The sequence below is a fragment of the Cupressus sempervirens genome, chromosome 1 (genome assembly GCF_028749045.1).
Source record: "Cupressus sempervirens isolate cs-2001-9-10 chromosome 1, ASM2874904v1, whole genome shotgun sequence".
Taxonomy (NCBI): domain Eukaryota; kingdom Viridiplantae; phylum Streptophyta; class Pinopsida; order Cupressales; family Cupressaceae; genus Cupressus; species Cupressus sempervirens.
In genome coordinates this window covers 628,418,318-628,562,496 of record NC_143118.1, presented here as the reverse complement: position 1 = coordinate 628,562,496, position 144,179 = coordinate 628,418,318, and the positions used below count along the sequence as shown (strand labels likewise).

The 144,179-nt window shown below is 34.6% G+C and overlaps 1 protein-coding gene across 6 annotated transcripts; it reads left to right on the top strand.

Annotated features, from left to right (window-relative positions):
* The first annotated feature begins 28,082 nt into the window (after window positions 1–28,082).
* Window positions 28,083–89,665, top strand: LOC149579489 (protein EARLY FLOWERING 3-like). Of its 6 annotated transcripts, XM_089833148.1 has the most exons (6): window positions 29,202–29,300; window positions 46,199–46,293; window positions 58,920–59,017; window positions 62,375–63,369; window positions 87,807–87,858; window positions 87,952–89,665. In XM_089833148.1, exons 4-6 carry the CDS (start codon window positions 62,396–62,398, stop codon window positions 89,194–89,196), a joined length of 2,271 nt encoding a protein of 756 aa, XP_089689274.1. In that variant the 5' UTR covers window positions 29,202–29,300; window positions 46,199–46,293; window positions 58,920–59,017; window positions 62,375–62,395; the 3' UTR covers window positions 89,197–89,665. The 6 variants fall into 6 exon arrangements, with proteins under 6 accessions (XP_089689237.1, XP_089689252.1, XP_089689246.1 ...); XM_089833126.1 differs by lacking the exons at window positions 46,199–46,293; window positions 58,920–59,017 and adding an exon at window positions 28,110–28,353 and having other exon boundaries at window positions 28,538–29,300; XM_089833120.1 differs by lacking the exons at window positions 46,199–46,293; window positions 58,920–59,017 and adding an exon at window positions 28,126–28,400 and having other exon boundaries at window positions 28,538–29,300.
* Window positions 89,666–144,179: the final 54,514 nt, after the last annotated feature.

Below are 144,179 nucleotides of genomic sequence, written 5' to 3'. Positions count from 1 at the left end.
AATTATCAAATTTTAAAGGAAAGGGTGCTTGGTCATAGAGTTATGCAATACAAATAAAGTAAGCTAGATATACATTTACTTTTAATTCTAATATAGATTAGACTCTAAGTTCTGTTGAATTATCACCTTATCTAATATTGTTGGTCTAACTGAGTTCTACACTATGAGCAGGTTTGTTAAGGGGATTGTTGAGTCTCTGAACTAGTTTTAATTGATAATAGATCTTTATCTCTTGATTACTGTTAGAGTAAAGGATTAATTTCATTCCATTTATTAAATTAATTTTAATACCTTCTTCAGATTTCACTTTATGCACATGCATTTCCATTTAATAATTAAATATTAATTATTAAATGTCATTTACCTTTTAGGGTTTCCCTATTAGGGTTTTACAATCTCCTTTATTAGGATTGATCCATTGTATTTTCATTCATTCTTATAGTGTGATAATAAATTCCTCCATATTTTTAGAGCCAAACCCTTGCCTTCTCTTTGACTTTGCTTCTCTCTACTAGGTTCTTGCATGTAGGTGTTCTTCGGGTTTTGTGGATTTGTACTGCTCAAATCCTTCATGGTATCAAAGTCAAATTTGTTGTAGCTTGTTCAATTTTTTGAAGAAAGTGCGAACGAGGGTTTGTTGGATCAATTCTGGTATTTTTTCATTATTTTTTGTACAAATAGGGGGTTCTCTAAAAATTGAAGCTCTTTGAGGCCAAATATACATCATAATTGGATCCAGAGCACATCAAAATCCTTATTTTCATATAAAATTTATCAAATTTGGACAACGTTGACCTGGGAGGCAATTTTTTTCACATGTTAGGGTTGTACAACCTTGGCACCTAATCCAAAAAGGTAATTGTGATTTAAAAACAAAAACAAAATAAAAACAAAATATTTTTTTCAACCATCACAATTATTGAAACCTTGTGATGATTATCATCCACCTCAACAATTAACTAACCCTGTGGGTGTCTAACAAATGTCGCCCGTGGCTAACCTTCAAATTGTTGGCTATTCCACTGCTTCGTCACCTCCTTTCACCACCTCCGCTGACATCATCACCCTAGTGCCACTCATGAGCCACCATGCCTCAACTCTTCCCACCTACAGTCACATGGGTGACCAGGTGGCTTAGATTTAAGGGCTAAGGCTATCTTTGCCTCTTTCTTTTACTCTTACAAGGTACCTAACAACTTATTTACGATATCTTGAGTATACGATATCATTTTTTGGAAAACAAAATATCATCGAAAAGCTAATTTTGAGATGTACATATTTATGAAGGTATTTTGGAAAATTTTCCATTTTTGTACCTATTTTTTTGCTCGAAGCTAGATGATGCTTTCTACCTTTCAGGGGGCATAACTTGCTTGTTTTAGCTACGGTTTTTTATCTTAAAAAAACATTGAAAAACTCTTCTTGAGAACTTTCCAAATTCTCTATTATTTTGCTAGTGTTTTTTTCCAAGTATTTTTTATACTCAGCTGAAGCATTTTTGCTATTTTCTTGTATACACATTCCTTCTAGCATCTAGGGTTCAAATTTTTGCATTTTGGGGGGTGTTTTATATTATTGTTTCTATCATTGACATTTGTAATCTTATTTTTTAAAAAATCAAACACCTTCTAAAACAATGGTCGAGACCTCTTCTTGTCTAGTTCCTCTAAACCCACATAACTATCATACATGGACATCTTCTATGACATGACTTCTCCATTCAAAGCGTTTGTGGTCTTGTTTAGATGAAGTACAACCAGTTTTATGGAGGCCTTTTAAGGTAATGCAACATGGGAATAAGATGGATGAGGTCATGGGTTTGATTTCTTTGAATGTTTCAGATAGCTTGCAGCTTGATCTTGATGGGTTGAATTACCCTCAAGAAATGTGGGCCAAGTTCAAGGACTTGTTTGGTACCATCAATGAGTTCAGGGCACTTTAGCTTGAGGTAGAGCTTTCATCACTTGTACCAGATGCTTTTCCCTTTATTGAGGACTTTCTGATGAGGTTTAAACAAAAAAGATCTTTACTACATGGTTATGGAAAAGTGAAGACTGATAAGGAGTGTATTTATTTGATATTGTCAAAGCTTCAAGGAAACTTTTAGATTTTCTCTTCTACCTTCCATTCCACTATGGATGCTTTGGGTCCTAGATTTACCTTGCCCATTTTTGAGGTATTCTATGATCGATTGACTAGAGAGCAAGCCAAGCTTTCACAGTTGGACTTTCTCACAAGACTAAAGAACCAGGCATTGGTTTCTTAGACATCTATAGTGAAGTCAAAGCAGAATCTGAAGCCCAATTTAGATACACTAGGTGGTGAGAGTCCCTCCAAGCCTTCTCCTAGATTGGATGCTCAAAAATCCACTCTAAAGGGTAAACCTTCTAAGTCTGGTGAGTCTCTCTCCAAGACTAAGAAGTTTAAAGGTGATCCTTGCAGTTTTTGTGGAAATGAAGGACATCCAATTTCCAGGTGTTGGAAATGTCTTGAGGCTTTAGAGGAGGCCATGCATCAACATAGTATTTCTTCTCTAAAGCCACCACCTCCTCCTTTAGGGAAAGGACATGCTCTTTTTGCACAAGCATTATTTTCATCAGCAACTTGGATTCTTGATTCAAGTGCTTTCCACTATATGACACACTCACCTGATTTGGTTACCTCACTTGCTTAGAGTGTTACTGTACAGATTGTTGTTTGTAACTCCGTACAACTTTTAGTTTTAGGTTTAGGCACTATCTCTTTATAGGGTGGTTCACTATAGGATGTTCTCTTGGTTCCAGACATTTCTATGAACCTCCTGTCTATCTTTCAGATTTTTCATTCTAGATCTTGTAAGATAGTTGAGTTCTCACCACATGACGTGGTTATTTGAGATCTCCATGATCCTGACTTAGTTGTTACTACTGGGAGTGTTGATCTTCAGTCTCACTTATATCAGTTTGATGGATTTGAGAGTTCTAATTCGATAGGTGTTTCTCTTATTGCTCATGCAAACACAGTGAGCAACCTTGGGCATGAGCATTTTGGCCATGTCAACTATAGATATCTAAAACAAATGAGTCAAAAAGGAGCTAGTGATTGGGCTACCTTAGTTCTCTTGTATAGATGGTGTTTGTCAAGGTTGTGCACTTGAAAAACATCATAAAGATCCATTTCTGGCAAGTAGATCCACATGTGCTAAGGCACTATTGGAGTGTATACACAATGATCTTATGACATTCCCCACTCCATCCTTTTGAGGTGCTTGATATGTGCTTACCTTCATAGATGACTTCTCTAGACACACATGGGTGTACTTGTTGAAGTACAAGTCTGATGTCTTTGATTCATTTTGAATTTGTAAGACATTTGGGGAGAAGCAGTCTGGTATTTTTGTGAGGCGTATACGCACTAACAATGGTAGGGAATATTAGAATCAATCTTTCAGAGATTTTTACACTAAGCATGGTTTACAACACTAGTTCATAGTTCCCCATACCCCTTAGTAAAATGGGGTTGTAGAGAGAAAGAATCAAACATTACAGGAGATGGCCAATTGTATGATACAATCTCAAACTATGAGTTCTTCATTTTTGGTTGAGGCTATCAATTATGCCAACTATATTTAGAATTGAATGCCTCACAAGGCATTGTGACATTTGAATCTTGAGGAGGCTTGGACTCATGTCAAGCCTGATGTTTCTACATTCCACATTTTTGGTAGTGAGGCTTGGGCATTTATTCCAAATCTTCAGCGAAAAATCATGGAGAGTAAGAGCCAACCACTCATCTTTGTTGGCTACTGTGAGGATGTGAAGGTGTATAGTTTGTTTGATTATGATTCTAGAGAGGTATTTTTTTGGCGAGATGTCTAGTTTGACGAGCGTTATCCTCAGATGGAGCCTCCATCACCAAAACCACATGTAGTAAATTGAGGGTGTTGTTGTGACTTCCTTGGAGGATACATTTGCCTTTGCTAATATCTAGGAGGAGGAGATGGTTTTCTCCTATTTCCTTTAGAAGATTGTGAAGGTGACATATGTCTAGTAACTCTTAGAGGAGGAGAAGTAGGTGGAGAATCATTACCACCACCAAGCAAGAGTTTCTAACATGTTATTGCATGAGCTCTCTTTTCCACCTCACGTTGTATGAATGCATCCATGTGAGCTTGTTTTTCTTGTAGAAGACACCTCTCCTCATCACTTCTAGGAGATATAGGAGGTGGAGAAACATTACCTCTCTGAGAAAGAATATCATTAACCATTTGTTGAGCCATATCTTTAGCCATTTTTCTAGCTTGGGCTTCCATATACATACTCGTTTTACTAAACTGACCATTAGGGGTTCTTGGAGTTTTGTTGAGAAATTCTTGAGACCTAGCCAAACTTTCATTGATTTGTTGTGCTACTTGTTTCTCTTGCTTCTCCAAGTATGCTATATTTTCCAATTCATCTTGTCTGATTTTATCATCCATTGGGTGAGAAGATTTAGGTGATAATCTAGGAGGAGCAAGAAATGGAGAGTAGTGTTGATTTCCTCCAAAAAAATAATTTGCTGAGGTAGTTCCATCTATACCTTCATGAGTTATGCGAGATCCCAAAGGTTCAACCCCATGTTGCCTCAATAATCTATCATTTATCATGTCATCCATGCTTTTATCTTTGCTTCCAGTGAATAACATGTCTTGCTCAAAAAGTGAAGAGGGCCTAGGTATGTTCAATTTACTAAGATTGCTAGGAGGAGTAAACTTAATTTCTGTTTTTTCCTTAGGTGTTTGATCAAAGATAGGTTCTTTTCCTTTACATTTTTTATGAGTTAGAACTAAGGGTGATTGACCAAAGTTAACTTGAGGTTGTTTACCATGACTCACTTGAAACCTAGGTGTAATCGACATGAGAGGGAAAACACTAGTAAATAGGAAGACTCCAAGAAGCATTGGTATAACTCTTGGGTAGTAAAGTAATCACTTTTCCAATTTTTAAGGTGTAATAATGTAATTTTTTATCACTCTCGTTAGCTTAATTAGCTAATAGAGGTCTCGCGATTGGTTAACACAATATGCCACTGTTGGTCTCACAATTGTGGAATTATCCGAGAGTTATAATTTTCTATAATAAAATGTAATAATATGAGATAAATTGATATTTTTAGACAAGTTAATACCCACAATCCATGAAATCAAAGAATCCCAAAGAAAACTTTCTCCACTAGGAAAATCTCTAACTTTGCAAGTTTTGATGTTGGCAACAAGATAAGACAAGACTTACTAACTATCCATAAGATAAGATAAGATAAGATAAGTGTGTTTGCATATTTGTCCACTTTTTTCACACACATTAGAATATCCATAATTTTGATTAGAATAAGTATAATTCACTTGAGCTTTCCCATTCTTAGATGATCACCCTTTTCATGCTTAGGCAATGGATCCTTATAAGCTTGATGATCATTATTACTAGCATGACTGGCACCATCAATTACTAACTTTCCATTATCAATCAAATTTTGAATATCGTGTTTTAACCTTTGACAATTTTTCATAGTATGACCAATTTTGCTTTGATGATATTTACAATAGGCATTATCATCCCAGTGCGGACCCTTCACAGGAGGTGCTTGCCAATTCTCAATCAAAGTTAATAGCTTGCCATCAACCAACTCTTCCAAAACATCCTCATAAGGTCTACCAATCTTTGTAAAAGTTCTTCTCTCTTGAGGATTTCTATAATTGTATCTAGAATTATCTCTATTATTTTGTTGAGAAGATGCTTGAAGTTTCATAGCACATACAATATCTGATAACTTGTAAATTGCTTGGTCATCAAACTTAGGTGCATCAACTATACCATCATTAGCCACACATTGATTCCCTTAATAAGAAGTACTCATATTCTTATTTCCATTGTTGTTATTATTCTTGTTGCTATTATGCTTGATAATTCCTTGATTCTTCAAGACATCTTCAGTTCGGAAAGTTGTTTCTACAATATTATGAAAAGTCTCAAACACCCATTTGCCAATTTCATTTCTCAATTTAGGAACCAAATTACTCACAAGTATATCAATTCTCTCTTTTTATGGAATTTCTCTACAGTAATGAGAACATAACTTTCTCCATCTTTGCAAAAAGGTAACAAAGGGTTCTCCTTGATCTTGTTTGAGGTTGCATAAATCCAACATAGAAACTAGTTTTTGAACATTGTAAGAGAAGTGTTGAATAAATTTTTGAACAATGTCCTCAAAATTCTTAAGTGGGCGAGTAATCTTAGTGAACCATTCCATAGCTTGACCCTTTAAACTCCTAGGGAACAATCTCATAAGATAAGCATCTTTATGTGCAAATTCCAAGCTCAAAACATTAAATTGTTTCACATGATTACTAGGGTCTCTATTCCCATCATACTTATCATAATGAGGAAATTTTGTTTTCTTAGAAAATTCAACCCCTAGAATACTCCTCTCAAAAGGTAGAGGACAAAAACTCTATAGAGAAAATGGATTCTTAGGTGTAATTTTATTCATTAACATCTTCATATTTTTCTCAATTTGTTCTTGAAATGAAGGATTTTGTCTCTTGGTATTCTTATTCACATCAAAATCATAAGGTACTTGAACACCTTTTTTGATTAAATCCATGAAGTGTTTATCCTTATTAATCTGAATGTATTGATCCATGTACTTGTGGAATTTTGGGTCTTGTTGTAATAAATCATAATCCACACCAAAACCATGTGTAGTAAATTGAGGGTGTTGTTGTGAATTCCTTAAAGGAGGCATTTGACTTTGTTGATATCTAGAAGGAGGAGATGGTTGTCTCTTATTTCCATTAGAAGATTGTGAAGGTGACATATGTCTAGTAACTCTTAGAGTAGGAGAAGGAGGTGGAGAATCATTACCACCACCAAGCAAGAGTTTCTGACATGCTATTTCATGAACTCTCTTTTCTACCTCACGTTGTATGAATGCATCCATGTAAGCTTGTTTTTATTGTAGAAGACGTCTCTCCTTGTCACTTCTAGGAGATATAGGAAGTGGAGAAAATTACCTCTCTGAGAAAGAATATCATTAACCATTTCTTGAGCCATATCTTTAGCCATTTTTCTAGCTTGGGCTTCCATATACATACTTGTTTTACTAAACTGACCATTAGGGGTTCTTGGAGTTTTGTTGAGAAATTCTTGAGACCTAGCCAAACTTTCATTGATTTGTTGTGCTACTTGTTTCTCTTGCTACTCCAAGTATGCTATCTTTTCCAATTCATCTTGTTTGATTTTATCATCCATTGGGTGAGAAGATTTAGGTGATAATCTAGGAGGAGCAAGAAATGGAGAGTAGTGTTGATTTCCTCCAAAAAATCATTTGTTGAGGTAGTTCCATCAATATCTTCATGAGTTATGCAAGATCCCAAATGTTAAACCCCATGTTGCCTCAATAATCTATCATTTATCATGCCATCCATGCTTTTATCTTTGCTTCCAATGAATAACATGTCTTGCTCAAAAAGTGAAGAGGGCCTAAGTATGTTCAATTTACTAAGATTGCTAGGAGTAAACTCAATTTTCATTTTCCCCTTAGGTGTTTAATCAAAGATAGGTTCTTTTCCTTTACGTTTTTGACGAGTTGGAACTAAGAGTAATTGACCAAAGTTAACTTGAGGTTGTTTACTATGACTCACTTGAAACCTAGTCATAACTAACATGAGAGAGAAAACACTAGTAAATAGGAAGACTCCAAGAAGCATTGGTATCACTCTTGGGTAGTAAAGTAATCACTTGTCCAATTAATAAGGTTTAATAATGTAATTGTCTATCACTCTCGTTAACTTAATCAGCCAATAGAGGTCTCACGATTGGTTAACACAATATGCCACTGTTGGTCTCACAATTGTGGAATTATCCAAGAGTTATAATGTTCTATAATAAAATGTAATAATATGATATAAATTGATATGTTTAGACAAGTGAATACCCACAATCCAAGGATGAAATCAAAGAATCCCAATGAAAACTTTCTCCACTAAGGAAATCTCTAACGTTGCAAGTTTTGATGTTGGCGACAAGATCAGACAAGACTTACTAACTCAAAGATAGCTATGATGCAAGGATCCAAAGTGACAACAAGTTTAGACGCTCAAGATTAGGTCCACAACGGTCAAATCAACTCAGGAATGACAAAAACATGGTTACCCTAGAGTCCAAATGATGAATGATGAATTGTCCTTTTTAAACCAACTAAGATCAGTTTAAGATTTATAAATAATAATTAGGCACATAGAACAAAAATCGAGGATTTCAAGCAAAAGTTTACAAGCAATGGGCAAGGGACAAAGTAACCTTGCATATGAACAAGAATAGTGTTGTAGTATGAATCTAATCCCTAGAAGCACTATTGTGTATGTTCTCAAAATGTTTTTCAATAACACACATATTCTTAGAAAAGGAAATTTGGTAGCACTAAGGTTCTTAGTAATGGTCAACTCTGCAGCTTTTGCAATCTAGAGTGGGAGGATTTCCCCCACAAGGACATTTATATAGCAGTTGCTACTACCACGTCAAAAATGGCTATTACCGCTTGAGGTTCTCTCCATGTGGTTGACCCAATAAAGGGAATGTCCACTACAGTTTAACCCTCTCTAATCAAGGAAGACTCACAAAGTTGTACCACAAGGGGACTTGGTTTGGATTCAAGGGTTCTAAGTTTCTGATGTGCCCAAAAGGAAACAAAGCATACTCCTTTGGCCTCTTCACCTCACCCAAACATAGCAACCAAGATTCTTTGACACACTAATTCGAAATTACCTCACTAACTTTTTGGAAAAGCCAACAACAAACACTACCAATATCTAAAAAGAAAGTGCCAATGGATGTTGAGGACAAACCCAAGCGAAATAGTGAGACAATAAAAAATATCATTCCCTACCTACAAGGGGATCTGTCATCAAGAGGAGCTTCACAAGTAAAGCAAGAAAATGAAGCTCAGTCCCTCAAGATCGCCAAATAGTGTTCATAGGGCCTAATTACTATGTGAAACATATATGCGTGAAAGAAAATCTAGATCCAATTTTAGAGCACCAAATGAAGTGTGAATCTATGAAAGCATGTAAAAGCACTCAAGCCAAACTTATGAGATGTTCATTTTAGTTCCAAATTCAAATGTTATAGAGATCCAACAAAATATATGATAATCCTTGCAATGCATCTTTTCTCTATTGTACCTTTCGTTTATGTTGAACACTCGCAACAAGCAAAACAAGCAAACAAAAGATATGCAATATATATCCAACTTATGCAAAACTAGGGTTAGATCTGAAAATATGGTTTTTAAGAGTGATAATAACCATCAAATAACCCAAATGAAAACTCAAATCATGCATTGATCCATTGTGAAAGTTAAATGCAAGCTATTCATTAAATGTCCTTTTTTAATATTGATTTTTGACCTAGTCATCAAGATTGGACCTATATGATATGAATTCCGATCCAAAACCCTCAATGCAGAAAAGAGACCCCTATCAAAAATCAAAGAGCTTTCTAAAAATGTCAGAATTTTGAAAAAATCTTTTTATTTGTGCCCTAGAGAACCATTTTGTCAAAACAGACTAATTTTTTGCAAATTGAATTATTGAGCCTTAATATGATCTCTAAAATCAAAACACAAAGAACCTCTAAAAAATGTGCTAATTTGCATCCTAAAATGATTTTTCATGAAAAATCAAGAAAAAATTATAAAAATTTGAAAATACCATAGAAAAAACTAAAAATTTCACTGAAGCTTCTTTGATATGTCGCCAACCTACAAAAACAAATTCAGACCAAAATACCAAACTATTTAGGAGATATGATCAAATCTTTGAAAATATGGGGTTTTCTTCTCCAAGCAACTCTACACAAGGGGTTAGCTCCAAAAATATGCAAAACCAACATGAAAGAGGTGGGTTGCCCTACGGTAGGCGTTGAAAATGTGTGTGAAAAATGTGGACAAATATGCAAACACACTTCTATGAATCCTTATACTTGAAATCCTTAAAAATAACACCATCAAAGCACAAGATCTCAAGAATCAACTCATAGCTTCCTATCATCAATGTGCAAAGAACTTCAAAGGTTTGAAGTGGCGGCTCTCATATGAACATTAGCCTTGGTCTTCACAAGTACATCCAATGAACGGAAGATTCAAATGATCATGAACATGCAAGATATCTCCAAGTCTCCAAGAAAGGTTCAAAAAATGTCTATCATAACGATAACATAAGAATTCATGATCTTCTCATAAGAATGCTCCAAGTTGTCAAGGAAATCACATGAAAGCTCCAAATAATGGTGATAATAAAAATTGCTTCTTTCAAAATCAAGGAAGGAGGTCTCCTTATATACCAAAGCCAAGAGGAATTGCGAAATTGGAGGGAAAATGAAAATTAAATGAAAAGGTGTGACCCACATAAGAGAATGTGCAATTATCATTTAATTAAAAGATGTGGAGTGTAAAAATCCATTAAAATTATAAGACGAGGGGTGTTTTTATTTAATTTAAATGTAAAATAATCCCTTTTCTTATAAAATAAAGTGTGTGACATTTATTTAATTATTTCTTTTAAAATAATAATTGTTGCACATAAAATTAAGTGAGGAGAGGTTTTATTTAATTAAAAGGGAGAAAATTCCTTTAATTAAATAATACAAAAATCAAGATGATCCAACCATTTATTTAAAATTATTTATAAATTAACTCCAATTTAATCAAGGAAATTGATGTAAAATAATAATGATTAATTAAACAATTCAAATAAATTGAATAATTCAACTAATTTAATTTGATCAAAGGAAATGGTGATGCAAATATTGATTCAAGCTTGAGATAAATTATGAAACTGGGGCACATAGTCAAGGTGACCATTTTAGGGTGCATACAACACTGAGCTTCTTCGACAACCAAGTACCTCTAAGATTGTCAAGTCCATTCATCCATTGAGTTCTCAACCAAGAACTACCAAGAGATGACTGAGTAACCTATATCGAGCACCTCTTCTTCAATCGAGTACTAGTCCAAACACCCTCCAAAGCAACTACTGAGCCTCCTCCCATAAACTCCAAAATAGCCACTAAGCAAACCAAAGATGCTCCTACATCTTCTCCACAGGTAAATAGAAAAGTGTGTCCCACAGTTTGATGCCTAAGGAAAGATCTGGCCCAATCTTCATCTTCACCAAAGGCTTCCACTCCAACAGGGACAAGAAAACCAATTTGCACATCATCCAGATCTACATCCATCTATCAAACACCAAAATCTCAACCATCCAATCAACATGCTCACTCCCAAGAACAAACTAAACATAATGCTTCATCAACAAATCCTCATCCACAACAACAACTAGTGAATCAACACCAACAACAAACTCCACATTAGCAACAATATGTAGATCTCCATCAACACATGCCAAACTCATAACACCAACAATCTCATTACTCACAACAAGACGCTTTGCAACATATAACTCATCACTCACAACAACTTGATCATCCACGACCGAGCACTCTGTAATTTCCATGTTAGATCCATCCAACTGATCATGAAAACCAATCTCTATCCCAACATCAACAAGGTAAGGAATGACCACAAGTTGCTCTACAGATTTCACATCAAACTCCACAAACTGATCAACAAAATCAATCTCCACCTCAACCTTGTCATTCCCTCTTCTCTCTCGAACAAGTCTTTTAACCAACCAAACAACTCTCTTCTAGATCGGTAGACTCCAACTCCATAAACATCTACAAAACTCAACCATTCCTTCCTTAACTTGATCAGCCAAACTAGCTTCCAACTGAGCAAACATATCTGAAAGCCTCTTCTCCACCACATCATGGAGATTCACAATCATCTTAGGGTCCAATCTTCTTAGAGACATCTTCCAAGGTCTTCGCAAACCCTCTATAATAAATCCTTCCTACGCTCTTTGTGACAACCCAAATAATTATGTAAGTCAGATCACAACCTGCTACCTCACATGAACAACTAGGGATAAATCACAAGTCCAGGAACACATATATCAAAATATATCACACAAACCCTTTACGATCATGCCTCAACAAGATCACCTTCAATCTTCGCATCCGTCAATCCATCTACAAGTCCTCTACAATTGCAAGTCAAAACCATGATTTGCCACCTCACAACCAAGAGATCTAGGACTCCAGAAAGAACAATCCACCACCAGATCAAGATGTTCTCAGATCAACTTCTCCAACACAAGGTCCTGGTGCAACTACCTCAACTGCAATGATTTGTCTACATGCTCAGGAACAATTGTGCTCTAATATCATCTGATGCAACAAGAATATGAAGGTACCCCTATTGGAGGTAATTTGGATTCCTGCAAATAATCACACTACGAAAATACAACACAAGATACACAAATCTAATACCAAATACAACACTTTATTCATAAAATAATTGTTTACATGCAATGTTCTTAGCTGTAAGGCCTCTCGGTTACGACCAAATACAATAGCAATTACAATAATAGTTCTACAAGATCCAACCCAAACACCAACTAGTCCAGATCCACATTCTAGTAGAAACCTCTGAGGAAGAATCTAAACTGTGCTCGCAAGCCCGCCAAGCAATCTCCTTATTTCCCAAGCCTCTACTACTAGCTCTGCTCACAAACTCGCAACTCCACCATAATCCTGTTGTAAATTACCTCACATTCAGTGCTCTATCCACACACTTAGGAAAACTCACCCTTCAACTACTCTCCAGTTCTCACTCTAAACTGAATTTCACACCACCCTCTCCATCTGACTCACTCCTCCGAATGAATGAAATGCTTAGGGTCTGTTTGGCTGTAGGAATATAAAAATGGGAATAGGAATACTTATTCTCGAATAAAAAATGAGGTTATGTATTCCTATTCTTGTTTGGTTCACCCAGAATTTGATGCGGAATTCACCGACTCAAAAATTTATGTTTTCTAAAATTTAAAAAAATAGAATAGGAATGCATATTCCTATTCCACCTATTTAGGCGGAATAGCAAATGATCATTTTTGGGCCAAAATTGGAATATATATTCCAATTTTATTCCTATTCCAATTCTGATTTGGTGCATCCAAACAAAGAATTCAAAATTTTAAGAATATATTTATGCCTATTCTACTTGTATTCCCATTGCCAAACAGGCCCTAAGAGTCCATGAGACCCCCTACTTATACCCAACTAAGCCACAAGTCAACCTAGCCCAGTAAAAATAAAAATAAACCCTTATATTAAATGCCCATGCAAGCCACAAGTTAGCTGCAACACATATTAAATACCTAGAACCCAAATTAAATGCTCAATTCAACCCATAGAAAACTCGGGCAACACACAACCGAGTGTTAGAAACAACCTCCGAGCATAAAGAAAACTACAAGCATAATTGAGCCCCTTCATTGAATGAGCTAACTTGGGTAACACTACTATCAAGTTCCCAATGTAAACCAAGCCACAGTGTACATCGAGTGTCGCATGCATCGTCAAACACCTTCATTAACCAAGTCACTCAGTTGACACAACAACCACCACAAACTACCTAGTAATGATTGAGTACCACCTCTTCACTAACTAAGTCCCTCTTGCAACTAAACTCCTTAAAAGACCGAGCAACTTGGGCAATACTACAACCAAGCTTTACCGAGCTCCCAATGTGTGTCGAGTTCCCACAAGCATCACTGAGTGCCTTTGATGAGCAAGTGCCCCAAGCTATGCCAAGCTCCTTCAACAATCGAGCACCTCTAGGATTGCCGAGTCCATTCATCCATCGAGTTCTCAACCAACAGCTACCAAGAGATGACCAAGTAACCTCTGTTGAGCACCTGTTCGTCAACTAAGTACCAGTCCAAGCACCCTCCAAAGAAACTATTGAGCCTCCTCCCATGAACTCCAAAATAGCCACCGAGCAAATCCAAGATGCTCTTGCATTAGAGACCTACATGAGGAAATATATATGGATCAACCTCATGGCCTTGTGCAAGATTCTTCTTTGGTATGCAAGCTTCAAAGATCTTTATATGGTCTCAAACAAGCCCCTTGGGCTTGGTATGCGAAGATGGAATCCTTCTTGCTTGCTTCATAGTTCACTCAGTGTCATTCTGATCCTACAATGTACATTCAACATCATGGAGCTGACTTATTGATACTTGTGCTTTATGTAGATGCTCTCATCATTACAAGTAGCTCATCCTCTATGATTCAGAGTGTTCAACGAGCTTTGAGATGATAGACCTTGGACTTCTGCACTATTTTTTGGGCCTACAGGTTGTTTAGTCTTCGGATGGAATAGCCATACTCCAGCAAAAATATGCTCTTGATCTGCTTCAGAGATTCAACATGCTTTATTGCAAGCATGTTCCCACACTTTTTTAGTTGGGTGTTATTTTATATACCACTTGCACTACTCCTATAGTGGATTCCACTTTATATAGAGAACTTGTGGATAGTTTGTTGTATCTACCACACACACATCCTAATATTTCCTTTTTGGTTGGACTTGTCTCTATATTCTCACATGATCCACATGAGAGTCATTAGTAAGCTTGCAAACATATCTTGAGGTACATCCGGAGTACTACATGTTATGGCATTTACTACACATAGGGGATCCTCACATTATTGGTTATAAAGACTCAGATTAGGTTTGTAATGTTGATGATCACAAGTCCACTTCTAGATTTATTTATTTTTTGTCTTGGTTCCAGTCCTATCACATGGTTTTGCAAGAAGCAGGATGCTCATGTATTATCATCTATAGAGGTAGAATACAAGGCAACTGTGGTAGCTATTTAGGAGGTTTTATGGCTTTGACAATTGATGCCAGAGTTTGGATTTCCTCCTAATAGTTACACCTTTCTTTGGTGTGACAATTAGAGTGCTATACACATTTCCTGCAACCTAGTTGAGCATCAAAGGACCAACCACACCGAGCTTCACATGCACTTCATTAGGCATCTGATCCAGGATGGCTCTCTTAGCTTGGAGTACATTCCCATTGCTAAACAACTTGCAGACATCTTCACTAAACCTTTTGCATCTCCATAGTATCTTTAGCTATGTTCTATGCTTGGGGTGAAGGAAGTTTTCCTTGGGGGTCTCAGTGATGAGTCCTTACTTCCTTCTTTTCTCGCTTTTTAGCTTCCTCTATCTCTTTTTGGAGTAATATTTTTCCCACTTGGTTTTCCCTATTTCTCTATTTTTTAGATATTTGGTTGTGTTGGGTACCTCATCAGGCCATGTTGTCAGGACCCATTTATGCTTTTAGCATTGTAGTTTCCTTGCTTTTTCTACACTATTTGTAGCTGCATGGTTTCTCATCTTAAGGGAGGTGTTAGAGTAAAGGATTGATTTAATTTAATTTATTAACTTACATTTACTCCCTTATTAAGATTTAACTTTATGCACATGCATTTCCATTTAATAATTAAATATTAATTATTAAATATCATTTACCTTTTAGGGTTTCCCTATTAGGGCTTTATGATATCCTTTATTAGGATTGATCCATTGTATTTTCTTTCTTTCTTTCAGTTTGATAATATATTCTTCCATAAAACCCTTGCCTTCTCTTTGTCTTTGCTTCTCTCTAATAGGTTCTTGCATGCAAGTGTTATTCGGGTTTTGTGGATTTGTATTGCTCAAATCCTTCAATTATTTTCTACGATTAACTCTCTGATAATGGAATGTTCTAGTAGCAAGCTTTTTTGTATCAATTTCATTATTGGGATAGATTCAAGTTTAAGATTGATGTTCTTACAATTTATCTAGTCTGGAGAAAGGGTTGTTGTGGCTATTACTTGACATGTTTCTTTAGCACCAGATGTCTCTCTTGCTCAATTGCCTTATTAGTTTAGTTTGTTCTGCAATGATTTAGAGATATTAGAGGTTAATAGGAAGGATATAAGATAAGGTTTAATGTCCCTAGTGGCAACGAGAATCTTGTAATCTTTCTATTGAGAGAACTTTGTAATATTGTTTCCAAATGTATTAATAACTTAATTATAATTTTATTTCTTTATAATATGTAAAAGAGGGAATGCCTTCAAGACCCTATATGGGGAATCTTTATTTTAGTGTAGGACTTCAGTCCCGGGCTACACCAAGGGTTTTCTTAACCCTACTTTTTTCCTTGGTGCTTGCACTTGTAAATATCTTTGAATTAATAAAAATTGACATTCACCTCTTGGTGATAAATTTTCTTTTTAAAAATTCAAATCATAAATAAAAACTAGAAACTAAAAATAATTACAAAGTGACGTTATTCACACAAAATAATTTCTCCACAATAGACTCATAATTTAAGCTTTGCTCCAAATCAAGATAAGAATAAGGAAAATTATAGTAAATGTAACGCTCTGCTCGGGAACCCAAAAGAAATAAACCTCATATGTTACAAAATTTACTGAACTATTTTTTTAAAGTTTAAACAGCATCAAAAAAACAATAATGTGGAAGCAATATATACATACACATCAAGAACACGTAATCAATTGCAAATACAGTTTCAATTCCTTAAGGGTTCCTTCACGTTGAGTCACATTTAATAAAGTTTTATTAATAAGTTTAAGTCTCAATTACAATGTCCATAATCATAAAATGAATAAACACATACATAGTCATATAAACAAATGCATAAGTACAACTAATAATATGAAAGCACATCTAATGAATAACATCCACTACACGTCACAGGGTATATGAAAATAGATACAAGTACATCAATATAAAATAAAATATCCCATAGGATCTCAAAACACATGATACATAGATACATTAAATGAATAGAAGTCTTCAAGATAAGAGGAAGAATGATAATGGTACCAGTGTATTAAGAAGCATCCAACATTTGTCAATCTGAGGGGGGCCCAAATGGTAAGAATACACTACCTCCCGACCGTGTGGTCACCTAATCAGGCTCCCACTCCCATCATGCAGGAAAGATAATGTACGATCCATACACAGATAATTAAATAATAAAATAATCCTAGGTGAGGAATCCTGATAGCCAAATCTACCTCAAGGGTAGCACAAACTACTCAAGAAGAAGAGACAATAAAAATGAAAGGACACTAATTCCAATACTAACATCTCATACCAAGTCAACATACAAATACCAAGACCAAAAATATACAACCATCTCAAAATCAATGTCAGGTGACACAAGCACAATGACCAACAGATAACAACTGTCATCAATACAAGTAAACCACCAATCACTAACTCCAACAATAAAACACCACCAATGAATAATTAATCATTCATTAATCAAAGTCAATTGTTAATAATAAATGACATCCAATCAATGAGTAACAACTCACAATAAATACACCATCAAAAGTAATATCCAACAAATACACCACTAGAGGCAAATATTAAAAAAAACATGAAAGAGACTTAGGCTACATACTATGGAGTGTCATCACATGAGCCAACTCTAGTGTTAACTTGGTGGTCTCTTAGGACCCTGGCCCCCTAGTGACTCTATGCAGAACCAAAATACCCTCTCATGATGACGAGAAAACTAGTCATACCTCTCAAAGTATCATCTTCATTTCATCCTTAGTCTATACAATCATTGAAGGCATGAACGAGGAAAAATCTCTAACTTATCTTTTTAATATATCTCAAGGAAAAGGGCTAGGCAAAATATTTTAATTACTATGTTATCACTTGTTACACAACTTACAATGAGTTACCCTGGTAGCCACTTTGGGCCCCGACCCCCATTGCAAGTCACTCCCATAGACATGCACCTAGACTACCTTCTCAAAATTCACAAACCGCAATAGTGTCCCATACCACAAAAAATGATATTGATTGAATTTAGTTTCTTAACAGGCAACCCAAAAAACAACATTAGTTCTCGAAACCCAAATTCTCACAAATGCTCAATAACATAAAGCTCATCAAACATAAATCTCAATTCAAATCATAAATATCATCATGACATCCAGTTAAATAATCATAAAAGAAAACTCAAAAACGTCTCTAGTGCACATCCTAACTTGGCCAACTAAACAACCCACAAAGAAAAACTATCAAGAAAATAAATATCACAAGACTATAAATAGAATATTAGAAAACACATAGTTTTTAGCCATATGATTTAATTCCACCAATTTCTCTTGTTTAGTTTCGGTCACAAGGATGTGTTTAGAAATAAAGTAAGAATATACATGTTAATATAAATTGTTATGCTAATATACTTATTTAAAACAATAAGTATTTAAATATCTAATCTTTGTGTATATAAAATATTATGCAATATTATCATGTTATTAATTTAAATAATCTTAAATCATAAATGATTTAATTAATAACATAAATATATATTATTAAATTAAATACTAATATCAATTTCATTTCTAAAATATTAATTTGACTTCTATTTAAGTCCGATATTAATATTTACTTTTCTTTTAATTCACAATGCAACTAGAGATAAAATTATAAGTTTAATTTAATTATTTATAATTGCTCTCATGAAATCAAATAGTTTTTAACTAAATGATTACAAAGTGAACTCCGCCACAACTTCTCTTAAAATATAATAAAATTATAAATATTTATTTATTAACTTCCCTCTTGCATTAATAAATATAAAATTATTTATATGTAACTAACAATTTAATTAGACTTAAAGAATCAATAATACTAAAATTCACTTTATAATTAAATGGATAATATTTATTTAATTTTAAGAATTAATTTTTTTAAAAATAAATAAATCTAAAAATTAAATTATATAAAATAAAAATACACATGCAATTAGTATTTTTGCATGTCTTTTATCTCTCAAATCATGCAACCATACTATACATAGCTTTCTACTTTTAGCATATTTATTTTCACATGCATGTAACCTTATTAAGTTTTTAATTTTTAGCATATTTGTTTTCACATGCATGCAACCATACTATACTTAGTTTCTATTTTTAGCATACTAGTTTTCACATGCATGCAACCTTACTATACTTAGCTTTCTATTTTTAGCATGCATGCATAAGTTGGGTTACAACATGCTTTCCTCTCAATTAATCTTTTGCTTTCCAAATAAATATTGCAATTAAATTATTTTAGTCGTAGAAAAATATTCATCTATATTTAGAAAATTCATGATAATCACACAGTTTTAATGACCAAATTAATGTTGAAACATAACTATTCAATTTGTTATTTTCTTCCAATTTTATGTAATCAAAATTTTCCTATATTAAAAAGGGGTTTAAAAGAATATAGTCATAATAATTTTTTACAGTTTTTCTATAATTTTCCTCAGTCAAGTTTTCTTGATTAATAAGTTTTCCCTTTTCAAAAATTTACAACATAATTATTTATTCAACAATCAATACAATAAATTAATAAGCAATATGCAAACACCCAGAAAGACACAAAGTAAACAGATCTTTTAATAAAATTCTACAATGGGTTTTCAAACCCTACCTCAAAACCACAGCTAAAATCTAAGACAATTTGTGAATGCATGCAAATCCAAACACTCTAAAACTTTTAACAATTCTTTTGATCTCATTCTAAACTTGTGCTCCCCAAAACTTGTGTGTAATTACAAAATGAGCTCTAGATCTCTGATAAAGAGTTCTCCCCCTATATTGAGGCTCTGATTGTGCAATCACGAGAGAGAACTCACTGATCAATTACTGTTTATTACTTTATTGCCTTTTACCTTTCATGCACAACTCTTTTTGGATATTTAATTACAAAATATCTTAATTTAAATAATTAGTTTTCTCTCTTTAATTTAATTTATTATATTTTAATTTTATGCATACACTTATGCAATTTAATTAAAATAAAATTTATTAAATAATTGCTTATTCTATTTTATTAATTTTTAAAGTATTTTTAATATAATATTTTTTAACTTAAGTAATAATAATATTTAACATTTATTTAAAAATGAACTCCTAAATATATTATTATTAGATTAAATAAATATTATCACTCTCAAAATTAGACTATAACTTTATCTTTAAATGAATTCTTTTATATTTTATTTTGATCCAGTTTATTAATTAGTGCAAATACTAATTAAAGTATAGTTTATTATTTAAAGTAATACTAATAATCAAAGCTCATTGTTTAAATGTAACTCTAATTTAATTATTATTAAACAAATAATTATAATAAAGCAATACTAAATCTTTAATATTTTAATTCTCTTTTTGCCCAACTTCTTAAATTAAATCTTTTAAACTGAAGTGCATATTTAATTAATTAATAACTAATTAACTATCATCATATTTTAATTTCTCTTTAACCAATTTTTTAAATTTAAATTAATACTTTTAAATTAAAACATATATTTAATTAATTTTTTAAAATCAATTTAATATTCTTGTACTTTAATATTTTATTTTAATCGAATAATATTTAATAATATGATTAACCCAAATATTATAATTAAATCATTTACCAAATAAATCACATAGCGAAATCTACATAAAAGCAACATTACCAAAACAACCAAAACTCAAAATCAAACAACACAGACAAAGATAAACTCACGAGTTTTAAAAAGGGTGGAAAATCAGTTACGGGTCCTCCTTGCAAGACAAGTATTTAGGCTATGGCTAGGATTGGACCTAAACATTATCTCCCCATTCTTACCATTGAGTTATTGTGACAAGGCATGCTCATCTTGGCAATTTAGGGAAGTTGATGCTTGGTACCTACATTCTGCATAAAAGATGAGTATGTACATGTATATAAATATATTTAAACTAAACAAACAATGACAAAGAGTGGTACATCGTGTAGATCCTGACTAGCAGGTGACTACAACTCCCTCCTTTAATCACATCAAACACGACAAACAAAAAGATAAAACAAACACACACACCATACACATGCAAGTATGGGGTAAGTACCATAATAATTATAAGTCAAATATCAAATGCTCAGATAAAATAATGCATTGTTACGAATATGAAGTAATCATCATTAAAACATCATCTGGCATTACTATGAAAGAAATCACATTTATTAATTACAATCATTAAAGCATCATTAATGCACTAGTAACTATAATCATTAAACAACACATTAAATATAGTCAACTAAGTAATCATTGTTGGTATATCTCTAGTCCAAGTTATGAAATAATATCCTTGAAACTAACACATCCATGAAATAAGCATAAAAGGGTTTGGTAAATATAATGGAAAAGCAAACTATAGGTGGGCACTATAGTAACTTCTTATTTATGATTTCATAACTAGAAAAAAAGAATTCAAAGAAGAGGGCTAACAATTTTCTCGCAAGAAGAAGTTATAAAGCAAAGCTCACATATAAAGCCAATCAACTTAATTTATAGTAGATGAATATATTTCTTTAGCTAAACTACAATGATTAACGATAGTAATGAAATCCAAAAAGTTACCCAAATCACTCTCAAGCCAAGTTGTAATGTTACCTAAATTGTTCTTAAGCTAAGTTACAAAGTTGTCAAATTAATTTTTAAACTAAAAAGTCTCAAATCATTCTAATTAGATGAATTACATCTATTTGACTTTAAGCTTTCTTAAGATTTCTTAGACTAGTTTAGAAGAAATATTTAGAAGGGTCTTGTAATCCTTTAAAAAATCAAGGCATATATCCAAAGAGCCTTAATGAAAAGGCAACCATAGTAATATAAAATAAGAGACCACTAAATAGGCTTTTGACTAATGGATACCTATTGCAAAAGTGGTGTGATTTCAAAGAAACTAAGGCTTGACATTCCAAATTATCCAAATACTTTTCAACACTAAAGTCCCTTGGATTTGAATTAGCTCTTTCATAATCAAGAGTTTATAAATGTAGAGCCTATTCCAAGGATGTCTCTCAAATGAGACAATAAAGGAAACATAATGACATGCTAATACTATTATGTTTCTTTACCAAGTCTAAAGTTAAGTGACTTATGCGATGCATAAAGCTAAATATTGGCATTATATTTAGCTTTAAATTAAATCTAGAAATCTACAGACATGCAAGAAACAACACTATCCCTACGTCACAAGATGAAGTCCTGTATAATTCTTGGAGGAGTCCAAAATAAATTACCCACGTATCTTTTTGAAGGGATTCAACACGAGAACACCATTAACATCTTCGATAAAACTTATTTTTAATAGTGAATTATACTTTTATTAAAAATGTATATTTATATATTTTAAAGTTAAATAGACATTAAGACGAGATACATTTAAATCACAAATTATTATTTTTAAAGTAGATAGTCATTCTCTAATTAAGTTGTTACAAATTCACATTATAATTATAAATATAATTCTTTAATAAAGATGAGAGACATTTAATTCACAATTATCTTTCTTTTAAGTAGATAGTCATTCTCTAATTAAGTTGTTATAAATAGATACTAGTAATCACACCTTAAAGTGCAATAGGTACGCCAAAGATAATATTAAAGGTGAATTAGAGGAAAGCATTAGTTTATTATTTTGCATATATATCTATACAAATTTAATTAAAATCCTTGCCTTTATTCTTATTAGAAATGTTAAATCAAAATAATAATATGATCACAATCCTACAAGAGTTTCATAACTCAAATTGTAAACACAACCCTAACTCTAATCTTGACATAAACCTAAACCATGATCCGAACTCTAACAATAGTCAAGACCTCAACTCTAATTATAAGCTAACATATACTTGTAAGCTTAATCTGTATCCTAACCATGGTAGTAACAATGACCTAACCTCATACATTAAGCCTAATTTTTATGGTAAACCCTAACAATAATAGTATCTGCAACCCTAACACTAACCGAAACACAAAACCCTAATTTTAAACAAGATCATAACCTGAGCTTTAAACATAATCATAACCCTACCCATAGTGTAGAGTTTAACCTACCTCGATATAAATCTTAACTAGATTCTAATTCTAATGTAAGAATAAAGATGATGTAAAGCTTAATGCTAATCATGTTTATAATTATAATTATAACAATAAATCCTAAGCCATAATAGTGATCCTATCCATGAGCTCTCACCCTAGTGAAACCTAACTCTAATCATGATAATAATCTTATGAAACTAATAAACAAAAAATATTATAATTTATATTTGTTTTTATTAACTTTAATTATTATTTACATTTTACTATAAAGATATAAAAATTTATACAAAACCATAAATGGTTTTTACAAAACACCTAATTGAAGAAAAATACTTAAAATATGAAATAATGTTAATGGTTTTACATTATCAATCTTCCTCATCAATCCATTAGTTAATTAATATACTTCCTTTTCCTAGACGCAGATTAATATGATTTAATTTTTTTGTACTATAATTTAAATATTCCTTTTTCTTTCATGTTATTAATAATTGATTAAATATAATATTTTGTTTTAAATTTCTTTATAAATAAAATAGTTAGTTTGACAGATATTAATTTAAATACAATATTTGTTTTATCATAATTAAACAAACATATATTTAAATATAAATGAATAAACAAAATAATTACTTTAATATCCTCAAAATTATAACACTTCATAACTATTATATTTAATTAAATATCTTGTACGATCATAAAATTTCATTTAATTTTGTTTAGTTACCTATCTAAGTAATGGGTAATTGAATCGAAAATATACATCAAAAAAGTCAAATAAAAGTGATAAATTCTATACATCTCTAATTAGAATCCCTTCTAGATTACTCTATTTGACCATAGATTGGTTTAGCGGATGTTACAGAGTTGCACTCTTCTATAATGAGACACTTATGTGCGTTATTGAACTTAAGTTAGAGTGCAAATTAATAAATAATTTCATTAGCCTCCATGATTGAAATTCAATAAAGGGAAAACGATGGGCTCTTGTGTGCATGTGTGGGGAGGCACATAAGTAGCCATATTTCAATTATAGCACTATAGAGAATGCCATAGTAGAGGTGAGACATGTCTAGTCATGGGGAGAGGCAAAGCTCTATCTTCACTTTCCACTACCTGTTTATTTTTAAAATTTTACTTTTACAATGAGTGTTTTTCAAAAACCAGTTGATGATTCACATTGTTATGATCATTTTGCAAGCCTTAGATTTGACTCACAATACCCAATTTAGAAAGACAAAATGAGGCTTGAGAGACAAGCTTAAGACAATATTATATTTCCTCTAAAAACAAGTAGTTGAAAGTTGGGATTGAATGGTTAGGTTCTATCTTTTCGTTTATATAAACTACATTAAAAACAAAAGGAAAGATAATGAAGCAACAAACAACAATTGCCTATTCATGGAATTTCATCTTCAAAAATTGCCTTTTATAAATAAAAATGTATCTAAATTCTGCATTCACTCTATCCTAGTTCTTGCCCTTCAAACATGTCCATAAGCATACCCACACACATACAAATAGGAATCCCCAAGGTAAGGTACATCTTTTTGTCAAATGAAAATTTCCCACAACAAATGTGTAAATAATTGAAGCGAGAATTCTTAAACTTGAAGTTGACTGAAATATATATTTTTACTACTGCAAGACATATTTCACATAAAAAGTTTTGTTTGATTGTAATGAAGAGCTAAAAACAAAACAAATTGTTTTTTTTGAATCTAATAACTTATCAGCCAAATCCAATAAATTAAACCAAAAAAAAAGAATCTAAAACTAAAACATTTCCTGCTCCAAGTCTAAGAAATTGATCACAAAAATGTAATCTTGAAACTAAAAACTTATTGCTCGAATCCAAGAAATTGAAGGGATTTTGAAGGAATTAAATAACCAGAAAAATGGTTGAACATGTATTAAATATTAAAGAAAATGATTAACAATGAAATGCTCAAAGTTCAGAGATCACTTTAGATTGATTCTCACAACAACCACTGCAGTTGATACTTTGAAACGATGGGAAGATCCTAACAAATTTGAGTAGGAAACAATAAGAATGTACTAAATTTCTACACAGTTTTCTCTGTCCACAACAATGTTTGTTCCCAACTAATTGCTAAGTGTCACACATGCCACGATACAACATTAACTATAGCAAGAAAGTCTTCTCCAACTATGCCTTCACCAGTGTCATAAGCAATCAATTAAAATGGATGGAAATAAATGGTTCAAATTAATGCCATTGTCTTGCATTGTCTATAATGAGATAGGAAATGTTGATTGGAAAGTGCGCTGAAACATCTTAGTGTAGTATGCCTTCGACGTAATTAGAATTATAAATATTACTTTTAATTAAGATAGATATAAATTGGAAGTCATTCTTTAACTAAGTTGTTACAACTAAACATTATAATTTAATGTAGGACAAATATCATTCTTTAGTTAAGCTATCATGATAAGTCACAATAATGGAATTTAACAAGGTTACTATAATCTTTTTTACAAGGTTGTTCAAATATTTTTAGTTATGGAAATCATTCTTTTTATTTTATTGAGTAAAAGTCATTTTCCCTTCAATTAAGTTGTTAGAATTCAATGTAGACGAATATCATTCTTTATAAAGCTATAATGATGAGGCACGGTAATAGAGTTCAACAAGATTATCCATATCAATTTTAGCAAATCTTTTTTATTTTATTTGAATAAACACAATGAAGTCATTTTAAACTAAATTGTTACAAATAGACATTAGAATTCAATTTTTGATGATCATCATCTTGTAACTACAAAATTATCCATTATTATTATTATTATTAGTCCCTGCCTTTGTAAAAGGCGGGGAACTAATGTAATCTTTTACCACCCCGCGCGGCCCCCCTCGCTTTAATTTTCCCTTAGCAACGTGCACCATTTTCAAAGGTTTTTGTTGTGCGACTAAAAAAATGTGATTATAAACTGCAAATTCCAAATTTCTGATTGGTGAAGCGCATTTTCCTAGGGGTTTTTGTCTTTTACCAAAAATTAATATTGAAGAAGCTGCCAGCTGTCCGAGTAGAAGGAAGTCTTTAGAATGATCTGGAACAAAATAAATGCTTGCATCCAATTGAAGGGTCGACAGTGACATGGCTAGTTATTCCAATTGGGCGGTAGCAATCGACTGTAGTGGAGGGAGCAGCAAGTAGTACGTCTACAGCCCAGTCGTGAAACCTATGCCAATTTTTTATCAAGGTGGGTAGAAAACCAAGCACAGGATAAAGAGTCAGTGCATGCCCATCTGAATCAAATTTCTTCCAAACAAATGAAGTGTGAAGATGAATATGGGTGAAAGAGCTCTTGTATTATTTGTCTTCAAAATACTAATATTCGTTCACACGATTAGATTTTTTAAGGAGTTTGATTGAAGAATGCAAAGGAATGATATCAAGATTTTGAAATGAATGACTTCACGGGTAAGTCTATCTTATCTTTTAAAACTGCCTTATGTCACTCACGATTCTATCTTTCATGGTTAATATTTAAAAGATCCATTTTATATTATAGATTGAATGGATTATAATTTAATAAAAGTTGATTTATATTATAATGTTTACTTAAATAATGTCATTGTTTAAAAAATCGAATATTCTTATAATTAAAAAGAAAATTTTAGGGTATTGAAAGTGGGAATTTGGAGTCTTTGATTTTTAGTCAAAAAGATTCTTGACCTTCAACCAATAAAAATATTAATTTGAACAACTTCAATTTTTTTTTAAATTTGAGCCGCAACTTCAAGACCCAATGAATCTTAGTTCATACTGAACGTTCAAATGTGAAAGTGAACTACAATTTACTCAACACGGTTATTTTGTCCTTGTCAACTACAATTTCAATAATATCTCAAGACGTTTTAAGTTTGCCAATTAAATACAAATATAAATAATATATAGAAATAAATATAAATATAAAAAATATCTAAGTTACCAATATTTAATAAATTTTCATCTTTATAACAATATATATTATAATTCTCATTACCGTAATCTAAAACAAATTGATATATATTATAATTCTCAACAAAGGCACGTTCCACATTAACGTTAGTGTTGTTTTTTTTAACCCCCCCTCTATTTATTTTTTGTAGATAATCGCATGATATTTTCCAAAGTTTCGTAAAGTTTGATTTAAATTTTAATTATTAAATATTTATTCTCATTTTATCATTGGTTATCTGGCAATTTCCTGGGGTTTTTCTGAATTTCGTAAGTCAAAAACTCAGAAAATTAGGAGGCGGTCGGAAGTTTTTAGGTTGCTCCATCTGAAAAAAAGCTTGAACATTTATTCAAGGACTTACCGCCTCACCGCCATTACGATACACAAGTTTTGCGCCGAGCTTCGACCAAGAGACCTAACAGACTGCTCTTAAGAATGGATTTCTTCACATGGACGATGAGGCTTGCTATCAAGTGAGGGAGAATGAGGGTGGCAAGAATGAGACTTGCTATCAATAGTCCAAAGGCAGGGACTCAAGCTCTCCAAAGAGCTCTTGTTATATATGATAATAGAATTCAACAATATAATCATTCTTATTAAACTAACCTCGGTGCAAAGTTATCCAAATCGTTCTTATACCAAACACACTGAAAATATATATTTTACTCTCTCAAAGTCATCTACGAGTCAAACTTGACCCCTAAATCCCGCTATTTAAACTTTAATGACATGATAAAAACATATCATCATCCCACCCATGACACCATAACATTTCCCAATTATTATTTAATTTCCAAAAAATCCTTTTGTTCACCAATTGAACAATAACCATTTCCTATTATTTTATTCCCCGCAAATATTTTCCTCGATCTCAAGCACTGCAATAAAAAACAATTTCAAAAAGCAAAAAGCAGCAGGATTCCTTCAATAAAATAACATTTCGACCACTCTCAACCGTAGATGAAGATCGGACGGTGCATATGGACTCTAAGTAAATTCATATCTGATCTCTTCCGTAACGCAGATTGGAGGAGACACCTGTTGAGAGGCCCCACGTCTTATCAGACAGAAAAGCCGATGGTCCTGGTCTGGACACGTGTCTGGTTCCAAATGCGCCGAGGATCCTAAAAGCGTACCCTTTGCCCAGGCGTGACAAAGACACTCCTACCATGGTGATGTACGAGCCATCCATCCATGGCACTTACCAAAACTATTCATGGCCATGGAACATGACGTGTATGTCTTCATGCTATACACAAAGGGCCACGACGAGGGTTTCGCGTTTTGCCCTAGGGTTTCTACCGATTTTCTGGCGGTCCATTGTTCGATCCTTCTAACGAGAAGCCTCTGATCGCAGGGATGCTGGATTCTGCCGTGGTTTGTGACTCGAATGAGCTCCGTCTTGGGCTCTGCCGTGAAGATTTGTCCATTTTGACGGGAATTTGAGATTAGCCCGGCTTGGACTCTGGCTGGAAGATTTGGCGATCTTTTCGTTTGGATTTAAGATCGGTACGTCTTCGGTCTGCTTTGCTCTATCGGATTGAATTTGTTAAGAGGTTTGTGATTCGAATAAGCCCTTGCTACGTCTTGCATCTGGTTTGCGCTCTCGGTATTGTAGGTGTTAAGAGGTTTGCGATTCGATTAAGCTCTTTCTCGGGCTCTGCTGTGAAGATTTGGCCTTTTTTTTTCACAGGAATTTGAGATTACTCCGTCACGGCCTTTGCCGTGAAGATTTGGCGATCCTTTTATAAAGATTTGAGGTTGCTACGTCTTGAGCCTGGTTTGTGCTGTCAGTCTTGAAGGTGTTAAGAGGTTTGTGGTGACTGGATGGGAGAAATCAGAGTTCCAGCACGTGACTTTTGGCCAAGCGAGGAATACGTTTTTCATCGGCTTTCAATTTAACTTGATTCGATCATTGGCAGGATTCGATCGGCGTATTTGGTGTTTGCCTTCGCCTTCGCTCTTTGCTGAGAGTTCCAGTCTAGTGTTTTTGAGCGGAAATTAAAGGTTATTTTCTTTTTTCAAGTGTTCAGTGTCTTGGAATTTCAACAGCTTCAAATGCGAGATATTTCAATCATTTGCACCACAATTGCATCTGAAAATTGTTCATAGGAGAAAATTTGGATTCTGTTTTTCGGAGCTGTATCGAACTTCGGAGGCGTCTTCTTCTTCTTCTTCTTATTTAAAGGTCTTTGGAAGTTCGACTAACAGCAATGAAAGTTGCTAAGGATGGTAAGGGTGAAAGTGTGGGCAAAAGCAGAACGGACACATCGGGCTCGGAGAACGGGGTTATGTTCCCCCGGCTTAATGTGAAGGAGACGAAAACGGACGGGCCGAGAGCTCCACCGAGGAATAAGATGGCCTTGTACGAGCAGTTCACCATCCCATCTCACCGTTTTGTGCAGTCAACTAACGCTAATCCTCGGCAAAACCCTGCCTCAATGATCAATCAACCGGTACGTAGAGATAAGTCTAGCAGCTGAAAATGAGCGGTATACATATATATTTTGCTTTATATTTGTGTAAAGTCATCATTCTGTAGACGCATTGTGAAAATCTGAATTTTTTGGAAGAAATACGAAAAACTATTTGCTTTTTTAACCGATATGCGAAGTAAGCGTCTGCAAGGTTGTATGTTTAATTAATGCTAAGTGGATGTCGACTTTACCAACTCGAACTTTTTATTTGATTTTACGTTGTAACAATGTTTTAATAGGTAACTCTAAGATCCCTGGTAATGGAGGTTCCTTTCAGCAGTTGGACCATACAGCACAGAACATTATTAAGCTTAGAAGTCACGTTGGGGGTTGTGGCCTTGGCAATAAAATTCGTTGCTGCTTGCATTAGCCTCATCCGGCTTTTGCCTTTCTCAACACTACAGCTTTTATATGGGAATTGATCATTTTACACCATTAAGCATAGGACACAGTTGGGCTAAGAAGCCATGCGCAAAGGGGTTCCGCTATACCAAAATTCAGAAATAATGTGCAGTGAGTCTTAGTCCGGTTGTAGTCCGCATGAATATGTTTGATTAAACAAGCGAGTATGGTCAGTGTCATACTGGTGTGGCATGCATGAACATGACTGCTTTAATGCAGGGAGCATGTCCACTGATCTGCTATAGGCTATTTTACAAGACAAGGCCCATAAAAATCTATATTCTAATATGACCGGTTGCTTATTTAAATGAGAAGCCTTGATGCTGGAATTAAAAAAAAATTGACATCTAGGTTTAGAATGTTTGGCTTTTTTCCCAATTCCTAAATAAACTGGTGAATTGGTTAAGCAAATTTTACTTTTTTTAAAATGTCAAATACAATAATGAATTTTAGCACCTTTTGGTTCAGTTCTTATTTCGTTGAGGATCTCAAGAATGTCTCATAAATCATGTGCGTAATACTTTGCGAGGGGATTTTTGAAAGTGGGCCCCAAGATGATTTAGATTGTTGAATATTACATTTGCATGTAAGATATAAACTGAGGTGAAAGAAACTAAAACTACTGATTCCATTTACTCTCAATGATTTCTGTTCATTTGAGGTCCAAATAGCATGTGCTAATATAAGGAGAAGATCTCAGGTGTATAGAAATAAGCACAACCAGCTTTCTCTGCGCTATGCTCAGCTCTAACATTCAGCTTCCCATGTTCTCACCGCTTTCTCTTAATTTCTCTTTTGCATTAGTGGTTGTAATAGAAGTGACAATAAATAGTAACTGTAAGGCTTTCTGATCTCTCACTCTTTTCTTCTTTTCTGGCTACTCATCTCAAATCCCATCTCTTTATGGTTGGGTTTCCAATGGGCCATTTAGAGGAAGGTAAGGGGTAAACAGTATTAGGAGTGAAATGGTGACTCTTAACAAATTATGAACATTCTTTAGAAGTTGGACACTTCAATGCTAAATTTATATGCCTAGCGAAAAGTGAGGATCTCTAAGGGGATGGGAATTTTGGCCAATTAGGAGTGAAATGGTGACTTAACAAATTATGAACATTCTTTAAAAGTTGGACGCTTCAATGCTAAATATGCCTAGCGAAAAGTGAGGATCTCTAAGGGGATGGGAATTTTGGCCAAATGGGCTGGTAGTCATGTTACTTCGATTAGCCAATTTTGAAGGAAACAAAAAAAAAATCATTTGTCAATTTTATATAAACTGCATATTAACATTTTCTAAGTGTTAAATTTAGAACCAGAGTACTATAAATGCAATATTCAGAAACTTAAAAATTCACACCAACAGGTGACACAGTTAATCCTGGGAAAACCATCCATTTGATGGTGAAAAAACCAGCGATAAAAAATTCGATTCTTTATTGAAGAACTCAAACCGGATACAATATTCTCAAGTTCAATTAGGAGATGATCTAAACAGGATTGCTAAGTCTTAACAATCAACAGAAGAAGACTTTCAACAGTCTGAGCATAGCCTGCTAGTATCTACAATGTGAACAGTGATAGGCCAATACTGGGGCAATTAATGAGAAAGATTTAATATAAATTAGAATGATTTTTAGCTTGGTCTATTCTATTCGTGTCAATCCGGGGGCATAAGCTTGTGAAAGGTGTCTAGGCAATATGCCATGAAGGGATGCTAGTTGCGAGATGAGGGATTATGAATGAAGACACAACAAGTGAAAGTGAACCTATGGAAAACCAAATAAATCCCAGCGACAGTAACTGTCACTTCCTGGCAACAGGAATGTCAGAAACAGAAATAAACATCAAAATAATAAAAACAACAATTTATGAAATAAATAACAGTAACATAAATATTTATACAAATACTAAATCCAACTCTAAATTAACTAATCTGAAAATCTAAATAAATTAATCTAGAAATCAGTAAATAGACAAAAATATGAACATCTAATTCACCAGATAGACTAATTAAGAAATAAAAATTTTAAATAATACATTAAAAAAACACACTAAATAAAAATACCATCATGTTTTGCCAGAGAGCGAGCCCTTACTCCCTGACTGGCACTACGAATAAAGAACAGATGAGTTCTATGCTGTTGTGATCATGACAAAATGTTGTTTTGATTAATCATGGAATGATACAGTCCAGCATTGCGTGCAATATTCTCCTCTGCAGAGATATATATATATATATATATATATATATATATCCCCATGCTATATCTCGTGCTGCTTATATATACGCAGCCTTAACAATTCAGTAATGCCTTAGGCATGCACTCCATAGAAAGAATGGCTATTACATAACAAATCTATAACATAAATCTATGGCTTGCAAAGAATAGGCAATCTGTTGTTATTGCTCCAACAGAATACGATTGTCTTATCTATATTCGTTAAACCATGATTCTAAAATGGTATGGTTGTAACAAAAGACAACTATAGAGAGAATCGAGTTGATGGGTTTTCTGTCCCGTGATACTTGGGAGCGAATCTTAACTACAATATCTTTTTTTACTTCCTTACACCCTTTACATACAAAATGCTTCAGCAATAATAATGGTTAATTTTGGGTCAAGTTTATTTCCATCTTTTGGCACGTAACTCACCTTGATGTCCTTTCCACACATACTTGTATTATGTATGAGGCTTGCATAAATATCGATGAAAAATGTCCAAGAGGTTTAGCTTAGTTGGTTGAAGTAATGAGTTCTCATTGTGGAGACCTTGGTTCAAATCCCAAGAGGGACATCTTTGTGAAATTCTAAGTTGTGACTCTTGGTCTTCTATTGGTTGTATTTGTCTCATTGTAAAAAGGTGGATACTAAGTTGTGACTCTTGGTCTTCCAAATGTTGTTGCTAGTGTGGTTGTTCGAAAGGAGCTTCAATAAGTTTGTAATTCTCATGTTGTTACTTGAATAAGCACAAGATTTGTAAATGATTTCAATATAAAAAATATCGATGAAAACAAAATGTGTCTATATTCCGCCAAGAAACATTAGGCAATACAAAGTAAAGTTTGCGGTATTCCTCTTTACAACCATCACTTAAGTAATATCGCCATTGAGGTAAGTGTTATACATTTACAAGTTGATGGAGCTTTGTATTAGTGAAATAATTACAGGAAGATGCATAGTAGGTGACATGGAGACCCACAACTCATAATCAACATGTTAGATAAATACAATCACATCAATTTATTCTAATATTTTATCTAATAACTAGATTAAGTATCACTCATATATATTGTATCATATGCAACATAGAAGGAGAAAATGGAATATTAAAATGGAGATGGAAATGAGCGGGAAGGCTTATAGAAGGCTAAAATATGGCATAACTTGGGATGCAAAAAGCTCTCATTAAACAACACAATACAAATCTCACATATTACGAAGTATTAGTAATTGTCACATCACCAATTATCTTACACAAATCATACATCACAATCTTAACCAAACTACGACAATAAACAAAGATACTAATGTGTGTAACCAAAATTAGAGATTCAAAGAGCAGATACTGCAAAGCTAGAAGCAGACACAATAACAACCCTTTGTTTATCGCAATAATGTCGCCCACTTCCTTTCTTCTAAGTTATCGATGCGGCCTCCCCGAGCTTGGAGGTGAAGGTGGATGTGGGATGCGTTTGGAAGCTTTGTGGATACCGACAGGATGCGTTTATCCACGGGCTCCTTAATATCTTCTATTTTATTTATTCACTTCTGGTCTTAGAGTCGTCTTCAACTCTGTATATTTGCTTGTGTATCCCAATGTCAGGGCTAGATCAATTGATCTAACACGTATGATGACACCCATCTGTTTGCTTAAAGATTACAATAACAATTTGTTTCTTTCATAGCTAATGCAGCTTTCTATTCAGATATCCAACTAGTACTGCATGCACTCTTGAGGTAAATATTGGAAGAACTAGATATCACAATACTCTATAATCTACACCTGCTCACATATCTCTCCTTGGGTTTAAAAACTCACTAGATTTCTCAATCTCACTAGCTTTGTTACGGCCCGCTACACCCACCCAGCCTTTGTCGGAGTTGATCTGAAAACATATTTTGTTGGACAACTTACATAGAGATGCCTAATAGGAAATGAAGATGTGGAGATCTATAGGAACAGATTGATGTCCTATCATGATCTGATTTTGGGAGATAACAATTGCAAAGGTTTGGGATTAACTACAGAGTGGAATGGAGCATAAACTTCTATATTGGCATATAATGACCACAATTTGTGAGATGCAAAGAGAGTTAGAGCCCAATTCAAGTACGTAGGTTAAGGAAGTAGAGAGGAATGTTGGTATAAGTAGAACTTTGTACAAATTCTACGTGTATCTTATGGTCTCCATACCTTATCCTAAATCTTTCGATGATTGTTTGAGGCTTGAGCAATCTCTTTAATCCTAACGTTAACATTAGAGATCAACAAATAATGTTTATATATATATACATACACACACACACACATATATGTATATATTTACATGTGTATATATACATATACATAAATATATATATAAACATGTGTATATATATGTATATATATACATACATATATATTTATATATATACATATATATACATACATACATATATATATATATATATATATATATGTATGTATGTATATATATATGTATATGTATGTATGTATGTATGTATATATATATGTATATGTATGTATGTATGTATGTATATATGTGTACATATATATATACGAAGTCACAAGGTTCATTGAATTTTTGGCTTCAAATTCGAAATTCGGCAAACCTAGAAAAAAATTTAAAAAATTCGAGTTAAGTTCATATAGCAAGAAAAAAATACTTTTGGTTCATCGGAATATAGATCATTTGGTTTCATCGCCCAAGCTTTGTCGCTACTATTGTTGTTTGTTCTCCACCTGAGCTGGCGTTGCCTCTCTTGTCATCCCTTCTCCGCCTGGGCTTTCATCGCCAGTATTGCCTTCTCTGCTTGGGTTGCCATCGCCACTATCATCGTCTCTTTGCAAGACAACCGCAATAACTTTTGACGATAGTAAATAATGAGCTTGTTCATCACAATAATGTGTTATTTCTGCCTATGGCTGCAGACAACAATTCGACAAAAATCATTTGAGCTTTTCACGAGAAGAATAATACATTAGGTTGTTTTGGATGTTTAAGATACATTTGGTTTTATGTTATTATTTTTATTTAGAAGATTTAAGCTTATTTATTATTATAAAATTTATCTTTATTAATTGTGAATACAATACTAATATTTAGTATATAATTTATTTATTATTACATTAATATGTCAAAAAATTGGAAATTTGATTATTTGATTATTTTTCATTTTAATTTGTAAAGTTAAAATAAAAAACTAATTTATTTAATTTTTTTGTTTTAATTAATATAGCTGGTGATTTTAGTTTGTTTTTAAAGTTTAATGTTTTATAAAATAGAAATTAGCATTATTTTGATTTTTAGGAGTCAAGAGAAGAAAATGAAAATAAATTATTGGATATACTATTCTACATATTTAATATTTTATATATAAGGCGAATTGAATATTGAATTTTTATCCTCGTCGAACTTCATCCGAATTTCATAGTTGCCAAACTCGAACCTTGTTACTTAGCGCGCACGCACACACACACATGTTTCCAAACGCTTCCGTATCCCATTTTTTTTCCCCACATCTTGCATCCACATCCCTTATCTGCATCCAAATCGGTAACTTAGCCTTTCTTGAATGATCACCCTCTAGTCTATACTTTGCATGACCCAAGAAGACTAGAACTAATGGTAGCCTAAGAGTCACCGCTTGTAGAGCATAACTATTCCATGGTAGTGACAATTCATGTCTTTTGATATTCTTCAATATGTAACCATAAAAGTTAATAATAATGGAAGACAAAAGCATGACAACCATTGCCAACAAGTGAACCCTGATGATACTTCATAGTTATTGGTGATAATTTAGAGAGAGCTGATTCGCCTTCATAAACTCAAGAATGATGATTAGGACAATGTCATTCCACAAATCATACATCACAGTTTGAGCCAAAATGCGAGAATAAGCAAAGACACTAATGTCTACAACCAAAAACAAAGATTCAAAGAGCAGATGCGGCAAAGCTAGAAGTGGACACAATAATAACCCTCTGTCTATCATGATAATGTAGCCCACTTCCTTTCTTGAATGATCACCTCTAATCTATGCTTTCCATGGCCCAAGAAGACTACAATTGACAGTTGCCCAAGAGTTACCACCTGTAGAGCATTAATTATTCTATGGCGGTTACAATTCATGTCTTTCATTATTCTTTAATATGAAACCATAAAAATTAATAATAATGGAAGACAAACACATACTAACCCTTGCTAGTAAGCAAAGCCTGATGATACCTCATAATTACTAGTGACGGTTGAGAGAGAGCTGATTCACCTTCATAAACTCAAGATAGATGATCATGCTAATGCCATTGGATATTGCTTTAGACATTAACATGGCAATGTATCACCAAATGCTTCTAATGATAACATGGCAATGCATTACAAGAAACAATTTAGACATTGCTCGCAAGGCCCTTTTACTTACTCAATACAACTTGATATGACATGAATTGCCAAACACTTAAATTCCCATCGATTGGCATGGATGTGTCAGTAAGGAAAGTGAACTAATCCATCTTCAAGGCATTCACATGCTTATGACGCGGAGTAAACACAATAGAGAGAAGATATGAAGAGATAAAGGTTGACATTGATTACACAGTTGTTCCATTATCACTAACACCATAACAACATAAGAAGCTTGCTTGAAGATGAGCCAAGAGATGGAAAAAATTACACAGACATATTAGCAAAGAAGTTCTAAAATCGCAGATTTCGGACAGACGACCTTCAATACAACAAAGAAAGCAAAGAATAGTAGGCACAACCATTGTAGGTACACACAATATCTTCTGAAGCTACCAAAAACATTAAAAAAAACAAAGCTTAGGAATGTGCAAAAACTATGCTTAAATCAACCTAACTACCAAGAAGCAACTATTCATCTATTTTTTAAAAGGCCAACCGAAACCTTATTTGTTATTGTTGAAGATGTCATTGACAAAACCTATCATCTAATTCACCCCCTCCAGAATAACATGTCCTTGCACCTTGTTTATAAATTCTATGCCTTATGTTTTTGTCATAGAGCCAAGCTTTGATGAGAAGAGTAAAAGGGATCAATCCATTGTTTCACTTGAATGTAGAAGCTTCTCAAAGTCACAAGCAAAAGAATAACATTTCCATAACATGTAACCTCCATTTCTTCGCTTAGGTTGCCCAAGAGCCTCTTGTTGGTGAGAGCACTTGATCTTATTTTTTAAGCTCTCCGAAGTCTAGTAAAATGGCAACAAACAAAGGGAATATAGTAGTGTGTTGCTTTCACTTCTAAGCTACTCCTATATTTTTTAATGGAGTAGAGGATTTGTTTGCCTTTTTTGCTAAGCATGCAAGTTTATATCCTATCTTAGTTTCTTGTTGAGCATGCCAGCTTATGTCCTCTTTCTAAGTTTTGTATTCCTTGTATTATAGTTCTTATTCTTGTTATCCTTAAGTTAGAGTATATATCTTATTCTATTAAGCATCTAATCACCATTGACCATCCCTCCAATTCCAAACCCTAGCTAGCAATCTGCTTTTCCTGAACTGAATGATATGATTTCTTTTAATGGATTTCAAAGACTTTTTTTGTTATTCTTTCGTTTGGATGGAAACTAAGATTAAGTATTCAACCAAAATTTTCTTTGTATTCCATTCAACACTTTTAATCCACAATTCAGGAACCAAAATTTTACTCCACAATTTTTATTCCAATACATAAACTTCTGCGAGGAAATCCTTAACATACTAAGTGTACTTGAAAGGAGGGAAGATATTAGAATTTGAGTATTGGAGAGACTGTATTTGTTACCTGGGCCTTCTATATATTTGCAATCCCAAACTTTTTATAGGCTCAAAAGATTAACTTTACATCCGTATTTACATCATATCTTCTATATTCACTATCAAAAATTTCAGACCTTCTATGTATATACAAAATTGGGCTATACAAGTCCTAGTTAACAAGTGTAATAACCCCAACAGGTTATAACTTATTCAAACACCAAAAATCTTTATACTTCAGTTGTTTGACATTTCGTCAAACACTTTGCAAGCAAAGGTCCTCTGACTGATATAACTTTTCAGATTGCTGCAATGACTCTTGTTTCGATTTGCATCAAAGAGAATGCTTACAAAAAGACTCTAAATTTTCTAAACAATGACCTAACATGAATGTGCAACTAATTTTGACAATATTCAATACAAATATGTGACTTAAACTACTTGCAATATGCAGCTACAGCAACTAGTAATTAAGACAAATACTTTGGATGCAATCTAAGATGGCATTAATGCACTTACAACCAAGTGGCATTAATATAAACACTTAGTATGCAAAATTATAACATTATTTATGCCAAAAAGAGAACTTACAGCCAATTGACATTTTGTCAAACAATTGGCATGCAAACTAATAAGCTGATCATCAAACTCTAGGTTTACAATATAGATAGTCTAAAAATTACAATGCTCTTTAATTGCAAAATCATAGCCTTCCTTTGATACCAATAATGCCAAATGGCAAACAAAGACAAGTACAATGTAAAATAATGAAGTGCTGAAGCTATATTTTGTACTCAGCTGAAAACCTACATTTCTCAAAAAATATGCCAAATGAGAAGTGAAGAACCTGATTGTGGATGGCTGTAATATTTTCCTTCAATGCTGCCCCTTCTGCTTGCTTTTTTTTTTTTTCCGATCTGCTTTTTCCACTTGCTTTTTCCGGATTTGCTTTTTCCGTTTTTGCTTTTTCAGTTCTGCTTTTTCGGCCTGCTTATTTTTGGACTGCTTTTTCGGCCTGCTTTTATCGAACTGCTTTTTCGGTGTGCTTTTTCGAACTGCTTTTTCGGCTTGCTTTTTGTACTGAAATATTTTTTTCTCAAAGTAGCACAAATAGAAGACTGAAGTATCTTCCTCCCAGCTACAATAATTCAAGTGATATTTCACACCCTCAAAATCGCGTACCAATTGAGAGTTTTCGTTCTCAATGGCCTCAAATATTTTTTCTCAATGTAGCACAAATAGAAGATTGAAGTATCTTCCTCCTTGCTGCAATAATTCAAGTGATATTTCACACTCTCAAAATTGCGTACCAATTGAGAGTTTTCGTTCTCAATGGCCAGTTGTGACTATTGCAGAAACCCTAGGCTCCACAATGCACATCAACAAACATCAACATCAACAACAACAAATCTGGATTATTAGAATGAAGCTCGGGGTGCCTATTTATTCTTTTTCCTCCACTTTCTCCAGAAGCTTCTAGAACATTATTTTGTTTTATCTATTAAGTGACTTTATAAAATATTTTATAATTCAAGTCACTTTATTAAATTAATTAAATATAAAGTTACCTTTTAATATTTATTTATTTGATAACTTTATAAATAATTAACTTAATACCACTTATTTATTTAATTAAAATAATTAATTAGTCATCCTCATTAAATATTCATTATTTTGGACAACCTAATTAATTAAATTAATTAAATCAAATTGCCTCCAAAATGGGGACATGACAACAAGACTCCTATTGACATGCCATTTACAATTAATTACATACTAGCCATTATACAAAATTGTGTTCCGTTTGCCTTTCATGTTTTTATTCTTTTGCCCTTCTATTCTAGGGCACTTGAATTCTTCTCCTTTGAATTCGCTATGAACAAGGAGGTAAGGCCATCCTTAAATTCCTCAGATGAGCTATGGACCACATTTATTTCCTTTTTCTCCTTGGTAACACTTTTTGATTTTTATTAATAATTTAAATGGGTTTACATTGAAAGTAACCTAAAGATCATAAACCAGAGCTACTCCCACCTACACCTAACACCATGACGATTTGGAATACATCGTTGATCAACCCCAGAAAACTCTCACTCCAACCTTCTCACATTCGACACTAAAAAAGCATCTCAAAAATTTCACATCAAAAAATGATAGGGCTTGTTTATGATTAAATTCAAACCAAACCAAACTAATAAAACACACATACACAATTTCATTCACTCGAGAGTTGGATTGTCTACGTGTGCTCGTCTTAGCCTCTATGCATTTTTTCAGCCTTTGGTTCCACATTGTCTTCAACCTTTCTACCTCTACGACCTCTTCTCAGTGCATGTTTCCTCTGTGGAACTTCCACATCTGCTAGCCCCTGTCTTCGCTTTATTTCCTCAATTTAACCTTCTAACTACTGCAAGCACAAAACCAATTTTAGTGCTTACTACCCACGACGTGCATCTGTGAACCTTTCTTTGCTTTGCTGTTCATCAAACCTACACACGAACAATATAAATCTAGTGTCCTCCACTCTTTCGAGATTAACAGAATGATCACTCAAATTCAGGCCAAGAATAGAATCCATTTCGCCCAGGAATTTCGAAGGAGTGATGGCTTCTAGAACCGAGCGTGCTACTACTGTCGACTCCTCCAAAAAGAATTCACCACGCCATTAACATCACATAAACATTTGTGTTTGTTCTATGTCTGTTTTCAACCTAACTGAACATTTAACCTAGAACAATCATTACATATTTTGTTAGACAATCATCCTCAAACAAAAACATGCCTTCTAATTGCCTTTTACTTATTGAGCCATAAAATGCGATTTGTTGCTTTGTTGCAATAAAAGTGAAAGATGTCTCCATCTTCACACAACAAAACTAGAGCATGCTTTTTTGAACACCTTCATTTGTAAAAATGAGCTTCAAATGCTAGGGTTTTCTAAAGATCTTTGGACATTCCCAGCAATCAATCCTATCATTTCGACCTCCTCATCATCAATAACTCCCTACATCTGTACACTGCTACCACTCTCTATGCATCACCTTGGATCATCCTAGTTAATTTTTAAGTGATCAATTTAGATTTTGCAATACTCTCAAATCCTTAATTAAAATATCACCTTTATTAGCAAAGGTTAGAGCCCAATTTGACAAACTATCTGCTTCCTTATATCCATTCCTTTTAACATGTGTAATTCTAAGGTCATTTATCCTCACCAATTACATATTAATAAGATCAACACACTTCTGTAGATGCCAAGCCTCCATTGTTCCTTTAATTATTGTTTGAATGATGATGAGGGAATCCCCTTCAAGATGTAATCTCCTAACCCCTAAACCTTTTGCCATCTTGATTGTTGCCAATGCTGCCTCCACTTCTGCTACATTATTTGATCCATCCTCTAATCTCTTTTTGTGTATAGCAATAGGTTTCCTTGTCCAATCCTGAATTCTAAAATCACCCAACAAACCAAGGTTGCCCTTGGAAGTCAGATAAAAAATTCACTTTCTACCACCCATCCTTAGGTTTTATTCAAGCAATAGTATCCATGACACATGATATTGGATTAACCCATTATTTCCCATTAATGGGCTCAATTATATACTTTTTGAACCAGTTGTTTTCCTCTAGATTATTAGCATGCAAAAGATACTAAAGAAACTCTACATTCTTCTTAATCACCGGATTTCTTTCTATAGATGTTTCCTTGTCTTCTGAAACCAGAATGGGATACCTGGCAACCGGTTTTCCCTTGATAGTAAATTATCTGTTGTCCTCAATTTTGACATTACAATACTAGGGCAACCTGATGCATTTTTCTCATGGATTAGTACCGATTCTTAATCTACTTTCTACCTCTAACCAAGCTTCTTATGTAGCCAGCTAAGGTACAAGTCGGTTAGTCAAGCATTTAATTACATTATAGGTCCAAATTTTGGAAAAGTAAACTAAAACCCAAGCAAAGGACAACATAAGATCATGCACACTTAAGGATAGGTCCACATGGGGCTTAGGAGTCAGCTCCCAACCATGCAAGATGCCACGTCATCAGCGGGAACTGTGTGAAAAGAAACAACATGACTTGCTGGATGAAAACTGTAGGAAACAGAGACTGCAAAGAACAACACAGAACTCAAAGAATATGAAACATCAAAATGCGCACACTTAGGACAAGGATCTAGAATAGGTCCTCAACATGATGTGAACTGTGCGCAAACTGAAATCAAAGGCAACAATGGCTACTTTGCAAACAACAGTCTGGTACAGAAAACAAGAAATGTTTTTTTGGTTGATGCAAGATTGCTTGTTAACCCAAGATACTCCTGCATCAACTTTCATGGTTGATATGTATGCAAAACATGGAGCATCAATACCAATACCTTGTACAGGCAATGACATAAGACCAAACGTTGAAAATGCAGAAATCTGAAACATAGATGAGGTGTAAGAAGAATTTCTGCAACCTATTCCGCTTCCTTCTATACTTTTGTGAAATGGAAATTGTGAATTCAGCGAATTGGCATTTGTGTCATGTATGAAATAGATTTGTTGAAGTGGATTAGAAATTTTCAGAAGAGAATGCAGGTCACAGAGTTTATGAATACATTGGTGTGTATATATGCCTGTAGCAGATTGTCGCTACTGTCATGATCACAATGGTTGAGTTCAACATTCATGGGCAAGAAATATGGAATTGTCTTTTCAATCTATCAAGTCAAACTCTAAAGCAATATCCTTCCATAAAAATGTTGCTCCAGAAGAGATTTGGAGTAGCGTGGAGACACTCATGAAAATGTATTTACACAAATCTTTTTCGTCACATGTTCTTGTAGAAATTACTTTACCAGGCTATGCACCTTGATTTGGGGCAACTGTCACATACAATGGTCATGTTCATCACAACCCTGGCTATTGGGGAAGCGTCAAACATGCTGAAATTTCTTCCACAGAGGCTACTATTCTCTGGCACAAATGAGAAGAATTAATGTAGGAATCAACATCAAATAAAGGTAATACATGCAATGTGTGAGTTGTTCGACATAACACCTTAGTGTTGGGACTAAAAAGTTAGGCAACTGTTTACCAAAATGCCACATTAATGCTATGAATCGATGGTGGATGCGTTCGATTGTTCGATTGAATTCTCATTTACATGTTTGACAAAATGGCGTGAATTGAGAATTTCCAAAAGAAAGGAGCATGCAGATTTTTGGAGTCTCCAATATCGTTTAAGGATGGCAATAGTTTTGATAAGGGTATGATATTTAACATTTCCATGTGATCAAGCGTGATGGAGTTTGAATAAGCACTCGTCAAGCATTTGACAAGGTGCCGACATCCATAAACACATGATGCAATGTGAATTAATTATGGGTAAGCATATCAATCGCTTGACAGGAAGCCACACTTGGAGGAACTCGTGGTGCAAGGATTTTATCATTTCTCGATTTGGCCACCTTCTACTCATGGATTTTTGTTGAAGAAAACAAATCAGATAGTTATACAAAAGCAAGGTGGGTGAAATGTTTGACGGAATGCCTCAAAGTAATGTGCTCTCATAGCATGTCATGATGGCAAGACATGCATGCGCAATGTGGGAGCCAAGACAATGAACGTGAACTGTTTGATGATATGTCCATAAAGATATGTATGCAAAAATGTGAAATCATAGATATCATGACTGAATTTCAACAATTATTGATACCATCATTCCAAAACGGCATGATACTCTTGTGGCAGGGGCAGCACATGAGAAGCACTAGAATTTTGGTGATGACACAGATTTCAATCACAAAGCTCTCTTGTGTCTCTCAACATTAAGTTATTCAAGGAAATGGGGTAATATGTAGAATCATATCAAATCTCAAGGATCCCACTTTATGAGGATAAAGAGTCAATTCATTTGGTTTGTGCCAAAAAGAAAAGATTATTTGAATTCTTTATAAGGTTTGACAAGCCAATCCCATAGGGCACTGTGCTGAATGATCTGTATTGAGAAGAATATTATTTTTATATTGCAAAGACCAGTTTCTCTTCAAAGATGAGTAAAAGATAGACATAACGTACATGAAGCTACAAATTGATGCACTGTCTAAAGTTGACAAATGTGAGGGCAGTGATAGTCCAGGGCAATAAGTTGCACACAATTTTGACTTATGGAAGAACTTCAGAAGTACTTCAAGTGAAGGCAGTCAATAATTTCTGTTTCTTTAAAACTTTTGATTCACAACTTTACAAGAGGGATAGTGAGGGAATAAAGTTGTTTACAATGGAAAATATTTGGCAAACATGCTTGACTGGTGACAAACCATTTATGCTGATACAGATAAAGGTTTATAGCCTCAAACAAAGGTTGTTGCTGGAAGATTAATTCTTTATGTTATTGATGTAGGTTAAGCTATTGATAAACAACGTTATTCACGAATAGAGAAAGGATGTCAAGCTCATCTTGTTGGCATGACTACCTCATGGCGCTTTCAACTGTTCAAGTGGTGAAGTAATGACAAAGAAAGAGGAAGTAGATAAAGATAGAAGGCTCCCTCAACAAGACCAATCACTTGCTTATTTTGATTTCTCTTTTTGTAAAAGTGACATGTCTCTCTTGTTAGTAAAGTTTAATATTTTAAAATAGAAAATGTGAAATATTTTTAATCTCAAATTAAATGCATTAATATGTAATATTTAAAATATTATTTAGATTTGTGATTATGAAGATTTGTTATAAAATTCAGCATATTCATAATGTTTGAATTAAATTGTTATTGTTGCAAATTTTAGTTGAATTTTGTCTATGTCGAACATGAACATGAACCATGGGGACATTGCTTCTCACAAGCTCTAGGGCCAATGCTGCTAGAACTGATCTAATTTGGGGCATAGGGAAGCATGGACAGCTATTTTTTGATTTCATCTAATTCTTCAGTTCTTGTTTTTGAAAGAATTCCCACCACTCTAACAAATGTAGGATCAAAATTCTCTGGGAGAGGCAACACCATGCCCAAGTATGAAGACAAGTTGTAATTTTAGGCAATGAATGCCTCCTATTTGCTCTCCACTGTACTATCTTCAAAGAAAATTTCCCTTCTTTGTGCCCAACCTACCCTACTTCCAAGATAGATCTTTACTTTATGACTTTCTCCGTGTTATATTAAAATTGGATAACCTTAAGTATAAAGAGATTAACAAACAGAAGGGTCAGTTAAAAATGCAAGTAACAAAGATGAAATATATAAAAACATAAAATCGATTCATAGGGAAAAAAGATAAAACCCTAGGCTATCATTTTTTCTATTACAAGTTTTTGAATTTAAAATGTGTAAAAACGTGCAGATAATTTAAAGAAGAGCGAATCATAGTAAAAATGAATGTTTTCGATTCACCGTGACTTGATACTTGAAGTTGAAAGTTGGAAGGTAGCGTTCCATGGGATGTGGGGATGTGTCACCTAGAGTCCAGAGGATGCATCTAACGTTCTGGACATCCTGTAGACTTGGGGCCTTTGATGCCATCTATTCGGGAAATTGAATATGCAATTGTTTGAGAACGATCATTTAATGTTTTCTCATAATGAGCAAGAAGAAGATTGTAAATCAGCATTAGAGAGGAAGAAAGCCTAATATGGGTGAGTTAAATGACTAGAACCTGTAGGAGGACCTTGAGTATGTAAATTATGCACAGATTGTGTTTCCTTCACAGTGTGAATTGTAATTTGTGCTCCCAAGCTTTGATTACTGTATGTGTTGTTTGGAGTTTTCATCTGTGTGGAGTAAGGGAAACATAATAAAATGCACATGTGCGTGCAACAAAATTACCATACACAAAGATTTGATTGTTTCTGGAAAACACCTCTGTGCTTTGCACATGGAGGAGCTTTTATTGTTGTAGGAATAATTATAAGGTACCAGCATAGATGGACAGTATGTTTTTTTCACATGCATTTAATCAGAACCAGTTTTTGAAACACTCTCACTGAACCAAAAAGATATGAATGAGAAGGAAAATAATTGGTTTTGAACTTGAAATTGGCTCTGATATGGTATCCACCTTGCCAATTGTCCAGATTTTCCCTTGAAAGAGGATGTGTTTTACCAGCTTCCCCTCTGCATACTGGGGAACATCAACCATGCATGTTAGAAGTATTTTGCATGATTGCTAACTTATTGTCTATAGAGGATGCATCTGATAATTAAAGTGATCAGGTTATTTATTGAACATCCACCTTGCATAACTGCCCCACCTTCCCACAAATCACCACACCTCAACCCCCTGCTCTGACTTAACCTGTCACTTAAAGATTTTCTTGTCTATGATTCTACCCTGTTTTATAGAAGTCTATCAATAGATGTGGCTACAAACTCATCAATTAAGTAGTGAAGCAAAGCATTTGTGCTTATGCTAGTTAAATATATTTTATTCTTTTATATTTCTTGGAGATGCTAGTGTCAATGCATATGATATTTACTACAAATTGTGACAAAACTTATCTTTTGTGCAGAGTTTGAAAGAATTCTTTGTAGTAATTATTTATGTTTCTTCATGAGTTGCTGATGATGCTTGCCAGTTGTAATGGCCAGGACCAACCAGTTGTTGGTAAATATATCTGCATGAATATCTATTGACACAGATTTGTTTCTTAATTTGTTATATACCAACTAAACTGCTGAATTTTTCACCTAATATGTCAATCCCAATGACACTAGTGCTGTAAAAATAAATACAGGAATACCTTAGTATCTTCATTTTCAACAATTTATGATTATGACAGCAAATACTTATCTGGTGTGTTTGCATAAAGCCCAACCAAAACTGGTTATTGGTTGATAGAGTCTGATCATTATTTATTCAATTTCCTCTATTATTGTTCCTGCAACTTTTTGCTAGTTAATTGCCGATGTTACTTACCAAGAATAATGCCCTTCATCACTGGTCGATGTTGTTTCCATTCATTAATTAAGTCCTTTGATTTGATAATTCTCTGCCAATTTGGCCTCAATCACTCTTTCATTGGTCCAATCAAGTAATTTCGTATACTATTTAACCATTATATCTTTCTGACATTAGTCTGTCCTGGGGCAAATTATTGTTCATTTATTTCACCTGCTATCCTAATGTTCCTCCTATGAAAAATAAAAATGTTTTTCTACTTATCTCACTTTTAATCACACTCACAATTAAATCAGTTATTTTATTTTATTGTTTAATTTCCTAACATATGAGTGAATAACTAAAAAATATTAGCTCACTCCACATCAGTAACTTTCTTTCCCAAACTTCTCTACTTTCACTCATCTTCTTTCCACTTTTCACTCCTGTTCATTTGACCTCTCCATTTAATTTCCCCTAATACCATTTCCCTTTCCATTTGCAAATGGAATTTTCCTATTTGACTCCTCTTAGCTAACCGTTTCAAGTGATTGGAGTCCTTGATCTTCAATCAATCCTATCGATTCAATTGATTTTGAAAATCTGTAAATTGAGGCCACAATCCTCAACGCTTCTTTGATTATTATCACTATCATCGTATCATTACAATTTCTCGAATTAGTGTACTTTGCAATTTGAGAGCAACATCAAATTAGAGGATAAAGAAAAATAATTGAATGATGTCAATGGGATGTGCAGATTTTCAGTCTATTTATCATTTTTATGCAATTCATTTTGATGTTTTCATGGTTGGTTCCTAGTCGACATTATTGGTGAACCCAACGTGAATGCTTAAAATGTAATAAAATGTTTGAGTTTCGTGTCTACAGGAACTCATGATAAAATCTTCTTGCAAGTGCTTCATTTGATCTAGTCTTCCTTGTATTTGATCTAATTCTTTTTTTTGTAGGGTTTTCAGTTGCATTAGTTTTTTAGTTTCTAATGCTAATTGGATGTTTTATTGTATGTTTTATCTCTAAGATCTGAGATGGCTAAATGAATCAACAAATATCAATTAGAATTAATTAGATGAATTAATGAACAGCAACTATCTCTCTTATAATTAGATGTATCAATGGACAACAACAATATCACTTAGATTAAATTAGATGGACCAAATGAACAACTTCACTTTGATCTAAGCAGGTGGTCAACGTACAATTTCTATTCTGACATAGATTAATTAGGTGGTAAATTGTACCCTACAATTTTCACCTAGTTTTAATTGGGAAGGAAAAGAAAACAATTTGTTCTATTTTGATCACGTTTCCTTTCTTAATGGGTAAATGAACAAGTGTCTATTGTGCTTGGTATCGTAGGGTGGACCCACAATTGTGCAAAGTATCCTCTACCCTTCTTTTGTAGACCTTAGGTGTAAGAGAAAGTTTAACACTGCTCGATTTTTCATTTCTTAGGAGAGACTTTTTTAGGGATTTCATCACCACTAGGTTTCTCCTTGAGCAAATTTTCTTTTCAAGCTGCTATATAAAAGGTTAGCAAGTTAAGGCTTGTCTAATTTGAAGCATATAGCCAAAGTGCTATTAGAGTTGGGTATTAAATGACCCTAGACCCATAAGGGTTGTCAAACATTTAAGTAGCTTGCTTTGTGAATTTTTGTACTTTGATACGTTCCTCAAATATTCACTATGAACCATTTTGTAATTAGAGGCCCAAATCTCATACTTCTTTGTTTAGGGAGCGTGGATTTTTTATCTCGTAAATGCTCTCCATGTAACCCTCATTGTGAAATATGAATCCCTCGCTTACAAGTTTTTGGACCTTTGGGGTAAGAGGAAAGTTGTGTTGGTGCCAACCCCAAAGCTTGTGCCATGACCTCTAGTTGTTCACCATGAACATGCATTTTCTTGACGTGGTAGATCCAACAAGAAGTATCCTCTTTCCATCCTAGGTTGTGCTTGCTTACAAGAGTTTTAAATAGGATGACTAGTAAATGTAAACATTGGCTAATTCAGGCTTCCAGGTCTTTGGTCTTTAGAGTCAAACATCCATTTTGTTTGATGTGTCTTATGTGAATGTTCAAATAGCATTTTCGTTCAGAACCAAAACTCAACTTTTTTTCCGAACACAGTTGACACATAATATCTGTCAAAAATATTTGAGACTTGAAAACTTGTGCATTGTTTTTGAAGCAAAAACAATAGACTTTGAAAACTTTGTTCAACCTTTCATTTAAAAAAATAGGTGTCACATTAGGTTAAACTTTGCATTGTCATTTTCTTAAGTCTTAAGTTGATCATTGCCTTAATTTGTATTGTCCCAAACTCTGGCCTTTTTTTAGTAAAAAAATCAAATCCTTCATTTTAGGTAATTTCAATTCCCTAGAGTAATAAAGTCTTAGGCTGGCATCCTTAAATCAGATTATAAAAATCCTAAGATCAATTCTTATATCAAACTTAGGTTATTTTTAGGAGATGGATACCTTCTTGAATTGTCCTTTATTATCACTATCAACAAGTCGAACCCCAAGCTCATTAGTATTGTAACAGGTAGATTTTTTTTCCATTATGCATTGTTTTTCTTTTTGGTTCTTTAAGGTCTTGATTTCTTTTTAGTTTTGTTTGGTTACGTCCATACATTTGCATTGCTAAGGTTTTCAAAACTCAAACTTAGAAAATAGGATCACATTTTCCATCTTTGGTTATGTTTCATGTCATCCAAAAAGTTCATACAACACATAGCATTACTATAGTTGCATTCCAAGTTCATTCCAAAACCTCAAAAAAAATTTCCAAGAAAAAAAAAACAAAAATTTTCAAGCATCCTTGATCTTAGTCCAAAACGAATATGATGGATTGACCTTACTTCTATAGTAGAAAATGTGACCCTTCAATTGAAAGAGCATCGCCCCTATATCAACCTTCCTACCCTCCTGGGACTATTTTATCACTGTCAACTTGTCAATCACATCAATCCAACTTATACATGTCCTGGTATTTGAATCATAGTTATCTTCTCCAAATAAGTCCTATCCCTATTTTTGCATCACTAGAGGAAAAACTAGCTCAGAAAATAGAGATCTCAGAAAAAATAGTGAAAAATGTAAAAAAGAATAAAGTCGAGAGACATCCAAACCACTTTAAAAATTTGGAGGCTCAAGTTCAACACTCAAGCAAGTTGGCATACCAACTCTCATCTCACTAATAGACATACCAACTCTCATCTCATAAACACACATGCCAAACAAAATTCAACCAAGGAACACAAACTTCAATCTAATTCTAGATCAAAATTCATTCAACCCAATCCCAGATCAAGCTCCCTTAAGCGAAATCAGAATTCAATCCTCATTTAACGAAATTTCAAATCAAGCCTGTTTCAACCAAATCCCAAATCAAATGCCATTCAACCAAATCCGAAATCAAAGCCTGGATGAAAACTCCGTTCAATCAAATCTCAAAACAAAATTTGTTCAAACCAACACATTAAGAGTTCAACCCAACACAACTAGACACTAACTTCATGCAACCAAATTTTGATCTAAGTACCATGTAATTAGGTGTTGACCTAAGTCCTATTGTAGTTCCACTCGCATAACCATATAACATGCAGCCAAGAGCTTGATACAATTCAACAAGGACCACCAACAAATTTTGAATCAAAATCTTTACCAATACAACTAAGCTTTGGTAGCATTCAACTTAAATCATCAAGTGTTCCTCAAGCAACCATACAACTACCAATGCCACAAGTAATTGTGCAAACAGGTCAATACTTACCAAGTTCAGTACACAAACTAGTTCACTATTAGTCACAGCACGTGTTAATGAATCTCATCTTATGTCCTCAAGGGTATCCCAAACAAGCATGAATATAGTTACAATCCAACTACTTTTTGGATCTCAACCAAGCATAGCCAATGTGCCACTCATTGTGCTACTTGTCCAATCAACAAATGCATGATGACACACAAATACCAATGTAATATTTTAAACAAAACTTCACAAGCAATGGAAACACCAAACTGAAACTTATGAGTAGATGCTTGCAAGACAAGATTATACACAAGAAATTATTTGTAGGCAATGTTTAAATCATTTATCTTTTCTAGCAATGACTCATACAAAATAATCACATCAATGACACACCCACCTCCCACCAAGAAATTGATAGCCTCCATTTCTTCGTCCCCTAAAGTTTCACAAGACCAGTCTATGCTATATCAAACGGTGCATCCATTGTTGAAAACTCCCAAATGCTATTTGTAAGAGATTTTTAAGCTAAACTAGTTCATAACGCAAGTTCCTTTCATGATTCAAAATTCTAGATGTAATGCCACCATCACTGTCATGTGCTCCATTCCTAATCAAACCCATTTAAGAGTCCCATTCAAGAAAGAAAAGAACCTCTGAAAGGCAATTGAGCAAAAGAAAGAAAAGACTTAAACCATATGGGTTCCTAAGTCCTTTGTGGAAGCAATGCATTCCAAGGAACCACAACAGAATGAAAAATCAAAATCCTTGTGGATTTCTAAGAGGCTTCTCAAAGCACAATTTCCTAAAGGAAAATCTAAGTTGGCATCCAAAGTTACTATCCTTCCATCTAAATCTCTACCACCTTTCTAATCTATTTTGCGCCCTTATGTCTTAAAATTCCATACACTGTTCCATGAAAGTCCCTAAATCTACAATTTGCCTCTTCATCATCTATTGCGTCTTAAGGTGTCGTACCAATGTTGATCTTGTCCACATTCTCCTCCACTCAAAAGCAAGTTTGTTTGCACTCCATCATCTAACACCTATTTTCTAGCCTTTCATCCATCCTATCCAAATCCTTTACATAAGTCCTTATTTTGTTTCATCCAATCATCCATTTCATTTCCCTTCCTACCAACATCTTTGAACATACCTTGATATCCATGTTCCATTATTGCACATTTGTCAAGGTTATCTTTCAAAAAACAAGATGCTTGAGTCTTTCCTCCATTTCCTCGCATGCATCTATTATCTTCTAAAAAAATATCAAAATGTAAAAAAAAGAAAAAAAAGAAAAAAATAGAATAACACATTCACTATTGAATACTTGGCAAATTGGTGCTACTACGATGAAAATGTGGCAAATAGGCATCGTGTGTAATCTATCATGTTCTTCTATCCTAGGCTTGGGGGTAGGTTTCATCCATGCTACTATCACATCCTATCTAACACTTGTTTCAGTATTGAAACTCAAATAAACTTATTAAATTGTATTAGCAATTCATTGAATATATAGAGTTTCCAATTTCTATAAAGGCGTTAATGAAAAAAGAAAAGCTATCTAAATAAAGACAACAACTAAAAATAGAAGTTGTCTAAATGACCCTAGGATACTGAGATTGTATAAATGATGACAACTAAGATTTTAAATAACAAGCTAAAAATAGCATTAACCTAGGATACTAAAAATAGTCTAATACCCTCCTGTAATGGTCTATTAACTACCCTGCAAAAGACTACATTTCTTGTGGTCATAATTTTTTCAGAACATTCTGGTACTACTGAGACCCTTCATAGATCTACATGATGTCAAACATAAAATATTGCTTAAGCAATCCATACCAATCCAAAAATTGTGACATTGTCATTTCTTGAATAACCAAAAAAGTTCGGTGCCCAGTTTATAGTCAACACACTATAGCTCACTCAAATCATAATATCAACCTATGCAATCCAAAAATGATCATCTATAGATATTTCTGCAACCATTTGTAACTGTGCAAGATCTGATACATAATAAATAAACCATACCGATCCAATCTCTCCACTAAACAAACTAGGAACATTGTGAGGGAAAAGAAATATGTTGACATCAATGAAAACGCATTAATGCTTGCACATATAATGCATAGCCAAAATCCATCTAGAAAAAAGAAGAAGGTAGCAACCTTTTTAAGATTGCTTTGCAGCAAGAGACAAGTCTATCACTAACCCTCTAAGAATCTACAAAATTTATGAACACCAGTCATTATAAAACGATCTATCACTAACCCTCTAAGAATCTACAAAATTTATGAACACCAGTGATTATAAAACGACCAACTTGATGTTGGATAACAAAGTTGCACTTCTCTATAGCCAGAGACACAAAAAACAACTACCTATATTTTGAGGAAATATCAACAAATCCTTCAAAGTTTTGTTGATGAACATGGTGCCCCAAAACAAACTATAAGATACCATGCTTTGCAAGAGTATTTTGCTGATGAGCATTGGAACACAAAATAGATTGCAAGAGGCGACACTTTTTGTGGGGAAAAATCAACAAAACCTTGGAAAAAAGGGTAAAAACTCTATAACGTGAGCACCTAACACAATTTATAGTTGATTAAATATTTGGAGTTTAAATTTTTCAATTGGGTTTAAAAAATTTTGGGCCTAAAGTTTTGTTTAAAATTTTTTGGATTTAAAATTTTTTGTGGTTAAAAAATGTTTGGGTTAAAAAAATAGTGGATTTAAAAATTTTACGGTTTAAAAGTTATGGTTTTACACTTTTAGGGTATAAATATATTTGGGTTTCAGAATTTAAGGGCTTAATTTTTTGGGTTTACAAATATTAGGGTTTAAATTCTTAATGAAAATCACTGGCAACAATGGAAAAAGGACTTGGAAAATGTACATAAAAAACAATGTAACACAGATTTAGTAGAAAAGACATGAAATTTGTATTGAGTTGTTCAAAACTAGTTTCACCTATTAAGGCTCATCAATTGAACTCAAGAGAAAAATATACATGTAGAACTGAATAAATAGCGTTGTAAAGCCTTACAACATTACCTAAAAAGGTTGTCACATGATTGTTTGGAAAATGGCCGTTACATGATCATTGGGATTCTCCTTTGAAGAATAAATTTGGAAGTTTCTAGAAAGAGATAATAATAAAAAAAAAAACAAAATTCTAACGACAAAAAATTCAAATCATCTTATCCCAAGTAATTTTGGAAAGAGTAGATTCTTCGTGCTCCTTCCCAGAATTAGCTCGGGACTTCTTCGGAGGTTACCAATCTTAGTTTAACTGCATTGCATTGTGTGCCCATGGTGACAACAAGAATTAGGAAATTTGAAAGGTGAATTATAGAGAAGGAATAAGAATTAAACAAAAATAAATTTACTTCGAGTAATGAAGGAACCAAGTTGCCTAGGATTTTGTCTACAAATTTGTGGTGGTGAATATGGCGTAATGCAGGAATTTCTTGGTTGAGCCGATGAAGTGTAGGGTTTAGGGTGTTCCCCAAGTTGATCATTTTAGTTGTTGGACCAAAATCAAGTTTGAAAACGAAGGGGAATCTCGCCTACAAATATGTGGTGGTGGAATATGGCACAACACGAGAACTTCTTGGTTGAGCCGATGAAGTGTAGGGTTTAGGGTGGCTCTCAAGTCCATCGTTTTAGTTGAATGGGCCAAAATCCAATTTGAAAACATTGGGGGTCCTCTTTTTGATCTTTTGAGCAAGAACTCAACACAGAAGCATTGACTTGGCCATCAGAAGGACTTTGTTGAAGCAATGAAGTGAGAACTTTCTGGGGTAGGCCACAAACATGCAGTCTTTCAAATAAGAGCTTCTTAAGTTGAACAAAGCTTGAAGAATATGATTCTCTGATTAGTTACTGATGAAGCTCGTTATTGACAAAGGACTTCTTCTGATGAATTGGGTGCCAGGAGTTGTACCTTATAAGCATTAAGCTTATACTGATAACATTGGGCAGAAAGAATACTGGTGGAACGGAAATGAGGACCTTAGCAAAAGGTGATTTCCAAGAGCGTCATCGAAGAGCCAGAAACATAGGGAGTGGTCTTAATCTGTGGAAAGATACTCTGATAGTAGAGAAATAATCTTGTAAGGAGGCCAAAGATCTCGACCAAATACCAATACATCATCAATGAATTGCTTGTAGAAGAACTAAGGAGAAATGTCCACGATAGAACACAACCGCTCTTCTAAATGACAGAGAAACATTCAAGCATAAACCACAACAAAATCGCTTCCCATAGCAAATCCTCTGATATGTTTGTAGAAAACATTGTTGAACTCCAGGAAGTGAAAATATAACACTAACCTTGCAAGTCTTATGACTATAGCGATCAGTCGAGAATCAAGATTGTAAACACCGAAATAAGAAGACATCGTAGATTTTAAGGCTCGAAGCCTTGTATCATTGGGGATGCTTGGGTATAGAGATTCCACATCAAAGGTGAAAGGGAAATAGTCTTGAGGAAGGCTGGGAGACTAGAGGTCAAGTAAAAGTGAGAGGGAGTCTTTAAGATGGTTATTCTAACTTACAAAACATGAAGGAGGTAATGCAAATGTTTCAAGGCTGGTTCAAGAAAGTAACCAAAATACGAGTAGATAAGTCTACCAACTAACACAGACCTATGAATCTTAGGAAGAAGGTAGAAAGCACAAGGATGTGCTTTAGAATATATAATAACGATTTTTATGTAGAAAAATCAGAAAAAACAAACACAACTTTCCCTTATATCCATCATGGCCTCTCCATCCATATTACCTTCTACATCTTTGATCTTACTTATACTATCCATGTCATATATCCATCCTATCCAAACCTGTCCCTTGATCTTGATATAAAACAAGAACACAAAATGCAATACGCGTTCTGAAAATACTCTTGACATGTCCATTCGTGTGGACCATATCCCATTTTGTGCACCATGGCATCACTATATCTTGTCATTTCCAATCCCTTAGTTTGAAGAAAAGCTAATGTTATCCCATCATTTGACAATCCTTGAAAATCAAAAGCACAACTTTGATGCCATTAGAAGCTACTATCATCTTTCCTCTATCCATTTTCATTCCACTAATTTCGTCATGACATTCATAATGCCCATGCCTTGCTAAATATTGGGGGTCAATAAATATATCTTGCTCGAGCATTTGTGCCTTGAAAAAGACCAAAAACATTATAAAGTGCTTTTGAAAAAAAAAGAACATCATGAATTTTTTTTTTTACAAAAACATTGTAAAATGTGCTGATTTAAAAAATATATTCATAAAATCTGCTAAAGAAGACCGAAAACATTCATAAATCGTCCCAAAAAAATCACAAAAAAATCAAATAACCTAAAAACCCTAGAAATTGATAAGTAGTCAAAATTCTAAAACAATCGTTTTGTTTCATCAATAAATTTTTCTCTGCAAAAGGTAAAATTAAAGAAGTCAGATGAAAATGAGCAAGACACTGCGCTTAGGAAATCACACAACAATAGACAACCTCTTAATCCAGTCAACAATCAATTCAATCAACTTGTCCTATTTATCAAACCTTAGTCAAGCCTTGTTAACCTATCATTTGTCTTATATAGGGTTTGGTTACTTAAAATCAAACTGTATATGTGCTAGATGGGGTACTTCATTCTTGAAACCATACACCATCATTCAACTTTGGAAACTAGATTAGAATGATTGTTGACTTACTTGGTCCAGTGAGTCTTATCTTTCATTTATTCATTGGAGGTCATGTTTCTATGATACTCAAGGATATACACGTAACACAAGTGATGAGGGATGATTCATGGTCTTTTGTTTGTGGGATGTTCATGAAATTTTGGGGGAAGTATGTCTTTGTTGACACATTCACTTTGTGATTGTCACACATACCTCGATCTTTAACATACAATGTTTTAGGCTGGATGAAAACATTCCTCATGTCCAATGTGTTTGTTTTATGGAATGGGATAGCTTTATTGCCCTGGGCTTTTGTGCCATGGTGGATATATCTATTTGCCACATAAAAGCTCTATAAGGATAAAATGCACTTATGAAAGCAAGACATCACCACTACTAACTATCATTCGTTTTCCTACAAATTTCTTCTTTCATCTAACTTTTCTTTCATTAGTCCTAATAATTTGTTTCAAAAAATGGGCCATGCGGCAGAAAATTTCACCCAGTTTTTTGAGGGGTGACGCTAATAACCTGTTATCATTGAGGCATGATTTTTAATTTTTCTTTAAAATAACGCTCTAAATTGCATGTCTCAAAGAGGGGCAAAAATTAGACACTAAAAATTTGTTTCCACCTGCTGCTACACTTTTTACTAATTATTCCTCTTTGAAAATTGGTTGTTCTTTATCATTCATTGATGTTATGCCCTTTCATTGATTATATAATTAATTATTAATTACATCTTTTGATTCAATCATTCCTTATCAATTTGGTTGATTGCTTTTTCATTGGTCCAACTAAATTATTTTGTCAATTATTTGATCATTATGGCTTTCTAACATTAATTTATCCTGGGGCTAATAATTATTTAATTATTTCACACTTCATCCTGATGTCCCTCCTATTTTTTATTTATCTCCTTTCTTCAACTCGCACAATTAAATAAATTATTTTATTTTATTTTTTAATTTCTTAACATTTGACACTCTATTTTGAACTCTACATCACTTTCTTTTCAAAACCTCTCCACTTCTCATTCACCTTCTCTCCACCGTTCACTCAACCTTTCTCCACTTAACTCCCCTAAACATTCATTTCCCTCTTTGCTTGCAAATGTAATTTTTCTATTTGCCTCCACTTAACCAACCCTTTCAAATGATTGGAGCTTTTGATAGTCAATCATTTTTGTACAATTGATTCCAAAAATCTATAAATTGAGGCCATAATCCTCATTGTCGACAAATCAGGTTCCTTCGATTATGCTGACTATCATCGTATCATAATAATTTGTTGCATCAGTGCGAACTTGCAATTTAAGAGCAACATCAAATTAGAGGAAAAGGAACAACAGTGAAATGATGTCAAGGAGATGTGTGGATTTTGAGTTCGTTTAATTTTTTTATGCATTTCATTTTGATAATTTCATTGTTTAGATTAGGTTTATATTGTATGTAATGGATTTCATGTTTGGCTTTCCATTCCATGCTGATTTCTTCCTAATTTCCAGTGGACTGATTTAACTTTTTTATTCTATTTATTCAATTAATTTTTTGTCTTATAATCAATTTATGGAAAGCATAGACTCTAGTAAACACATGGAATTGACTAGTAATGAAAATCTTATAATTAAAACCGGTAAAATATAAATAGGAGATAAATACTGTGATTGATAAAAGCTACCTATTTGATATGTTTGTTTGGTTGCATATTTGATGTGTTTATATCTTGTAAGTCTTCAATTTAGCAAGAACTGTTGATTCATTTTGATTTGTTTTTTAATATAAAATCAGCAAGTAAATTAGAGACGTGTAGCTATTTTTATCATTTAATTTTAATATTATAAAAATGTATTTCTATCATTCGTGTTCAATTACAAATTTTTCCTTGAGCAAGTTTTTTATGAATTATCTTGATTTAATTCACTGGAAAATAATGCCCTCCTTTGTCTTTGCCTTCTGGAGAGAGCAACGACCACATATACTTTTAGCGTTAGTGAATATGATGGTTAGCAATGTTGACATTGGTATAGATTCACATTAACACGAATTTGATGTGACTGAGAGATATGCAAAAGAGCTATTTTAATTCCCAAAGCAGGTTTGAAACCATAGGGATTGACACATTTGGTCATCAGGATTCCAGTCCATGATTTGAGATGCTATGCAATCTTAAGATGGCTTTGTGTTATTTATTTCATTTCAATTAGTTATTTATTTAGATTGGCTTATGTCCGTGGGGTTTTTGGGATGGGAAATGTCCCGGAGATGGGGACTGAAAGCCTAGTCTCCACCCCTTTTTGGGAGATAGTCCCTATGATGTCTCCCCACTGTGGGGGGCATTTTCTTTGGATGTTTTGGGGACTTTGTGCATATGGTTTGCCATCCTCAATACAACTGTGAAATTGCGGGAACTTCAGGATGTTCCCTACATTCATCAATTTAAGCCTGCACAAATTTCCTCCTGTTCTCATTTTTGCATGCAGCATTCCTTATCATTTTCCTATTAAACATGTCTGCTTGGATGTCTATAAATTCTCCTATAGCTTGGAGCATAGTTGAGTACATGGTGACTAGATTCTGCAATTGGCTAAGAATGGACTGTATAGTTGGGGTGTATTTCCAGGGGGTCAGGTCTATCTTATAAATTTTAAGCAAGTTTTAGTTTAATAGTGCATTTATATATATTGTTTTGTCACTATGGTTATAAATTCGATACATCATAGAAAGTAAGAAGATATTTTTGCTGAAACTTGGGTTGCCAACAATTTGGGACATGTCAGGCATAGAAGTAAATCAATATAGTAAAAATCCAACATCATGGTCTGCCAATCTATTTGATTCAGATGACAGCCTGCCAAACAGTGTAACTGAAGAATCCCAAATCTTTCTACCAGGTTTACAGAACTCACAAGACTATGGAGGCTGGATGTGCAAGTTTAGATTTTTCTGGCTCTGATTTCAATCAAGGGTGCTTTGACTTTGCAGTAGAACTGTGAGTAGCATCAATTTTCTAGTTGTTGACATGTAATCTGCTTCTACAAAATTTATCAAAGTTTTAAATATAAATATTTATAACATCATTTTATTAGCTTCTCCAAATGTCCCCTAAATGTTGTCTCTGTGTCCCAAAAACTTATATAAACACTGTTTAAATCCAACAGAAATAAAAATATCTCACTAATATTCCGCTAAGAAAGTTCTAGTTGCTTATCAAATGCTTTGGGTAGGAGTATCGACATCGAATAAACAAATGGAAGAATTTAGTAACATCCACATGCCAAAGCGGCCGATGGGACTCCCTTAAATAGCATGGATTCCTAATAGGGTGCCAGAAGTTTAGACCATTTCAGTCTTCTTCTTTAAGTCTGCTCTACAACAGTGAATTTTGATCACTAAGTTTGTTATCCTGTCTAGCTGTGTTTCTACAAATATAGTACCTAAACTGTCCACTTCTAAAACATCCTCATAGCTGGATTGGATGTTGTTGTATGCTGGGCACTCCATTATAAAATATCGCTCTATCTCTACCACTTCCATATTGCAAAATAGACATTCTTCCTACCTGTTTCTTATCTCAAATGATAAGAATTTGTTCTAAGCTACACTATAAGCATTTTTGCTCTCAATTTAATATTTGTTCCTATGTATTACAAGTGGGTCAGGCCTATGTTATAAATCTTAAGCAAGTTTTCATTTAATAGTGCATTTATACATATTTTTTAGTCACAATGGTTATAAATTTGATACATCATAGAAAGTAAGAAGATATTTTTGCTGAAACTTGTGTTGGCAACAATTTGAGACATGGCAGGTGTAGAAGTAAATCAATATAGTAAAAATCCAATATTATATTCTGCCAATCTATTTGATTCAGATGACAGCCTGCCAAACAATGAAACAGAAGAATCCCAAATCTTTCTATCAGGTTTACAGAACACGCAAGACTATAATAAAGGCTGGATGTGCTAGTGTGCATTTTCCTGGCTCTGATTTCAATCAAGGATGCTTTGATTTTGCAGTAGAACTGGGGGTAGCATCATTTTTCTAGTAGTTGACATGTAATCTGCTTTTACAAAATTTAGTAAAGTTTTACTTATAAATATTTATTATATTATTTTATTAGCTTTTCTAAATGTCCCCAAAATGTTGTGTCTGTGTCCCAAAAACTTATATAAACACTGTATAAATCCAACACGAATAAAAATATCTCACTAATATTCCACTAGGAGAGCTCTAGTTGCTTATCAAGTGCATTGGGTAGGAGTATTGACATTGAGTGAATGAATGGAAGATTTTAATAATGTCGGCATGCCAGAGCAGCCTATGGGACTCCCTAAAATAGCATGGATTCCAAAATAGGGTGCGAGGAGTTTAGAACATTTCAACTTTGTTCTTTAAGTCTGTTCTTTAACAGTGAATTTTGATCGCCAAGTTTGTTATCCTGTCTACCAGTGTTTCTTCAAATATTGTACCCAAACTGCCCACTTCTAAAATATCCTCATAGCTGGATTGGATGTTGTTGTATGCTGGGCACTCCATGATAAAGTATAGCTTTGTGTCTACCACTCCTATATTGCAAAATAGACATATTCTCTCCTCCCTTTCTTCCTCAGGTGTAATCCATCTACCTGTTTCTCCTCTCAAATGATAAGAATTTGTTTTAAGCTGGCTCTCCATTTAATATTTGTTCCTATGTGTGCTTTTCTTCATGATCTCTTGTGGGGTTATAGTTCTCTTATTTGCATCTATTTTGTTTTGACCATATGATACTCCTAAATTTTTCTCTCACAAACTTATTTTATTTTTTCATTGTTATCTAGACATTGGTGCATATTAACTAAAGTCGCATAGATACAGATACGGATACAAATACAGATACGGTATTGAGTACAGATATGGCCATTTTTTAAGACCACCAATATGGATACGGCAGGACACAACATTAATAAATAACACATACACATCTATTTAAAATAGTTTTAAGATATTATAGGAGATTTTCATTACTTCAAAAGCAATATTGACACATAAATATTTACAAGTTAATTTAACACTTCACAATATGTAAACATTGTAGAGTTGCATTAGAAGATAACCCCAAAAATGGGTTGCTGAAATAGGAAAAACATTTTATTTGTCTTTCTCATTTGGTGCAGGTTTTGTTTAAACCATATTATTTTCAATTGCTTTAATAAAGTTTTTTTGAAATCAAAATTGGGAAGATTTACATGAAATCTTTTAAAAAATCATATCCCTTAGTATTTGGCATTGTTGGAAAATCAAGTTTTTTAGGCAGACATGGGCACAATATTTTGACGTGTATCCGGGCAGTATTGGATTCATTTCCAAATTGGATACGGGGATACAAGTGCCCAAGTAGGGACAGCGGAGTTTCTGGTAACTCTGATATTAATATTCTTATTTTCATCCATTCAACATTGTTTCATCCGTGCATTCTTTCTTCTGTCTAGTCTTTCGTTCATGATCAATTGAGGCCAATGACAATTTTCCACACCTTGAGTTTTATTAGATAGCTTAACAACCAAACCATTTGCAAACCGTTTAAAGGAAATATGCCTATATCTGCCAATAGGATCTCACAGGGGACATTGACATTAATTTTGGGACTGCTGATTATTAAATGTTTTTATATTCTCTCTACTTGCCTCCATTTCTGATCTGACATGTTGCTGTTCCAAATCTCACAGCAGTATAGGGTCACCAGGGTAACCAACAAAACAAAAAACATCTTGATTTTCTAATCTGATAAATCTGCATTTCTTCATCTATTTTGTAAGGAATATAGTACTTTCCAGCCTCCCTGGATTCTTTTTGCTTTACATTTTTCTCTACTGAGTTTGTTGTGGAAGTCGATCCCAAGGTGCTTATAGTTGATTTGGATATAAGGTAGTGTATGCACTAAAGACTTTATTGACTATGACTAGAAAAACTTGAACTACTTATCAGCAATGTGTTGGGTAGAAATATTAGGATACTTGAGTGTAAGTATCAAAAGAATTGCAAATTTAGGACATTGCGGTGCAAGTTGATCTATAAATAACATATATATTTATAGCTAACTGACCAACACGAACCATATCTCAAGTGAAAACAACTTGGTTTATTATGTGTATTTTCCATATAGTATTTGCACCAAATTTAGCTCATTTTATGATATATATATATATATATATGTTTAAAACTTAATAGTGACCTGTATCAGCAATTATATCAGCAATTATAACTTGTTTTTATCTCTTATTGTTGTAAGAAATTCTTTGAACAGTCCAACTTGGTAGAAGTAGCTCTTGAATGGTAATTTTTATTCTGATAAGTCTATTTGGTGCAGGCTTCGTGTGATGGGAGGTTTATGTATGCTCCATATTATGTTTCTCCACATGTATATCCAGGTGTAAATTTTCCAGGTCAGTTTATGGGACAGAATGTGATGTCTTCCAGCAACGGTGCTGCAACAGAGTCTGATAAGTCAACGAAATGTGATCAGCCTAGAAGCACACAACAGTCATCTCACAGTAGTCCAAGAGACCATAAAGTTAAATGCAATCAAAATTCTTTTTCATCACATATGAATCATGATGAAGATTTGACTTTGCAAGCATCCGAAAAATTGAAAAATGGTGATGTAAAAGATGGCATGACACAAGGTAGTTCGCATCTGCTAAGAAAGGGACAAAAGAATAGCAATCCTATCATCCGATGCATTTCTGAAAATTTGAGAGCACTTCCACTGCAAGTAGACAGTAGATTGAAGAATCCAGTTCACCAAAGTTTAAGTTCTGTGATACATAATGATGAAACAGGACCTAGAGAGAGAGAACCTGAGTTGTGCAAGGACAGTAGTCAGTCCCCTTTTGGTGATTCATATTGTGCTGACGATGTAGTGCATTTGGATAAGCATCCAAGGGGAGCAGCTGGATCTACTAGAGTGGAGTATGAAGATAATTTTAAAAGCAAAAAGGATAGCAGATTAGACAATAATGTAAATTCACAAGGGATTAGCCGCCGCTCTTCCATAAGAGAATCCCAAGCCTATGCACAACAAAGCCACAGGGCTAAAGAACCTTTGAGAGCTACTTCAGCTTGTGCAGAATCCGAGAATTCAGTGGAAGTTCTCTCTAGAGAATTAGATAAAGACATAAATGACTGTCAAAAAGAGGGTCAAGGCAATCAAAAAGAAATCTTAAGAGATCAAGGTGATTCATCTGATCACAATTCTGATTCATCAATGGTAGATTCGCTCCATGCCTTCGAGATAACTCCCAAGAGTGTTATTTCAGCAATTGGGCAGAAAGAGTTCTGGAGAGTGCGGAAAGCAATTCTAAGGTATTTTGCATTGAATCATGGTACTTACAATTAAGCTTTTAATTTGCATAGCGATGATTGATCATCAAGCCTTCCATTTTATTAAAAAATCTTATTTGTTCTAATATAACCACTTCTGATTTGGACAGAGTTTTGTTTATGGATATGATATGTATCTCAGCTTGATCTTGTATTATTTCATTTCAGGCTAAGCTTGACTCTCTATCAAGGGTTAATCACATCCTAAGTTTATTTGATTGTGGTGTGTGTATATAGAGGCTTACACTACAAACGTTTCTTTTTAGGCATGTTGATGCATGCATTATCTGTGTGGTAGCTCTTTGGTTGCCTTGATTTTAAAGTTATACCATCAATAATCAATTAAATTTGTATTTTTATATGCTAGAATGGTACATGGAATGGCTTGCTATGTTTATATATATATATTAAATCGATATCGGGCCGAAGCCAAGATTAGTTATTATTGTTTTGTTTGGATTAATTACTATTATTTGCTAAGCTTGCGTAGACTTGAACCCAAGACCTCCCAGATGAGAAGCTCACAACTTACCATTGTGCTACAGGCGTAGAGTTGTAAAACTATATGATATACACATCCTAGAAAACTAAGTGAAGTATAGTTTATATCAAGGCCTTTTATAAGTAATGACATCTGTACAATTAGAACAGCATCATGTAAGATGTGGACAAAGACGAAATTTTTGAAGAAAGAAAACTAATTTTCGACTCCACGCAGTGTGGGACTTTTAGGTGTGCTTCTGAGCTGTTTTTATAAATCTGTTTAGATATGTATTTACTAATTTTTGATGGCTAGAATTGTGTAATTGATTTTGATTATATTTTAAAGGCAAAACCTTTGTCTGTCCTATATATGTCTTTTGCTGTGCATGGTGTTTTTGCTCAACTTTTTTGTTGTTTTCTACATTTGGAAACTCTTCCATTTCTTTTTATGCTTCCATCTGTGTTTGTTCCCACGTAAAGGAACTTCCACTTTGTGCATACATTAATGTGCCTACGAATATTGAGAGCCTTTGCTCTCGTTGTGAGTGATTGTAGATTCATGCATTATAGCATATTCTATTGACGATTGTTTATATAGATTCCATTGTTATCTGCCTATTTTTGGTACCCTATTAGTGTATATGCTGTTATCCTTTTACTTCAAATAGTTGTACTTTTTTTGGTAGGGTATGAAAAGAATTTTTTAGATTTGATTATTTTTCTTACTTCCTATTCTACCATGGGTTCCAGGCTCATGAACTTGGAGTATACTTGTTTGAAGAGAACTTTTTCTTCAAGAAAGAGGTCAGTGAAGGTTTGAAAGCAAACAAGTTTTCAGGGTTTCTATCGTTTTCCCTGGAATGGAGATGATCTAGGTGGTGAGACAACAACAAAAAATGTGACCTCATAGGGGCCTATTTCTTTTGATGGTCATCCAGATGTACACACATTCCTAGAGATGTTCTTCGACTGTCTTGTGGATTGAAGATGTCTCTTGATGTTTAAAAGAAGACCCCTACAAAGTAAAAAACAAAAACTCTAACCCAGTGCATGCTCTTTTTCTGTCACCGAAGAAAAGGGAGAGGAGTGTTAATCAGAGCGCAACTATGCAAGAATTGAGAATATTATTTGTGCCTTGACAATCTCTAGAACTCTTGCAAACTTCTCCACAACATATATGCATAATATTCTGCCCATAATTTCATGAACAGTCACCATAGTAATTTATTCTTACAATTTCTAGATTTATTTATCAAAATTTCTTTTACTAAATTGCTGAATGTACACTATATAATGTTATTTTAGTTTTTCAAGAAGGGGTTTATGCTTTGGTCTGGAGCTATGAACCAATGAGGCCACAAAAGGGGGACCTCATTCCCAATGGGATTTGAACCTTGACAGCAACAACACAACAATTTAACCATCACAATGACACTCTCAACTTGCACTATATATATTATGAATGAGAACAACTTATTGCTTGCCTTGAGACTATCTCTTGATAGCCATACTTGTGGAAGAACAATATGCATGACTATGAAAGATTGACACCATTTTGCATGCATGCTAATTGATCAATTCCAAATTGCTTCAAAATCAATTCTATATAGTAAGCAAGATATATATATATATATATATATATATATTCTACGCTCCTCATATGTGTATCTATATAAAAGCTAAAGTTACAGACTAGGTTGAAAATATATGTATGATAATCATTTTTAGACTTGTGTACTCAAAATAATATGATTATAGGACCTATCTCAACATTACATTATCATAGACGATATAAAAAATATACCACAGCTTTCTGATAGACTGAGGTTACGATAATACTGCCTATAACACCAAGGTAACAACAAACTCTACCCCAAGGCCAACTTATCTCAAGGTCCTATTTATGTGTGTTTAATGACCCACCGAACTGGAGAACAAAATACTGAGGTACCTTATCCTCTCTTGAACAAAAGTATGCTAAGATTGCAAGAAGATCATACGGTGACTCCAAGGTTACCTCAATGTTAGGTCTTGATTGTGGATAAGCTCGGTGGTTCATGTGATTTGCTAATGATCACAAGAGGCCTCACTTATATTTGCTCAGATTCCCTTCAAATTATACTGAATGTGGGAGGTACCAAAAGGTTTTGCAATGAGGTACTTTTTCGGATGTGGAAATGAAATAGGATAGGGTTTAGAAATTCTGTTCTAATATCGTAAGGTTAGTGACAACAATGGATGGTACTCTAGTGGGCAGATTCCTTTATTATCAAGCTCCGCTTGCCAAGATATGCTACTACACGTGAACTAGTGCAATCTTTAAGGGTTTATGCAATTAGTTTTTATGCCATCACATACACCATTATAGAGAACAATGCATATGAATGATAGAAGTTAAGCATACACATGAAAGGGGTCTAGGTTAACTTTGCACAATGATTTAGAATCACTAAAACGTTATAAGTATGAATCAAAGGAATTCATCAAAACACCATCATCTTCTCCATCGGAATTACCACACTTTATCTAAACCAAACTTAATTTAAATGAGGGAATTAAGAGAACAAACAAGCACTAAAACGCATATAGTATTCACCAAACTTCAATGAAAAACTTTATTGTCTCAGTAGCTCATAGCAACAATCTCAAAAATCGTCCCTTTACAAAGAGAAGTGAGGCCTTTATATAGAGTCTAGATTACAATGGGTGGCCCAGATGGAAATAGTAATTGATGGCCTAAATTGTGCCACATCAGCCCTAATTAAGGTTAGGGAAAAGAAAAGAAATCTACATTAATGGAAGATGGAATCCACTATTATAATGGGTAATAAATGCCCACTACGCATGCTCGCTCAGGAAGAGTGGGGTGCAATAAATGACAACTAAGCACACACCCACTATGCATTAAATGCATCTATTCTTGAGATGTCTTGAGTGGTGTGCATGGTATTTGAGAAGATGGAGATTTTCAAAATCATGCATCTCGAAAATGTTGAGCTAAAAGAACTCTCCCAACTTGCCTTTCTAGTTGTCGCCGTTATTTCATTTTCTACCAATCTTTGTGACAAGGATGTAACTGTACTGGAGATCCCTTGCTTGATGTTGTCAACTACCTTTCTCCATTGAGCAGATTCCTTGGCCGTGATCACTGCACTGTACCATCGAAGGAAGTCATAGACATCCCCATCTTTGATAACTCCATCGATCAATGCCTGCTTGTGGGTCTCCATCAGATTTTGTATATCAAAGATCACTTCATCCAGGTAAATGTGTTCATCGACCCATGATTCATCCATGCATTAGATCCTAGAAAGTATAGCTAACACCCTACGATGAACTTGCACCAATTCTTTTGCATGTTTGAAGGTTTCTTTTTGAATTCGCAAACCTTTGCACCTTGGCAGTTTTCTTTATCCTATGAATATCATCTAGTGCTTCCGCTGAGACACCTTCAGGTGGAACAAAAGATGAGTCTTCCTCTCTCATTGGACGAGGCAAGTTGTTTATGAATTGACACAATGACACAAGGACTTGATTTCACATTTTGCTTTTGGTACCCTTTTTGCAGCAGCTTCATCATTTCTTTTGAAACCTGAGTGGAATCATCAAAGTCCTCTATTATTTGTTCATAGGAGGCATGGCTAAGATTAATTTTAGTGACATGGTACTCATTTTGAATTATCTAATCCTTGGTCTAATCGACTGTAGGAGTTGCAATTTGCAAAATCCTAGATCCTAATTTTCCCCTTACAACTTCAATGAACCTTTTAGCTTTCCCCTTTTCTTTAGATTGGTTGACTTGGTCCAACATTTCTTGTAATTTAACTACTAAGCCAACCTCTTTTTCTTGACTTTTATGAATCCGCTGCTTTAACCATTCTGGAATGGGTATATTCTGATCTCCTTGTATCATTAGTTGATCTTTCCCTTGGACCCTTCGAATGTTGATTTTTCTTCGCCCCTTGGACTATCCATTGTTACTCTAGGAGATACAACCTCTATGGATGGTGTCTTTGTTGCTGCTGCAAGAATTTCTTCCTCTTCTCGATTAGCCTCAACTTCCATCATTTCTCGTTCCAATATTGCAGCAAGACTTTCCTCTATAGCCATATCCTGATCTTTACTTTTTCCCTGTGCAAATTTCTCATATGCTTTTAGACTCAATCTATCATGTATTGGCCTTCTCCATTTCTTGTCTTTCAAAAGTTTCTATCTCTTGTACACTAGGAGTGTGATTCGATGAAGACATTTATGGACCTTTTGCTTCTTCTGTTGAGGTTCCTGAATGTCTAGCCTAATCCTTAGCTGTCTTTCTTCAATTACCTCTTTGCCTTTCTTGTGCTTTGCACTTCCTCATGTAGTTTCTCCTTCTTCAACACTTCCTTGAGATATTATCATTGGTCGTTCATCTCTAAGTGGTTGATCACCCATGATCGATTTGTGAAACCATTCTCGGGCACAACTAGTTTATTGAGTTCATGAGCAATCCACCGCTTTGTAAAATCCAAGACTGGCTTAGATAATATGTTAAGATTTGTGATCTCTTTCCTTTGCCACTCACATGGATGAGCTGCCCTTTTTAGATTGAATCCCTTTTGCAGTACATTTAGGTCTTACTCCATTTGATCAGATACTTGGAATATGTTGCATGTCTTGATTATGTTGAGAAGCAATCTTGAATACATATGTGGGAAGCATCTACTCATTAGGGAAATCGTAGACTTCAAACGCCCTTTAGAAGAATATTAACATGTCACAAAATGCATGCATTCTTAGCAAAAGTTGCCACTCTAGAATGAATGGGGCGTTTTAAGCCAAAACATGTTTGTTGGAAGTCAAAACATGTTTGGAAATGTATGCATTTCCTTAGAAATTTGTCACTCCTCTCATTATAAGGGAAAATGCATTATTGGGAAGCAAAGGCATGTATTTTGACACATGCAAAACCACCAACAATCACCACTTAGTATATTGTCTTTAAGACTTAGTAGAGAATGTGTTTCAAAAAGTCGTTAATAAATTTTCAAAGCATATGTAATAGGGTAGAAAATCACCACCCTTGAGACTTTAACCTATGAGCAAGTTCATAACGCACTTTAAGATGCATTGACACATTTTAAAAGACGTGCTTTTAAGCAAAAAATCGCCACTTTGATTTAGTGGTAATTTAAGTCAAAAAAAGACATTTTCATAGGCATTTTTCATGTGTTTTAAACATATGCAATTAGGCTAAAAATCACCACCTATGTCTTGGGCTTGATGAAGATAAGTTATTAAACATCATACATATGCAATTTGTTAGAAATCACCACCTATGTCTTTTGAAGAGCTTTTGCGTATTGTAAAAATATGCAAGTTGATTTCAAAAGACCACTAAGTCTTATATGCAATGAGTCTTATAAACTCCATTTGAATGCATGAATATAATTAAAATAAACTATATATGCAACAACATATGTAAATGAGTTAGATTTTATCTAAATTGCTGATTCGGGTTTTGGGTTTGGGTTCGTGGGTTCTGGCAATTTTTTATTTCCCACTTGGGTTCGTGGGTGGGTTCATGAGTGTGTGTGTGTATATATATATAGCAAAAAAAAGAGAAACTTGCATAGTTGTAAAACTAACTTTCTAAGTCATTTCATAATATGAATATATCAATGTTACTTGATTATTGATCAATGCCAAATATCAAAGATAAACATTGAATACTCACTCATTAATCTATGTTGATGTTGTAAATAAAATCATACATTGAATTACTAAAATGCAAAATGAAATTTTAAAACATAGACTACTTCATCAAATTGACAGATAATAATTTAATAAAGTTTGAAACATGGTGATAATTGAGTCAATGACAAATGTCTAATAGTTTATCAATGATCATAGACTCCTACTATTAAAGATGCAAATGCCCTTCAAGGGTCAAATGGGTCATCAAAACACGAGGGATCAATGGCTTCATCCTCATCTATATCATTTTCCTCATCATTGGAACCCAAATCAGTTCAACTAGCCCTAGATGTAGCCACATCCTCCTCGTCATCTTCAACATCTAGCAAGGCAATTCTAGATATATTGTGACGGTCATATCCAAGTCAGAAGTCTTGAGTAATACGTCCCACAACTTCTCTGGCCCTTTCTTATATCTTGGATCATTGCGTTACAGGAGGTGCCAGTTGTTGTGAATAAATACCAAGTTCTCTACTTTCTTCGAACCCAACCAATTACGCTTCACTGAGTGGATAAAGGAGTATGTACTCCAATTCCGCTCAGCAGTAGAAGAGCTCACAACCTAGAGAGACAACCAACACAATTTAAAAAAATTAGAAATTGTAATTTTACAATACAATAGGAATTTAAGAGTGCTAATTCTGCAAGCTAAGTGGTCATATGAAAAGGGAAAAAAAACTTAAATACTTACTTGTGACAAGATCTTAACGGCAAGAGGTTGGAGGTACATGTAACTTTACCCATGTAAGTACCACCATCCAATGAGATCCATTCTACTTGGTCATTGATTGCATCAAGGTCTACATTTTTGCCCGAGACAAAATCTACAAATTCTCTTCTAACAATCGATGCCACATCAGGATCACTAAAGAGCCTGCGAAATGCCCTTTTATACCCATTAGCAACCTCAGGATATTTGTATGGTGCCACTCCACTAGGAATATAAAGTATCTCACCGCTATAATACCTAGGAGAAAGTGTATATGGCAGGAGGTGTAAAAGTGTAGTCATCTTGTTCCAGTGATGTAGAACAATTTTCTTCACTTTATTGTAAAAGGTTTCCTCAGGATCCCGCTCTCTCCTCTGAATGACCTGGGATGTCAAATGATGTACATGTAAGTTATCTTGATGTAATGTTAATAACTTAATTAAAATTAAAAATCAAAATCTCTCAATAAAGAAGGATAAAGTATTGTATAAAAATTTAAACTTACCGATTTCATTCTTTCTAGCATGGAGTCCATGGCATCATATATGTTTCCGAAACAAGGCTCATTAGTATTGGCAAACCGAAGCGTAGACATGATGGGTTCAGTGAGTTCTAATACATATTCCACCCTATTCCAAAAATCATCACTCAAGATCATATCCTTTACTAACCTTTTGGGACAATGCTTCTTTCACCCTCACAAGTCGTCTAAGGACGATTGTGTGTGAAGCAAACCTTGTTTCAGCGACCTATTACCATGTTAATTCAAATTGTAAGTTAATATAATAACACATTTCAAATATCAAATATGTAAACAACACAAACAAGTAAAAAGTTAAAAACATTTTATTCAATTATGTAAGTATGACACAAAATGATAAATGAAACTAAATAAAGTTTAAAATTTACCTTCAATAATTCCAAGCAGGATAAAGTTCTGAAAATTGCTTGTGACATATGTCGGTTTGTCACAAACATTTGGATCTGCCCACCCTCCTCATACACTTTTTTCACCCATTCAATTTGGGTGCCAATTGCTTTCATCACCGAGTTCAAGGAGTGGACGGTGCATGGTGTCCAAAAGATAGGATGATATCGCGCTTCTACCAAAGTACCTGCAGCCTTACAAACTTTAGCATTGTCTGTTATTACTTGGACAACATTGTCAATTCCCATAGACTCTATGGATTCAATTAGAAGCTGGGCAATAAAAATTGCCTCATTTACCTTCCTTTAAAAACATTGCCCCCTTGGGGCAGACAACAATCACATTTATTAATGGACAGTTTTTGCAATCTTTCCATCCATCATAGACAATGCTTAGCCCCATTTGGATCCAATAATCTATAATTGGTTTGAGGAGGTTTTCTACATTCTTTCTCTCATCATGCAATATGGTGGTTCTCAACTTTTCATGTCGAGGGGCTCGGTAACCACGAGGTGCTTCATTTATTGCTTACACCATCTCTCTCTCTCCAATAAGGTGATCTCACTAGATTAATTGGAACACCATTCGTAATGAGGCAATGCCCAACCTTTATGTCAGCAATTTCTCTCAATTCATTTTGAAATGCCTTATCTAATTGGCCTCTCTTGCGGGATGCGGGCGTTTCTGTTTCATCTTCATCCGTAGATGGGGTAGGTAGGAAGGGATGTTGTCTAGTGGTTGTTTGAGAGGGTGTTGTTGTTGTTTTTTGCTTTGATCTATCTTTTTACCCCTTTGACACTAACCTATCAGCTTCTTGTTGGTCTTTTAACATGCTTGCTATTTGAGAAGCCAACAACCCCTTTTTACCTCCCTCTAGGGGTGCTTCACACATGCTAATCCCTTGACCTGTTGGGCCTATGAAATGATGTTTAACCCGGTAATATGAACTTCTATATTGGGTTTGGCAAAAATTGTATTTCCATATATACCCTCCCCCTCCAACACATTGCTCAATTCTTGTTGTATACTTCCACAAAGGAGAACTTTTATCAATTTTAAATCTTTGGGATCCCTCCCCACCCATTGAACTTTGACTATTCATTCTATTATTCTTGCAATCTATAACAAAAATAAAATAAAAAACATTTCAGAACTTATACAAAACTTGATAAAAATTTAGAACAATAAAAAAACTAAAAACAAACTATGAAAGAAGCAAAAGGAAGGATCAAATGCATACCTAGGAACACTCAACAATGATTATTGGAAGGATTTGAGACTTTACAAACAATCTCTTCAATCTTGCAAAATGGCCACACGAAAATGAGAGAGCAAAATGAGAAAGCAAATGAGAGATTAGAGGAATGAAAAGTACCTTATTTCCCTTCCTTTGGGGTTAGAATTTTTTTATTATAAAAATATCATATTTTATTGTTTTTTGGACCACTTTATGGCCCCACAAGCCATGGGTCTACTTGGATTCGCTGGGGTCTGCAGCGAGTCCGGGCAAAATTTTCCAACATCTTTTAAGGGCAAGTGAAGTTCATAGCACTCTCAATTGAACTATCTTGAATGCTCCCCCTTTTTACTCTCCCATACCTATATTGTCAGTTTGTAGATTCACATGATCCTCATCATTGTCATTTTAATTAAACTCATGCTAACACTACAATTATAAAGTTAAAGCACATTGTTTTCTATGAAGTTAAAGCACTAAATTGTGTTGTTGAAAGTTTTTGAATAGTAGGCAACCGAATGCCCAAAGCCAAGTGAAATTGCACCAAACGCAAGGTCAAATGCATTAGTTTATAGTTCAAATGGGCACACACGTGAAGAATTTCCAAAAGAAACACTACACAGAGACCCTACTTGAGCAACTTGAAAGTGTGTTGTTGCATAATGGTCAAAACAAATGTTTCCTAGGCATGCCTATTTTAGAGAAACCAAGAATGTGTAGAATCCAAGGACAAACTAGCAAATAACAAACAAAACTGAATTCATAGAAGAAAACCTAGTCAACCTCCTGCAACTTTCTGAAACTAGAAACTTTGTACTGACCTTCCGATTGCTTTATATCCCCATCTGTGACTGTACTGGGACCTTTCAAATGTTCTGTATCCCCATCTATAATTGTATGAGAACCTCACTGACTTTTCTGGATTAGCAAGCGTCTTAAGGCAAACCATGAGAAACATAAACTTCATGGGTGAAACAAACTTATGGCGTTCTATGATAGATACTAAAAGCTACTTTGTTCTTTGGTGAAAACTTATTTAGTTAGAAATATTATCACTAAACTGGACAATTCATCATTTTCGACTTGCTTAATAAACACCTTCCCTGTGATACACATATGGCCTCCCAAGTAGTCTATTGCAAAACTTCTGAAAGCAAAAAAGTCGAAGTGAATGACTTGTGAGAGTTTAGCTGCATACTTGAAAGTACATTGGCATTGTAAATGAATACCCTTACATTGTTGCAACCAACCCAAAGAGTATGATCTTGGGTGTGTGTTATTGGGTAGACCCAAGCACTTCACTGCATCTTGCAGATATTTTTGGCTGCCATTGCTGACGACGACATGCTGTTCTCATATTTGACCTAGCATTCTGTATGGAAAAAAAACACATTCCTCTGAAGTGTCTTGTCATTAGCACATGTGCTAACACATTGTTGCGCTACATGGGATTTGATGCAGTTTGCCTAATCAGAGATTGTTGCATGCAGCATTCAGCATCACTAAGGGAATTCATATATGGTCATTGGTGATGGCACAATTCTGACCTTGCTGCTTCTTTCTTTCATCCTTGCTTGGAGAAAACAATATTGCTGCTTCTTTCCCAATTTCACTTGGCTTTGGGCATTTGGTTGCCTACTATTCAAAAACTCAACAACACAATTTAGTGCTTTAACTTCATAGAAAAAAATGTGCTTTAACTTTATAATTGTAGTGTTAGCATGAGTTTAATTAAAACGACAATGATGAGGATCATGGGAATCTGCAAACTGACAATATAGGTGTGGGAGAGTAAAAAGGGGGAGCATTCAAAATAGTTCAATTGAGAGTGCTATGAACTTCACTTGCCCTTAAAAGATGCTGGAATTTTTTTCTGAGGGTCCATTCAATAAGATAACCCTTTTACAACAATTTGCAACAGTATTGGAATGGAAAAAAATTGCTAATTAATTGGGAGCAGGCTTATGGCAATCCATTATTATGGTTTTGAATCCTATGGCAGCATTACAAGAGTTTATGGACAAATCCCTCACATCGCAAGTAAAGTTTAGTGGTATGTGGTAGTTTCTTGCTTAAATAGAGAGTAGGGATAGTGAAACCATTTAATGGCCACAGTTTTTGTTACATTGACCATTACTACTACTACTTGACAAATGAGGTTCCTATTTCAAAGCTTGAGGGTAAGATGAGGGCATGGGTTCAACTCCAAATTTGGTTGTGGATATGCTAAATGTGTAGGTCAGTAATGAGGTATATGATGCCATTGACAAAAATTTTCTGGCAATGATATTCAACTCCATGTTGCTTGTCCTCATTTTAAGGAAGCCATACCTAAGGTTGCATGGGTAGGCTTCATATGTGGCAATACAAGAGACAAAATTGAGGACTGCTATCTTGGATAATAACTATTATAATATAAATTTACTTATGGAGAAAATGAGGGCCACATAGGTCTCACATTGGTGCAACATTATCATTTTCATAGTCACATGTGTACAAAGGACAATTATTTCCTTAGGACAATTGGTCATCTGGAGAAGTACGAGGATGTAGAGTTTCAATTTTATATTCTTAGAGGTGCCATTGAGAAGATCATTCCTAATAATGTTTTTGCAAGTCATTTAGGTACATCATATTTATGTAGGATAGCTAAGAAGTTGACTGAATCTTCTTATAAGCATAATTAATGGACCCCTTGTTTGCATGCCATCAACATTGCATTCAAGAACATTGGCAAAATTGGGTAGATGAAGCAAGATATAGCCAGTGTGAGAGACTACTTGTTCGTTATTTACAATTAAGTTGCTGATTCGAGTTCATGGGTTCAGACAATTTTTTCTCCCATTTGGGTTCGTGAGAATATATATATATATATATATATATATATATATATATATATATATATATATATATATATATATATATGCATTATATATAAAAAAAAATAAGAGAAACCCGCGGGTCCTCCTAGGTTCATTGTGGGTCCTTCTGGATTCACCATGGGTCCTCTCGGGTTCGTTGTGGGTTCGTCCGGGTCATTGCGGGACCAGGTAGGGTCCTTAATTTGGATTGGGGCAAACCTAGGCGGACCCACAGTCCAAATTAAGGACCTTGTCCATACCTGCAACGAATCTAGGCACGAACCCGAACCTGTGCGAACCTGGACCTGGATCCGGCAGTAGGGTCCGAACTCGGTAACTAAGAATAAGTTACATGTACTTTTTGTTCCTCCAAGAAAAAATTATGGAATTCCAATCTCTTGGAGAAGATGATTTAAATTTGATTTCCAACAGTCCTTGCAAGTTGCAACTAATGATCATGACATAAGAGTGGAATCAATGAGTTATGTCAAAGATACAGTGATGTCTAATGGTGAAGGGATTTGTGATGACTGAATTTTTTTGTTAGATGCCAAATATATCTCCTCTATCATATCCCTAGTTTTTATGTTTCAACTTTGTGGAGATATATGGTTGAATTGATAAAATGCTTGGCCAATGAAGGTAATTATAGGATAGAGAGATCCACCTTGTTCTTGTACAATGAGCACATTTATGTAATGATTCGATGGAATTGGAGATACTCACAGTCATTGGAGATACTCACAGTCATTCGCACGTAATTGCCTATGCACTAAACTTGAAGTGGTGTGTGTAGATGCCTTGTAGAGATCATCAAATAGATAACTTGGAAATGAGGAGAGGTTTCATGAAGGTGACTAAGAAGATGTATAGTGTAGACGAGGTTGCATAGATCAAACATGGTTGGACCAAAGTTGCCATACTCAAGGCATTTGAGTTCAACAAATATAAATAGGGGGACTTTGGGACAAGAGAGCCCAATTTGTTGGTGGTATTTGTAATCTTGTAATTGTTAAGTTTTATAGGATCTTCTTTGCAAGTGTAATAACACTACCATTTATTTTTGTGATTTGAATGTCATATAAATATGAGTAGAAGAGACATGTCTCTTTGATAATTTATTAATTAATCATTAATTAAACAATACTAATATAACATACATACATATATATATATATATATAATATATAAATGTAGGTATATATTAGTGCTTGTCAATTCAATCCGACAGAAGTTACAATCTTAACACTCCCTCTTAGCTAGGGAGGATTGTTTACCACATAGGTTAATTAAGAAACGCACACAGACAATGAACAGCAGAACTCCTTAGATTATTCGCATATGCCAGAATATTATATTATGCTTCATAAGACGAGATTGAATGATTGAAGATGAATTACAATGATCCCAGACGGGATATAAATACTATCCGCCGAACCTTCCCGAAGGAGTCCGTTGGCCACAAACATTATGCCCGCTACAAACTATTTACCCGTTGGCTACAGAATACCGAAACACCAACGACAATCACCCTGTTGGCTATAGAAACACCGACGACAATCACTCCGTCGGCTGACATAGTTTCTATCGACGACATCATCCCCCCCAAAAGAAAAAGTTGTCTCCGGACAACAATTACAAAATATCTGAGATAAATTAACAACCAAAATACATTAACAGAGTGACTACAACAAAAAATCTGCTTCTGTCACATCACTTCCACATTCATCCAATTACATTTGTAGCCTCTACTAACACAATACTGTCTCCTCAAGCTGACCTTGATAGCCACCCGTGCTGCTTTCTTTGCTTTCAACACTGGTTCCACTGAGCTAAGTATCGCTGTATTGCCTTCTGGATGACCCACTCCTCTCGAGCTCTCTATGCATCCTCCAAGACAGCCTCTCGACCAACACCTACTCCCAGTTGCTCTGGTACATAGACACTCCATGCCTGCGGCAACTTCAAGTCTTCTCAATTGGTCACACTTCATGACTGATATCCGCAATGACTGGGGATCCAGGGGGCAACGCCCCCGGTGGGGTCGAGGGGTAGCGCCCCAACTGCGCTCCCTGTATTCGCTCCCTGTCGCAATACAGGGCCTCGCCGCCAAGACCAAATTAACACTCCGAAACCCACACAAAAATGCACAGAACACACTATTTCTGTCATTTTCTGCCGATTCTACACTCTTTCTAACAACCAGTGATGCTTCCCCTTCCCTTTGGCATCATCTGCTACTCATTCCGAACTGCCTCAATCCGTCGTCGGTTTTTTTTTTTTTTTTTAAAATTGGAAAGTATGCTCCTCCACTTTTGATTGCTTCCAATTGTCTTCTCATGCGGCTTCCAGCCTTACACACACCTCTCTCCCCCTTTGTATTCCAATCCTCCGACGCCTCCAACTGAAATTTTCCAGTCCTCTACACACCTTTCTCACACCTGGCACTTCGAACATCAAAAAACGGTTGATGCTGATGGAGACTTGGCAATCCCGCTGCATGGGTTCGACTACAGTTACTGCAGAGGAAAATTTAAGTATTGGTTTGTATCCGTCGACTGACAGTTATAAAAGGAAGCAATCGTTTGAAGAAGAAGATGCCGGGAACCTATCGTTGAACTCGGCGGAAGCTCATATGGTGATGGCAGCAATCCAAAGAACACCAAGTGGTTCAGATTTGACTCCATCGTTACCTTGTATCGATCATGCCGAGTAGACAAATGCAGAACGGATCTCACTGCTGCTAAGGATTATCACAAGGGCACAAAGTATGCGAGGTTCATTCCAAGGCTTCCAAAATCCTCGTTGAAAATATTATGCAGAGGTTCTATCGACAATGTAACAGTTCCACTCCTTGATGAATTTGATGAAGAAGACTTGGCAGGCATCACCAGCGCGAGCGAAAGACACAATCAGATGATGCGTTGCTTAGTCAATCTTTCATCCGCGGAAGATTGGTTTTCATCCGTGGGAGAGTGGTTTAAACGCGGAAAAAACAATGAAAAAACACCCGCAGACAAGGTATATAGCGTGGAAGAGGAACACAACAGTGCGGGAAAACAACCCCGTGGACTACCTGCTGGAGGTTTGAGATTAGCTCACGGAAGAAACTTCCGCGGGTTGCCTTCTGTGGTTAGTCTATTGGCGGAGAGTTGGCCGCGGAGATGTGCTCGCGAGACATCCCCCGCGGAGAGTTACTTGCGGACAGGTGCCTGCGGCACCTTTTTTTTTTTCAAAAATAAATAAATAAACAACACCTCAATTTTGCCTCCAGGCGTCGCCATTCTACAACAACGAGGGAGTCAACTGGCCATTCTGCGATAGCAACAAAGTCTTCCTAGCACCGTATATTTTCAATTCGGATCCGTTCACTGCGTGAGGTACCTCTTGCCCATCCAACATCCCCAACTTTATCTCTCCCTTGTCGTCGACCTCCCGAATCTGAAATGGTCCAACCCATCTGGCCTTAAACTTTTCCGATTTGATTTCATTGGGACCGTCGTACTTGAGTACCAACTCCCCTGGCTGAAACCTGTTGAGTTTGTCATGCCACACCTTATGTCTGTTCTGTGTCCCCTCCGTCACCCACTGTGCCTACGGTCGTCACGCATCTAGCTTATTTCCTTGTTGTCAGCACCCTTCAAGTAATTTTATGGTGCGATGCATTATTTTCTTTTTGTGCAGTCCGTTCACCGTGTACCAGACGGTGGAATTTTTCTTTTTTTTAGGTTTGTATTGTATGTCCTTCCCTTCTTTAGCCGTAACCTCCTTTGCTTCATCCGCTTCTCTGTATCCCTTCGGACATTCATTTTTCTCTGTTTTCTCATCTTCATCGACGCTTAACATATTACAACTCGGAAAGAGTTCGTAGTCTTCTATTTGCCAGTGGTAAAGGCCATTCATTGAGTCTAGGTCGTCATCATTTGATCCCCCTTCTAGTCTCAATATTCCTTCATCTGGTTCCATTCTTTGCTTTCATTCGTCGTCACGTTGGCCTTCACCTTTTGAATCTGACAATGTTGCCTCCTCACCACCATTTGTGTGTGCAGGTCGATTATGAATCTTTTGCCTCCGCACTCCATTGATAGGGTTTTTTGTTTCCAATCATGTTTTACTTTTGCTTGCACCAACCAATTCCGTCCCAGAATAGCATCATATCTTTTTCTTTTCAATGGAATGACTACAAAATCCAATAAAAATGGTTGTGTTCCAATAGTTACTGGTTGCGCTTTCAAGATTCCCAACGGTTTGATTCCATGTTGGTTTGCCGTGAGCAATTGAAATGTAGGTGGCCACAATGTCGGCTTTCCCAACTTCTTCCAAGTATCCTCCGGCAAGACATTCACGCCGGACCCTTCGTTAACAATTGTGTCTGTCAAAACATTTCCCAAGATCCCCATCTCGATGACTGCCGAATGTCTTCCCGTCGTGAGCACCAAAAGCATTGGGTTTGTTGCCGTCGTTGGACTACTGTCCCTTCTTGTGTCCTTTGTTGCTTTCGAAAATGGTGTATGATTTAGAATGGCTGTTCGTAACTGGGGCATTGTGAGAAGGAGGTCACTTATCTTGACCGGTATCTCTGTTTGTAAGATTTGTTGTACAATGTTTTGTTTTGCGAAGTTCCTTGCCAAGGTGCCGGTGATGTCCTTCAACTGAGATGTCCTTGCCGACGATGCCTTTCCAATTTTCGCCTACGCTTCCCCCAAATTTTTGTTTTCCTCCGGCGGCAACTTTGCTTGCCTTTGCGTAATTGCTAGAACCTCCTCTTCATCCGTGCCGACAGTGATCAAGTTTACTCGACTTTGGGCACTTGGCATCTTCATGGTCGCCGGGTCCGCACCATCTGCATAATAATTTTGGTGTGTTTGCCGCTGTACAATCCCGCGCAAAATGACTCCACAAATTACATGCTTGGCATTGAACGATCGGTCGTCCGTTTGCATCATACTGGTTCGACTTCGACTCCCATTATTATTGTTATTGTTTGCATTGTTGTTGTTTTGCCCTCTGTTATTATTCCTATACCCTCCGGATGTGGCACCTGCGCTATTCGTATTTCCGCTACTGCCCGACGGGGAAGCCTCCTGTGTAAGAATTACCTGCGGAGATCCTCTTGTCTTCATGTTAAAGGGGCACTCTTTTGTCGAATGGCCCATGATCTGACAAATGTCACAAAATTGGTTCTTTGGACACGATCCTTTAGTATGACCATCGGTCTTACACTCTGTGCACCACAGCTCACTGCCTTTTGGCTCCTTCTGCATGTTTTGAAACTCCATCATGCGGATCATGTCCTTCAGTAGGGCAGGAACCTTCTTACTGTTGCCTTCATCGTCGCTGCTATCACCTTCGACAGGCTCGTCGTCATCCGAGTCAAATGAGCTAGTCTTTGTCTTCTTCTTCGTCTTCAGCTCACTTTCGAGGTCCAATGCTCTATTATAAACTTCCGTATATGACGACGGTGGCAGAATTTTCATTTTCCTCCGCAACTTCGAGCGTAGGCCTTCCACTAACCATCTTTTCTGAAGTTTGTCCGGCGGCTTACTTTCCATTTTGTTTATCAAGTCTTTTAATTTCCTAGTGTAAACACGGACGATTTCGTTCTTCCTTTGCTTAGTATTGAAGATCTCTACTACAATTTCATTATCATCCCGCAATAGTTTAAATTCTGCCAGAAACTCCTTTTTAATGTTATCCCAACTGTTTAGCTTTTGTGGGATCTGTATCAGTGAACCAATCAATTGCTACGCCTCGTAGGGTGGTCGGAAATTGCCTCATCCAGTCGTCTTCATCAGTTATCCCATTTGCCTTCCAGATCGTTTCACATGTTTTGCAATGTCGAATGGGATCGGCCGTACCATTGCCATTGAACTTCGACAGTTTCTCTTTTGGTCTCGCCATCATGATTGGTTTTTGTAAACAGGCGTTGCTCGGTCCTGTAACACTGGTGCTCTTCACTCCCACACCGGCAGTCTGCACTCCCACACTGGCAGCCTGCACTCCCACACTGGCGGACTGGTCTCCCACATCGGCGGACTGCACTCCCACACCGGTGGACTGCACTCCCACACTAGCAGACTGTTTTCCCACACCGGCGGACTGTTTTCCTACACCATCAGACTCAACAGCTGCGAACCTTAGTGAAGAAGGGTGTTGTGAAGTTGTCTCCTGCGGAAGTATATCCCGGACGAAGAGTTCACTCCACGCTCTTGCTTCGTCGACACTCCGAGCCGTGCGAGTTGATGCTCTCCCGTCTGGATTCTCTTCCCTCGGTGAACACAAATTCAAAAACTCCTCCCATGCTTCTTCCACCAATTCCACCCGCTGCGAGTTTCCTCCAACAATTCTTCCGTGCTCCAGTTTCCGTCGGCAATCTTCTGAAATCTCTGTCGGCGTTCGGCTTGCTGTGCCAGAATTAAATTCTCTTGCGTAGTACAGATTCCATCTTTTCCCTTGGCCTTATTTCGATCCTTGTTAAGCTGATTTGGCATTAATCTTCATTCCTCCCATCTTCAAGGCAACGACGCCAAATGTTTATCGCATAGGTTAATTAAGAAATGCACATAGACAATGAACAGTAGAACTCCTTAGATTATTCGCATATGCTAGAATATTATATTATGCTTCATAAGATGAGATTGAATGATTGAAGATGAATTACAATGATCCTAAACGGGATATAAATACTATCCGCCGAACCTTCTCGAAGGAGTCCATCGGCCACAAACATTATGTCCGCTACAAACTATTTACCCGTCGGCTACAAAATATAGAAACACCGACGACAATCACCCCGTTGGCTACAGAAACACCGATGACAATCACTCCGTCGGCTAACACAGTTTCTACGGACGACAAGGATTGTTATAGAACACATTATGCTCTCAAGCATATAAAAATATATCATCTCAATATAATATACATGGAATGACATATTTAGTGATATCAACATATATCCATCAACTTAGATGTTATCTTTTGATATCATCTGAATTATGATTCAACAAGAAATATCAATCATATGATATTCATAATAGTTATATTCTTTTGGTATGTGCCTAGCATCAAATCCTTGATGCCTACCAAAAGATTATGTTATATTCTAGTAGGATATAAGTTATCTCAAATAACTAGTAATCAACATGTATGAAGTCTATCATGACAAGTATCATAATCTCCGACACTCTGGGACAACAAATTAGTGTAGTCTGATCATGATACATTCGTTATCATGACTACCGGCACTCAGGGGCAGCAACTTAATGTAGTCTGTCATGATAACAGGTCAAGCTATTGATAAGATCGTCACCTTTCATGACATAATCCACATATGCAAAATAGTAACCACCATGAATCAAGCTAGAGGGTGGAACAAGGGCTTTCACCTCAACTTCTCTCTCACAGAGAAGAATGCATTACAAGGAATTTCACTTAGGACTCCCTCCTCATAGAGAAGATATCATTCACAAGGGATTGCACCTCAATATTCTCCCTTTGAACAATGATTCTATGAAGTCAGGTCTTGTAGTTACTCCCTTAGAGGCTAGGCTCTCTTCGCCCAAGGATATTCAGATGTGGCATGGCAGTGTGCACTATTGATGAAACTCAAATCTTTGTTGCCAAATTGGAAGACTCGGGTAGATCTGAGTGGTGGATTGTTTGTTGTTCATATCATGGGTGTCGTGTGGGATTGCTGTCTCCTATTTATGATGTCGAATCTTTTCGCAGATCTGGCTATTTGTAATCTTGCTGAAATCTGAAGCTGATCAGGGTTCTTGCAGGCTTCTTACAGAGCTTGTTTTCTGTTTGGTAGTGTGGAATAGAGAATGAGTGCAGATGTCAAATCAACGTGTGCTCAAAGGTGTTGTGTTCACTGCAAGCTTTCTGTGAGCTGCAGATAGAATGTCTTGATCTCTTAACTATAATACTATATTAAAATGCTATCGGCTTGGCATGGCTAATTGCCAAGCGATTAAAGCATTAATCAAACTGTCAAGAGAAATGCCGATCGCTGCCATCAAACAATGGGTCTAGTCCCAAAAGTTTGCTCCAAAATAATTTGGAAAATAATGGGTCTAGTGCTGCTTTTAAAAAAAAAAATTGTTATCTTACATTTGCAGTCTGGTTTGGATACCATGATAAGTTTTATAGGAATTTTTTCTGCAAGTTTAATAACACTACAATTTATTTCTGTGTGTTCCAAATGCAGAATTGAATGTCATATAAATATGAGTAGAAGTGACATGTCTTGTGAAGAGACATGTCTCTTTGATAATTTATTTATCAATCATTATATAAATAATATTAATGTAACATATATATATATATATATATATATATATATATATATATATATATAAGTAGATATATATTAGTGCTTGTCAATGCAATCTGACAGAAGCTACAACCTTAACAGTAATGGCCTCCATCATTGTTAAATGCACTAGCTACTGACTCTTACCATAGGTTTGCAGTTTCTCTGTTGCTGAGAGGAATTGAACTAATTAAAATTTCATCCATCAATTTAGAGGAAGATGCTAATGTTTAGGAGAATAGAGAATCTTGTGGCTCTACATGGTCCTTCATGTCTCGGATTGTATGATGATTGAGTACAAGGTGATTCAAACATAATGATGGGATGCAGTGCCAGAGGAGCCGGTGAACAAGCTACGCAGGCTAGTAAGTGCTCATTAATAGAATAAAATGAGTTTAGTAGTTATAACAATGAAGGGTATACCATGGCATTTGCATCAAATAGTGAGCTAGATTACATAGGATCATTTTACTTTCAGTTTGTATCAAAATCTTCTATTCCTAGAACTTCATCACATTCCCCTGATTTTGGAAACTCAAAATATTAGATGAAGCTGATAGATTGATTGATCTGCTAATAAATTAACCTTTTTTACTTCTTGATCTTCATGAAAAATTCATTCTGCACTTTTGTCATGAAACATTGTCAAAAGGAATGTCTCCTTATGTAAATCACACGTGATGAGTTTAGGTTCAACTTATGTACTGCTGTTACAGGCCATCACGGGGATTATACAAAAATCAATTTCTCCATATCACCACACAATAGATATCAGTCTGTCAAGTTTTAATTTTGTGGAAGATTTTTTGGCCAGCTTGTTTGTGGTAAAGAATTAATCTTGTTTGGTTCAGCCTGAAATTTGTGGTGGTATATTTGTGTTTTCTGTCATTTTATTAATTGGAGCTCTACAATATGCTGCTCCTTTTGGCTTGTTATATTTTGTTAGTAGCTGCTTTGTTCTGATCATGGGTAGCCCATTACCTGACTTCAAGTTGAATGGCCTTAAACTATAATGTTTGGAAGGAAAAGATAGAGAGTGTATTTTGTTGCAAAATCCTAGCGGTCACTGTGAGGTAGTTAAAATTATATCTTATTGGAGGCTTAAGGATCTCTTCAAATAGAAATTGACAACATTAATCACAATGCAACATGGAAGCATTGACCTAGACGCTTGGGAGCATGTCACATATTGAAGAAGCTTTTGCTAAAGCCAATATTACTCAGATTGTTCAATCAATTACAAGATGAGAAATGTGAGGTATATTGATTTCGACAATTTTGGAATTTCTCAAAAAAATCAGTGAACTGTACATTGTCTGGTTTCACAAGTTTTTATTTTTTTCTCTGTTTTATTAATGTGTATTATTAGTGTTCCATTTAAAATCAATAAACAATAGAATCCTTCGGAAAATTCTTATTCAGAGGGAGAAAAACCCATCAATCTGATCAAGGAAAGGTTCAATTGAGAAAGAGATGTAGGAATCACAGAAGAGAGAATTCTGAGGTAATGATCCAAAGCACCTCGTACAGCCAATCTCTTGATGCGCATGAATTTAAATGAAATCAAAAGGCGTTCAGAGGTATATTCATCAACTTTCAATGATTGCCGTTTTTAAATGAAATCAAAAGGTGTTCTCAGCTATATTCATCAAGTTTCAATGATTGCTGTTTGTTGTCTCACCTTAATTTCCTTCTGCATATTGATCGGGTTGAATTATTTACAAACCATGTTGCTCTGGGTGTCTGTAATTGTAAAGGAATAGAAAGAACCCAGTCTGATCAATCTCATAAAAAACTAAGAAACTGCAAAGTACCAAAGAACATTTTCAATGAGCAATGTTGTTAGTTTTATGACCACTCATGAAGGGAAGTTTTCTTATCCCTTATTCTACGAAAAATGGTAATAAAAATGCATACAGCATCTGCTCTGGATCTGAGGGCTTCGCTGTTGAGAGCTGATAAGCTTTAGTTGATAATGCAGAATGTTGGGGCCATAGGCAGAATCTTGACATAGCATTAAGTGCCCAAAATACACTAACTGCAAACATTAAAGTTAATTATGAAGATGGCTTGCTGGATTGTTAGGGCCTTAGGATCAGAAAATAAATGGAAATATCGTAGCGTCAAAATAGAGAACAAGACAGTTATTCGGAATGAATCAGAATTATATCAAATGTGAAAAAAGTAAAGTTGGTTTGTTTGCAAGACGGCCCAAATTCTGAATACAAACATTCCAGAAGACTGTTGAGGTATGATTCGTTATGAAATTCTGCTGATTTGAGGATCAAATAAATTTTTATAATGTGGATTAATGGACATTGTCCCTTATGTTCAACATAGACAAAAATCACACTGCTGCAGAAACTTCTAGCTGTCAAGAAACACAGGAAGGCAAGCTTATCAGTATTAGGGGAGACTTGAAAATGGTACAATATAATGATGATAATGAAAAGCATAGCATGTGAACAAATCTGACATTAGTCAACTTTTAGTAACCATATTATATAGAATAATGATGGACCAGTCAACTTGAAAGTTTCTCTTTGACAACCTGGTGCCATAGGAGAAAAGGAAGATCATTCATGGCTGAAAAATTAAACAAATTGCGTCATCTCAAACAATTGGGAAAATACAAACATAAATCAGCAATATTCTTCAAATGAAGAAAAGTAAATTCAAGCTTTAGAATATGTAGCTGTAGTAAGAAATCCATAAACTCATTTCCACTTCATGGAAAGGAGATAATATCTCAGTTTCCGTTAGGAGTAAATATTTTGAAAGTTTATATTAGAAGTAAAATGAGGCATGTGACAGAAGCTGCTTTTTGCAACATCCTTTAAAAGTTGATAAAAAGACAGAAAACTGTTGGTACTCCTTGGAACTCAAACACGAGGTGTTAGTTTGACAAGCTTTAAAGAAACAAGTGCAAAAACAGCTGAAGAATCTCACAAATTTTCAAAACACAAAAGAAGAGATCTATTAATGGCAGGAATCTAGAGCAATCTGGATCCAAGTAGGGGACAAACAGTGGACTGTTGCTATCAGCTTTAGAGGAGATCAGTTAAATGATTGCTAAACTTCCAAAATGTACTCGCATTTCTTGCACCTCCTATATAGGTTCTGTGCTCAAATTTAGTGATGATTTTAATCACCTATGCAGATCTTGCCAGATGTCTGTCGATGGCTCCATTTGAAACTTCTAGATCCTGCCATCTTTTTTATTATCTCTGAATGTAATTTCTACTTTACATGTCCTTGAGGCAAGTGTAATAGCATGCAAGCCGTTTCTTCTATTCTATTTTAAATTTTGATCTTTTGAGCCAACATTGTTGAACATACACCTGTGTTCTTGCATTAGTGCTTTGCTGCTGTATCTGTAGGTTGGATGCGTAAGATATAAAAAACTGTCTCGTCTTACAGTCACGTGAAAAGTATTTTACAGATGATTATAATTATGTGTATGTAGTTGCTGCAACTTTGACAGTGATGATTGAAGAATTTTGGATACATTATCAATATAAAAAAGCCTTGTTATATATATCAAATTGAAACTGCAGTGCATCAATGCTCTTAGCCAGGGGCTTGAAAATTTTGTTGAAGGAGTCCTAGAGCTAGTCAGATTTTTATATGTCCACTCAACCTATCTTTTCGATGTCAACTTTGGCTGGATTCACTGTCATATTGGTGAACATGAAGACTTGGTTAAAAACAATTTATTGAAAAAGCTTGCCAAGTCTTACCAAGCTTGATGAGACTTGCAAAATTTCCCTGGTTTGATTTGCTTATGTTATCCTGATTTGTATAGATGGAGTTGATTCCTTCTTTGTTGCCAAACTTCATTCATATGTGAAATCAGTATTTTTTTCCCCATGAAAGTCTGTATATTTGATTTTTGAAAATTTTAATTGTTGGAGTAATCTTTCTGGTCTGTGTCAAGTAAACATATTTCAAGCTTATTTCATACTTTTTGTCAGTAACTTTTTCCCTCCTGTATTTGTGGGATATATTGCCAGATTGGCATGAGGAAAGTCATCTTGCTAGGAACAATTCAAGCATTTTCATATGTTCAACATAAATGACTGTGGAACAACAAACTTTGAATGTCTTTCAATTATTTGCTGATCATTTTAATTTTGTGCGTCTGCCTTTTTCAGACAACAGAAGATCTTTTCAACTCAAGTATTTGAACTTCATCGACTTGTAAAGGTCTGAAAAATTTTAAAGTCTAATTTGCAGAATGATGTGTGCTTTGTTTATAGACAGTGAAGACAAGCTTAACATTTTAAATGTCCTCTTCAGGTCCAAAAGCTGATAGCTATGCCGCCAAATTTGTTGATTGAAGATAATCTATACAAGAACTTGCCTATAAGCATATCAGAGGAACAGTGTGTACCCACCATTGATCCTGAGAAATGCGCAAGATCATTTGAAGCTCTTGTTGATCATGATTGTGAAGTTGTAATAGCTAAAAGTAAACCATGTAATAAAGAAATGCCTATGCATTATAGCTTGCCATCTCATCAATCACATAGGGAAAATGTTCAACCTATAGTAAATGATACAAGGGAGCAATCACATACTGCTACATTTCCCGTAGGCACTTTTTCTCCTGGGTCTGCAAGTGCGTGGGGGTATCCTGCTTACCCACAAAATCACTCTGCAATGCCTGTTCGTCCTGGGTGCTATGGATATTATCACCAGTATCCCATGAACCAGATGGGAGTTCCAAATGCAGTGATGGGCATACCATGTTCTTTAGAAGGAAATTCTTTTGGCTCCCGAAATGTGCATAGATGCCAACATCAGTGTCCATGTTCAGCAGAGCACCAAGCAAGAGGTCCGGGACATTTCCCCAAATATCCCTCCCAGGATGAGTTACGCTACAACTCTCCAACTCCACCAGTTCCATTTGACCCTTTTAAATCAGTGGGTAAGGCATGCCATCCTTTTTTCAGTCCAGCAAGAAGTGTGGGGAATGGGTCCGAGGAGATCTCAGAAGGGTCTTTTAGATCTGAATCTGTTTTGAAGCAATCAAAACAGGTAACAAACCTTTCAATTGACAAATCTAGTAATGCATATCAATCGCAAGATTCCATATCACAGGTTTCAGTTGGCCAAGATAACCTACCACTTGTCCAGACAGGCCAACCGGGGCTGCATTCAAAAAACACGAACAGTACATGCCATCCCTCTTTTTCATTATCTGAACAAAAAATGAACAACACAGACATGCAGGAGAAGAGGGTTAATTCTTTGAATTGGACGCTTTCTGAAGATGCTCAGGAATATGAAAGCCCCAAAACAAAGGATTTGAATGAAGATGATGTGGGTGTACCTGATGTTGTGGATCTTGAAAATCAGGTCTTATCTCTTTTTCCTTTGTCGTCATCCTTAATGTGGTCTAAAACAGTAAAAGACAAAGCACTGATTTCGTCGAAGGAGGAACGAGTGCAAGTAATCAAAGCTGTTCCGCGGACAGCAATGGCCGCATCAGAATCAACAGCTGATATTCTCCTCTCCCTTCAGCGTGAGAGACAGCAATAACACAAAGTCAGCATGGCTAATATGGTTTGCTATGGTTTCAAAGCATTTTTCCCAAGATTTTTGTATTTACTTCTGTACAGTATTCCTCTGTAATAGGACCTAGTTAATAAAATATGTTTTTACCATGTTGCTTCTAGGGAAATGTTAGAAGCTGCTTTTATGGCCAGTATTATTGACATTGGTGTAAATTTTATGGGATTCACCAAATTGATAGGAAAAACCTTTAGTGGTCTCAGCATTAATTTCTGATGCTTGTAACCATTTTGATTTCAGAGTGAAATTAGGTAGCTTTTGACCTAGTTTTGCTCACCTTTTCTATTTTTGACTCACTTTTATAGTATCTGTTTGTATTCAGGATGCACTAGGGACCCCTTTAAACCTATTTTGTACTTGGAACATATCTGTCCTTTGATCACTTTTGGTCATTTGATAGTATCGATAATGATTCATTTTCATTTCATTGATGTAATGATTCTAGATACAAAATGTGAAGTCGGTGTCTACAGCATTTGTTCTGTATGTATTAGTCTTGACGGTATGCAATCATATTACCATCAAGGATTCAACGTGAAACACCATGTTCAACTATTTGTTTCCTTGTAGAATTACTCGTTATTATGTATGCTTCCATTATATAGCATGATTATTGTGCCTGAGTTGATTCACTGAGATCTATGTTTCCCATTCATTTGAGACTTTATTGGGAAAGTCTTTTGACCCACTATTTTGAACTTTTTGAGCTGCTGTTAGATGTAAATATAATCTGGTTGTCAACCATGATCTATTTGCAATCTGGATAAGGAATTAACCATTTTTCCACTTTTGTTGATTTGAGTGTTTATAACTTTATTGGTCATTTGCAGTAGCCCAGAATGATGGTATGACAAGGGTAATATTCAACAATCTATTAAGATACATGCATATACACTTTTCCACATACAGAAAGTATAACTAAAATAATCTGCTTTTATTAAATGTATGCTGTATGATTATATCTGCTTGTATTAAATCTATGCTGTATGCTTAAATCTCACCTAAGGAATTTAAGCTTGGATGATAGATTACTTTGGTCAAAGCTAAATTGGTTAAAAGTCAGTAATTCATAGAGCAAATTATTCTACAAGAGGAATTTCAACAAATACAACAGGTTGAATTATGAAAATTTGACCCAAATATGCATCTCGGTAAAAGTATATAATCTAATTACTTCTGGTACGTCACAAATAATCTTATTGTACGTGTATGATCATTGATGGCAAAATTTTGCAAGGATAAATCAGGTGCAAACTTTTAAGAAGGCAAAATAATGAATCCAGACACAGTATTTGACTCCAGAGATCTTATTGACAAAAGGAAATATGATAAGTTGTAATGTAGCAATATTCCACATGAGTGCTTGTCCTCTAGAAATTACGGGTCAAGTCTGAAGTGACTCCGAGTACACTAATCAATACTTGAATCCCAAATTAATTGAGAACCTCAATATCTCCTCCCCTGTACGCATCCGTTAACTTCCATTGCTCCACTCTAATAAAAACATCACAATACCTTGGGTTGTGAAACAACACATTTTAACACCTTGCAAGCAAACTCAATAGGACAATATACAAAGGCACTGGCTAATCTCCAAACAAAATGCACCAAAGACAAAAAAAGGTCAAACATGATTCTTTTTCAGATTCACGAAAACACAATGAATTTTTCTAAAAAAAATTAGTTTTTTTCGATCACAAAATATACTTGAAGATCAAATGTTAAAAATTTCAAGTAATTTCATTGTGTTTTCGTTTTTTCAAAATTTAGTCAATGGTACAATTTGTAGGGAGGATAGCTGCATCCATATACAAATGTTATAGAACATGGATTTTTTTCACCTTTTAAAACTGAGTTAAACATATTTTTGTGCATATTGAAACAAATAAATGATGAAATTAAGAAGATCAAGGATTGAGGAAAAAAAATCAAGCTCTGCAACTTGTATGACAACTAGACACTTATGTGCCTAAGCTTTTGTACCCCGCTATGTGTTCTCTGCAACTTTTTCCCCTTTTGTGCCCTGGTTTTCATTGATTTTATTGTTTTTGGCTCTTGTTTTTTCCTTATGGGTGTTCGTTCTTGAGTTTCCTTCATGTGCTTATGGGTGTCGTTTGGGTTTCCCTGTTTGTGATTGCTTTTTCTTACCTTGTCCCACCATCATTTTCCTACCCTGGATCACTCGTGAGGAATTTAGGAATGGGAATCATGGTTGATGGTGGAGAGACGTCTAGAGATATGATGAAAGTTGATGAGGTTTGCATCAATGAACATGATAAATCTAATGTCCAGTAGAAGGAAGTTTTGGGAAAATTGTCATATAAAGCAGTGGTGGAAGAGTCTTCAACCTCTTTCCCGCTAATTGCTTTTTTCTCTAGAAAAATTGTAGGGCCATTCCAGATGGAATTCAAAGTGACGGAGATGGAGTTGCAACCAATGGAGATGGACTCGGGGATGTAGGCAAGTTTGATTCTGTTGTCAGTAGAGAAGAAGAAGAAGGTAAGATCCCGCCCCATGAATTGAAGACACTTTCTTTCGCTGAATGAGGACAGAGCAATCTTGATTAAAAAATGTTGCAGTTTTTTTTGCATGTTTAGATAAAGGGTTCTTACCTTCTTTGAATTTTTTTGATGAATGGGTGGTCAGTGTTTGAGGTAAGAAACTTGGGATTCATGTGACCTTTTGTAGAATGGTTCAAAGAGGGCTTTTTTTTTTGTATTTTTCAAGACTCATAGTATGCAAGAAGGAATACTTAATAAGAAGTTTCGGAATGTGGGTAAATCTCTTTTCAGAGCCTTCCCATGGTTGTCGACTAGGAATGTAGAAGTGTCTGCTAGGGCTACACCAAATTGGTTAGAAATTGAGAATTTGAACGTAGAATTTTGGCCCTTTATCCATCCGCTTATTTTGACCCTTTATCCATCAGCTTCTGAAGCCTATTGGCTCGGTTCTGCAAATTGAGCAATCTAAGACCACCCTCCTACATTTAAATGCTAAGGTTTTGGTTGCTTTCGAACCGAGAATTATATTCCTTGATAATATCTCTCTTAATGTTGATGTTGAAGCTTTTTCATGGAAAGTCTCTCGTCTTGGTAATTTAGGTTCTTGTTTTCACTGGGAAAAGAATGGACATGCAAGAAAGGATTGTCCAGAGTTATTTAGACCCAAACTACTAACTTTGAGGTTTCAAAAGATAATGCTAATAAAGTTTCTAGTTCTGATTCTGAGAATCCCTCGACACCTTCCTTAGGGAAGGCTAAAAGCATTTCGGGGATAGGGAACTCTGTGGAAGTTGATACTAATAAAACTGCTAATGATGTTCTAGGAGAGGATTTTGAGACTATTGTCAATCCCTTGTATGACATTGAGCTAACTTATACCTATGATCCCATTTCTACTTCTAAGATCATCCCAAGTGGTTCTACTTGATTAAAATCTATTATTTGCCCTAAAGATAGTGTTCTTGCTATCCCTCTGGTAGAAAACCCCCATCAAACTTAATGCTTAACAATTTGCTCTTAATTCTCTAGCTGAGAGGGCAGAGTTGGTTAAGAATGCCAATCACACTTTGATTGATAAGAATATGCACTTGAATGGATCAAAGTCTTCAGGGATGGAAATTACTTCATATAAGAATAAAACCGAGCCCCTTTTTGTTGATGCCACCAATAAAAGGAATAAGAAAAGGAAGGGCAATGATAATAAGATATTAACCAGTTCTAGTGGTTATAAAAGTAAACAAGGATGCATCACTGATTATTTTAACATATTGTACAACAATGGTAAGGGTAACCCTACAAATCATAAACATGATCAACATCCATAGCTGGAATGTTAGAGGGTTGGAGATGAATGATAGGGAGTACATTGTCAGAAGATGGTGTAGTAACCTTAAAACAAAAGATTTTATATGTTTACAAGAAATTAAAGTTATTGTATTTCAAGCTCACACTATTCTAAAATTGCTCTGGGATCATGCTACTGCATACTACTCCAACCATGAAAGGGGAAAGGGGGGAGTTGCCACTCTTGTGGGATCTAATTGGGTAGACTACATTGTGAATAGAGGCGTCTCTCCTTGTCATAGGGCTTTGTGGATTGCATTATGCAAAGATGGTTAGAGCTTTGGATGGTGTAACTTTTATGCACCTACTGATTATAAAGACTGAGCTGAATTGTGGGAATGAGATTCAAATAACTTGCCTAACACCAAGTGGATTTTTATTGGTGATTTTAATACAGTGGAGCATAGTGAGGATAAATTTGGAGGTAACTATTTCAGTTGGAAAGGTAATGAATTATTCTTCTAGAACAAATTTAAAAGGAAATTTAATGTTTTAGATCCTCTTGAGGATAGGAAATCAAAATTTCAAGATATTTGGTATACTTGGTGCAATGATCAAAAGGGTTCTCAAAAGGTCTACTGTAGGTTGGATAGAGTGTCATGTCCCCATTTTGGAGGCAATTTGATTTAATTGATTTAATTAATTAGGTTGTCCAAAATAATGAATATTTTATGAGGATGACTAATTAATTATTTTAATTAAATAAATAAGTGGTATTAAGTTAATTATTTATAAAGTTATCAAATAAATAAATATTAAAAGGTAACTTTATATTTAATTAATTTAATAAAGTGACTTGAATTATAAAATATTTTATAAAGTCACTTTATAAAAAAATCAAGAGTTCCCCTTTTGAGTACATACATGGACTTTGTAAAAGGAAAAAAAAGAAGTAATATTAAAACTCATGTATTATCCCACATTGGCAAGACGGAAGCGTGGAGCAAGTGAGGAAGGGATTAAAAGAAAGAGGATAGCTCTCATTTATTCATGCTTGGAAATATCAAAGAAATTGAAAAAATTTCTTGAGATTATGTCTCAATAGTTTGGAGGACGAAATCCCTTCAAGCTGGAAATCTTGACGCCATTGAAAGATATGATCTTGAAATTCAACATAGTAGCAGTCCGAAAAAGCGAAACTGAAAAAGCAGGCTGAAAAAGCGGCTATGAAAAAGCAGAACTGAAAAAGCAGTCCGCAAAAGCAGTCCAAAAAGTAGATCCAAAAAAGCAGTCCGAAAAAAGTGGAACCGAAAAAGCAGGCTGAAAAAGCGAGTACGAAAAAGCAGTTCGAAAAAGTAGGCCGAAAAAGCAGTTCGTAAAAAGCAAAGCAGAAGGGGCAACATTGGAGGAAATTATTACAACCATCTACAACCAGGTTCTTTTGTTAGTATTGTTTTTTTAGGGTGTTATAAACTTTCAGCTGTAAGTGTGCATTATACCAGCATTATCATTTTGTAATCCATGTAAATGCCAAAGTCTTGGCCATATTTCATGAGCATTGTATTTTTTCATTGCAATTAAGAAGATAATAGTTGCTAGTGTCATTTAAGAAATTTAATATCATTATTTATCAGCTAGTTAGTTTGCATACCAACTGTTTGTAAAAATGTCAGTTGGCTGTAGGTGTTCATTTCTCATGCTTAGCTCATATATATGCACTGAATATTGTCAAAATTAGTAGCACACTCATGTTAGGTCATTGCGTAGTCCATTGTAGTCTTCTAGCACAAGATTCTCATTGATGCAAATTGAAGAAAAAGTCATTTGAAACTAGCTGAAATACTATATCAGTCATACGTCCCTTGCATGTGAATTGTTTGATGAAATTCTTTGAGCTTTCATCAGCATTTTTGAGAGCAGATTTGAGGTGGCTTATTACAGTGGTATCAGAGCTTGCTTGCAAAGTGTTTGACGAAATGTCAAACAACTAAAGTATAAAGATTTTTGGTGTTTGAAGAAGTTATAACCTATTGGGGTTATTACAGTGGTATCAGAGCTATAAGTCTTGCCATTCTGTGGAGGTCTTATAGGGAATTTGGAATAGCCAGATAGAGAGAAAAAAATGTTTGACAACATGTATATCAGTCTGGATCAAGGAAAGGAAAGATTCTTACAATTATTAGAAACCTTGGCACATGGATAACAATTAGTAGAGCAGAAAGCACAGGAACAGAGTCAGAGATTGGAACTTATGATGCAGATGATGGCTTGTCAAATGGGGTTGAATGCCAATGTGGGTGGAGGAAATAATCAGAATGGTAATAATCAGGATGTGATACATAATGGAGGCGAACAAGTTGGGAACAATTTTGGTCATGCACCCCAGCAAACTAGGACAGTGAGTTCGAGGCCCATGGTTCGCACATTTCCTCTTAGAACTCCAGAGCAGCCCGTACCAGAGCCCCATATCACTAATATACAGGACCAACTGAGGAGAGATTGGGAAGCCGGAGGTCCAGATTTTATTGCTGCAATTACCTTTAGGGAGTATATAGATGTGCGGATGAAACATATGCCACGTGGACATGACAAGAACCAGAGCTATGAGCTACGGAAGAAAGTAGGGAAACTTCAGTTACCATATTATGATGGCTCGGGGAAGTCTACAGCAAGAGCTTGGGTTCAAAATCTTGACACATACTTTCAAATAAACCCTATGCCTGAGGAAGAAACTATTAAATATGCAACAATTCAACTGGATGGGTTAGCACACAAGTGGTGGCATCATGGTATGGTTACTATGGGTCATGCACACATTACCTCATATGTGGAGTTTAAGGAGAGACTGATTGAACATTTTGATAGGCCTAAGGATCGTACCTTCCCTATGACAGGCAGAAACTTGTATGAGGAGTTTAACAGACATACTGATTCGATACAGGGAGACATTAGCACATCTTCAGGTAATGGTTTATCTGCATCATCTTCACAGGTAGAAGGGGTTATAGATGTTGTGTAGGTTGAGCCAGTAGTATTAGAAGGTGATATCACAAGTACACCGGATTGTGTGATTGACACAGATAGTGATTCCAATACAGTTGGGCTGGATGAAGTTACAGCAGTTGAGGATACTGTCATGTTTGAGGATAGTATAGTTGATCAGAAAGTGAGCATTCATGACTTAGCAGAAAATGAGTATCAAGCACAGTTGGATGCTTCTTCACATGAGATAGAGGCTAGTAGCTCTTCACTTGGTTTGGCAAGCCAGCTGAAGACAGGGGACAAGGATATTGTCGCAACTTTATCTCATCATGATAGGATGCATGGATTGATTGAGAATCACATTTGGATGATTCAACTGCAGGAAAGACAAAAAGGAGTCACAACAGGTTCTTCTTGTGACGACTTACAGCAGATCAAGGAAGGCATGGAGGCAATGAAGGTAAGTTACATACACCTACTTTCAGATCGCGATCATCTCCTTAATCTTGCAGGCATCTATTTAGATGCATTGAAGAAGAAGGAGGAGGAGGTTGACCGGCTTTCTCATGAGCTGGAGGATACTCAGAATTCCTTGGTGTGTATTCAGTTGGCTCTCCAGGATTCTGAGAGACATGTGGACGAGCTTTGTCTTGAGGTGAGCTCAGTTCAGGAGTTAGCGTGTATAGCAGGGACTCAATTTTCTTTTACAGTCAAATCACAGGTTGATGATTTCTCAGAGATGACAGAGCTTACAGGAGAGTCCCAAGATCTGAGTATTACAGATGATAGCTATTTTGAGGTTACTCCTTTAGACAGTGTACCAGGGATAGAGTATAGGAGTTCGACCAGTCAACACAATCATGTGTCTAGTCAGCTGAGAGTTGGCAAGCGAGACATTTCTACGACTTGCGAGCATTTCGATGCTGCTCGTCTGTTGTTAGCAGTTTATGGATGGGGTTCTCCTACTAGTGATGAGCAGGGAGGCAGTTATCTTTCTTTGACAGAGATCCACTCTTTGTGGGAGGCTATCCGAATTCTGAGACAGAATTATATGAAGTTGGTAGCCGACAAAGATTATCTTATGGAGTGGGGTAGTACAACATATGACGCATTATTGGTCAAGGAAGATGAGGTGAGTGAGCTTACTCAGCAGCTCGAGATGACTTCTGAGTTTCTTGAGAGTACACAGTTGGCTTTCGAGGAGTCATAGTTTCATTTAGCTGAGGTGACCGTGGAGTTGGAACGACTTCAATCTTTACCAGATTCCGTACAGTCACAAGTTGTGTTGTTTGGTGATCCGAGGATGTCCATGGTCGAGATTGTCAGAGACAATGGAGATGGGGATGCATCCATCCTTGATACTAACATTGGCATATCGGGTTCGTTCTCACTAGAGTCAGGTTCAGTTGAGTTGGGTGCTGCAACAGATTGTTGTGGTATGCCTGACATGGTGATGGCCTCTAGTACTGATGGCACAGAGACTAGAGATGTTGTATCAAAGATCATGTGTGATGTTGGTGAGCCGACAGTTGGCATGGTTCTTGCTAGTGATACTACTCCTTTGGCAATGTCTTCGGAGGTAGTAGTCAGTTCCAGCTTGGTTAGTGATCAATTGCAGTTAGTTTCATCTGGATTGCAATCTGAGCCACTGACTAAGATTGGCGCATTCTATCGGCATTACACTGTGAAGTATGCTCATCAATTTACCTTTGATGACCATGTTGATGAGATGATGATACAGAGATATATTTTGATTTCTAGTGCTTGTCATCAGTTATGGGATGGTTTGATGCCACAGGATGAGAGTTGTGATGGGCATGACATGGCAATAGGTTCTGCGGTTGACAACTTGATCATACATGACTTAGAGCAAGAGTTTGGGAGTGATGCTTCAGCGGTTGTTATTGATTCTATTCCTTTGGCTATGACATCTCCCGACTTAGCTGGTGATCAGTCACAGTGGGTTATATCACTTGTTCATGGTGAGTTGTTGACTGAGGTTGGTTCTTTTTATCAGCATTATACTGCAGGGTATGTACATCAATTAACATTTGATCCTTGTGTTGAGGAGTTGATGGCAGGCAAATTTGGTTTGGGTTCCATTTCTTGCTGTTTATCTTGTGATGTCTTTTCACCATCAGCGGTGCATGGGAGTTATGGTTATGAGACAGTGGCTGGTGATCTGCAAAGTTGTGTTGACTGCAGGAGTTGTACAGTGTGTGGATTCTCCATACTTGGTACAATTTCATTTGGGAGCATTCACCATTGTTGCAGAGTTGGATTATACATTCCGTATAGGCCAGTGGGATGCGTTGATGGTATTTACTGTGTTGGCAGCTTGATTTGCCCACTTTACTTGGGTTCTGATGTTCTAAGAGTTTGTGTCTCGTGGGTTTCTGACTATGGCAGTTGTGATTTTGGAGTTTGGTTGAGCTGTAATTATCAGTTTGATTATGGATTCCTCTTGGTTATATTGCAGAGGATATTGCAGGAGCCTATGTTAATTAACAATGGTATAGTTCATGACTACATTTGGGATCCAGGCGGATTGATTGGTTTATTGTTCAGCCATTGCTTGGGGACAAGCAATTTCAGGAAGGGCGGACTGTCATGTCCCCATTTTGGAGGCAATTTGATTTAATTAATTAAATTAATTAAGTTGTCCTAAAATAATGAATATTTTATGAGGATGACTAATTAATTATTTTAATTAAATAAATAAGTGGTATTAAGTTAATTATTTATAAAGTTATCAAATAAATAAATATTAAAAGGTAACTTTATATTTAATTAATTTAATAAAGTGACTTGAATTATAAAATATTTTATAAAGTCACTTTATAAAAAAATCAAGAGTTCCCCTTTTGAGTACATACATGGACTTTGTAAAAGGAAAAAAAAGAAGTAATATTAAAACTCATGTATTATCCCACATTGGCAAGACAGAAGCATGGAGCAAGTGAGGAAGGGATTAAAAGAAAGAGGATAGCTCTCATTTATTCATGCTTGGAAATATCAAAGGAATTGGAAATTTTTTTGGAGATTATGTCTCAATAGTTTGGAGGACGAAATCCCTTCAAGCTGGAAATCTTGACGCCATTGAAAGATATGGTCTTGAGATTCAACATAGTAGTAGTCTGAAAAAGCGGAACCGAAAAAGCAGGCTGAAAAAGCGGCTATGAAAAAGCAGAACCGAAAAAGCAGTCCGCAAAAGCAGTCCAAAAAGCAGATCCAAAAAAGCAGTCGAAAAAGCAGTCCGAAAAAAGAGGAACCAAAAAAGCAGGCTGAAAAAGCAGTTCGAAAAAGCAGGCCGAAAAAGCAGTTCATAAAAAGCAAAGCAAAAGGGGCAGCATTGGAGGAAATTATTACAACCATCTACAACCAGGTTCTTTTGTTAGTATTGTTTTTTTAGGGTGTTGTAAACTTTTAGCTGTAAGTGTGCATTATACCAGCGTTATTATTTTGTAATCCATGTAAATGCCAAATTCTTGGCCATATTTCATGAGCATTGTATTTTTTCATTGCAATTAAGAAGATAATAGTTGCTGGTGTCATTTAAGAAATTTAATATCATTATTTATCAGCTAGTTAGTTTGCGTACCAACTGTTTGTAAAAATGTCAGTTGGCTGTAGGTGTTCATTTCTCATGCTTAGCTCATATACATGCACTGAATATTGTCAAAATTAGTAGCACACTCATGTTAGGTCATTGTGTAGTCCATTGTAGTCTTCTAGCACAAGATTCTCATTGATGCAAATTGAAGAAAAAGTCATTTGAAACTAGTTGAAATACTATATCAGTCATACGTCCCTTGCATGTGAATTGTTTGATGAAATTCCTTGAGCTTTCATCAGCATTTTTGAGAGCAAATTTGAGGTGGCTTATTACAGTGGTATCAGAGCTTGCTTGCAAACTGTTTGACGAAATGTCAAACAACTGAAGTATACATATTTTTGGTGTTTAAAGATGTTATAACCTATTGGGGTTATTACATAGAGTTCATGCAAATTCTGCTCTTCTGTGTTTTTCTCTGATCCTAACCACTCAACTATCACAATCACTCCTGCTTCTCTTTCTGACCATTTTCCTATCTCTGCAAGGATTGGGTTGCAAGGTGATACTCTGGTTTCTAGAGTTAAGATTAACAAGCCATTTAAACTTAATTTTTCTCTTCTTAAAGATCAAGATACTATTAGTACTCTCAGGCATGTCGCTGACATTGTTAAAATCGTTAGTGGTGATGTGTTACCAAGAGAAATGTGGGAAGGACTAGTTGATGTTTGGCAAAAGATTTTTTAGATTATTGGTGTTAAAAAAAGTATGGATTTAAATGTTGAGGAAAATAGGGCACAATCTAAACTCAATCAAATTGAGAAATATTTGCAGATCAGAACTCAAGATTTGGAATTAGAAACTGAATTGATTAAGACTAAGCACTCTTTGAGGAAGATCCAAAACTATAAGATTTAAGGGTAGAGAGCTAGATCCAAATTGAATTGGAATCTAGAAGGTGATAGAGAGTCTAAATATTTCTTCAACATTATTAAGGAAAAGAATAAAAGAGATTTTATTGAACACATTAATGTTAATGGTGATAAATCATTGGATCCAAAACTAATCTAGTCAATCTTCTTTGAATATTATTCTCATTTTTTTTTTCATTTGAAATGTTGGATGCTAATTATGAGGCACTTGATAAATGTATGCAACTGATTCCTAGAAAAGTATCAGAAGAAGACAGTAACAGACTAAGCACTCCTATTACTTTGGATGAAGTTAAATGGGCAATTAACTCTCTAGCCAATGATGAATCACCAGGATGTGATGGTCTTCCTGTTGAGTTCTATAAAACTAATATTGACTGGATTTCTAGTGAGTTGTTAGCACTTTATGATGACTCTTTGAATAGAGGATCCCTAGGCAAAAGCATTAATAAAGGCATGATCAAATTGATCCCAAAGGTTGGTGACAGGTGAAGTTAAAAATTGGAGGCCAATAACATTATTGAACATCTCCTATAAGATTATTGCTAAATTGTTGGCTAAAAGAATTGAGAATTTGCTCAATAAATTTATATCAATTACACAAATAGGTTTCATTAAAGGTAGGAATACTGGAAAATCTAATTACTAGTTGGGAAGCAATGCATTAGGCTAAGAAGAGTAAGCAGAATGTGGCTATGGTATTGCTTGATTTTGAAAAAGCCTATGATAGAATTGAGTGGCCTTTCGTTATTAGGATGCTACAAGCTTTTGGATTGCCTGAGTTTTTTTGCAGATGGATTAAGGCTTTGTTCAAGGATTCTTCTAATATCATAGATGTGAATGACAACCTCTCCAACTCTATTCCTCTAGGGAGATCAATTAGACAAGGTTATCCCATTGCCCCTTCCCTATTTGTGATTGTTGCTGATGCTTTATTCTATGTGCTCAGAGAACCCTCCCTTGGTCCTCCTGTGAAAGGTCTCCTCCTTCCTAACAATGACTCTCTTCTCATTTTCCAGTTTTTTGATGACACTTCTTTGTTCTTGGAACTTGAGGAACTTAATTTTCGTAACACCTTGGATAGACTTGATTTTTTTGCTTAGCCTCTGGTGCTAAAATTGCTCCTCATAAATCTTTAGTTTTAGGTTGGTCGAGCTCTCCTCCCAATTGGGTTCAATTGATGTCTTGGAAATGGAAAGGCCCTAATGAGATTGTTAGACACCTTGGTATCCCTTTGGTTATTAATCCTTCTACTAAAGCCATGTGGGAGTGGGTCTTTGATAAAATTCAAAAAAAAAATTGAAATGGTAGTCTCGTTTTCTGTCTTTGGCAGGAAGAGTACAGGTTGTGTAGAAAGTTTTGGCATCACATAATCTTTACTTTGCTTCTACTTGGTTAATGACTAACCATCAAATGGATAAAATTGAATTTTTTTGAGAGATTTTGTATGGTCTGATGGAATGGATAATAAAAAGAGACACTTTGTGAATAGGCAGTGGTGTTGTAAACCCAAGAAATATGGTGGACTAGGTTTGAAGGACCTAAAAAGCATGCTACTGCTCTTACCTCTAAATGAATTCATAAGGCCATTTATGGTAATGAAGCTTGGAAATTTTTGATCAGAAACAACATTCAATGCTCTATAGTTCCTTAAGGAAAAAGCTGGATGAACATTCCATTTTGTGATTTGCTTTTAGGAGATTTTAAGATCAGGGTATTTAGTTCTAATGTTTTTAGTACTCTCTGGAAGGCTTGGACACAGTCAAGGATACTCTTACCAGTTAGAAGTGTTGTTGGCTCTTCTCTATCCTTTGTTGTCATAGATAGATCGATTTGGTGGGGGTTATATCTAAATGGAAAACCTTTGTCACTTACACAAAGCTAATCAACATAACATTGGAATGTGATGGGAATCTCATTAGTTAGTGACTTAGTGATTGAAAATCATTTGGGTACTTGAGATGATCTTAGAGCTAGATATGATATCCCATAGACTCAAAAAAAAAAAACATACTTTAATTTGCAAGGCACTTGGTACATGTAACTTCTCCAAAACCATTGAAAGATAGTTTTTTCAAACAGCTATTGTGGAAAGATGGTACAGTTTTTAATGAAGTATCAGTTAAGTAGTTATATACTATGCTTGCTTCTGGTCTTGAAATTTTTCAAAGGGTGATCCAAGGGTGGGGTTTGTGTTCTCCCTATTCTAAATGGTCTTTCTTTTTTCAATACTTGTGGTAAGCTAAAGTGGATTCCAAAAAAGTTTGTTTTAAATGGCTCTTGTTGCTTAAAAAACTTGCTTTAGGACCTAACTTGGAGTCTTTAGGTCTTTCTCTGGCTATTGTAAAATTTGTGATACAGTTGAGTCTTTTGAGCATGCCTTCTTTCAATGTGATTTTGTTGTTATGATATGGTAAATTTTTTTGGGCAATCCAATTGTATGAAACTCAAAGCCATGGAGTGAAATTTTAGCTGGATATGTTGAAGCTTTTGACTTTAAGCTTAATTCTTTTTGGTTTGCTCTTACTTGTGAAATTTTATGGTTCCTTTGGAAAGCAATAAATGAAGAGGTTTTTCAGTAGAAGGATAGAGGGCTTACCGAGTTTACTTGTAAACTCACACATTTTTGCATTATGTCACAGGTCTCACTCTCATTGGAAATCTTTATGGTTCAATTTATGACACTGGTTAGGGATGGTATGTTACTTATTCACAAAGATGAAACCAAGGCTTTCAAATACCTTGATCAATTTAAGGATATGATGGATCTAGATGACATAAAACAAATTATTAAAATGATGGAGGATCTGCACATTTCTACTGGCACCCAACAATTTGCTGCACACGCTTCTACAGGTGAAAAGATTCAGTTAGCACATGATTTTGCTCTAGCAGGATGGAATGATGAATTGTTTTATGTTGCTTTTCTACAATCTCTAGATTCTAATAATGGTTGGGGCCTTAATGTTAATCTACATCAAATTTTAGTTTGATAATTAGTAATATGTACAAATCTTGATTATCAATACAATGTTACTCAATTTTTGGCTATTCAGACTAACTCTGATACTATTTTGATTAGTTGTAATGTGATTCATATGGGCTAAATACCCTATAAGTCATGCTTAGTAGTGATTTGATAGTCTTTAAATGTTTGTTATTCGAGTAGTTTATGATGAACAATTCATTACGAACCTAATGTAATCAGTTTTTAATCTATTCTATTATCAATAAATGATGAAACCTATTCTTAACATGAATTAATACTAAAGATCAAAATATTATACAATGTCTTCTTAGGTTCTATGTTGTCTGCAACACTTGAACCCACGATCTAATCTAGTAAATCATAATAAGATAATTCACAAATTCAATCAATAATAATCTGTGAATTTTAAACCTCATTCCCACATATTCCTAACCCGTAACAAAATCATATATAATAAATATTAAACTTAGGTAACATATTTGAATAAATTATCAAGACATGGTAAAGTTACATTTACATTCTTCTTTGTAAAGAGCACATAGTTACATTATCATGATCACAAATACAATAATCTTCTGAAAGGAGTTTACGAATTGCATCAATATATAATTCATGAGTACCATAGGATGAAACTTAGCTCAATGTCCACCATAAGGATCTCTAATGCAAAAATGAGTGAAGGCACCATAACAAGGATCCATCCATCCATACACTCAATATGAACAACTAAACCTTGATAAAGAAAAATAGTCACCACCCAACCATGTGGAACCTAGAGGCCTACTCTCCTTGTGCTCAAGAGGCAAACACCAAGGCCTCATACAAAACAAGAAAACCACAAAAAAGCTATAAAACAAATATCTCAAGCATATACACAAGTTTCACAAGAAGCACAAATTGGATTATTGAGGCAACCCTCAAATGCTAACTAGAGGAGATTCTAAGACACATGTGGGAGAGAGTCATTACATTGTACCTGACTATCCTGTGTTACCTTGTTAGGCTCTCCCAAGATCTTGGCCCTTAGGTGTGAAGTCATGTGGAATTGACAACTTTTCATGAGGACAAGGAGGTTGGTTTAACAATCAACACCACATTGGCCACTCTTCTTTAATTCATTCATGGTCCACACACAATTTCTCATGGCTATGGGAAAGGAAATATATTTATCTTGATTAATTTTTAAGCCCAACTTGTTTCATTTTTTTTTCCACTTGTTTGTGACTCCACAATAGGTTGCACTGGCAACCACTTAGGATCCGACCCCTATTATGACCCACTCTCCTATTCATGTTCCCAGACCCCAATAAATTACAATTGGAAAATTGTTTTGTCTCAATCAGATCAATACGATTTCCATTTGTCCAAAATATCATTATACTTGATAGTGATCATGTAGGAACACCTCAAGGTTTAGGAGCACAATCCATAATCAATACTCATATAACTAGATATTCCAATATGGAATCCATCTTAATAAAATCAAGCTAATGAATCTTAAATGATATACCACACAATAGTAAAACATCAAAAGAAACATAAGCTAAGATAGGAACTAATACTTCCATGCTTTCATCAAACTCACAAGAACTCCCCATTAACCGAACATTTAAAAAAAGAAATAAATTGGCATTGATTTAATCTTTAATTATACTAATATTCACAAATAAAATAAATCATTTATATAAAAAATTAATTCGAAGCAAGTTTAAACATTTTTACAATCAACGCTTATTAAACTATATTACTAATTTAACAAAATAAAAATCCTAATTAAATTTGACCAATATTTAGGATCTAAACCTAATACTAATATCAATCAGTCTTTACATTTTCAACCTTAATTCTAACACAAGTAAATAAGTTTAATAGTTAACATTAATTTTTTTTTCTCAATTTTATATAATCAAGATAATCATTAACAAACAAAATCTCTAACAATTAACTAGACATAGTTAACTTCAAATCTAATTTATACTAATATAACAAACAAACACAATCTAATTTATCGAACTATTCTCAAAATTTAATAAATTAAAATGTACATCCAATTTTTTTTTAACGTATTCTTATAACCACTTAATTGTTGAAGTATAGCATTAGTCAAAGTGATATACTCATTACATTGGGTATTTGTATTCATGATTTATATGAACATTGTTTTATGTCTCATATTATATATATATATATATATATATATATATATATATGTATGTATGTATGTATGTATGTATGTATGTATGTATGTATGTATGTATGTATGTACACATGTATACATATGTATATGTATACACATGTATAGATATACATCTGTATACACATGTATATGTATATACATGTATACATATGTATATGTACACACACACACACACACATTTGTGTGTGTGTGTTTGTTTGTTTGTATGTATGTATGTCTATGACTTACATAAGCTATGGGACATGACTTTGTTGTAGCTTCTGTTGGATTAATTTTATCAAAGCTACCTCATTGATGATAATATATATATATATATATATATGTTAAAGGTGAGTTATACAAATAGTTATAGGTAAACTAAATGGTGATTAACTATAGAGACATGTCTCCTTCTCTCATATTTATATGAGATCTAAATGTGCATTTGGAAATCATCAATTACAATGACGATGATTATACATTTGCAGAAACGATCTTAGTTACTTTAACATGGTATCAGAGCCTACTATAGATGTATAAAAGCTTGAAATGAAGGACAATGACATCAATGAAGAAGTGTTGGGATTTTATGATTGAACAAGGCTCTTGTCTTTTCGGTGACTGTGCATGATTTCTACAATGTGCAATGCTCCATCTCTTCCCCCCACACCATTCACATAGGTGGTGTTTGATGACGGGTTATATGGCTTGTTCAATTCTATTGATGTGGATTCAGGTTATAACCTCCCAATGTTCTTTGTAAAAGAGTATATAATTTACTTACATTGATAGATAGAAGAATCATTGGTAGAGACTCAAACAATAAGACATACTGGTTTTAATGATAGAGAGACATTGTTCCACCTTATCAGATGAAATCAAAATATAGAATGGAATCCTTGTGTGGATAAAGACAAGTCTAAAAACTATATGAATATTATAAGTTGAATAAGATTCATATAAAACATATCTTATTTGATACATGACGACCAAATGGAACTGAGGTGCGACATAAAAATGCAACCCTTCTCATTTTGATCATGTTTTATATTTAGTTTGGTGCATGTGGAAAGAGACTATAGGATTGTTAAATGCACAATGACAGAAGAAAATATTATCTCCTACAGATGGATGCGGCGATACACAATGAATATCATAAAAGACATCAACAAATGGATATGAGATTAAACTACTTTTATTTGACTCAATGAGAGGTAAAGAAAATTGCAAAAGTGCTAATAAGAAAATAGTCTAGACAAATGCAAAAATCAAGGGAATGGAAAGAACCCAATCAATGGTGTATATAAAATCATGAGCCATTTTTTTTTTGGAACGACCTAAGGCCAATTTATAGTGCATCAATTTTTCATTTCAATATAGAGGAATTATGGAGGACAAAAGGACATGAAATACAATTGATATAAAACAAAGCGACATTCCAAGTACTTAGCATTCCAAGAAAGGACACCTAAGCAATCTATCAAGTCAAAGTGCTAGCCATTAGGAGCATAAAATCAAGAGGTTGAAGAGTCCACAGGAAGGAACATACTCATATGGAGGTGGGAGGTTATCTTCTATCATTATCATCACAACGAACATATAATATTAAAGTCTGCAATCTAGCTGGTTCAAAATTAATAAACATTATATTCAAATTTGAATGGTAGAATCTACAATGAATATAAATTAAAATTTATACAACTTCACCCTTAGTGTATACCTTGGGACATGGGATTATCCTCAAGGAGAAAGAAGGGAAAAGTGATTTCTATACTAATGACAGGCATCAAAATAAATTTGATAGCAGTAGAAATGACATGGAAGAAGTCGGAGAGACATCACATGATAGGTATCTCAACCAAACTAAATAACCTTGGTGCTCTAGATATGACTTCTACAAACCAACTGGATATAACAATGAGCGGTTGGGAATTTGAATGGTAGGAATAAAATTAATTTGGATTGTGAATCATCATTCATCATACATGACTCAATAGAATGACGTTGACAATAAGCATTGACAAGGAAATTAAAAGGGACCGAAATGCATATGATGTCTTGTCAAAAGTGACAAATCACCCAATTGAAGTAGATAAAACATCCTAAATGAGATAAGGAGGTAAGTATATATATATTCCTTGTGAATGTTCATATAAATGAATAATGATTGAGAAATGGTTAGGGAGTATATTTTATAACGAGGAAATAATATATTGAAAGTAGATATTGAAATATGTACATATTGAATATATGTATATATCTAAATATTTACTTGATCTATATTATGATGTATATATAATTAGATCATTATGATTTCTAATTTTATAAATTTTAAATAATTTTATCATGATTATAGATTATTGAATTCTATGTAAATATATAAACATACAATTGAGAACTATATGTGAATCATTATAATAATGTTTGAAACCTATTTATGTTGTTAGTAACATGCATGAGTTAAACTACTAACAATTTTATTTATATTATAAGAGTTATGTGCCTTGATCTTTTCTTCCAAGAATGTTATTGTAGGAAAAAGGAGACTAAGATTCAGAAGGGATTCTGACACATCCGTCAGAGGGAGCAAATAGAGAATATGGTTTCGTTTACCATTAGCGATATCAATCATATTAATTCAGAGGGAGTAAACCAATGTTGTGATGGAATCTTTAGTGATTGATAAATTATAATAGTCAAGAGGACTGTAATTCATGCAACTATGTGAATGGGCCTACCCCTTGTGCACATCATAAGAAAGTTGTGACTTTAATTAAACTATCAATGAGTCTCTCTTTGATAAACAAAGATTGACGTATGAGTTGTAGAATCATTCAAGTCTCACAATCATACTCAATCAAGATATTGATGTATTGTGAATGAGGTTGTGTTAGTTTCTACTATTAAGCTTAATGAATTTTGGAGCTTCAATGGATGAAAAGAGCAAGTTGGAACTCAAAAAGAAGTCATCAAATGTGATGTGATGTAAAAGTGTTCAATGATATAAGAGTGAGAATTTTACATTGTGGGGGGAATAATAGGCAATGTTTCGTTCCCAATTTAACCATCCTTAGAAAAGGAGATATTCCATGACCCTCATGGGCAGATAAGTACTTGTATCATTTACATTTATCTATTCATTTATTTATAATTATATACATACTTTAAGGATTATTTGCTTTGATCTTTTCCTTTATGTTTGAGGATATTCTTACAGAAAAAGAAGGTTGGCATTTCACATATGCTACCAAATATTGTGCAAACTAAATATAATGATAGTAGCTCTAAAGACCTTGATGATCAAGATGGATAAAGTGATGCTCTTGAAGAAAACATCTTTGATGATTAAGATTATGAGATTCTTCTACATTAAGAGAAAGTATGACACTTCTTTAAAGGCAATGTTGGAGCTTAGAAGATTGATACTTAGAGGGAGTCTAGAAATACATGTTCGTGACTGCATGAGGTTGATGGGCCTTCTCCTATGTTTATCATGAGGGAATGTTGAGTTTGACAGGCATCCTTGGGTAAAGAGAGTTTCTGAGGAAGTAACAAGAGGATCTAACTTCCCAGGATCAATGTTCAGAGGGAGAAATTTTTGAGATGCAATCCTTTGTGAATGATATCTTCTCTTTGAAGAGAATTTCTAAGAGAAATTCTTTATAATGTGCTCTCCTCTATGAGAGAGAAATATAAGGTGAAAACCCTTTGTACCACCCTATGACTAGGTTCATGGTAGTTACTATTTCACATATAATATGTAATGAAAGGTGACGATCTTTCATTGACATATATAAATAGAAGGTAACCGCTATAAGATGATGATCTTGTAAATGGTAGACCTGTTATCATGGTTCTTTGGGCTGAATTTTGTCGGACACCATGATAATGAACAAACAAAAGGTAATCTTTGTAAGAGGATGATCTTGCAAATGATAGGCTTGTTATCATGGACATCTCTAGATATTGTTTAAGACAATTAGAGATCATAGATAACAAATCCATTATGATTACTCTAGATATTGTTTCAGACAATTAGAGATCATAATGTATGTTATGACAGTGTTCATAACATTGTGATTGTAGTTATTTGACAAGTCAGTATTTAAGAGTGTTAAAGTCAGATAATGTGTTGTGTATAGATATCCTTGATTCTGATGTCTCATAAAATGATTTTTTTACTTCTCCTTTGCTAAGAGGGAGTGTTGAAGTATAGAATCAATCGAAGTGATATACTCATTACATTGGGTATTTGTATTCATGATTTATATGAACATTGTTTTATGTCTCATATTACTGATAAGAATGAATATGTATGTATGTATGTATGTCTATGACTTACATAAGCTATGAGACATGACTTTGTTGTAGATTGTGTTGGATTGATTTTATTAAAGCTACCACATTGATGAAAAATTGTCCTTAAGATAAGAATCTTATATATAATATATATATTATATATGTAATATAATATATATTATATATTATGCATTGGATATCTTATATATAATATATATGAAATATTATATGTATTATATATTATGCATTATATATTATTATATAATAATATAATATTATATTATATATGGTTAATATATTAATATTATATATATATTAAAGGTGAGTTATACACAATTATTTATAAATTAACTGGTGGTTGACTATAGAGACATGTCTCCTCCTCTCATATTTATATGAGATCCAAATCTGCATTTGGAAATCATCAATTACAATGAGAATGATTATACATTTGTAGAAATGATCTTAGTTACTTTAACATTAATAAAAAGATATCAAACAATTTGAGGCAAGAGCCTATAACACAATGGTAAATAGTGAGCCTCTTATATGGGAGGTCTTGGGTTCAAATCTATACAAATTTAAAACATAATTATAACCTCAACAAATAATAATAAAATAAATAAATAGTTAAGGCTTCAACCCATTACCTATATAAAAATATGGAATAAAAATTTCAATTTTTTTAAAAAAAATTCTTAGTGGCATATAACTTATTATATATTTATTAATGTAAGTGGAGTTACAATTTAATAAATATATATTTGTGATTTAGTTATATTTTAAGAGGAGGTATAGTCAAGTTAACTATATATAATCATCTAGTTATAAATATTTAATTATTTAAGAGAAATTATACTTAATTTTATTATAATAATAATTTCAAGTTTGAGTTATCTCTAGATGCATTATGAATTAAAGGAAAAGTAAATTTTAATATTAAACGTAAATTAAAGTCATATTAATATTTTAGAAATGGAATTGATATTAATATTTAAATCTAAATAAAATACATTAATAACATGATAATATTGCAAAAATTTATATTCTTACTTTATTTCTAAACACATCTTTATTGTTCAATCTAAACATAGAAAATGATGGAATTAAACAATGTGGCTTAAAAACTATGTATTTTCTTATATTCTCTTTCTAGTCTTGTGATGTTTATTTTCATGATGGTTATCTTTGTGAATTGTTTAGTTGGCCAAATTAAGATGGACACCAGAGGCATCTTTGAGTTTTCTTTTATGATGATTATTTGACTGTATGTCATGATATATTTTATGATTCAAATTGAGATTTATTTTATGAGTTTCATTTTGATGAACATTTATGAGATACTATTTTTGGGTTTCGAGAATCAATACTATTTTTGGGTTTCCTGTTAAGGAATTGAATTCGATCAATATTACTTTTGTGGTATGGGACACAATTGTGGTTTGTGAGTTTTTGGGAAGGTGGTCTAGGTGCATTCTATGGGAGAGGCTTACAGTGGGCGTCAGAGCCCAAAGTTGCTACCAGGGTAACTCATTGTAAGTTGTGTAACAAGTGATAATATAGTTATTAAAATATCTTGCCTAGCCCTTTCCTTGAGATACACTAAAAGATAAGTTAAAGATTTTGCCTCACCCATGCCTTGAGTGCATGTATAGGCTAAGGATGGGAATGAGATGATATCTTAAGAGGTATGAATAGTTTCCTCATCTTCATAAGAGGGTATTTTAGTTTCAGATAAAGTCACTAGGGGGCCGGGGTCTTGAGAGACTACCAACGTAACCTTAGAGTTGGCTCATGTTATGACAGTCCCTAGTATGTAGGTTGAGTCTCCTTCATGATTTTTTTTAATATTTTCCTCTAATAGTGTATTTCTTGGATGTTACTTTTGATGGTGTATTTTATGTGAGTGGTTACTTATTGATTGGATGTCATTTATTATTGACAATTGACTTTTATTGATGAGTGTTAGTTATTCATTGGTGGTGTTTTTATTGTTGGAGTTAAAGATTGGCAATTTACTTTTATTGATGGTAGTTGTTAGCTATTGGTTATTTTGGTATGTGATGTTGTCTTGGATGAGTGTTTTTTTATATTTCAATCATCTTTCTTCTTTAGTAGTTTGTGTACCCTTGAGGTAGAATTGACCATCATGATTCTTTGCCTAGGATTGTTTTATGGTTTGATATTTGTATGCAGATTGTTCATTGTCTTCCCTGCATGGTGGGAGTGAGAGCCTGACTAGGTGACCACAGGGTCAGGAGGTAGTGACTTCGTACCATTTGGGTTCTCCTCAGTTTGATAGATCTTGGATGTTCGTTGATGCAGTTGTACCATTATCATTCTTATTCTTATCTTGGAGACTTCTATTCATTTAAAGTTTCTATGTATCATGTATCTTGAGATCCTATGAGATGTTGTATGTATATTGATGTTCTTGTATCTATTCTCACATACCTTGCAACATGTGCAATAGATGTTATTCTTTAGATGTGTTGCATTGAATCAGTTGCACTTATGCATTTTCTTATGAGATGATGTATTTGATATATCTTTATGACTATGAAACATTGCACTTGAAATTTAAACTAATTAAATAGATTTAAACATTGTACTTGAGATTTAAACTTCTTAAATGTGACTCAACATGAAGGAACCTTTGAGTAATGAAATTTGTAATGTATTTACATAGGTGTAATTGATGTGTATGTGTATATTATTTCTACATTGTTAATTTGATATTGTTTAATCTTTCGAAAAAATTAGTTCAATAAACATTGTGACATGTTAGGTTTATTTCTCTTGGGTTCCCAAGTGGGGCATTACATTTATACTTAACCACATAGTAATACACTCAAATAATAAATTCCAACACATTTAAAGGGAAAAAATAAATAAATAATGCACTCAAGAAAATAATTATCATACATGTAATGGAAGAAATATCATAATCAATGAAAGAAAATTATTATGTGAGAGGAAGAATATCACACACTAAGGCTAAAATTAAGTTTGGAAAAAGTAAGTCAACTTTCACTATTTAACACTTTTAGCCTAGAAATCATGTCTTAGTGTGTGATGTCTAAACCGTCTAGGAAGATAGATTAGAATGAATTGGTCATGATTAATCTAAAAGGAAGCCATTATGATAGAAGGCATGCCAAATGAAATTGTTAAGTCAATAAAAAGAAGATACTAGTGAATGAGAGGTTGCATGTATAGATCTAAGTCCTTTAATATGATGTTAAAAAATACTAGACATTTAAAATAGCTAATTATTTGCATACACTCATTCTACTTATATTCTTTTGTTAATTAATTAATTTATTTAATCAATTTGTATCATTCTACTATATTTTGAATTCAAATTCATTATTTCTAATTAATTTTTATAATTATATGATTTTAATTAATTACTTAATTATTGAATGCTTAAATTAATAATTCATTAACTATTTATATATAAAGTAGTTAAATAATTAATGTTATTTAGTTATTCCCTATGTCATTCCAATTAATTCAATAATTATATTATATGAATAATATTCCCTCTTTATTATTAATTTTTAATAATTAATCAAAACTCCTCTCACAATTAAATAAATGATATTTATTTTAAACTAATTATTGTTGAGATAATGGGTGTTGCACACATTGCATAGTATTGTTATATTTTATTTTATTATGTAATGTTTTACCTAGATGGACGTGCAACATGTAAAGATTCCCATGGAATATTTTTGATGAGTTGTATTGTAACATTGTAAAAATATTTTATGTAATTATTTAATATTGGGGAAAAAAATTAAATGCCCAATATTAAATGTGGGGTCAGTGGGTTAGGTAGCACATAGTTTTAGCACATGGTTTATGTAATACCACTTAGTGATTTTGTGGGACTTGCTACTATATAAGCAGCTACAAGGGTAGTTGTTGTAGAGAGATAGAGAGAGAGTGACAAGGAGAAGACAAAAGGCAAGAGTCGAGCGGGACAAGGCTTGACAGGGTAGCTTAGGGAGCATTTGTGAAGGTTGAAAGCATGGCATGGGATGTGTGGATTCATGCTTGTTCACATAGTTTGCTCGGTTGTGGCTATGGCCATGAAGGCTTCCATGGTTGTATGGCAATGGTATTTTTGCTGAATAATACATGGTGATGGATGCTTTTGGAGGTTGGGTTTTTCCCTCAATGAGGGTTTCCCAGGGTATATCTTGTGTCACATTTTGTGGGTATGTTGTCTATTCTCTTGCATGTGGATTTTAATTCCGTGTTTATTTTAGATCTATTATGGGTTATGTGGAAACGGTTATATTATTTGTTGTCAATTTTCCTTACAAGTGGTATCAGAGCTATGGTTTTATTATTGTAACCCTAGATTGAATCCATGGGAATGCATGAGAGGATAAAAGAAAAGGGCAAGATATATGAATGATTTATTGCAGATCTGAGGACTTTGGATTTGTTGTTATGATGGGATGTTAAAATATTTGGGCATGGAAAATTGTTGGACAAAAAGATTTTTTCGGATGTTTCATTTAAATGAGGGTTTTGGGGGGTAGCTTGCAGAAATGACCTCCTGGGTAAAAATAGACCTCACCACTGGATCCGGGTCAACATTTCCATAAATTTTGATATATAATATGCCCTAGTTTGGCCATGTTTAGAGGAAATGAAAGAGTTTTTTGGTTTCAGCCCATGATGGCCGTCAAATTTAATCCCGTCGAAATTTTCGTCACTGAAAAAAAATAAAAAATGAAAAATCGTACTGAAAATGGCAAAAAGACTGTCTTAGTAAAATGACCATAACTTTCTCTCAGAATATCGGATTTCAGAGTTCTTATAGGCGTTGGAAAGCTAATTTAGAGCACTACAAGATGGCGTAGGTTTGGTTCTATGATTTTGAAATTTTGTTAGGTTTTAAGAGCCCTAAAGTCAGATGTTGTTTATTTTGAGCACGGATTAGGGCATAACTTGGGCATACGGAGTTGGATTTTGGACTTTGAGTAGTCAACGGAAAGCTCTTGGAGAGCTCTACACATTGGTTCAGATTTGGTGTAGGTTTGGCATAATTTATTTGTTGATATATTGATCTAAATAGTTTATAAGTATATTTTGACTATGGTAACATTGTGAGTTTATGGCATTGGAAATTTAAGTTTTGATGTCATTCTATACTCAGTTCATATTTCAGATTGGTCTCATGATGATATAGTTATCAGTGTTTGGTTTAGATATGCATGATGACTTGTTGGGTCTGCAAGTTGTGCAGTGTTGTAAGCGGTCTATACTTACAAGTTGCATTTATAGCTTGGTTATGGGTTGTCTTTGCCCATTGATCTTTCATTATTGATGCATATTCAGATTGGTGGCTTGGATTTGGGTTGTCTATGCCCTAAGTCACATGATTTACTATTTTCTTCATGTAGAAGGGATGAGATGTTGTTACCAGGTACAGTCATGGCAGAGGATTGTGGTTGACTATGCTGATAGGTTGGACATATTGAGAGCCAGAAGCTCAGTTCATGGATGTGATCATGGTGTCATGGATTTTTGGCATGACATTATTGGTTATACAAGTACATCCTTGATGTTCATTAGCTTGGATTTCTGATTTGGTTATGGTGGTATATCTTCTTGGTTGAGGATCATGGTTATTTGGTTTCTTTTAAGGAGATCATGATGTGCACTTTGAGTTCTTTGATGGTTTGATGCCTTGGTTGATTCTCATGGTTAGAGGATGGTTATTTTTCATCATATGTCATGGATAGCTTGGATACACGGTTTAGTGGGAGCTTGTGACAGTGATGAGGTGACAGTGCATGATTAGTTCCTGGTTTGGTTTATATATTCTTGGTTTGGAGAGGATGGATTTTATGATGCCATAGGTGACTTGGTACCACGGTTGAGTGGGAGTTGTTGGCATTGATATATTTATTGAGTGTTTGCAGATGTTGGAGGTTTGTCTTAGATCCTGTTGCTGCAGAAGCGTCTTTGACATTTGCATGGTGCACTTGTTATCTTCATGGTGTTTGAAGATGGTTAGATCTTGAGGACTCATGGAGTTCTTGGTTATCTTCATGGTGTATGGAGATGGTTCTTCCTGGTATGGGGAGATATTTTTTCTTCATGGTGTGTGGAGATGGTTGCATCTTGAGGACTCACAAGGTTCTTGGTAAAGGTGTGATTTATGCTTTTATTTGGCATGTTATCCTTGGTATGAGGATGGTTTCATTATTATGTCATGGTATACTCTTGATACGCATTTAGAGTTGTGACATGTTATGGTATGTTCATGTGGAGCATGTTATCTTTTTAGTTGAGATGGTAAGATCATGTTGTCATGTTTATGTTCCTGAGGCCATGGTTGGAACTTTGACATTGATCTTGGTTTAGTTTCTTGGTATTGAGTACACTGATCATAAGCTGGATACTTCATGATATTGCTATGTTGCATTTGGAGTTGGCATGAATTGATTGGTTACAGGTGCTCATGGATACTTAGAGATGGTGGTGATGCTGATTTCTCTTGGATTAGAGAAGTATTTGTTGGGACAGTTGATGGTTTCAGTAGGAAGTCTGAGGGGCAGTCACCTGATATGGACTTGAGAGAGGATATTGTTCTTAGATGAGTCTTGGTTGGAGACTTGGGTATCTTGATGAGCATTCTCATTCCCCACTCTTGGTCTACTCGGCGGTTTGCTACTTGAGAGGTATAGCCCATTGTTTTTTCTCTCAGTTGCATTATATTTATGCTTGTCTTTCATGAATATGGATCTTGAGCTATGGTACATGAGTTAGTTCTGGAGGGCTCATTTGAGAGATGGTTTAGCATTGGTTATCTCCATGTGCATATGTTGTTATGTTGGTTGAGTTTGGGAGATGGTTTTATATTGGGCATTTTTCTTGGATTAGGAATGGTTATTCCTTGGTTTAGGAATGGTTTTATGAGTTTGATCTTCTTGTGAGAGGCTTACATCCATGATGAGTTATATGGTATGGTTTGGGTGTTGTTGAGGCTTCTTATTGGGGTTTTATGGAGGAGATCATACTTACACGGTTTACATCTAGAGGTGTGTGTAGAAGGACATGATACAAGTTATGATTTGCATGGTTTCTCTGGTCTTGGTTATTTTCTTGGATGTTCAGTTTTGACTACATTGGATTTGAGATTGGTTGGAGATTGTGATCACTGATTTGTGCTCATGTTTTTCATGTGAGAGATGACATGGTTATTTCTTTATCTCTTTCCTTTGTTGGTTGTGGAGAACTTGGGAGAGCATTGGAGATTTTCTACGAGAGTTGTTCTTGCAGGATATCAATTTATGTATTGTGGATGTCCTTGATACTACATGGATTCACTTCTTTCAGATGTGTTGAGTGGATTGGTTATAGATTTGACATTATCTTTTGCAATGGGAGCTTCTTGGTATATATGTGGTAGGTATTGCTCTTGAGGCTTGTGATTGCAGGTTGCAAATTGGATATGTCGGTGATATGAGATTCACTTGTTATACCTTTGAGGTATGGATAGTTGGATGGGTTTGGCACTTGCTGTGGGTGCTATTTCAGCTATGGATATTTTGACAACTACGGATACATGTGATTACCTTTGGATCAGGTTATTTGTGCTTGGAATTTCAGTTGGTACAGGATTTTATGATCTTCTAATGCAATAGGTTGGGTGGCTTTCTCTTTGGATGGCTTCTATGTATGTCCAGTGGGAGTGGCATAATAGGAGGTGAGATCATTCATGTTCAAGATGCTGGATACTTTGATTTTGTTGCGAGTACCAGGATGGAGCACTTGGTGTATTTTGATCCATGATGGTGGATGTGCTGGGAGGGATTGTTCCCTTGTTCATTTATGTGGCTACGGATTGACCCTATGCAATGAATACAACAAGTGGGAGATTGTTGAGATAATGGATGTTGCACACATTGCATAGTATTGTTATATTTTATTTTATTATGTAATGTTGTACCTAGATGGACGTGCAACATGTAAAGATTCCCATGGAATATTCTTGATGAGTTGTATTGTAACATTGTAAAAATATTTTATGTAATTATTTAATATTGGGGAAAAAAATTAAATGCCCAATATTAAATGTGGGGTCAGTGGGTTAGGTAGCACATAGTTTTAGCACATGGTTTATGTAATACCACTTAGTGATTTTGTGGGACTTGCTACTATATAAGCAGCCACAAGGGTAGTTGTTGTAGAGAGATAGAGAGAGAGTGACAAGGAGAAGACAAAAGGCAAGAGTCGAGCGGGACAAGGCTTGATAGGGTAGCTTAGGGAGCATTTGTGAAGGTTGAAAGCATGGCATGGGATGTGTGGATTCATGCTTGTTCACATAGTTTGCTCGGTTGTGGCTATGGCCATGAAGGCTTCCATGGTTGTATGGCAATGGTATTTTTGCTGAATAATACATGGTGATGGATGCTTTTGGAGGTTGGGTTTTTCCCTCAATGAGGGTTTCCCAGGGTATATCTTGTGTCACATTTTGTGGGTATGTTGTCTATTCTCTTGCATGTGGATTTTAATTCCGTGTTTATTTTAGATCTATTATGGGTTATGTGGAAATGGTTATATTATTTGTTGCCAAGTTTTCTTACAATTATTTCTCTCTCATGAATAAATAAGTAAATATTTATTTATATTCTCATGTACGAGTGTAAATGAGGACTTCATTTTTTTAGTTTAATGATATTTATTCTTCTAATTCTAACTCCTACTACGTTTATATTTTCTAATTAATTTCATTTTCAATTATTCAATCAACATTTTATGTAATCATAACTCCCTAATCAATTTTGTTATCAATTCAATGTATTATTTTGATATTGCCAACAAGATTCAACTGTGTATTATATGAGTCAAACTCATTGACCCATATTTCATGAGTTGTGGTTCAAGTGAACCCATCATTCAAGAAAATAAATGGAACACTTAGCACTCATTCGATCTAGGTGATGCTCACTAGGTGAAGCGTCGGGGCTTCCCAAGAGGTCATCCATCCCAATACTACTCTAGCTTGGATACACTTAGCTACAAAGTTTCCTCCATGGTTAAACCCACTTTGTTTGCAAATCCATTTGCAAAAATTTCTCCAAATGTTGTGTCTTATGAACCATTTATTAGAAAGCCCCTTAATCTCATCAATTGATAAGTAGGAGACATTTTCCACAGTAAGTCAAATTGTGATATTGTTCTCAAGATTCAACTATGTAGTTTTTCAGCCAAACTCATTGACCTATGTTTCATGAGTAGTGGTCCATGCAAACCCATCTCTCATGAGAATAAATGGACCAATTAACATTCATTGGGTCTAGGTGATGCTTACAGAGGTGAAGTGTCAGACTCCTCAGAAGGTCACCCATCCTAGTACTACACTAGCTCAAGTGTGCTTACCTACAGAGTTTCCTCCATGATTAAACCCACTCTTCTTGTAAAACCTTCATAAATTGTTGTGCCTTATGAACCATTTATTAGCCCCATAATATTTTCAATTAATAAGTAGGAAATATTTTCCACAACAAGTCAAATTGTGATACTGCTATCAAGATTCAACTATGTATTTTTTAGTCAAACTCATTTACCCATATTTCATGAGTAGTGTTTCATGCAAACCCATCTCTCATGAGAGTAAGTGGTCACTTAGCACTCAATGGATCTAGGCAATGCTCACAAATGTGAAGCATCAAGACTTCCTGGGAGGTCACCAATCCTAGTATTACTCTAGCTCGATTGTGCTTAATGATGAAGTTTCCTCCATGGTTAAACCCACTCTACTTGCAACCCCATTATCAAGATATTCTCCAAGTGTTGTGCCTATGAACCATTTATTAGAAAACCCCTTAAGCTCATCAATTGATAAGTGGGAGATATTTTCCACAAGTCAAATTGTGATATTGCTATCAAGATTCAACTATGTAGGTTTTGAGTTTAACTCATTGACCCATGTTTCATGGGTAGAAATTCAGACAAACTCATCCCTCATGAGAATAGATATAACACCAAGAACTCCTTGGATAGATAGGTGATGCTCATAGAGTTAAAGCGTCGAGACTTCTCAAGAGGTCACACATCACAGTACTACTCCAACTCAAGTGTGCTTAACTATGATTTTTTATCCATAGTTAAACCCACTATTCTTGCAACCTCATTTGCAAACCCTTCACCAAGTGTTGTGCCTTATGAAGCCTTTATTAGAAAGCCCCTTAAGCTATCAATTGATAAGGAGGATACATTTTCCATAGAAAGTCAAATTGTGATTTTGATCTCAAGATTCAATTGTGTAGTTTTTTAGTCAAACTCATTGACCCATATTTCATGACTAAAAACTCATCTCTCATGGGAATAGATGAAACATTTAGCACTCATTAGGTATAGATGAAACTCAGAAAAAAATTCCTATATCACTATTTCCACACTCAACATACTACTCTAACATACTAGATCATTGCAATCGCCAATATGCTTCCTCCACAAATAGTTTACTAAACTGTTGCACCCACTAGATAGGGTTGACACATATTCTCATTGGAACACCATTGGATGGCTTAAACATCATACACTAAGATTTATTCTAACATTGAAAGTGTTAAATAGTCAAAGTTGACTTATTTTTTTCCAACCTTAATCTTCACCTTAGTGTGTGATGTTTAAGGGTAGCCGAACACCATATATATTGGATTATAGAGTTGCAAACGTAAAAACCAAATGGTGCACTTGTCTACTATTAAAATTCCTCTCATGTATTTAATCCTTATTCTCTATTGTATTTCAACGTAATTATTGTATTAAAAAATGCACTTGATTAGTGAGAAATTGTATTGGGCCACCAAAATATAAAAGGGTTAAAATTCAAGAGCTAGTTGAGTAGCACAAACAAGAATGAGAAATTAAAGATTAGCTCACATGTTACAAATTGATACATTGGAAAAAAAGTTTAATTATGGAGGACTTTCCAACGCCTATGTAAGAAGAATCACTAAAAATACCAAATTCGGTGATTGTTATGCTAACCCAAGTGCAATCTATGATTGTAAAAACTAATTTCTAGGTTTTTTGGTGCTGATATTTATGTTTTAGCATGTGGCATCTCTTTTAAAAAATAATAATCTAAACTCACCATATCTTTCATTTTGGGTCATCTAAAACAAACACTACATTTTCAAACATCACAATTCACATTTTGTTTTATTGCTTAAAATTGACTTATGGTTAAAAATTAGGCAAAATAAATACATTGGTGCACTAAAATTGAACAAGCAAATTCTATTTGGTTTGGGCTTAAGATTGAACACTTGTATTTGTATGGATGATTTAGATAAGCTAACATTTGAATTTTGGCACTTGATTTAATTTATCTAGTATCTTTTATATTTAGTGTACTTGTACAATTTGTTAGATTAGCAACCATTTTATTTTTTAGAGGCATGTCTAGAGATGCCCCTAACCACAAGGATGACCTCAAACCATTAAATCACTCCATACGATATATACATAAAGGCCTTGAGTAATTTTTAGCATTTATCTCACCAAGCTTGAGCAAAAGGTGTGTTGATGATAACATGGATCAGGCAAAAGTGCCTAAGTATCCAACATGGTCAATTAAAGACCTGTCTCACACATGTACAAATCGATTGGAGAAATACCACAGATTTGACTACAACCCCATTGAATAGAGGCTACTCGGTTCACCTCTAAATCAATATCTTATTATTGTGCAAGAGGAGGGAAGAATCTTCCCCCAAGATTCTCATCAAATGTGTCCCAAGTTATTGTGTTGCAAAAGAGATCTTCATTAATGTGGGGACAATACTTGTCAAAAGACAAAAACATGGGCACCTTCAAGAGAGATTTTAAGTTGTATTTGTGTGACACAATTGTTTGATTTGATGCACTACTAAGGAATGGGTCTATAATATTACAACTAAAGCCATTTGACCTTAGGTTAGACCATCTATATACTATATTCATTGCAATTGACCATGTGATAAATTTGCAACTTAATTTTTTATATTGAAAATACATGAATCATTTCTTTTTTGAGTCATTCCTACAGCTATATTGAGTTCTTGTTGAATTTTTACATGTCCAAAACTTGTCCTACAAAATTGTTCTATGAAGGAAAAGTATAATAAAAATGGACCCTACACATCACATTTATCTTTTACCATAGTTTCTTGTGATCAATATGCTTAGATAAATATTGTGCATTTAGAACCTTGCTTATTTACATAGTCATCATTCTTGTTTTCAAAAATCCAAAAAATAGTATGCATACCCTAGGACTAGGTATTGCACCTTCTTGAGACATTTGATAAATTAGAAGGTGAATTTTCCTAGGACATTCCTTTAGTGGTCTTGTGTATTATCTTGACTTTTTTAGCATTGTATTTGTTAACTTGCCTTATCTTGGGCACCCAACATTTTGGTTAACATTTGTCTTAGACAAACATCATTGCCAAAATTTGTCATTTTGTCCTACCTTTTTGAAGTCAATAAAATCCATATAATCATTTGAGTTTTTACATATAGGGTTTACCTTCAAAGTTTCTAGAATTTCTCTTAGGGTATATTACCTACACCTTAGGCATTACCATTGTCATTCATTCATAGATTGCATTAGCATCCCAAAATTAGAAAATCCAAAAAAAATAGTTTCCTTGTTTTTATTTTCTTTCCTCTCATTCCCATTATTTTCTTTGCATTTTCAAATTTCACAATCCCCCCATTATATATATAGCTAACCCAATTCTTTCATATACCTTACTCTTAGATTACATATACCTTAGCCTCATTATTTCATATGCTAATCAAAAGGTCACAAAGAGACAAACATCACACAGACTTTCATATTCTTCCAAATAATCTTGGATTTTTATTTAGATTTTTAGAACATTTAAAATTATTGTATGAGGATTTAAACATAGGTCAAGACATTGTCCCCAAACATGAGTGAAAACATATACCTATGTATTGCAATGGCCCACAAGAAACCTCCATATCTCCCACTATTCCCTCCTCCATAATATCTCCACCTAGCAATGCATTCGATAACAAAATATTTCCATTGTACCAACAAGGATATCTACAATATAAATCATATCTACAATATAAATCACAACTAGTCCATCCTTAAGTACATGTCCCTTCTACAATTCAATAGTCTTAGATCCAATGCACCATATGCTTCATTGCCAAGAAAAGATACTTTAATGAGTCCTATTCAAATTTCATTTTCATCATACCTAAGCATTGAATCCTTTCAAGAATCCATTATAAATATCCAAACTCGTACCCCATGTCAAGAGGATAATCCAAAGTATAAATAAAAAAGTCCTAAAATTAGATACCAAGAATGTCCAATCCCATCCAATCGTTGAGAAAAGATCCCATTTTTCTAAAACCTCATTATGACCCTTTTATCCATTTATTTCCAATCTAACATTATCCCCTTCCATCCAAGAGAAAAGCATCCTTCTGAGCCTCATTCATGTAGTCCACCTCCTAAGTAAGACCATCATAATCCATCCAACAATCCTCTTCCATGTAAAGATATAAGTAATCCTCCAGCTACACCAAAAACATCTTGCCAATTCTTTATCCCCATGTTAAAATCCTCCTTGTCCACCACAAGATCCCATCATCCCTCCATCTCAATGTCATAATCCTACCTCTCCACCACAATATCCCATTTTCCCTCCATCTCCATATCAAAATCCTCCATGCCCACCACAAGTTCCCATTGTCCCTCCATCTCCATGTCATACTTCTCCTTGTCCACTATATTATCCCTCCATATGCATGTCGTATTCTTCCATATATACCTCATGGTAACTTCAAGCATATCCAAGTCAAGAAATAAACCTATTACACATCAACTTGGTTCATCCACTTTCATTCGGTCTAGTCCACTTTGTAATCCTAGTATTCTATATGTGCTTGCTCCACCTCAAAATGGACTTACATCTTGTTTAAAAAATAATCAATGTCCCATTTCCAAGAAGATTTGTCAAAAAAATCTTTATCAAGGAAAGGAGTAAAGGCTTAATGAAGAAGGTATATTAGAATCCCTTGATATCAGAGAAAATCCATATCATCAAGGCTTGTGCTATATAGCTCACCATAGTGTATACCTTTCCCATCATATAAATCTATCTTTGGTCCTTATATTCCAAATTTAAAATCTTTGTCCCTTCCTTAGGTGTATATTCCTCAAACCACTAGTTCACAATCTACTTACACTTTCCCACATACAAGTCATCAAAGTCACACATCTTTGATAACCATCGACTCATCCAAAATGTCTCCATATGATTGCTATCCAACCACTAATCACAATTCCCTTCCAATAAATTGGAATGCTAACCATGAAATTCACAAGTCAAGAAATCCACACACAATCAAGAATCAACATGTCTTGTTTAATTGACATGTAAAAATAAAGAAAAATATGATCCAAACCAAAACAAAATACATATAAAAAAGGCCACAAAGGTTCATCAAGAAAAAATAAAAGTCAAGAGTTATATGGGTTCCTAAATCCCTTATGCAAGCAATACATTTCAAGGACCCACAAAATAATAGCAAGTTAAAAACATGTTGTAATCACCCAAACCTGGTCATCTAGACCATGGGCCTTCTTTATAGTATTTTTTTTAATTTATCCATCAGTTATTCTCGATCAAATCATCGCTTTATTATTTATTCAATTATTACCTATGGTTTGCCACTATATCTTAAGTTCCTATATAATTAAAAGAACTTGCTCCCTTTTAATTAGATAAATCCTTTAAATTTCCCTTATCCTAAATGTGCACACATAAAGCATTATTCTTATTTTTAAAATAAAATAAAAGGCTTTTGTCTCAAATGAGGGGCACACTTTTCAAGATGGGTGGAATATTTATTCTCCTCCACGCATATTTTCCTCTTAAAATACCACCGTTGATCTTGATTCAGTGAGATACTTGTGCACATGGATCACTCAAGATGCATCATCCACCCTTGATTAAGTCCCTTTTTCCTTTTGATCTCAACTGTCCACTTAACTTTTAAAAAGAGAGCTCTCTCCTCATTCTCCATCCTTACACTCTCATGTTGATGTTATGATGTAGGATTTCCAAGTGCTTTTGAAGCTTTGAAGACTTGGATCATTCTTGCATTTTGGTATTTTAGCTTAGCTCAGATCATTCTACTTGCATTATGGAATTCTTAGCTTAGTTTCCTTTATGCTTTAGAATAGCTCACATAGTTTAAGTAGGAATGCTTGTAACTCTTCATATTTGATCAACTTAGCTTGCATCCTACATTTCATGTCAGTATAGATTCCAATGCATTACACTTGCATTGGATGCTAACAATCTTTCTCCCATCTTTGAATCTCTCATTCTATGGTGCACCTTGCAAGGGTTGCATAGCTAGGTTCATTTGAGAGCCACCATACTTCCATTTGTACCTCTATACATCATATATAGAGAGCTATAAGTTGCCTCTTAAGGTGTTCTCTTTCATGGATATTATCAAGAATAAGGGTTTATAGAAGCATGTCTAGTTTTCAATATACATTTTTGGCACCCACCATAGGACAAAACCTTGTCTAACTCCATTTCTTGTATTTTTGTCATTATTTTAACTTGTTGTTTTGAGATTTTTATTTTACAGACAGAAATATCATGAAATACTTTACTAATATCGTTGATACTTTCTATAATAATGATACAATACATTACTAGTTTCCCTATCATATTGGTTTGTATATTCTGTCATGTTCCTATTTTCCAAAGTGTCCTATGACCTCATATAGAGTATCACACCAGATAGAACTATCATCTAGATATACAGGGAAGTATTGTACAATACTATTGCATCCATATCTATCTCCCACTCTATTGCATTTTCTTGTTTTAGCTTCTAGCTTGTATTTTTCACTTTCAATTTTTCGCATTTCAGATTTTTGGTTTTCTAAAATCTCCTAACAAGCGATCTTGCAAGCTATTTTCAGATTTTGTTAATCCTTTTTGTGCCCTAACCCTTGTTTTTTTTGTACGTGTTATTGCTTGCTCATTTTCTAAAGAAATATTGCTAAATCAAAAGGTCTACTAACATTTTTTTGTAGGGATTCCCAAGCTAAAATAAAAATAATTTTTATAAAAAAAAATCACGTGTCTTTTATTTCATTTCATTTGTGGCATATTCTAGTGTATTTCTTTCCTTAGACACATAAAACTCACAAGTAAGGGTTAATTATTGGTATGAGAGTATTCCCTTCACCTCTTGGGTGAATCATAAATCTTGACCCTTCATTGAATCAAGAAAGTGGGTGGAATGCTCCACTCTTTAGTGGCTTTAATTAATTTTCTTGGTGTGTTTGGGGGAAACATAAGGAGTAGAAGAGTATGCTCTTCACCTTTTAGGTGAATTATAAATCTTGATCTCCTTGGTGTGGATTGATTTTGTTAATATCCTAGTGAGATTCATACCTTTAGAAGGTCTTCAATTGGTGGAAAGATACCAATAGGAACAACCTAGAGTGGAACAAGAAAAACCCAACTAACCCAACCCATTATAATCACAAACTCCTTGAGAAATGCCAAAGACTTGGGGGACATAACACTTGACTTCACTTAGTGAGACTACTTGTGAGATAGGGACCATGAGGAAATCACTAGGTGGGTATGCTTAAGGTTCTCTTGTGGTCATGAGGTCTATTATTATGTCATGTATCAAGTGCAAGAGGGATGTTATGAATGGGACCCTTACTAGACACTCTAGGATTTAGAGGCCACCCTTTTTAACCACTCGATATCTTGGTGCAAGAATCGATCCTAGTGGACTACCTCGATCACCCTGAGATTTACACTCACCATGTGTCCCAATTCTATGACAAAGCCAATAACTCTTGTGGGAAACCAATTTGTGTGAGGTGAGGGGGCATCAAGTTGTAGGCTAAGGTATTGAGGATTTTTTATTTGAATAGTCCCAAGTGTTTGTATTGGAAATGTTGCTTTGTCCTTTGTCCCATTTCTTGAAGATGTGTGTTTGTGCAAAAAATTGCTTTGAAAAACACTACATTGTTGGTATAAACTAAAAAAACTCAGTTACAATAGTCAACTTACTTAAAACTGTCATAAAATTTGTTCAAATATAGGTCATTTAAGCACAAAGTCACAAAAGGTTATCTCTATTGAAATTTTGTTGTACTTCTCTTTTGAAAAGTATTGTACAATACTTTTGGAATTTGTAAAGTATTGCACTTTCATACAAACTATTTTGCATTGTTATTGTGAAATATATCATACTTTGTCCTGATAATTGTCATATCATTGCAAACTGTGACATGGGTATATTGTAAATTATTGTACAAAATTCTTTGTTGAACTTGTATTGCATGGACTTCTGAATTCTTTCGTTTGATTTAGCTTTGTGGAAAACTTGATCTTTTATTGTGTTCTAGATGAATAAGGGTATCTACACATAATCCTATTGTGCTCCTGGATCAAAACTTACATGTTTAGTTATGTTCTAGGCTGAAAAGATTAGCTTGGCCTCTTGGATACAAACTTGATTTCATAGATCGTTCACTTGTCAAATTCCTTTCAATCTTGCCATGGGTGCAGATGTTTCACCATAATAAATTCCTTTTTCTTGTGCATAACCTTTGCAAATTAATCTTGCCTTGTTCTTGACCATTTCTCCATTCTCATTTAACCTATTTCTAAAAAATCCATTTGGTTCCAATCACATTTTGTTAGCAGGTCTTTGTACTAATGTCTAGGTATTTTTCTTCTCAATCTAATCAATCTCTTCATTCATAGCATTAACCCAACATTCATTATCCAATTTAGCCCTTACTATTCTTGGTTCAAAGTCATAAATTAATCAAGTATTATCTCTTAACTTGCTTCTTGATTGTACTCCAACACTTTTGTCTCCAATTCTTTGTTTAGGTGAATGATTCTTCCTCACATGTTTTGCCAATATAGGTTCAGTTCTTTTATTTCAATATTTCCTCCTACTCAAGTTGAACTATTTGATGCTTGGGTAAATTATTTTGTGGCTCAAGTGTCATTGAATGATTTTTAGTAGCTTTGTGTTGTAACTTGGGTAGAGTATCATGTGCCTCTTTATATACATATACAAACTTGTTCTAATCTTTAGGTTCCTTATTTCTTTCCATACTATTCCTCTTTTCCAACTCATCAAATCTTACATTTTAAATTTCAATCTCTTGTTAATAGCTTTGTTCAAACATTTATAATATTTACTCTTAGATGAATAATTGTTGACAAAAAAGTATGCACACTTGCTTGAGGTATGACCCTCAATCGACCTTGTGTAACATGGAAACAACCTCCAAGTGTGGGACTTATTCTTTGAGGTTGAATCTCTAGAGAAGGCTAACTTCCTCACTATTAGGATGCACCTAAACTAAAGTTGGGGAGGGAAAGGGAGAAGGAGAACTAAAAGAAATTGCAAAAAGGGAAAGGGAGTGTTGGAAATAATCAAGACTAGCTAGGTTACTAAGAGGGGAGGGGTGAATCAGTAACCTCAAACTTTTGACAAATTCAACACTATATAACATAATCCAATTATCATAGATCTAATCTACTACATGCATGAGAAACTAAAAACATATAACACTTTTGAACACAATATTTGGTGACCCAGAAACCTTCCAAATAGAAAGTAAAACTAGGGTGGGGATGATACCCACAAAACTTCAATACTGTAGTATAAATTTGGCCTATTAAGGCTTACAATGATCACTTTTGATGATCTTCCTTGTTAGGAGCAATTAGGACTGCTAGGTCCACCTTGTTAGAGGTTTTACAAACATATAATGAAGTATGCACTCGGTCAAGAGATTTAAAGAAAAGACTGTTAAGTCTATCCTATTAAAGGATTTGAAGTTGATTCACCTATTAGGATGAAACAGTAGATATCTTACTTACAACTAAATTGCTGATTGAGATCCTTGAAATATTGATCACCTCTATGTGATAGATGTAACTTTGCTGCTCTTGATATGGCCTTGCAATACACTTTGCTCTACTGTTGATTCACATTCGCATGCTTATCATTTCATTCACATTTTCCTTATATCAAATTACTACACTTGGGTATGATACAATACATCACATATATACCAACCCAATTCACATAATTACAAGATTGACCAATACACAAGTTAAAACCAATATTATAGAGTTGGCCCAAATGTAGATACTCGGGTTCTAAAAATTAACTTGGTGAATTTTTGATACACGACATCCACTGTCATTACTCAACATCGTCATGCACTCGGTAGAAGTAGAGGCTCGGTTCATACTAATCACTTCAACATAGTTTTGAACTCGGTATACACTAGTGACTTGGTAAATACAATTTCACTCGGTAGAAATTGAATTCCATGTTTAGCATGCCTACACTTGGTAAACACTACTCATCTCATCACTCGGTTAACACTAACTTTGCTTACACAAGAATTGATGACTTGGTAGACACTACAAAGCTTGGTAACCACTAAAATTCTCGGTAAGAACTACTGGACTTCACACTACTTCAATTCACTTGGTAACCACTGGAATGCTTGGTAGGAACTATGAAGCTTGGTAACCACTGAATTACATAGAAATCACTGGAGACTGATCAAAGAACTCGGTAACCATACATAATCTGAATAAGTGTTGTCACTAATAACAAACTTAACTTAATGCCAACAATATCCCCCTTTGGCATTAGTGACAAAAACAATTATCAGCCAAAATTTATGTACAACATAGTGTGATACTGGCTTTGTATGGCATGCTAATTTTTTTCTTTTTGAGATTTTTCAAAATTTGTCTTTGCAACTCTGCTGAATATACATTTTCTTTGCATATATCTCCCCCATACAATGTACATATCATATCGAGCATAATAACGTACTGATTGTATCTCTTGGTATGGTATCTTTCTCTTATGATATATACAAATATCTTTCCTCCTTAAATATATACATGTCTCTCCCATTTTTTGACAATAATGCCAAAATGTGAGAAAAATTTAGAATATACCTTAAGAATAAGAGTTAAGGTCTTGTCCCAATTTTCTTGCAAAATTTTGCAGGTCTGAAGAGCAAATTGTACTTCTACAGAAAGCTCAATCATATGATCTGTAATTGAGAAATTATTGTCATGGATCAATGTTTTAGAATAGGTAATGTGCTTCTACATTGTATCCATGATAGGAAGGATTATATTCTAGACGTCTATGAGTGTAGACTAGATCCTTGCTTCCTCTCTCAATAATTCTGCCTACATATCTAATAAGAATTTGATCTTCATATGGTGTGCAGAGCTTGAACTGGGGTCAAGCTGCAACTTCTATGCACTAGCCTTCAGATCTTCATCAATCTTATTCAATTTGCTCTTTATTTCTTTAGTATGATCAGTAACATCACATAACTTTGCAAAAAGAGATGTTACATTTGTGTAAGAGTTTTCAAGATTTGTCAAAATTGAAGAAAGCTCTACCTGCTAAATAGCTATTTGCTGAGAAATGTGCTCAAGCACTTTGTTATCAAACTTCTTCTCTGCTTTCTCCATCAACTTATCTTGGCCACTGGAATCTTCATTGAATTTTCTAATTGCCTCTTCTACTTGCAACAAAATGTGTTGAAAAGAATCAACATCAACACATCTAGCTTCTGTCAAAATATTTTTAGCACTTTCAATAATCCCGAATTCTCTATGTCTCTCTTCTCTTAATTTCTTCTGCTTGGATTTCTTTTGGAGGGGCTAATTGATTAATCTCATTTGATCTACAATAGCATTGTCAAAATCCAATTTGGGAATTTCAATATCCTCATCCAGATCTATATCTTCATCTATTTCCTTTCCACTAATCAAAAGTCTTGGTTGAGTTTTGGTTCATATGCTTTAGATTTTGGAATGGAAACAATAGTGGAAATAGTAGGGCTAGTAGTGAAAACTTGTATAGTGCCTACTGGTGGAATACTTATAGAATCCAAAACTGATGTATTTGCCAAACTTCCCAAAATTGAGGTATTTATAGGTGAAGTATTGACATAAGTATTTACAACTAAAGCACTTACTAGAGCATGTACAATTGAAGTAGCCAAAATTGAAGAATTCAAAACTGTGCTTATTGCTAAAGAACTCAAAATTGTGGAACACTCTATATCTGTTGCTAAGACTGGCTTGGTAACTGAAGGATTCTGTAGCTTGATGGATGAAGTGGTAGACACTACTATCTATGATGTGCTAAGTTGAGAGGTAGTAGGGAGTGATTGGACATTTGATGTATCAATGGTTGTCACAATCAAAGCTACTGAAGCTATCTCCATGCTTGATGATGTTTCTATTTTTGCTAGAGAGTGAGGAAGGGGGCTATGACAGCTACAACTATCTTAACTGGATCACTCTCTTCTTCTTCTTACCTAACTTCCTCTTTTTCTTCTTCATCATCCTTCATCAACTCTTGATATTCTTTAGCATCAATAGTGACAAAAGGAGTATTGTCTTCTTCATTTTCTTCATCCTTGTCACTATCATCATCATCATCATCTTTGATTTCAATAGGATTTTCACTTAGTTTATGCAGGTGATAAATATTCTTCCACATAGATGTCGCATCCTTGACTACATGCTCTATGTCTTGTACCAAAATTACACAAGTATGAAATCTAATAGTGATCGTCTCTTCATTTTTCTTCATAGCTTCTTTTACCTCAGCATTGATAATGCTCGATAACAATTGTCTCAGAGTTTGTTCATATTTGTCTTTTGCTGTTTGCATGGCTAAGTCCCATCTTGGCTTCAATCTTTCTAATAAATCATTAGAAATCTGAGGTGCTATCTGATCAAGGAAATAATTCCATTTTCCCATCTTGGTTAGTATCAATTCCTCAATTTGCATCTTCTCAGCCTCTGTTCTAGTCTCATACTTTAATGCTTTGAAATTGGTTATACCTGCATCTTCTTCCATTTGCTTCAGTCTTTCCTAGAAGGTGAGAGGAGGCTTACTAAGCACAACTTCACTACCACCTTTTCCTTCTTTCTTCTTGGATCTTCTTGTGAATACTACAGTGGAAGGCTTGGGTGGCTTGTGATAATTACCTTGCCTTTCTTCCTTACAAGCTCTTCTTCCTTTTCAGATTCTTCTTCATTTTCAGATTCCTCCACATCTTGTCCTTTTCCCTCTGTAATCATAAGAGGTGTGCTTGTTGTTTTCAACTTTGATATCCTCCTCTTGCCTTTGTTCATCACTTGTGGAAGCTTGATCTCAAGCTCAATTCTTTCTTTAGCCTCGTCATAGGTTCTAAAGAGATGTGCCTTTGGATCTACAAGCTCATTTACTAGGGCTTCAATAATTTCCTTTTCCTCATCAATGTTAACCTCATATGGAAAAGGTTTTACCCACACAATTTTGGGCCTTACTGTCTAAATGTATATTCTGTCACTATCAACCATAAAAAAAACATCATCCTTATAATCTTCAACCAACTTCTTGGGTATCCTGAACCTGTTGTTCATCGTTTCTTTGAAAGTTTCAAAATAATTATCCATGACGCTATCAAAATTTTCACCAATTTCAGCTATATACTCATTTATCAGATATAAAACTGGTATGTCTTTTCTCCATACAACTGTGCCTTTAGAGGGGAAAAACTTTTGAACATTGAAAAAAAAGCATGTCAACAGTGAACCAAATTTGCATGGGTTATTCTTTGAGGTTCTAATGCTTTCCATATTTTCGTTTAGCTGCTTCAACATCAAATCTGCTAGGTCATATGACAAATTCTTCTTAACAACCTTATAAGCTAAGTCAACTACTTCACATGACACACTATTGAGTCAACTTGAGTTGTAAATCTTATGTACTATCATATGGATGCCAAATTTGAGTTCTGTATCAGATACACTGCTAATTTTCATTCCTCTATTGTCCCACTCAGCTAGGGTTTTCTTCTGTAACTCATCCTAACCTAGGGTTTTTGTGACTTTAGCTTTGGTAAGCATAGGAAGACCAGTAATGTGATGCATCATTTTCTTTGTAATTAAAATCGACTGTTCTAACCATAGTTGACCATTATGAACTCGACTTAAGATATATCTAATCCATTTCATTTGAAATTTTTGAGGTAGGTGAGGAATATGGGTTAAGCCTTTTTCTTCCAAATGTTTATGCTCAAGTTTGAGAATTCCATCCACACAGATTTCACTTAGGGAATCATCCATTTCAAGGGTTCCTATCTCTTGAACTACATATTTAAAATGAGTTCGAATGTCATTTATGAGAAGTACCTTAGATGGTATCTGCGACTGACCTCCATTCGGGTCGAGGGTTTCTATGATCGCTGGCACCAGTTTGAAGTTAGGAGCTTTCCAATCAACACCTCACCAACATTTTAGATCCTTTCTTTACCTTGTTGCTATTGCTAGATGCCATGATAACTTGGTAAGCTAAAAATTCTTTGAAAAAACTTTTGCTGCAAATTCTACTCAAGATCACTGGGATGCTCTACAAATCGCTTTGTTCTCAATATATTGAATTCACAATGAAAATGAAGTCAATTTCCTACCTTTTGATAAAAAATTCCCATTAATGCTCAGTACAATGAGAGCCATAATGACATAGTGCGTGACAGCTTATCATCCACTATCTATATAGATCGCTCAGTGAAAGCTTGTAACTCGACAACCAAACATGACCATGTTACTCCCGACTTCACTCGGTAGAGTCCATGACCCAACCTTGTTAATGATTCTTCTGTATATCGAATACCAATATGAATCTTTGATTCTTTTCAATTGGAATTGTTTAAGATGTGATCTTGAAAACACAATTCCAATTCTTCCTTAAGAACTTAATTGGAAATGGTGGAGTGACCCACTTCTTGAGTGACATGACTATCATCACTTGAACTAGCTTGCTCAATGGATTTAGGAATCCACTAGTGTCTCATCTACTTCCTGATGCTATTAGATTTTGGCTTCTTTTCGTCTTCAATTATATCTATATTCATGCAATTCTTGGCTATATGACCAAGTCCAGTACATGTGTAAGATCTTATGGTAGTATCCTTTCTTCTCATGTGATGTCTAACACAATTTATGCCAGTGTGTCCATATTCTCCACAATAATGACATCTACACCAAGTGTTGTAGTCCCAACCAAATATTGCCTTTACAAATTGTTCTGCTAGATTGAATGGTTTAGATTTGAATTCAGATTCCTTGTGACCTTATTTCTTGCATTTGTGACACTTGCCCTCAAACTTAGGTTTCTCTTTGAATTCATTAGCTTTATGACCATGTTGACTGTAATTGTAGCATTTTCCATTGAATTTTTCCTTTCCATTACTCCAACATTTATTGATGTATGACCTATCTTATCACAGTAATTTCAAGTAGGTCTTTGATTCCTTTGAGCACCTTGTTTGGAGGATTCACCTTCTTCTTTGTATCCAAGTCCTGCCTTACCCTTTTGCCTACAAATATTCTGCTCATTTTGCTGATTCAATTGATCCATAAATGCTTGGGATTTCATTATTCTTTCATTGAGTTGCTTTTCAAAATTTAGATCAACTTTCATCCTTTCATTGATTTGATTTTCAGTGTTTAAGTCATTCCTTAACCTTTCATTTTCAGATCTCAGACTCATGATTTCTTCATTTGCATTGGAGAGCTGATTGATAAGACTTTCTTGCTGAAGGGATTGATTTTGAATTTCATTGTTCCTTACCTCCAAGTCTTCTTTTGCCTTGTTTCTCTATTTTGATATTTCACACAATCTTATTGATTGAATTTATTGTTCTCTTTTCAATTTTCTTACTTCTTCTTGTAGGGAGGCATTCTTTTCTAGGAGTTCTTTGATTGCATCATTTTCTTCATCTAAATTTCTTGAGGGGAAAAAGTCTTCAATCTTCTCTTCAACATACTGGTGGTCATTCATTTGGTTTGCAAGTTCCTTTCTTCTTTTTAGGGATTGGGAAAGATGCTTTTTTGTTTTCTTGAGTTGAGTTATGGTCATCTCCAGATCTAGCTTTTCATTGTCAATAGCTTTGTCAAGTTTGAATATCTCCATTGTCCTTGATCTTTTCTCAAGCTATCAAAATTTATCTTGAGAACCACAAAGCTCTGATACCAATTGTTGGAAATAATCAAGACTAGCTAGGTTACTAAGAGCGGAGGGGTGAATCAGTATCCTCAAACTTTTGACAAATTCAACACTACATAACATAATCCAATTATCATAGATCTAATCTATTACATGCATGAGAAACTGAAAACATATAACACTTTTGAACACAATATTTGGTGACCCAAAAACCTTCCAAATAGAAAGTAAAACTGGGGTGGGGATGATATCCACAAAACTTCAATACTGCAGTATCAAGTTGGCTTATTAAGGCTTACAATGATCACTTCTAATGATCTTCCCTATTAGGATCAATTAGGACTACTAGGTCCACCTTGTTAGAGGTTTTACAAACATACAATGAAGTATGCACTCGGTAAAGAGATTTAAAGAAAAGATTGTTAAGTCTACCTTGTTAAAGGATTTGAAGCCGATTCACCTATTAGGATGAAATAGTAGATCTCTTACTTACAACTATATTGCTGATTGAGATCCTTGAAATACTGATCACCTCTATGTAATAAATGTAACTTTGATGCTCCTGATATGGCCTTGCAATACACTTTTCTTTACTGCTGATTCACATTCACATGCTTATCATTTCATTTGCATTCTCCTTATATCAAATTACTACACTTGGGTATGATACAATACATTACCTATATACCAACCCAATTCACATAATTAAAAGGTTGACCAATACACAAGTTAACACCAATATTACAGAGTCAACCCAATGTAGATACTCGAGTTCTAAAAATTGACTTGGTGGATTTCTGATACACGACATCCACTATCATTACTTAGCATCATCATGCACTTAGTAGAAGTAGAGGCTCGGTCCATACTAATCACTTCAACATAGTTTCAAAATCAGTATACACTAGTGACTTAGTAAATACAATATCACTCTGTAGCAATTGAATTCCATGTTTACCATGCCTACACTCGGTAAACACTACTCATCTCATCACTTGGTTAACACTAACTTCACTTCACGAGAATTGATGACTCAGTAGACACTACAAAGCTTGGTAACCATTGAATTGCTCGATAAGAACTGTTGGATTTCACACTGCTTGAATTCACTTGGTAATCACTGGAATGCTTGATAGAAACTGTGAAGCTTGGTAACCATTGAATTACATGGCAATCACTGGAGACTGATCAAAGAGCTCAGTAACCATACAAAATCTGAATAAGTGTTGTCACTAACAACAAACTTGACTTAATGCCAATAGGGAGGTGATGCATCGAGATAGAATGGTGGTTACAACTCTACCTGTGACTGCACAAAACATCAATGATAACTCAAAATACACTAAACTTGACTCCAATCTATATCCCAAAATGACATGCAGGTTCGTAAGTAAGGAAATGTTGAAAGGAAAGATAATTTTTACTATGCAACAATTACCAACGAATTAAACATGTGTAAATTTGAAAAATGGAAGGGAAACATCCACAACAACTCAATAAACATGCAAAAATAGTGAATAGAAAGAAAAGGTAAGAAGTAGAGTTATTTCATTAATGAAAGACAAGATTGCAGAGCATAATAATGCTACAAAATACAAATAGAGAAGAACCCAACAAAAGTATTTACAACTCCCTTTTAAATAGTTCAGGCATAACTCTAATATAACCATGAAGTTCAAACCCCAACCAAGGTGGAGTTGAGTTGCAGAGAGAAATAACTGAAGATTCAAAACTAAATCTAATCATGACATATAATCTATTGTTTGGAAGTGATAGGAAGGGAAAAACAAATGCACCTAGCTGTAAAAAATCAAATCATGAGATTTTATCATTACAATCAATAAAAAGGCATGGAGATGCAAAGATGTCATGCAAACAAGGAAAAATAATATCATTCAACATTAAGTAATAGTCCTTGTAACATGTCATGGCCACAACAAATGAATTCACACAACTATCAAAAAATGTGGGGTGGGATAACACACAATGTTAACTCACCATGAAAATGCAGAGTTGACCCACGAGGAATAAATCTATATTGCCCAAAAAATGGTGAGAGACATCAATGTAGATCTTCAGTTGAATATGGACGACCTAGATGTTGCAAAAAAATCCAAAAAAATGATTAAAACCCAACTTTAGATCCAAGATCTTCTTCATAATAATGAACGACTAAGATGCACTTGAAATACCCACAAGATCCATTTAAATCCAATGATCATCGCATCTTCACAAGAGAAAAAGGAAGCAATGCAAAAATATGAGAACCATCTGATCAAAAGAAACCCAACACAAGAATAATCTACCACATGGCATAAAATTGTTGGTCGTCACATTTCCAAATGCACAGTTGAAGAGACAACTGTGATTTCATGATTTTGCAGAAGCCAAAAGTGATACTTTCCAAAATAATGAATTTTGCTATTTCAAAAAAAGCAACAAATTCATTCTCCAAAATGGAGAAAATGGTCAACATGGCATGTTAACCCCAACATAAAATGTGCGTTAACCCACAACTCAGTCAAAGAAGAAAATGAGCCAACTTGGCAACAGAAGAAACCAAGTTCACTCAACTAAGAGAAAATTGAGCCAAAACACTCACTTGGGCAAAGAGTAAACTGAGCTAACTCAGTTAATGACTAGCCCAAACCAACTTAGTAAAAGAAGGAACCAAACTAACACAAAATTATAGCCGCCAACTTTAGCGTGTTAACCCACATCAAAGAAAATAGCCCATTGAAGATCACTACAAGAATTGGGGTCAAATCATGATGGTGATATAATTTGTGGTTATTTTCATGTTTTTTTTGCAATTTTTGCTAACATCATTGCAATACCAAGGTTGGTATCATAATTACAATACCCTCACATGCATAAAACAAAAAAAAAAAATATGACAATCATTTTCCATTTGTTTTGATTTTGGAGAGAGTTACACACAAAAGAGGTGGAAAGATGTGAACGTTGTTGTGGCCCTTGTGATCGATGCATTTGGTTGTTGTGCCCTCATGATCTCTGCATTTCATTGTCATGCCCTTGCTCTATGATTTCATTATCATGTCATACCCTTGCTCTATGATTTCATTGTCATGTTGTGCCCTTGCTCTACAATTTCATTGTTGTGTCATGCCCTTGTGATCTACGTGCCCTAGCTCTACGATTTTCTTCAAGGGCGAGAAGGGATACGCATGTAATTTTTTTTTTTCTTTTGCTTGTAAATATGTATGTCTTTCCATTTCCTTCTAAACATGTATCTCTTTATATATTTAGAGAGATCTTTTTCAATATTCTTATTACATATATGGTCCAGTTACATACATATTCTAGAATCCAAATAATAAAACAATAAAACTTGCTCAACCTATGCTAAGTGACTTACCTCAAAGTCCTGCACAAAAATAATGTAGACCACAAAAAAAGGGTCGAGTTTGCAAGAAATTTTACAAAAGCATATCAAAGCAAATATTTTTAGAAAGAAAAAAACCATAACTTGTTAAATGGGTCTAGTTGTTGATTAGTTGGCTTGATATATACATATATATAAATGGGTTATGGCTTTGACAAGGGAATGAACCTCATGATTATGCATATGCGTTTGGTGCATTTCTTTCCCGTGATATATCTTTTCATTTCATTGTTGTATCATTGCTCCGCGATTTGGTTTCCATGCCCTTGTGATCTTTGTGTTTCATTATCGCGCCCTTGCTCTGCAATTTCATTGTCATGTTGTGCCCTTGCTCTACGATTTTGTTTCCATGCCCTAGCTCTGCGATTTTCTTCAAGGGTATGTAAATGTTGGTTTCTTTTTGTTCTAAATAGGTATCTCTTTATATCTCCTTTTAACCATGTATATTTAGAGATATTTTTTAAGGTTCTTATTACATCTTAGCTACACAATAGAAAAATTGATCCAGCTGAATACATATTCTAGAATCAAAAAAAACTCACTTAACCCATGCTAAGTGACTTACCTCAAGATCCTCCACAAAAATAATGCAGACCAAGAAAAATGGGTAGAGTTCGCAATAAATTTTACAAAAAATATCATAATAGACATTTTTAGAAAGAAACTAGCCGTAACCAGTTAAATGGATCTAGTTGCTAATTAGTTGGGTTGATTATAAATTCTGTTAGAATTGTCATCAAATTAGGTACAATGAAATGAAAAAATAGTTGTTTCCAGCTAGCAGGATCAAATAAAATTTTCCAAGGTGACAAAATTGCATATGCAAGGAATTGAAGAATAACTTTAGTGAAGAGTTGAGTGTAAGGAGCTGAAGAAATAAGTGCTACTTTTGTGTAAATGCCATAATCACAAGGCTCATTCCCTTGCAAAAGCCTCTGCCATAATGACATTACCTCTAAACCATGCAAAGGATGTTGAAGTGGTTCCTAACCTTGAAAAACTCTTATAAGCATTTGATACTTGGGATCATCACAGGGAGACTATGCCAATACTTGAAAAACACTTATAAGAATTTGATATTTGGATTGTAAATTATCAAAGACACTTGCAAGTGATTCCAATGTCATAGTACCCACCCCAACACTTCCCTAGATTCTATCTAGTAGCTCCCATAATATTCTCTATGTTGTCTAGTTGTTGTTTATGTTGTGCAGTCTCTTTCTTAAGCTGCTCCTTCTCATTCTCTTTCTAAAGTCACTCCTCCTTTTCTCTCGTGCCTTAAATTTTGATTATCAAGCTTTTGAATATCTACCTCTACCTTATCTAAGATCAACTTAGTAGTGTGTTGTAACTCTGGCATAGGTTTTTGATCATTGATAGCTTTTATTTTAGCATTCAAGTTTTCAAGATTGGTCAATAGCCTCACTTGTGGACCTCTCATATCAAGGACTTTTTGTACTATTTCAACACCATGTTCTTGCTTCTAAGCTAACATTTCTTTAGATGCATTTTCTTGTAAAACATTAATTTTGTTGAACAATTGTAAACTCTTAGAAAGTGCATTGTTGTTTTCATGTATGTATGTATATGTATGTATACAGAGAGATCTTGTGGATTGTGGATTATGGATTATGGGTTATAAACAAAAAAGAAAAAAAATGACATTAATCATTCCCCATTTGTTTTGATTGATTATGGAGAGCTATCCATGAAAGAGGGTGGGAAGCTCTGAATGAGGGTGGAGATCAATGGAGATCTAGGATTTTGTTGTCATTCCCTTGTGATCTATGTGCCCTTGCTCTGTGATTTTTTTCAAGGGGAGAAGAGGTACCTGTGTAAATGTACTTTTATTTTCTTTCTAAATATGTATCTCGTGTTCATATATAATAGCTTTGGTCAGATTCAAGGATAACTGATTATGATGATTGTATGCATATGTGCATGTATGCATATAAATTAGTTCACTATGTGAACTACTTTACATGCATACATACACATTTGCATAGTACTTGTGCTAAATTAAATTAATCATTCATTTATTGAATTCACACAAGCAATTATCCTTGCATTCAATCAAATTTATTCATACCAAACTAAGTATGCAGAAATTTGTACTTACATATTATATTATCTCTTTGTGATTGAGTAAAGATCTCGTGCATAATATCATCTGGGTAATGATCAGATGCATTCACATTAAGTCATAATAGGATCGAGTAGATGATCCATTTATGTCACTTCATATTTGTTTTATTGAACATTTTGTTTAACATAATTAGTAATGCTAGGATTATATAGCTACAACTAGTACTCTTGTTTATTTTATTTAATCATATACATTTAACATTATTATTTTTCTTAAAATTAGACTATATATTTGTTATCACTAAAATACAAATATAGATCTCTAATAGTTATCTTTTTTAATTTCAAGATCTTCATATTTAACTTGAAGAGTTTCCACTACTGGATAGTGGAATAAATGTTGAGCCACATAGCTCATGGCTTTTCCACCAATTTTTTATTTATTATATTTTTTTCCTTCAAAAATATTATACGTGAATGTTCTTCTTATTTTCCATATATTTAATAATTTTTCACTTGTTGTTTCAGGTAATTTTCTATTATAAGATAGAGACATCTATCATAAGGATGGATATGCCAATTTTGATCATCCCACTTTCAAACTTGATTCCCTTATCTAATTAGTGAAACTACTTGCAACTAACACCCTAATTTTCTACAACTTGCCCGATTAGCCATTCACACAAACAAATCATCTCATATCCATAAACAACATCTGATCTTCTATAAGTCTCCCTCCTCTAAAGACTCAATACATGGAGCCATAATCACAATAAGTAGATGCACTCTCCTCAAACAAATTCAATCAAAACTATTCATACCAAACTAAGTATGCAAAAATAGATACTTACAAATTATATTATCTCTTGGTGATTGAGTAAATATCAAATACCATTTTCCAAGGTGATAAAATTGCATATGTAGATGTATGTATGTATGTATATATGTATCTCTGCATCTCATTATCATGCCTTTGTGGTCTCTGTATATGTATATTTATATATATTTATATACATATATATACATATGTATATGTATATATGTGTATACATACATACATACACACATATGTGTATGTATGTATATCTACACATACATATACATAAAGAGAAGCTTCTTTAATCACTTTCTAGAAGAAATATAAAGAGATACATGTTTAGAAGGAAAAGAAATGAACATTTACATAGGTACCTCTTCTCCCATTGAAGAAAATTGCAAAGCAAGCACTACTACATTTGGGCCTAAACACCATAAATTACACCGACATCACCAAAAGCCATTGCAATTTGACCCCAAATGTTGTAGTGCTAAAAAGGGCACATAGATCACAAGGGAATGACATGACAACAAAATCATAGACCAAGGGCACGAAGATCACAAGGGCAAGACAATAAAATGCAAAGATCACAAGGGCATGATAACAAAATCTCCATTGATCCCCACCAAGGGTACAACAATGAAATGGAGAGATCATAAGGTACAAAAATAAAATGTAGTAATCACAAGGTCACAATAATGAAATCTCCACCAATGTTTGGAGCTCTCCCCCCTTATTTAGAGCTCTCCAGAATTAAAATAAATGGCAAATGATTTATGTCATTTTTTTTTTTAATATCTAAAATCAACTTCACATTTTGTTGTATCTATGCTAGATGTTTTATCCTCAATAGCTTTTATTTCAGCATTTCAACATTCAAGTTTTCAAGTTTCATCTTCATTATATAGTCCTTTCCACCCTAAAAACCACTTTGTTACTTCATTAAAATTAGGACTTGAACAAAGCCAATGATAAAAAAAAGCCCATAGGCCAAAATCCAAATAATAAAACAATAAAACTCACTCAACCCTTGCTAACTAACTTAGCTCGAGATCTTGCACAAAAATAGTGCAGACCAAGAAAAATGGGCAAGAAATTTTAGAAAAACATATCATAGCAGATATTTTTAGAAAGAAACAAGCCACAACCTAGATAAATTGGTCTAGTTGCTGATTAGTTGTGTTGATTACAAATTCTTGTAGAACTATCATAAGATTAGGTAAAATAAAATGAATAATCAGTTGTTCCTAGCTAGCAGGATCAAATACAGTTTTCCAAGGTGATAAAATTGCATATGTAGATGTATGTATATATGTATGTATGTATGTATGTATGTATGTATGTATGTATGTATGTATATGTATGTATGTATGTATGTATGTATGTATGTATGTATATATATAGAGAGATCTTGTGGATTATGGAGATTAGTGGAGATCTAGGTTTTTTTTTTCATGCCCTTGTGATCTCTGTATAGGTATGTATGTATGTATGTGTGTGTATTTATTTATATAAATATATATACATATATGTATATATATGTGTGTGTGTGTATGTATGTATGTATTTATGTATATAAACAAAGAGATCTCGGCACACCAGAAAAACAATAAAACTCACTCAACAGGTAGCATGGCCATGGGTATTGTCACAAGATTTTAAACATAACTATATAAGGAATGAGTTAGGATGCATATAGGTTAACCTTACATTAACCATAAACTACAACACAATGGTTGCACCAGGGTATTACAATATTTAAATTATAAAAAATTACCTAATTTTCTCAAGTGGGTGTATGATGGCGAAGAGTTGTATTAGGTGAGTAAAACTCACTAGTGGTTATCGGAATACAACTACATCAAAACAATTAGAAACCAGAAATACATATTCATTAGAGTGAGTATTCAAGGGTCTTGATCCAATGGATATGGGTATGTAGACAGCCTAGTAGGTGGAGTATGCCTCCAATGTGCAAACAACTTGGACATAGTTAGGTAGCAATTTACCATGTATGTATGTAACTATTCTCTATTTAACAGTGTCATCCACATATTGGCGGGGGGGGGGGGTGGCAATTGAGCTTGCACCTTTGGAAATACTTTATTTCCATTATTTGTGCTCTCTAAATCAAAGGTATATAACTTTATCACTTGTAACTATAATTTTCAATTAGTACAAACCACAATAGTTTCTTATAATTCTATGGTTCTCTTTGTAAGTTTATAAAATTGAAGTTTAAAAATTAATAGCATTTATGTACATCTTTTTCAAGTTTGATATTTCTCCTTTTCCTAACTCACAGTCCCAAAATAATTTTTCAAAACACATACTGATTAGTTGGAGATTGAGCCAAAAAATTGTAAGAACGATTGTGCCAATAGAGCTCAAAAAAATGATTGTGCATGATAATCATCTTTTTACGTTCTTTTTGGCACAATAGTTCTTACATTTTATGATTTTTGGTGAGAACAAAATTCAAACTAATTAGGTAGGCAATAAGACTGGTGTTTGTGATAAGACCTATTTCTTTATTTAATAATAATTATATAAAAATGTAGATTATAATTCTATATTTATTTTTTAATTATTAAATGAAAGTATACCACATAGATAATTCATGCATGTAATCTTTCTTGACCTAAGTGCATTATGAAATCTTCTAGAAGTGTTTGACATTGTGACCAAAGAGATTCTTGAATTGGCATTTCTTACCCCTAGAATGCCATGACTCAAAGATTAATTGGCATATTTTATTATGAATGTGCATTACAAGTTAACAACAAGCA

Bases quoted from the DNA above. Each gene is read 5' to 3' on its own strand.
- LOC149579489 (XM_089833111.1), top strand. From the start codon at position 29,058: ATGAAAGTTGCTAAGGATGGTAAGGGTGAAAGTGTGGGCAAAAGCAGA. The intron at 29,301-62,374 runs GTACGTAGAGAT...TATTTGGTGCAG, and splicing joins CCTCAATGATCAATCAACCG to GCTTCGTGTGATGGGAGGTT. The intron at 87,859-87,951 runs GTCTGAAAAATT...TGTCCTCTTCAG, and splicing joins AACTTCATCGACTTGTAAAG to GTCCAAAAGCTGATAGCTAT.